The following is a 144,179-nucleotide window of genomic DNA, read 5'->3' as shown; positions in this document are numbered from 1 at the left end:
TGGATCATATATTCCGGATAGTTCTATTAACTACCAGCATAAAACCCATGTATGGATTCCGTTGGTTATAGCAACTTTCGGTATAAAATCATATATTCCGGATAGCTCTATTAACCACCAGCATAAAACCCATGTATGGATTCCGTTGGTTATAGCAACTTTCGGTATAAAATCATATATTCCGGATAGCTCTATTAACCACCAGCATAAAACCCATGTATGGATTCCGTTGGTTATAGCAACTTTCGGTATAAAATCATATATTCCGGATAGCTCTATTAACCACCAGCATAAAACCCATGTATGGATTCCGTTGGTTATAGCAACTTTCGGTATAAAATCATATATTCCGGATAGCTCTATTAACCACCAGCATAACCACTTACCGAGAGCCGTCTAACCCAGCTCTGACAGACAGAGCTTACCGGGAGAGAGTATACCAGGGGTTTCCCCCTCTCCCCCCGACGAAAACCAAAAAAGCCAGTCTTTTTATGCTCAAAAAACCGGATAGAAAACCCACAAACACCTCCTCTATACCCAACCAACATATTCTATTGGCTCTGGCATAAGACACACCTTCCCAAGTTTGTGTAAAACAAAACATGACTAGACATATTCTATGACTATGACATAACCACCATTTTGAGGCCTCAAATGTGTTTCTGCTTAAGTCCGGAGCCCCCCTCCCTGCTGTGAGAGGAGAGGGAAGAACCTGCCTACTCGCTTATCAGAGATTAGGGCATAAATCATTGTTAGGCCTTACACTCAACTAAACAAACCACTTTGTTTTGTTTATGCTGTAAATATAGAAAAACCTAAAATATGAAGCATTTTCATTGTGGGTTATACAAGAATATAATTGATTATATTTAATTATAACTAACTTTCGTTTTAAGTATTCAACATACTATGAAGCTCTCAACACCCTCTTTTGAAAACGCAAAGTTATCAAACAGCAACAACTAAAATTGTAAGCATACATACATATTCAAAAACCATCAAGAAGCATTCTCATTATGGGTTATACAAGAATATGATTGATCATATATGATTTATAATTAACTGTCGTTTTAAGTATTTACTTCATACTATGAAGTTCTCAACACAATCCACCCACACCGCAGTATTTTTTTCTTTTTTTTTACCCAAAAAATATATTGTATATTATCGGGGCTATTAATACTGGTATCGGGTTTATCGGGATGACGTCATAATTCCTAATATCGGGCCGATAATTATCGTGCATCCCTAAAAAACATGTCTGTTGACTTTCTCTTCATGTTCTGCTGATTCACATTACACACAGCAGAGATTAATACATTACATTAGGCCAGCATGTCAACATGAGCTAACGTTAGCTTAGCATGCTAAACACACATAAGCACATCCCACACATCACATCAGACACTATATAAACCTAGGACACCGTCTGGAGCCAGGTTCCACTTGTATTGAGTGGGAAAGCGGTATTTCTGCCAATATTTCTAATTTAATTTGGGGTTAAGTACATAGTCAGAATAAGTGAGACATGGATTTTACTGCTGTTACACAGCTATATGCCATACATGTTTGCATACATTCACAGTCAATATTGATTCACTATGATAGCTCTCTAATGGCGCATTTCCACTGCAGCGGGTAGCCCCGTTTAAGCGTCCTGAACCGTCCTCAAGCGGCCAGGCCAGTTTTTGGTGGCATTTCCATATAGCCTAGTACCGGCTAGCGGGTTCTTTTTCCGGCCCCATAAAATCGTGGTTCTATCAGACCAGGCCAGGGCTGTGACGTCAACACTCGACTGCTGATTGGTCAGAGAGAATCGTCACAAGATTGCGCGCGAGATCATCCCTCGCGTCACATATATCAAGAAGCAAGCTTGCAGCATTTTGTAAACGGAGGAGCTACAAAAATGGCAACGTCGAAGAAAAGCACACCGTGGTCGACCGAGGACGTGACGACGTTCCTTAATCTCATTGGGGATGATGAAATCCAGCGGGATCTCGACGGAACAACGCGAAATGTGAAAGTGTTCCAGGATGTCTCTGCACAGATGTCCGAACGCGGATTTTCGAGGACTTTCCTGCGATGTAGGGAAAACGGCAACGGCTTTACTGGAGTCCCTGCAAGGTACGCTCACTTCTAACAAAGAAGTCTATTTTATCCTTACATTAATGTTCGACAACCCGTGCTTTTATGGAGCCCCGAAGAGCTACATAGCTAGCTAAGGCAGATAGCCTAGGCAGATAGCCTTAGCTAGAGCTATTGTTTGCTAACACCATATGTGCCATTGTTTACGTTGAGTTTTTCTTTTCTATAGTTGTTGTTGCTATTTAGTATTGTGCTGCAGTAGTTTGTGGAATTATCAAGTCATTTTGCTGTTCTAGATGATTACATTGGGACTCGTGAGGAGGAACATTCCCGAACAACGGTTGATGGCGGTTCCGTCCACATCGTCATCGAATCCAGAACGGACCCCAGCCAAAGAATCGACACCAACTCAACCACCAACACCGAGTGCCATCACGACAACGCAGCGTGTGGTTCTAGGTAAGAAATAGAAATGGCAAAGCGACTGGAATTGTGTTTTGTTTTTTTAAACCTTGGATCATCCATCGTCAGTAATTAAAATAAGCTATACCACTGTGTGGAAATGCTCTGTTTCAAGTAAAGTCTTAGCTAGTAAGCAGCTAGTACAGTTGTGTGTGACATCCTATCATATACATATATTTATATTCATTATCAATAGGCTGGACATAATGTAATTCACTTTCACAATCATTGTAAACATCTAGGGCCAGAACATTCTTTAGTTCACCTTACTGTTGTTCTGTTTATACATGTTATTCTTATATCCTTGTGTGACCTGTACCTGTCCTGTGTGTTTTCCTTATTGCTAATTATTATCTTATTGTCACCCAGGCAAGAGGAAACGAGGAGGAGAGGATCGGGCCCAGCAGGAACGGCACCATGACTGGGCAGCCGACGTGGCCCGTCTCCTCCCTGATACTTCAAAAAACCTTAATACAGGGTTCGTACGGTCATTGAAAACCTGGAAAAGTCATGGAATTTCAAAATGCAAATTCCAGGCCCTGGAAAAGTTATGGAAAACAATATTTTTCCCAAAGTTTTGGAAAAGTCATGGAAATGTAACTAAAGTTGCGTCAAAAATTTACATTTTATCTAATCGCCGAAATAATCTGCGGTCCCCAGCTGTTATGTGCCATCATGACGCGCATGGTGTTATTTTTTTAATATATGAAGCGCGAGCTGTGTGCTCGAGTCTTCCTGCCTGTCGGCTGCACTCTGCTGCTCCGGGATGAAGGTCAGCTACATTATCTACGGTACGTTCGTTAACTGTGCGGAGTCACTGTGGCACAGACTCCTCCGCTGGTGAACAGCTGTTAGAACGGGCCGTTCAGGTGTTCAGAGCAGAGCGGCAGAGCGTGATGTGAACTGAAACGTTTTTCTGTCGCAATATTATCGTTGAGCTAGCTAGCGTTGAGCTAGCTAGCGTTGAGCTAGCTAGCATACATTGTCACTATCTGCTAACGTTAGCTTTAGCCTTCGTTTTCTAATCGTTTTTTTCATAGGCTATAAACAGAGGTGGTATAAGTATAGATATTGTACTAGAATAAAAGTAGAAGTACTCAGGTCTTGTTCTTGAGTAAAAGTAGAAGTAAGTACTCAGATCTAGTACTTGATTAAAAGTAGAAGTACTCAGATCTTGTACTTGAGTAAAAGTAGAATTACTCGGGTCTTGTACTTGAGTAAAAGTAGAAGTACTCAGATATTGTAGTCAAAGTAGAAGTACTCAGATCTTGTACTTGAGTAGAAGTACTCAGATCTTGTACTTGAGTAAAAGTAGAAGTACTCAGGTCTTGTACTTGAGTAAAAGTAGAAGTACCAGAGTGTAGGAATACTCTGTTACAGTAAAGGTCCTGCATTCAAAATGTTCCTCAAGTGAAAGTAGAAAAGTATTCTCATCAAAATATAGTGAAAGTAGCGACAGTAAAAGTAGTCGTTGTGCAGATTGGTCCATTTCAGAATAATATATATGATATGTTTTATAATGATTGATCATGAAAGTGTTCTCAAAGCTGGTGAAGGTGCAGCTAGTCTGAAGTACTTTGTAGACTGCAGGGTAGCTGGTGGATTTACTCCAGGTGGAACTAAAGTCTGATTCAACACTTGATTATATTTCACATCATTCATCCACATCTGTGAAGTAACTGAAGCTATTAAATACATGCAGTGGAGGAGAAGTACACCATGTACCTCTGAACTGTAGAGGAGTAGAAGTACACAGTAGCAAAACATTGAAATATGTATCTCAAAATTGTACCCCTTGTTGAGTTTATGAACTTAGTTACTTTACACCAGTGGCTATAAAGATAGAAAGACTAAGCCTTGCACAGAGGCATGAAAATACATTTTCAAAATGCTCAACAGTGCTGCCAAAATTATAAACTGACTGCTACACAATTAAAATAAATGCTTTTATATATGTCTATTAGATGTGACTCTTTGGCGTTTCTGTTATTATTAACGCTGCTGCTTTAGTTGTTCCGACTGCTAAAATCCTGTTATTCCTAATTTTAAAGCCGATATTCCGTGGGGTCGGGGGCTCGGATCCTTGTCACCTTTTTCATACCTGATAAGTTTGCATCCCTGACTACAGTTGCTTTAGCGTGTAGAAGCTAGTAAGCCTACTATTTGACTTGTTTTAGATAGGCACAACATGTTTCATATGCAAACCTTGTTTTCCTGTTCCATGTTAAAATAAAGTAATTTTCTTTTGGTCATGGAAAATGAGGTAAAGGTCATTGAGAAGTCATGGAAAAGTCATTGAAAATCATTGGTGAAAAAGTGTATGAACCCTGTTAATAGTTATTGTACATATTATATATTTTTTATCTAGTTAATTTTTAAATGCAACATTTGTACTTCCTTGTTTATTTATTTTCTTTCAAATGTTCATTTTATATTTACAATTCCATGTATATTTATGCTGGCTGCAATACAGTTTTACATTTTTTTATTTGTATTGTTTAATGGCATGCCTTTTTGATACAACATTTGTATTTTTATACTGCCATCAATAAAGTACTTCTTTGACTTATCTTATCTCTTGTTGATAATGAATGGCACCCAACATAAAAAAATCATAAACATACATGAATGTATAAAGCAATAACAAACACCATCAGTTAGGAAAAAGCCCCTTACTTTTAAGAGATTTAAAGCAAGAAATTGAGTTTGCTAGCTTGAGGTCCTCCTCTAAGACATTATTACATGTTTATTTTGTAATGGTATTAAGAATACATGATAAATACATAATACATGTAGAAATTGCTCAATTGTAATACCCTCGTTCTACTAGACTCAAACAACACATTCCTTATATATTTCAAAGATGAGAGAACAAAATAAACCTATAACCCATTCAAGCAAGCTTTTAACATGTCTAGAAGAAAGATTGAGGTTATTTAATATATTATTTTATGTTGTGGATACTTTAGTCTCCATCCATGTTTACAATTGTCCACACTATTTTACACTTGCATTTATGAATATAGTTTTGCTGTGTTTTACACTTTAGTATTTATGTTTATAGTTAGCTTTGATATTCGCTTAATTTATTAGAAAGATTTTCTTTTCATGATCTGATATTTCCTCAAATGTTCTTATTATGGGCAGTACTTACTGGTGCTTGAAATTCAAATATTTACTAAATATTCAATTCAGATAACATTTGTTTAAAAAATTTGACAAACACATGTATATGAAAAAAAAAAGATGTATTTATGTTCAATACAATGCAATACAATGCATATGTAGGTATTCAGGTAGCGCATCAAAGACACCTTGAGACACTGCTACCCCAGGCTCTGCTGCTGGTGCATTCCACCCATCATCATAGTCCTCTCCATGACTCTCGCAGACGTTATGCAGAGCACAGCATGTCAGCACCATGGATTTCACAATAAACAAGAAAACGATCGCTTCCACATCCTCCATTGTTGTGTGTGTTTTGTGAGTTGTGTCGCATTGAAAATGACGCCACTGCAGTTTTACCCAGCGTCGCTCCGCCCAAAATGCCGATCGTCCCGCCTACACTGCGTTGCTACCCCAGGTCCTAAACTGTAATGGAAATGCGCCACGGCCTCGGCCGGCCAGCGAGGCAGCCCGAGGCCTGAGCGAGGACGCTTAGGGACGCTTAAACCGGGCTACCCCGCTACAGTGAAAATGCGCCATAACAGCAGAGAAATCCATTTCTCAGGACTTGTGACTATGTACGTCACCCCACATTTCAATAAGCCTATAGAAAGACTTGTTACATAATAGTGAGCTCCCACACCACACCTAATCACCTACATGTCTTACTACACAGGGAATGGAGAGGTCTTTCATGCTTATAGCAAACCCCACTGCCCTGCTAACAGGACATTTAACATTACATAGCATGCTGTTCCCAATTACGTCAGATCAATTTGATCCTGCAATACAGTGCAATACATATGTTACAACTACATATTTAGTCATACATCACTATTACCCAACACACAGCTTCACGCATCATTGTTGTGCCATTGACAACATCACATTAACAACTGTATTGCAGGTTTGCTTTTTGATCAATACACACAGCCACAACAAGCAAACACCACTGGTATGGACTCTCATATGAGACAGGGTTCAAATCCCTGTAGTGGCTTGAACTATTGTTGGACTGTACACATTTCTTTAACACGCCAAATACATCCCGTAAAAACTCAAACAACTCTTAACTATACCTCCATTCAACAACTAACATCCACCACAAACCAACACCCTGCTTCCACAGCCAGAACCACTAACACACAAGCCTAATACCTCCTGGTCAGATCACACGCAGCTCATTTACCACGACTCCAGCACGCCTGCAGGACGCCGGGACGACCGGCGACCCTCCCCGACAGGCGCTCGGACGCGAAGGCCCGCCCACAACTGCGTGCACGTCTGTGACCGCAGTTTTAATTTAGTCTTGTTCCTTACATGTGGATTCAAACATAGACAGGGACGCGGGAAGTCAGTCAGAGTTGGGGGTGCGGGGTGTGGGTGCGGTGGGAGGGGATTTTTTTTTTTAAATATTGAAGTTAAAAGCATCAATCTGGTGCACTTTGAGAGCAAAATTAAGAGATCTACTATGGGTAACTGTTTTTCATTTATTCTCTCTGGCTGTCCATCTCTCAATGTTCACATTATGTCAATAGGAATATAATTCAGAAGAATTATAATTTCATGCAAAAATCGTCTCAAAAAGAGGTTGCACATTTAAATTCAGGTGTTGTTATGGCAACGTCAGTGGCCAAACAGCCACATTTACTGCTGCAAATACGTTCAAACATGCTGTCGACACATAAAGCAGTGGCAACTATGCCACCATTTCAGCTGACTTTTTCTAAGAAATACTGTCAGATAGCATCCATATATTTCAGTGCTAGGTTGATGCTACTATGAAACACTTTAACTGAGGACTCCGGATCAACTGTGTACTCAGGGTCGGCTCTAGAACAAATCGAATGGGGGGGGCAATCATTTACCAAGGGGGGTCACACACTGCCGTCAACAACCAACACACAAATACCAACGCAACTTCAATTTCAAAACATGCTGTAAAGTCTATTGTCTTTCACATACATTGCAGGGGTGTAGTGCTATTTTATAGCGCACCTATGACTTGTGCATACATGCACGGTTGTGGCACGACCACCAAAAGAGAAACATATGGACATAGGCCACCATATAGAAATAGAGAGGATGGAGATTCAAAGCAGAAAGTTTAATCTACGTGTGATTGGACTGAAAACGGACATTGAGAAGAGCGATCCCATTGCCTTTGTGACAAACTTTTTAAAGGAGGTGTTCGGAAGTGAGCTCTCATGTGAACCGGCAGTCGAGATTGCATACAGGATTGGGCAGGGGACTGATTTGAGACCCAGACCTATGATTGTCACTATGCAGAGATATCAAGCTAAGGAAGCTATCTTGAAGCTGGCAAGAAGCAAGGGAGAGATCATTTTCCGTGACATGCGAGTGAAGATATTTCCTGATATTAATCCGGATATTGCCAGGAAGAGAGCCCTATTCAATGACGTCAGGGGCGGACTGGGGGGAAAAAGTGGCCCGGGGATTAATTGACAGACAGGCCCACTTAATGTGCGGCATGTATCGACAGGCCGGCGACGAAAGTATGTTACATAACAAAAAACCCTATGCCTTTAATGTTATTTTGGACAATTATTCATATAGTAATCACATTACCTGAGCCCTTGAGTTGCCTAGAGCAAAAATAGTTACGGCATATATTTAGTGATTTTAATGTTAACAGATCATTGATTTAATAACATTTTGACCCAATTTGCCTGACTTGACACATGGAATAAAACATGGGCGACATACAAAGCATCCTCAATGTGGGTGAGACAATTTAACAGGGGGTGTGGGCAGGTGATGGACCTCACCTCCTCTAGGGGGGTCCGGGGGCAAGCTCCGCGGGAAGATTTTTTTTTTTAAATGTCGAAGTTAAATGCATCAGGTCCATTTTGAGAGCAAAATTAGGGACTAAATCTATGGCAGTCAGTAGGGGCTTGGACTGTGAGCCGTAGGGTCGCCGGTTCAAGTCCCCGACTAGACCTATTTGGAGTGTGGACTTCTACTTGGAGAGGTCCCAGTTCACCTCCTGCCCTGCCGTGGTGCCCTTGAGCAAGAAACCAGACAAGGCTGTACCTTTAGTAATGAATATTACATGTTGTGAGGAAATCTTTCCACCAATAATTCCAATAAGTAATCCAAAATGTATTCACTTCAGGTTTACGAAAGTAACTGTAATCAGATTACTCGTTTTTCAAATGTAACACGAGCTGAATACAGTTACTTGATTTTTGTATTCTGTATTCCCGATGGCTAGTCCGCCCCTGAATGACGTCAGGATGAAGCTGCGCAAAGCTGAGGTGAGGGGACTATTGTTCCCCGCAACGCTCATCGTAACCTTCAATGGACAAACCAAACTTTATCGGGACTGTAGTGAAGCTGAGCATTTCTATAAAACAGTGATAAGCCCGGTTTCAGTTCAAACCAGAAATGAAGGTGGGAAATGACTGATTGACATGACCAGATAGATGGTTTGATTACATACATATAGGAGAAGAAATTAATTGTATTATGAAAATGGAAATTGTTGCAGTTTTGGTGATCTCCACAATTGTTTTATTTTCTTGTGGGCCAATATTCACTGGTCTGAGTTATCTACTCATTTATTTGAAGTAATTACTTCATCATCTGCGAGTATGAATTTAAGTTTATTAGATTTTGAATAGAGACAAATTTCAACTTGTCTCTATTGTTGTTTATTCTTCCTAAAATGTAATTGTGATGTATTGATTAGATCTAGTGTTGCGAGGCATTACCATGAATATATTTCATACTATTATTTAAAAATGTTTGGGAGCTACCGTGAAGCTCGTCTAATTGAGCGAGTGAGTATGCACATTTATAGCAATCTATGTGCAGATAAATGTTGAGTTATGTATGTGATGGTGTGTGTGGTTGAAATTGTGTTACATGTATGTTTTAGTTCAGCTCTCATTTTGATAGGAAGTGAAAAAGAGATAACATTTAAATTGCCATCTTAATGTTGAATAAGTTACCAAGTAAAGGGTTTAAATTGGCTCACATAAATACATGTAGTTTAAGAAATAAAGTGTCTGAGATAGAGGAAATATTATCATGTGGTATTCATTTGTTAGCAATATCTGAAACTCACTTAGATGACACATTTAATGACGCTGCTGTGGATATTGATGGATATAGAATATTTAGAAAGGACAGGAATGCATATGGAGGTGGGGTGGCAGTATACATTCAAAAGCAAATACCAGCTAAAGTGAGATATGATCTGCTGATATTGAAGTACTTTGGTTGCAAATTAACTTACCTCACTTGAAACCTTTGTTGGTAGGATGTTGTTACAGACCTCCAAATGCAAACTTAATTTATTTAGACAAATTATGTGAAATGTTAGACAAAGTTTGTGATCTTGACAGAGAGATTTATTTTATCGGAGATTTACATATTGACTGGAATATGTTGCACTGTGCCCTTAAAAACAAGCTGCATACAATAATTAATACATGTAACTTGGTACAAATGGTGACTAAACCTACTAGGATATGCATAAAGAAAGATGGGTCAAAAAGTGAAACTTGTATTGATCATATATTTACTAATTTTAGCCATATATGTTCTCAGGCAATATCAATTCCAGTAGGGTGTTCTGATCATAATTTAATAATTATCGTGAGAAAGACAAAGGTGCCAAAAGCTGGACCAAAAGTCATTGTGAGGAGATCAATGAAATATTTTAGTGAAGAGTCATTTATCCAGGATGTACAAATGATATGTTGGAAACATGTTTTTGAGAAAGTCGATCCAGATGATGCTCTTGATGTCTTTAATTTGTTCTTCTTCTTCTTTCGTATAACGTTATATGTCCAACTCGGTGTCGTGTAGCCATGCCCGCATCTCTGGTCCTAGGTCGAAGAGGCTGGCTTCCGAGGGTGGTCTATATAAGGGGCAGATGGTGATTATATGGACAGCGGTCTGCTCAGGGTCACCGCACTCGCATGCCGCACTGTCCGCCAAGCCCCACGTCTTCATCGAGGTTTTAAAGCGACCGACCCCAGTTCGTAGACGGTTTAGAGTGGTCCACTGCCGGCGCGGTAGGTCGTCTCCTCCAATGGTGCCATCTCCTGGGTCCCAGATGTAACGGTGGATTCGGGAGGGCCCGACTGACACCCACTCCTGCTTCCAAGCTGCTGCCAACCATGCATCTCTGGAGATGTCCTCAGAGGTGGAGTTGAGCATCTCTTGAGCTGCTATGTTGTAGGGGTGGCGGGACTTGAGTCTGTTTGGAGGTGCTGGAGTTATTGTGGTGTGGTGCAGGATGTGCCAGTCATACTTTTGTGCCTTCCTGGCCAGGGCGAGGGTGGCAGCCTCCCGTCGGAGGCCGGCCGGTGCTATTCCCGCGAGGACTGGCAAGAGGGACACAGGGATAGGCTTTAAGCATCCAGTTATTATTCTGAGGGAGGTATTGATAGCCACGTCAACCTTTTTCGCATGAGGGCTTCTGCTCCAGACTGGGGCGCAGTATTCCGCTGCAGAGAAGACCAGGGCTTGAGTGGATATTCGCAGTGTCTTAGCGGAGGCTCCCCAGGTTGTTCCAGCGAGGCGGCGGATCAGCGCGACCCTGGATGTCACCTTGGCCTTGACTTCTTCCAGGTGTTTATTAAAGGACAATGTCTGATCCAGACGCACTCCAAGATACTTCGGGGCTTGCTGGACCTCCAGACATTTGTTGTCAACGCGCACCTCAAGTTCCCTCTTGGCTTCTCTGGTGCTAAGGTGGTATGCCGCTGCGACTGTTTTCCCGACGCTGAGCTGTAGGCGCCACCTTCGGAGGTATGCTACTAGTGTGCCCATGTCTTCGTTAAGACCCTCTTCCATCGCCTTCCACGTTGGTCGGCTCAGCATGATGGCAAGATCGTCTGCGTAGCCATACTTTCTGGATGTTGTATCAGGTAGGTCGTGGATGTAAATATTGAACAGCATCGGCGAGAGCACAGACCCCTGCGGTACCCCGTTCTTCAGTCTTCTGAGCCTACTGCACTGGCCATTGCTGGTCTGGAGGATAAAGCTACGGTTGGAAAGAGTCTCCATGATGAACTTCACCATGTGGCGGTCCGGTATTGTCCTCAGCAGCTTCAGGTGGAGTCCCCGGAGCCACACAGTGTCATATGCAGCAGTCAGATCCAAATACACTACCCCAGCTTTCTCATTGGCCTGGAAGCTGTCCTCGATGTCCTGGTAGAGTAGTGTTACCTGGTCTGCTGTTGATCTTCCACGACGGAAACCAGCTTGTTCCCGTGGGAGCTGGGAGTCCACCACTGGCTCGATGCGGCTATGGATCATCCTCTCCAAGATCTTAAATGGGACACAGAGCAATGAGATTGGTCTGTATGACTTGGGGTCTTCTGCAGATTTATTTGGCTTTGGCAGAGCTATGACAGAGGCACGGCGCCAAGTCTTTGGGAGCTTTAATCTCTGGTAGCATGATGTGTAGAAAGCACAGAGCCAGCCAGATATTGTTGAGCTCTGGTGGATGACGAACTCCGGGTGGATGTTGTCACGGCCAGGGGATTTGCCTGGCTTGAGCTTGCTCATGGCCTCACTGAGTTCCTCTGCTGTGAATTCTCCCGAGAGGTTGGAATCGACACTGGCCGCTCCCGAGATGCAAGACACCTCATGCGATGTCAGTCGGGCAAAGGCTTTGTCAGCATCCGGGAAGCGGCCGTTCTTCATGAGCTGGGATGCGATGGCGTTTGCTGTGACTGGGCAGCTGTGGGGTGTTGTATTTCTGCCTGTGAGCTGGTTGTTGGTCTGCCACGCCTTGCGACTAGAATGGGTGAAGTCGATTGATTCAACGACCTCTGTCCATCTGGCCCTGCGGGTGATATCTAGCTTCTTGAGCAGTGCTGCTGCAGTCACATCCACCTCTTCTCTGGAGCTAGCCCTCTGGTGGTCACACAGAAGGTGGCTGCATTCCTCGTCCCAACCCGGGATGTAATTCCTGTTATAGCCACGTGGGATGGACTTCTTTGCCGCACCCAGGAGGACCTGGCAATAGGCTGCATAGGCCGTATCCAGGTCGGCTGTGCCTGGGTCTGGCAGGCCAGCTGACATTCTTTCAGTCTCCTCAGCATACGACTCCCAGTTGGCCTTTCGGAAGTTCCATCGCTTGACGGGTTTCCCTGGTACCGGTTCCACCAGTGATGGGACTTTAATGATGGATGGTCGGTGATGTGAGCGGGGAAACCTGTCCAGGACGCGTCTCACCGGTATCGGGTCGTTACTGTGGCATGTGGCGAAGGCCAGGTCCGGGTTGGTGGAGGTGTTCCAGCGTGCAGAGAAGAAGGTTGGAGGCTCCTTGGGGTCATACAGTAGCAGTGCATCAGTGTTGGAGGCCCATTCACTCAGCGCCACTCCATTAGGTGTTGTGTAGTTGTAACCCCAGTCTGTGTGCTGACAGTTGAAGTCCCCTGCATAGATGGCAGGTGCAGTTATTGATGGGAGTGACGTCGTGGACAGCTCTGATGGTGGGGGCTTATATACGTTGACGACTGATGTTTCCTGGATTTTTGTAACCAGCCACTCGATGTTAGAGCCTGGTGGGGATTGGCTACTGGCTGACCAGCTTATTTCAGTCCGGACGAACGTTGCTACACCGTGTTGCTTGCTGTAGATGGACCCAGCGAGATGGAACCCAGGGATCTTGAGGATGTTGTCTGATGTGCAGTGTGTCTCCTGCAGGAGCAGAACCGCTGCCCCATTGGAATCAGCCAGGTGACGCAGGACTTCGAGTTTGGCGGTTGTTAGGCCCTCGACATTGAGTTGAAGCACTGACGGGCCTCGGTTTTCGACGGTCGGGATGATTGCCCGTCTGCCGGTCCTAAGCCTGCCAGCTCGACGTTTGGTTGGCGACATTAGTTTCACAAGTTGGTCTTGCACCATTTCTTGTTACTTGCAGAGGAGGCCACGTGGAGGCTGTCGTCTTCTCCTCTATAATTTGTTATTCATGCAGGTGATTGATAAACATGCTCCACTTAGAAAACAGACTGTAAGGAACTTTAGAGCACCCTGGTTAGATGAGGAATTAAGGGATCTAATGAAACAAAGAGATGATGCAAAAAATGTAGCTCTCTCAAGTTATGAGTCAGATGGGCAAATTTATAGAAGGTTAAGGAATTGTGTTACAGCATTAAATAAAAATAAAAAACAGTTGTATTATGGTAATAAAATTAAAGAGATAAGGGATGACAAGAAAAAACTGTGGAGCTTAGTGAATGGCATGATGGGCCGTAAGCCGAAATCCACCTCAACATTTCTTGAGGTGGATGGGACATTTTTGACAAAACCAGTACAAATTGCTAATCATCTGAATGATTATTTTCTTGAAAAAGTAAAACATTTGAGGAGAAATATGAATCAAACTATAAATAGTAACTCCACATTTCTAATAAAGGATTTAATTATGAAAAATAAGAAGTGTACATTTAAAATAGAAAAAGTGACAATTACAGATGTTGAATGTCTACTAGGTAAATGTAATGATAAACCACCAGGAGTGGATAATTTCGTTGGTACATTTCTTAGATATGTTGCTAATTTTGTTGCAGAGCCTATCCGTCATATTATAAATTTGAGTATTGATAAATGTATTTGCCCACAGGCATGGAAAATAGCAACCATTATTCCACTTGCAAAAAATCCAGCTGGACCATTTTCTGGTACAAATAGCCGTCCAATACGTTTATTACCAGCATTAGCAAAGATAATGGAGAGAATAATTTTCAATCAAATACAAAAATACTTTGAAGGTAACAAACTTAATACTGTGTATCAACATGCTTATAGACCTGGCCATTCCACATGCACTGCTTTAACACAAATGACAGATGACTGGAAGGGCGAACTAGATAATAGGAAGTTAGTGGGTGCAGTACTACTCGATTTTAGTTCTGCTTTTGATGTCATTGACCATTCTTTGTTGTTACACAAGCTGGAACAATATGGTTTTCATTTGGAAACGCTGAAGTGGTTAGAACGTTACCTGACAAATCGAAGTCAAACTGTTTTTTTTAAATGGAAGTCTCTCAAAGATGAAAACAGTCACCTATGGAGTACCTCAGGGTAGTTGTTTGGGACCACTTTTATTTTCTATATTTACAAATGACCTACCATTAGTGTTAGAAAAAGCTAAAATTGTAATGTATGCAGATGACTCAACAATATATTATGCAGCATCAACTACAAGAGAGTTGACAAATGTTATGAATAAAGATGTTACGAATGGGTGAAGCAGGTAGGACTCAAATGCAGAATAACGAAAAGCGAGCTTTATTAAATAAAATAAAGCTGTGGCAAAACAAGGCAGAATCCAAAATATCCAACACCAACGAGCAGCACAAGGAACACAGACCGTGGAATGACATGGAGGGGAAACAATGAACAGACATGGAACACAGGGGAAGACTAGACTAAATACACAGAAGGGTAATCACAGAACAAGACACAGCTGGGCAGGGGAGGAGAAACACAAGGACAACAGGTGAACACAATCGGGTAATCAGGGAGGGAAACGGACAGAAAGCAGACAGGCAGGAAACGGGGGTGAACACTGTACACAATAAAACCCAAAGACAAGAAAAACACCAACACAAACAAAACTACAAACGTGACATAACATGAGAATCGTGATAGAATCGTGACAGAACCCCCCCCTCAAGGGACGGATCCCAGACGTCCCAAAAAAACAAAAAATAAAGGTCCAGCAGGGTGGGTGGAGGAGGACCGGAGGGAGGACACATAACTGGGGCCAAGAAAGGGTGGGTGGAGGGGGTCTGGAAGAGTCAGGGGGCCGGGCCCGAGGACGAAGACCGCGGCACTCAGGGGGCCGGGCTCGAGGGCGAAGACCAGACAGCTCCGGAGGCCGGGCAGGACCCGGTGTCGGCCGAACAGGAACAGTGGGACAGGCTTCGGCAGGATCCCCCACGGAAGAGGACCAGTAGTTGGCAGGACCCCCGGTGAGACAGGTGATGGTGGGGCCTCCAACGGAACAGGACAAGGGGTTGGCAGGACCCCCGGCAGAAGAGTTGTCGACGGGACCCCCAGAGGAACAGGACATAGGATTGGCAGGACCCCCGGCAGCAGAGCAGTCGGCGGGACCTCCAACGGCACAGGACATAGGGTTGGCAGGACCCCCGGCAGAAGAGTAGTTGGCAGGAACCCCGGCAGGAGAGTAGTCGGCGGGACCTCCAACGGGACAGGACAAGGAGCTGGCAGGACCCCCGGCAGAAGAGCAGTCGGCGGGGCCTCCAACGGCACAGGACAAAGGGTTGGCAGGACCCCCGGCAGAAGAGCAGTCGGTGGGACCTCCAACGAGATGGGACAAGGAGCTGGCAGGACCCCCGGCAGGAGAGCAGACGGCGGGACCTCCAACGGGACAGGACAAAGGGTTGGCAGGACCCCCGGCAGGAGAGTAGTCGACGGGGCCTCCAACGGCACAGGACATAGGATTAGCAGGACCCCCGGCAGGAGAGTAGACGGCGGAACCTCCAACGAGACAGGACAAGAAGCTGGCAGGACCCCCGGCAGGAGAGTAGACGGCGGGACCTCCAACGGGACAGACATACGATTGGTAGGACCCCCGGCAGAGGAGTAGTCGACGGGGCCTCCAACGGGACAGGACATGGAGTTGGCAGGTCCCCCAGCGGAACCTCCAACAGACCGGGACATTGGGTAGGGACTTGAGACGTGACTCGAGAGGGGAACTAGAGACGGAACTCCAGAGGGGACTAGAGGAGAGACTAGAGGAGGAACAAGAGGAGGGACTAGAGGAGGAACTAGAGGAGGGAACTCAAGAGGGGACTTGAGAGGGGAACTAGAGAGGGGACTAGAGGCGGGACTTGAGTAGGGACTAGAGATGGAACTCGAGAGGGGACTGGAGAGGGGACTCGAGAGGGGACTGGAGAGGGGACTCGAGAGGGAACTGGAGATGGGACTAGAGAAGGGACTAGAGAAGGGACTTGGGAAGGGACTCGGGAAGGGACTTGGGAAGGGACTTAAGAAGGGACTTGAGTAGGGACTAGAGAAGTGACTAGAGGTGGGACTGGAGAAGGGACTAGGAAAGTGACCTGAGGAGGGACTAGGGAAGGGACTAGAGGAGGGACTATGGCAGCTGGGACCAGGACTGGGGCCGGAACCATGGCTGCTGGGGCCAGAACTGGGGCTGTAACCATGGTTGCTGAGGCCGGAACCAGGGCTGCTGGGGCCGGAACCCTGGCTGCTGGGACCGGCATTGGAGCCGGAGCCGCTGGAGTACGGGCTGGAATCCTGGCCTTGCATCTTCCAGAGACCTTTTGGAGGCTCCGTGGACCTCCAAACGCCAGACGGGTTCCTGAGAAAAGGTCTGAGGTTGGAACTGGAGCCGCTGGAACCGGAACAGAGGCCTGGACCATGGCTGTGTGGGCCAGGTAATCATGGAACACAGGGGAAGACTAGACTAAATACACAGAAGGGTAATCACAGAACAAGACACAGCTGGGCAGGGGAGGAGAAACACAAGGACAACAGGTGAACACAATCGGGTAATCAGGGAGGGAAACGGACAGAAAACAGACAGGCAGGAAACGGGGGTGAACACTTTACACAATAAAACCCAAAGACAAGAAAAACACCAACACAGACAAAACTACAAACGTGACATAACATGAGAATCGTGATAGAATCGTGACAAAAGATCTACTACTGATATCAGAGTGGGTCATAAATAATAGGTTGGTACTTAATGCTGGAAAAACAAAATCGTTATTAATAGGATCAAGTCATCAGTTAAAAGGTGAACCAAAATTGCAACTACATTTAAACCATATTGAAATTGAACAGGTCAAGGAGACAAAATTGCTAGGTATAACCATGGATCATAAATTATCTTGGTCTAAACAAATTGATAATGTTGTATGTAAAATGGGAAGGGGTGTGTCACTTGTAAAAATAATTGTAAAATATTTGCCTATGGATGTCAGTAGATAAGTTTTGGATGCTTTGGTTCTGTTGCAGCTTGATTATTGTTTGGTTATATGGTCTAGTGCTGCTGAAAAAGATTTAAACAAACTACAAGTAGCACAAAATAAGGCAGCACGATGTGCACTGCAGTGCTCCTACAGAACCAGAGTCACTGAAATGCTGGAGACACTGAAATGGTTAACTGTCAGACAGAGGTCAACTTATATTTTATTGAATTTTGTCAGAAATATTACAGTGACTCACTCACCAGATATATTATCACAAAGGTTTATAGTGCAATATGCACAACATAACTATCAAACACGACATACAATAGAAGGAAGGTTTGTATTACCCAAATCTAAATCAAATATGGGACAGAAAACAGTCATGTACAGAGCCATGATCAGCTGGAACTCTTTACCGGTTCACATCATTCAGGACAATTCTCAAGTACATTTCAAATGGTTGCTAAAAAATTATTTAAGTATTACAAAGGAAATTTGAACTGTGCCTGTGGCTATGTATGCATATATCATTATGTACACTTATTTGTATTTACTTTTGTTTGGCCTTAGGATGGCGATAATTGGATGACCATTTTAGTTTCACTTCATTTCACTGTAAATAGCATGAAATTATGAGCTGTTTTGTTTTAATTTTGTTGTATGTTTATGTATGTTTTGAGTGTGTGAGGACGAATAGCCAATGCTCATGCTAGTGCTAATGGGGATCCTAATAAAGACATAAAGACATAAAGACATATAAAAAGTGTGCAAATGTATTTAGTATCCTATCCGTGTGAACATGTTTTAGGTGGGGGTGGACCTAACTTCCTCTAGGGGGGTCCAGGGGGCATGCTCCCCCGGGAAGAATTGTTTTTAAATATTGAAGTTAAATGCATCAATCTGGTGAACTTTGAGAGCAAAGTGAAGAGATCTATGGATCTCTCAACACCCATATGAAACAGAACTGTACCCAGATTTACTTTTTCTTTATGTATATTTTACTAATCACTCCCCTTTTAAACTGTATTCTTGTGTTACTGTCCTATAGTATTTCATACCCGTTTTTTATTTATTCTCTTATTTTTTAATAACTATAATGATCATATAAAAGGTGTTCCTCGCAAATACTTGTTTACATAAATGGTGACCAAACCGTTTGAGACCCACTGAGATAACCTACACTAAAGTTAACTATCTAAACACTGAGAGAGTCCTTACCTCACTGAGCTGAGGTTATACGATCCTCTCAGTCTGACAGGAGAGGACTCTCCTCCGCCTTGGTGTAGAAACAGCTCTTTATATCCATTAGCATAGCTAGCTAACCAGATGCTAACAACAACATTCCACGTTACCGCTCGCTCGCTCACAAAATGCACTCGTGCCACACACACACAGAGCCGAGCTTGAATGAAACACAGAGACCAAGAAGTAGGCTACTTGTACTGTACTGTATATCCAACCCAGTCTCACGGCATTTCGTGTTCACCAACACGATTTTTAATCTATTGATTCGTGTTCACCAACACGATTTGCCCCTTTTTTTCATGTTGCACAGCACGATTTTAAAAGAAATGTATTTCTACTGCCTGCAGCACGTCTTTTTCTCCGGTCGGGTCGGGTCGAGCCCGAAAGCTGTGTGGTTCATAAAAACATGTTCTTACTCAATATCAAGCCACAGTTATTGCTTTTATTTGAAATCGTATAATTTCGGACTTTTGTTGCCGTCTGTGAGGAGAATAAATGGGGCTCAGAGCCTCAGGATACTGAAATCTGTATTTTTTCAATCTTTTTTTCCTTCTAATTTGTTTTTCTTTTCAAAATAACACACTGTTACTCACCAATAACACTCAATTATCCTTGCTTTTATTTATTGGTTTAATTCCATAATCTCTGGCTTTTTTGGCGTCCGTCAGGAACTGAATTTCAAAATAAAAATAACTAAAAACAGACGTAGGCATTTCGAGCGATTACCCAAGATCCTCAGCTAAGGTTTTAAGCTCGCTTATTGGATGTTTTAGCCGCAGTGCATGCTGGGATTTGGTGTTTATATGATATGAAATCCGGAAAACATTTTAAAATAATACTTAATTCCGAGTGTTCTTGCTTTTCTCTTTGAAAGTCATCACATAACGGCATTGTAATACACGGTTCGGCTGCATTAAATATTACATATCTGCCGTAGTTCTGTATTTATAGAGCCCTGATGAGAAGACTTCTAGACAAACATGAGGAACTGAAAACGTGACGTGGATCATAAATATATCAGCCATTAAACAACATCTTACATTTCTTTTCACACAATACGTCTCCTTGCAGTATCAACACTAATTCGGCTGACTTTTATATTTGATCCAATTGGTAGATAGGCTGTATTTACACCATAAAGGTGCACAGCTGATATAAAGGGACACCTAGTGGTTAAAGCATGTTATTGAATTTCATTATTTTTATTATTAGATATTAATAGGATCCCTATAAAGTATATTCATTACTCGTTATTCTCTACTAATAGTTAATTAAAGACTGTATATAATGACTATTTTGCACATCCCTTTCAAGATTTCAAGATTTTCTAAGGTTTATTGACATATCATATAGGCCAGGGGTCTGCAACCTTTTTGACCAAAAGAGCCATTTTGCTCCTTTTTCCAAAAAAATGTTTTGTCTGGAGCCGCAAAACATATTTCAGTTTTTTATTGTTATATCAGACAAAAACACAGCAAAATACAGCTTTTTTGCATTTATTAGGGCGGCTATTTATTACATGATATAAAACTGTTAACCTCTAATAAGAAACAAAGAACTCTTATAAGGAGAATTAAAAATAATACACAGGCCTACTTTAAAATAAATTAAACACAGAACTTCTCTGCATATTTGAAGGGAAAAAATAATTATTAAAATGGGCCCACTTTGAAATAAATGAAACATATAGCTGCACCCTAAAAAGAGTTAAAGGTAGGGGAGGTAAGAATGGAGAAACCAGCTCGAGTGCGCTAGAATTTGAAAGTACACAACCGGAAAAAATATGCCTCTTCCTTCAGACTTTCTTACAGAGTCCTTCCTCCAACACACACGAACGCGCACATGACCAATGAGGGCACGAGATAAGCTTGTGCACAGATGGAAGGCTGACAGGCAGGTTGGCCATCCAGTTACTTTAGCCGGGCCGGCTCAGATGATTGGTCGTGCTTTTTACAGCGCTACGGCTTCCAGAGATTAATTTTTGTATGTATTTATTGTCAAAGCATTTAATATTGCTATCGGGACGTTAAGAGCAATCCATGGAATATAACAAAAAGTGTTTTCTGAAATAAATGACATACCCCATTGAATTATGACTGAAGATCGTCAGCTGTCTTCCTCTCCCTTGTTGTTCCTCGATACGTAAAGGCTGCAGCACCGTTGACAACTTCTCTCTACATATCAGACATACCGGGGTAAACCAGCATTGTTTGCTGTGAATGCAGATAACTCTGTCCACACAGAATTAAATCCTGTGTTCCTCCGGTACTTTTCTTTGATTTATCCATAGTTCGCTCATCGAGCCGGGGGTCAGGTCATTCGCCTCCAAGAAAAGGCGCTCGCGCGGGACCGTAGCAGGATGTGACGCATATTTTAGTTGACCTAATTAAAACCGTTTTGTTTTTTATTTATGTGTCACAGTATCACCTCAAAATACAAGATACGAAACATTTTCAACCATGCAACAAAATATAAATAGTCCTACAAATACTTTTATTGTATTTCCTTCTTATTTTTGTCTAAGCTCAAGGGAGCCAGAGCAGAGGGCTTAAAGGGCCGCATGCGGCCCGTGGGCCGCAGGTTGCCGACCCCTGATATAGGCCTACACAACTATGGTGTAGTTCTGCATTGAATGAAAAACTTGGGTCGCAGGTTCCTCAATAGTGCATTACAAGACATCTATCAATATGTGTGCATACCTCCAGCAATGTTAAATATGTTGAAGCACTTATTTTAACTGATATTATACATAATATACTATGGTATTATACTCTTATAAGATGTATGTAGATATTTCATCTCCGGCCTTGTCAGGTATTGAACAATCAATAAATAAAGAACACAGAATTGTTAAATATATAACACAGAATTTGTGTGATTATACTAAATGATTTACAAATAAACACCACTGCATACAACTGTTACACATGCTGATGTAACGCAAATGTTCCAACTTGGGATCAATAAAGTATATTTTATCTTAAGCTGATCGATGGCTACTGCCATATTTGCAAAATGTGCCTCTGAACCTTGACAAGTGCATGTTTCAGGCTTATCAATTAATGTAATGTAATGTTATCAATTAACAACAGGGGTCACAAACATAAGACCAGCTGTTAAATAAAGCTCTTCTTACAAGAGTTTTGCACAGGCATCCCCCAGTCATCTACTTTGTCATGTTCTAGTCGTCGCACACTTCAGGGTGTGTTTTATATTTGTATTCTTTATTTCTGATGTATTTCACACAAAAAACCTTTAGTGGAAACGTTTTCACTTATATGATTAAAAAAAAACGGCAAAGTGGCAAGGCTTGCCCACCCTGCGTTGGGGGGGCACAGTGACTCATTTGGGGGGGCATGGCCCGCGAATGACCCCCCATGACGCCGACCCTGTGAGTACTGCAAGCCCCCAGGAAGTGCGCCGGAGTCTGATGAGAATATTCGTTGTGGCCAAACGGCGGTACAACACTTCCTTTAGGTTGCTGGTCCCGGAAACACTTTTTACCATTGACTTACATTCGGAAAGAGTGTTCTGTAACTCATTGGATAATTTGTTTTAAACTAAATAAACAACCCAGTATGAACACGTGTATAGCCCTTATTAAAAACATTGTAACACATTGTAACACATGTAAAAATGTGCTAATAACGTTATTCTGAGAGTTATTTCCCTCTGCATTATGAACGCGCATCTAACCCACGGGACCGCGCCGCCCGGCACGTTCATGTTACGTGTTCAGCAGCACTACATGCGTTTATCTTTACCCATGGATGCACATTAGCCGCGTTCACACTGCAGTACTTTTCCCACAAAGGTTCATGCGAACTTAGTTCATGCGAACTCTTTAGTTCGCATGAACAGATCGCGTTCACACCAGAAAAAGTCCCTGGGGGTGGATTAGGCAAATGAAGCCGCTGACGTCACTTCTTCTTCTTCTGCTTTGGGTTTACTGGCAGGTCGCAAACCACTTCACGGCGTATACTGCCGCCCAAAGTCCCCGGCCGGAAGTCCCCGGATTTGGGGACTGGCTTCAGTAGAAGCTGCTGGGAGTCCCAGCAGCTTCTACTGAAGCCTTCCGAGTAAATCGCCAGAACGCCGACACCTCCTCATCTCCACCGCTCCCATGTTTTATTTTGTGTTGCCATAAGTTAGTCTCTCTGCGTTTCTGAGCTGGGCTAATGCTAATGCTAATAATGCTAATGCGAGGATAATAAAATGGCGGCTTCAACTCTTTGGGAGTTTTACGGGGCGTGGTTTGCAATCCGCCCAGCCAATCAGGAATATAGCTCTTTTCTCAAAAAAGAGCCGCTCGAAAGTCCCTGCTCTCTAGCAGGGACTTTCGAGGGGGTAAAAAGGTTCGCATGAACTACTTTTAGTACCGGCTCTTTTTGGTGTGAACGCGATCATGAACTAAGTTTGCATGAACCTTTGTGGGAAAAGTACCGCAGTGTGAACGCGGCTAATAAGAACGGACCCATATCGCCTTACTGCCATCCCACGGAGCTGTAATAATGGATATATTGCACATGTTTGCTGTATTTCATCATTTGTAAAATATTATACTACATGGGCTGTATGATTAAATCTTGTCCCGTAAATGTTGTATTAAATAAAGTTAATATTACCGACGTTAGATTAACGTCCCTGTAGCTTATTATTGCACTAAGAAGCTTATTGCACAGTTCAATAATTCTTTCATGCTAAATGAAGCTCTGTTGGATATCACTAGATCCTGTTACAGCGTAATAGAAGTACATAACGATTGATGTGTACATTAGCATAATTACTAGCTAGCTGCTAACTGCCGCCTCGTTAATATCAAATCCATCATAATAATAATCCATTACCATGCTGTCATGAACGTGCGGTGCTGTTATGTGTACGCAAATTGACGTGCTTGATGTGAACGAGCATTTTGGTTAAAGTGCCCGTGAAGTGCATGTTTTTGCGCCAAAATGAAATGGCAGTTTCATTCCTTACATATCATTGTGCCTGTTCATGGCTAAGATAATTGTAATTATTAATTAATTAATTATTAAAAATTATTTTTTAATTTTTAATAACGGCCGTCTGAGCCTACCAGAAGTTGCAGACGATAGCGGCTGTGACGTCACAAGATGGGCCCAGTTGTGATTGTAAACATGGCGGAAACTTTGGAAAGTGATACAAGTGTGAGAGAAATGATTGATTTTGACAGTTTTTCGGACAGGATAGATGAGGAAAGTGGCACAGAAGATGGAAGTAACGATGAGGAAGTGGAGGACATCATTGAACCCTACAGATTTGAGCTGTCAGGGACGTCAAGTGGGGAGGATGATGGCGACGACATGGACGATGGGGAAGACATTGACCGGCTACAGAACACTGAATGGTTAGCAGGTTAGCAGTGACTGTGCTGTCACTGTCGATTGGAAAATAGGGGGTGGGGGGGCTTGGGCTCAGCCTCTGGGAAATAATTAGCTTATGTACATGTCATGTGCTAGAGTATTATTAAACTAGAATTAGAACTTTCTGGTCATTGAATTAAAACATACGCCAGGGTAACCAGCCCTGTTTTTCTGCTTATCTGCAGCTTATGGGAATAATTCCACCTATCAGATAATCAGGGGGCGAGAACAAGAAATTATTTTCATGCGCACATAGTCTAACTTTATTGGATCTTCTGCATAAAATTCAACAATATACAGTTCCAAGTTAAAATGATAAAATCCAGTGACCTTGCAAAATGTCGGCAACCTGACAACATTGAAACATCCTGGCATTCCTGCTAATCATAATGTTACATCTGTTTTATATGTTTTAGGTGTCAGTGCGACAACTGTAACAACATGGACACTGTAGCCGAGAGTGTGTGCTGTCGGGAAATCCCCGCTGTCACCAGGACCATGGAGGAGGATGGTGTCCACAGCTGCATAATCGACCACCCCGGCTTCCGATCTGGCTGTCTAGACATCTGGGTGCTGCGTATAGCATTATAGCATACTATGGATACAGTCAACATTATGGCCATCTCCAGCAAGAGGGCAATGAGTAAGCCTTACAAACACTATTTACAATAAAGTCTATTACTAGTATATAAATGTATCAGTTTATATGATGTCATGACAACTTTTGCAACTTTATACGTTTGAATATTAGTCTTTTATGATCTGAGTATAAGAAAATGTAACTTTGAAGTTGACCTATTATCATCTATTGTCCTTCATTTGTAGTAGTCTCTTGACAGTAGCTGTCGTCATATCAATGCTATAATGTTTTATCTTGCAGACGCCACCGATACACAGCCTACCGCCAGCTGGTGAGACTTTGCTGGGGTTACCTAGGACGCGACATAAGAGTGCCACTGCCCTCTTGTGCAGTGAACCGAATTCGTCGACAGTTTCCATCCATGGACTATCACGGTTATGAAGAAGGACAGTGACAATACAGTTCTGAAGTGAATGTTTAATACATTTCCACAGTTGAAGCTGCACAGTGACAGACTATTTGGTCTTGAAACGACTGGCATGTGCCTTGATGGCCTCTGCTTTGTCAGGCTTCTCCATTGCCGAGGACAGAGTGGGAGGCTCCTCCAGCTGTACAGGCCTGTCTGCGCTGAGTTTCTTGCAGAGGTTGACCACCTCTCTCATGAGATCATCCACATAGCCTGCAACAGAATACAAAATTCTGTTAATAATAATAAATGGTGTCTGTCATCAAGCCGAGATCATTCTTTGAATTGGGGTTTTGAACTGAATTAGTTACTAAATCATTAGTACCGGTACATTACCAATCTGGACAATATTATTTTGAGTAATTTAATTTCAAACTCACTGAATGTTGCCTCTACTAGGATCTTCTTCACAACATGACCTCCAGCCTTGTACTTGGGGTAGCGGATTTTGATCCTCTGTTCTCCCGCCTTTGTAGTTGCAGTATGTCTGCTGGCATTCTCGTTGTAATGCAGTCCGGCAAGAAGGGTTCTGTTAACATAAACAAAGAAACAGTTTTAAAAATGTGAAAAGAAAGAAATATCTCTCTTTTGTAATTATTCCACGTCTATACATGAACAGCTCTATTAAACTTGATATTGATTCAGAAAGTGATTTAGGCTGCAGCCACACGAGGACGAAAACGGCTAAACGCATAGGATTAACGCAAACGCAATCGCAAACAAGCTTCCGTCCACACGCAATAGTTATCCGGATAGTGTCTGTCCACACGAGACCGCTCTGTTTAGCTCCAACCGCTGGAGAAGCTGCAGTACATATGCAGGAGCCTGTACGTGGCGCTGTAACTTCCTCCACAAAAGCAGCAAAGAAGCATGGTTGCCCTTCTGTTTATTCTCCGCGGTGGGGGCCGAGGAAACCGGGCAGAGTTTTTCGCCAGTCAACGTGTATTAAAGTTTAAATCTTCCGGACAAAATTATAAAAGTGCCCGTCAAAGATCTTCTTTATTATTTATTGAGCTTTAAAACAAATGAATAACGACTCTATATAATATAATAACAAAATACACGGAGCCTCTCTTTTTCCTCCCTCTCTTCGGACAGCGTCAGTGTCTGTCTCATGCAGCAGCTGATCCAGTAATGAGTGACCCGGCCGACAGTAAAAATAAACATATTTATAACTAGTTTAGGTAGTTTGAGAGGTAATTAAAATAGCTAAGGGTGATGATCTGACTTGAAGTGTGTGTTTTGCTGCAGCGGGAGGAGCTGCAGGTGAGCAGAGCTGCGTGTCTCCGTCCTGTCAGATTAGACTTCACTCGCGTTTAGGTCCATATCGAGAGAAAGATAAATAATCTGAATTCAGTGTGCAGTTTACTTTGACGCGGGGTGAGCAGCAGAGGTGGGGAGAGGCGGGGCTATTGCCATCATTATCAGAAAATGATCGAATAGGGCGTACACACGGAGCCGTTGGACCCCCCAGAGCGTTGCGTATGCCGTTCTATCCACCTTGGGACCCGTTATCGTTTCCTCAGTCGTTTAGTGCCGTATTCGGTCGTCCTCGTGTGGCCGAACGGTCTATATGACACAAACAGTAACGCAAACGACCGTTTTCGTCCTCGTGTGGCCGCAGCCTTAGTGTTTTATTTTAGTCCTGGCAATGTGTGTCTTGGAGTTGACAACTTCATCACAGTTCCTTCCTCCATTTTGACACACTATGGGAGATGCTTTTATACAGCACGGGGACCTGGTTCAGCACGGTACAAAGACGCCAATTCCCAAGTAACTGAAACAAGTCTTTAGCTGGTAAGGTACAAGCCTTCGAATTATATGCTGAAAAGACCAACCTGCACAGCATGCCAGTGTAGGAGTACACGTAACACTTTGGTGCAAACTGAATGATGAGGCTGTGAAAGCCCTCCACATTGGACGTCTGGTGTACGGCAGAGAGCTTGCCGATGTCCTTGCACAGCCTCTTGTCTGTCACCAGTTTCTCCAGTTTGACAGCTGATAGTGAACCTGCAATCAACAGATCAATAAATCAATCATCAACAAATTTCAATGGCAGTGCTTGACATTATGGATTATCAATTCTAATGTTTGTTGCTCAGATGTAACTTTTTGGATTATGTACCCAACCATAAGACAAGTCAGTACATTGTTGTTGCTGGGTATGTCCTGGGTTTTTAATCACTCAGTATGCATACACTGTATACATTCCATACTCCTTTTGGCGGTGGATGACGGTTAAAATTACAGTCACCCGTTGCTGACGCAACAGACGTAATTTTAAATGTCACGTCTGCCGCCATATCAGAAAAAGGAGTATTGACTCTAAACTCACTTGGTTTGATCCACTTCTTCTTGTGAGCCCTGCCTTGTAGTCTCTTGTGCGCACATGTGGGGAACTTTCCACCATGGCCGCTGTGGAGGTTTAGGACATGCCGCTCCACCGACTTCCATTTATCCACAATCAGTTCCGCGTCATCTTGCGTGGAGGAAACCACTGCCCAGTACAAGTGGTTGATGATGCTCTGTTGCCATGCTTTCAGGTCCTCACAGCCCTTGAGCTTGCAGATGGCTTTCAGCTTCTTCCCAACAGCTGCAAAGACAATAAATAAAACTGACATCATAAAGAGATCTATCTATTTGAGTGAGGTGTGCAAATAAGATTTGTGAAACTGCATGCTGCAATGTCTGTCTGGTGATAACAACTTTACGATAACTCAATAGAAGACTCTACTCCTTGAACTTCAAAAGAAACAACATTGACACATACACTTGGCTACATGCCAGATGTCATACAGATGTTTTGTGTATGGCATATTCTCTCTAATCCATTTGGCAATCTGGCGATGTCGGTCTGTGACGAGAGTGCCAATCTCCAGGATGTCCTCAAAGAAGGCCACCATCCTCTTCAGGCCTTCCAGTTCCATATGGTAGCTCCCACCACACTCGTTGCTCTGAAAATACAGCAGGGAACATTCCAGTTAGGCAGATAACTAGACAGGAGCTCTGCAATGAGCTGAATATGATTTGAAACACTGTTACTATTACAAAATGTACAGATGAAGTTTTACATTTCTCACACAAAACCCTGAACTTGAACAATATAAACTGTACCTGCACCAGCTGTAGGTCTAGCACCACATTTGATTCCAGCTCCATTGTAGTGTATGTTCCAAATTTTGCACGGTGTCCAGGGCTGTCGGCCCTGCCGTCACCACCTAGAACCAGAGGTCGCCCTTCAGTCTGCAGCATCGCAATGTGGGCTGCCTGTTGTTGCGTCCATACACCCTGTATTGCAGGCTGCAGGATGTCTCGCTGGTGTGAGAAGAATATTCGTTTCCCGTAGGTCATCACACCCATGTGGTTTAGGACTCGCAGCACCTTTGTTGGCAACGCACCGGCAAACAGTATGCCTGCAGACAACAGCATGTTGCCTGCAGGGAAGTTTCCAATGCTCGGTTGACTCTGCCACTTAGTTACCTGCAGACAGGAGTCACATGTTTGGTGGATCGTAAGTAGTGTTCCAGTGGTTGTCCACACTTGACGGATGTCAACGCTGCCGCAAGATGGACAATGGCACCACTGTAGCAGTTTCCCGAGGCTGGAGCCAAAGACGATGTATTTGGGTTCCTTGTGGCAGATCTCATCCCCAAAAGCTTCCCGACTTTCTGACAGATCTGACTTGTCAGAAGAATCAGCCGCTGAGATGGGGCTACTGGGTTCCCAGTCTGAGGAGCCTGATACTGATGGTGTGCAGCTGGCCTGCTGGACGGCGCGTCTTCCAGTTGGTGTTGTTCCAGCTTTGACGCCTGGCTGCTGCTGCTGCTAGAGGCAGCCTGTGGTGGCTGATCAGGTGTAGCTGGGTCTCTGGTGCCATGGACTTTCAGCTTTCTCTGCCTCCCTGGTACTGGTAGACTTGCAGTCAGCATCTCGGGCGTCACCTGGCATGCTGGAAATGAAATGATCAATGGAATACTATATTGTGTTTATATAAAACCACAAATCTATGTTGATCTGTTGTTTACTATTTAGAGTTAACAAACTCAACATTAGAAGGAATATCCCGTACTGTAATACAGTATTATATGACACACTCGCTCATCCTGTCAAACTGTTGTGGTTTTTTTTTTTAGGAACTGATTAAACTTCGATTTAATAGTGCAGTACTATTAACCAATCAATAGTGGCATTACCCTTTGACTGTGTCTTTGTTTTTGTGAGTTGTTTCCCAGTCTGTGTCTTGATGCTGACAGTAGCTGTTGCAGTCCAGTCTGTCTGGCAGGCCTGATCTTGACTCTGTCGTTCCTGCCAGGTGAAAACATACATTTCATAGTGTGATGTTGTAAAATATTTTCGAGGGGTTAGAAGTTCTAGACAATATTATCATGAGAAACATGTACCCTACAGTAATGCTTAGCTAGAGCCAATGCATATGTAAGTCAATATCATGCCTGACTAGCAACTTTCTACACTAATTATATTTAGCAGACTGGTTTGCCGGTTGCATGTTTGGTGTTTGGAACAAGACTAATGCTAAACTTTTTGTTTTACATAACAAGTGTAAGATCTAAGGTGTGCATATTACAAAGAAGGTTTTTGTCACAAGTTAGACACTTCTATTATTGTTTGTTTGATGCCTCATCTAAACTCTCCTGTAATTTCAGATCCCGCTTTCCTCCAGGCCCTTGTAATCAGCTCATTTCCCTCACCTGGTCTCCTCAGCCCTTCCCCTCACCTGTTACTCATTCCCTCATCACTCCACAGTATTTATACCACCTCATTATCAGTTGTCCTTTGCCAGATTGTCTTGTCGTTTCCGCCAAGCTCTCCAGTGAGTGTTGTGCTCTAGTCCCGAGTTTTGTCCTGCCCAGTTTTCGATTCCTGCCTGTCTGACGGATTTACTGGTTTTGACCCTGCCTGTCCTTGACCTGGAATAAACTGAACATTACTATACTGGTTGTATCTGAGTCGTGCTATTGGGTTCTGATCTGTACCTGTGATCGTGACAGTTTTTTTTCATGTGTCCACTGTGTGTGCCAGTCATGATAACGTGCAAGGTAAAACCAGCCAATGTGCTCATCTAAAACAAAACCTGGGGGCAATCACAAACCTGTTCCGGTGCCATGTCTGTGTCAGTGGCCATCTCCATTGATTCCTCTGTGGAAGCAAAACTGCTACTCTCCACTATTGATTCTGCCAGGAGTTCTTCTACTTTCTGTAAATGTACACAATATGAAATGGATTACAAAATTATTCAAAACAGTATAGGCCTACACCTTGCTCATACCATTTCAACAATAATAATTCAGGAGACTACTAGCCACCGGAATTAAATCCTGATTTAACATCAACAAATTAGGCCTAACAACTTTACCCGCTTTCTCTCTCTCATTGCAAATGCAGAACGAGCCGGTGTTGATGTTGAAAGTTGTCCCACAGCTGAAGTCCCAACTCGGCGGAAAACAGTTGGGATTGCTCCCTTCTTCAGGATCAAGGTCCTCTTTGTCGCAATGCCCATCTGCGCTCGTAGTAGAGCACTTTCATCAAAGGAGTCCCTTGTGAAGTGTTCACTGCACAGAACACTGTATTTGGTAGGCTCCCAGTCCTTCCTGGTTCTCTGTACTTGCTTTGCCCATGCCTTTGACAGATCTGTAGAAATAAAATAAATCCAACCATTTATAGTCAAAAGATAAGCTCTCTATTATCTATTAATCTATTCTGACATCATTAACATGGCCATGGAAGTCAATTTAGTTTAGGACAATATTTTGTCATAGATCTAGACAAGGGTGTAACTTTGGTTTGAGAAGTGGGGGGGACACAAAACAATGAAAAATGTTCTCGATTTAATTCCATTTCCTGCCTTTCTACAAATATATTAGGGACTATAGTGTTAACAAATCCAAGAAAAATGTGTAGTGTACATAATGAGTGTGCACACTTATCTAGTATCCTATCCATGTAAACCTGTTTTATTTGTGATGACCTCACACCCTCTAGGGGGGTCCGGGGGCATGCACCCCGGGAAGATGTTTTTCTTTAAATTGAAGTTAAAGGCATCAATCTGGTGCACTTTGAGGGCAACATTAAGAGATTTATGGATACAGCTCTCAACACTCATATGAAACATATATTTCAATAATCAAAACACATTGGAAGGATTTCTTAACCTATTTTATACAACTAATATTACATAGATGGAAATATTTGTTTACAAAGATGACCAAACCAACTGAGATAACTTAGGCTACTGTTTACAATCTCATCACTAATGAGTCCTTTACCTCCCTGAGCTGACGTTATCTCTCTCAGTCCCACAGGAGAGGACTCTCCCTCTCCTTATTGTTGAAACAGCTAATCTCCGTTAGCTCCGAGCTAGCACCAGATGCTAACAACAACCCTGTAACTCTCTCAGTCTCTCTTTCTCTCTCTCTCGAATCGACCAGTGGCCTTTATTTGTCATGAACAATCAACGAATCTACGAAACAATGACACCAGCCAGACTCACCTTCATCTTTTGGGAACAGAAACATCGCCACTTCGGCAGACTTGACATTACTACAGCCAGCGGCAATGCATCGCTTCCCGTGTGTTTTTCCTCCCTTTTTCTTCACTGTCGCCTCCATTGTCAGGTTTTCTCGATTGACAATCACTTCCAGTCGACTCCGACACACTTTCCAGTAAAATACTCGCTCAAAAACTTTGATAAATTCGACTTTGAAACAGAGAAACAATAAACTGTGATGAATGTAAACACTTCGGCGGCGACCATCTCGTGACGTCACGCAGTAGATCGTAAGCCACACCCACGAAGGCGGAGGTCAACTGCAGATTTCACGGCGGAAAATTCAAAACTCATCAAATTCGTTGCTATTCCAACATCTTTTGATATGGGTTCCAATGTACCATTTTGGTCATTACTATACGTATTAGCATAACAGATCATGCACAGGCGCACAGTTCACGGGGTCTTTAAAGTTGTGCAAGCGCTATGAGCGCACATACGGGTACTTCTCAGGCATGCCGGGTAATCTGTGACGTTTCACTCTCTCAAAAGTTGGGCCATTTTATCATCATGCACTAATGAGCAACTCTCATAGGAATGAATGAGGCCCCGCCTCCCACGCTGTATCCAGTTCTTATTATACATCCATGGTGTACTGTAAGGTAGCTTCTAGCTTCATGTCGAATAGTAAGTCAACATTTTCCAGAGAGCTTTCTTTGAAATCACCAGGTAACGCTAAAAAACATTACATTCAGATTGTATGACAAAGTGTTTATTTAATATCTCTGGCTAGCTATAGCTACTTGCTAATGGTTTAGCTTACCCCCGCGATTCAAAGTAACGTCAACGTAGCTGTAATTTATGCTTTGCTTACATGTTCGCATAACTTGGAAGTTTACTGACATTTACATAACTTGTTCAACTGGCTCAAGTGGTGGATGTGGGGTTGTTGTGTGAGCCACCACTTGAGAATTGTCGTATTTTTTATGAATTTTTTTTCTTATGTCCATCTTCAAAAACTCTGAGTCCGACTGACAGTTAACACATTGTCACAGGATAGGTAGGCTACCTGTCAGCCAATAAGACACGTTTATTTCCATGCAACTCTCTGGTTGGTCTGGTGTCTTGCCTCTGTTGCATTCACTGAACACGGGAAATTACAATTCTGCCGTCCTCTCATGATGAGGTTCAGGTAAAGCACGGTTAATGTATTATATTATTGAGGGAGAATTGTCCGGGGCTACAGAAAAAACATTCGGGGCTTTGGTCCTGTATAATAACGTCATATTAAATGCAGTCATTTGGTCTTTAGCAACAGCTTGTGAGAGCAGTGCATTCATCGGTGTTCAATTTAATGCTGCCAGTTTGTTGACGGACTGTGTGTTGATGGGACTTCTCATGCTCCCTAAATGTTTCCCCTGCCTTTCGCCAGTTCTTAAATCCTCCTTTCACAAAACTCCCATCCCTGATCTTGTCTGCACTGACAAGCTTCTTTTCTATAGCAGAGCAACAGAAGAAGCACACCGCATTATCACTTTCTCTTATTATTTAGTGAAGTTTTTTATTAACTGTTTACACTAAAATGCTAACTCAAAAATGGTAACTCAAAATAAAACGTTTGTATTGATTTGTTTAGTGAACTTTTTGGCATTGCAGTTACAACTCTCCGCCAACAGATGCTGCAGCCCCCTCAGCACCCCCCCCCCTTCCTGCGTCCCTGAACATAGATCACAACTATGTGGCGACACCTTGTGGTAGGAGTGTGTATCTATCTAATCAAGGGTTAACACATAATAGTAGATGGGGAGTAGAAAATCATAACACAGATTTCGTTATAAAAACTGAATTATTCAAAACATTGGTCAATTGTTCACTAAGCCTGTTTGTTGGCTACCAGCAACATTATCTCTACATCTACGACACCGTTTTATTATTTATTTTTGTAATGGTGACAAGACTGGGGGCGGGGTTTTAGTCAGGTGATAGGCAAGGTCAATGCCATAATGCTGACATGACATCACACCAACGGGGCTGATTCATGAGCCTAAATGAGTTGCACCTGTGACATTTACAGAACACTACTGATATTGGACCTATTGTTGCTTTTAACCTGACGCCAGAGGAAATAAATTCACCTACGGAGAATATGGACACTGTTGCACTAGTCTCTGAACTACACAAGACAGGACTGGCCGCTCGACCAACGGATCTACTAACAAGATGGGCGCGTAGGAGTGGCTTGCTCCCCATTTCAGGAGACAACTAAGGCCTCGCGGGTGAGTCAACCATACTTTCTCCCTCCTTAGACAGGCAATTGTGGCACGCACACTCGAAAGAATATGAACATCTACACATTAATTGCAGGATTTAGGGAAAGGGAACTACATTTTGGGCTTGCGGGCCATTTAGTAATTTACAACATACAAAGTGTCACAACATTGTTTCCCCCCTAACTCTCACAGCAAGAAAGGTGGAAACCTCCAAAGTGTTGAAACATATACAAATAAAAAGTGATAATAGAGACAGAATTCAATTAACCTTTCAGTTAGCTAGCTAGCAAAGTGATGTAGGCTATGCATCTAAAAAGCTAGCTTTCTAACAACACGAAAGCAAGCTAGTTAGCTATTGTTAGCTGTCTGTCTAAGTAGCAAGCTTTTGACAAATGTGTGGCTCTTGTAATTTAACTTCTGATTATTATTTAATATCCTATTTATATACTTGCAGTGACAATGCATGTGTATAAATAGGATTACATTCTAAAAACATTGTCATCATGTGCTTTTTGTACGCTGACCAGCCACGGAGCAAATCCTCATGGCTCCACACATTGGTGTTCATTCACAAATATGCGTTTTACATAATGAATATATTTTATCTCAATAAAAGTGATAATACCACCGTTTTTCAGGAAGGCTATGTGACAAATAGAAGTTATGCATTTGAAATGGAATCGTTTAGAAATGTTAATTTCTGTTCTGATTATCGATTCCTATGGAAATGTATCAGGAAGTCAGTAGCCTATGTTGTTTGTAAAGCAGGGTATAGAAAGTATTTTTTTTTAATGAATATTTTATTTATTTACTTTTGCAAACAGTGAAGCAGCTGTAGCATTGCAGGACATGTATTGGACAAAGACTGTGTGGTTGGACTCTAGTCAAACAGGCAAGTTTTAGTGTAAAAACAGTGGAGACCGGGGTAATTGTAAAATCTCAAATCGCGCCACATAGATCTAACTTAAATCTTTTCATGATCACTGTTCCTTAACCTTTGTGAGAATGACAAGGCGGTTCAGGAATAGTGGTTATACAAATTAATCAGGACTTAAGAAACTAAAATGTTCTGTACTTAGATACTTTACACTGTGCTCTAATATGGCCTTGTTTAGTGTGGGCATTATAAACGGACACAAATATATTTGTTTTATTTAAATTCCAACCTTTTTATTTTACAAAGGTTGGAATTGAAATAAAAAATGTAAGTGAAGCCTATTGTTGTCATCCTCATCCTGGAGGTCAAAACGTATTAATCTACATGAATCCCAAGCATGATAGTATGAAAATATAAACAAATAAATACAATCTGATGTTTCTGTGAACGGCTGAATGTTGTTTCACGGTAAATGTTGCGCCCTTTCGTAAAGGATGGTCCAGTGTTTCCAAGGCTAAAAGAGATTATAAAGGAAGTTTCAAAGCTCCTTTCCTATCATCTAGAGCAGGGGTGGGGAACCTCCGGCCTCCGGGCCGTATACGGTCCGCGAGACCATTTGATATGACACTCGAGGTCATTTATAAACGCACGCAAATAAACAAAATTAAAGAAATATACACCGCAAAATAATTAAATAAGCGAGTGCCTGTTTTTCCTGGCCAGGGTCAGGGTCCTTGAACACAACACGAGCCTAACGTGTCATCATCACGTGGTCTGACAGGAGTGTAGTTCTGCCAGAGAGCACTGGAACGCCGCTCCGGCACTTCAACAATTGCGGAAACCATTACATAATACATAAGGAGCCGTACACATGCCACAGTTTTTGTGTGGTTGTGTGTTTTAGTTGTAAGCCCAGTGGCGATCTGTTCATCTGTCCTACTGATCATACAGTCAATAACTTTGTTGTTATTAGCATCTGGTTAGCTAGCTATGCTAACGAATATAAGAAGCTTTTTCTACAACCAGTGAGGTACATTTGCAGTGAGGCACATCTGTATATGATCATTATAGTTAGAACAAATGAGAGAATACAGGAATAACGGGTATAAAATACTATATGAAGGTATACAAAAGTTGTTATTAAACAAGAATACAGTTTAAATGGGGAGTAATTTGTAAAATATCCATAAAGAAAAAGTAAATCTGTTTACAGTTCTGTTTCATGTGGGTGTTGAGAGATGTATCCATCCATAGATCTCTTAATTTTGCTCTCAAAGTGCACCAGGTTGATGCTTTCAACTTCAACATTAAAACATTTAAAAATATCTTTCTGTTTTGGTGGTCATGCCACAACCGTGCACATGTATGCATGCGCGAGTCATGGAAAGATATCTGGATTAAGACGTTGCTTTTTCTTTGCCTTTGAAAGAAAGGTGAAATTAATGGTGTGTGTGATTTTAGTTTTTATAAGCAGAGGTTGAGTTAAATATTTTGTACGGCCCTCGGAGGATGTTGTATACATTGAAATGGCCCTTGAGAGAAAAAAGGTTCCCCACCCCTAATCTAGAGAATTTAACAGCTGTTATCATGGCTACCACTTAGATACTTCTGGGTCATTTCACTCTTTTAGAAACCTTCCTAAGCTAAACTGACAATTCAACCTCAATCCTGATGTTGACTTAGGCTTTTGAGCAATGAAAATGTTTTCACGTTGTCGGCAGGATTTGAACCTGCGCGGGGAAACCCCAATGGATTTCTAGTCCATCGCCTTAACCACTCGGCCACGACAACCTGACACTGTTGATATGTCTGTGTACATTTTTCACCACCATGTTTAACAGCCTGACAATAACAGAAACACACACTGACTTCCCCACAGAAGATTCTAAGGTTTATTGTCATAATACAACTACGGTGTAGTTATGTAATGAAAAACCTCAACAGTGCAATTACCAGTGATGCAAATTAGTCGCTTTTCGGCGCCTCCCGCTTTTTTAACGCTGATTTGGGTGACTTGTGTAATTCGTGGAGAACCGAAGAGTTTTCGTTTTGGTGGGCGTCCGACTGACGGACAACTTCTCACTTCAACACTTCTCGCTATCCATCCGCGAGCACGACTAGTGGACAATAGGGCTGCAACAAACGACTAATTTGATAATCGATTAATCTATCGATTAATGAAACGATTAATCGATTATTCGGATCGTTAAGGTTTTAACTGTACTACTACTTATATCGATACTGCTTATCGATCTGGTCCTTTTAACGATAGTATTAACGGTTCTTTTGACAAGAAATAAGGTAAACTAACTAAACAAATCGCTTTTTATTTTAATTAAATGCATAATATTTCACATCAAAAGAAACAACAGTGTTTTAACAAATCATATTAAATAATCTGATGACAGAACTGTGAACAGAATAGCTGAAACTTTAACAAAATAAATAACTCAGTTTCCTCTCATCATTAACCCATGTTTGTATCATGGAGTTAACTCTGTGTGTTGCTGCTAGCATACATAACACCTGACGTGGAAACGTTCCTCGTGGACGGGGCTACAGAGCTGCTGGAAAGACAGTCCAACCCGGTGCATTCCTCCGTCTGGATCTGGAGCACTTTTGCTAAATGTTTAGACACATTGCTCGTGTTACCGCCCTTAAATGCTAAACTCTTATTGCACTTTTGGTAACGACCATTTTCCACATCGAGACGGGTAAAGTTTAACCACACCTCGGAGCGCGTTCTCTCCGCCATCTCCTCCGTGTGTGTGTGTGTGTTGCTGCATGTAGCGGCTGCGTGTGTGTAAACTGCCCCGCCCCCTCGCAAGCAGGCGGGGAGAGATCTCTCGTCTGCATTGGGAAGATCGAAAATACATTATAGACACATTTTGTAGTCATATTGAATATTATAAACGGAGTTGGCGACACTAAGACTGCGATATAATGTTTATGTAGCAATAATACATATGACATATGTTTTTAAATGTCTCCTGTACCGATAAAAAAGAGCGATAATGTTGGAGCGATAATGACCTACAGTGTGGTTTTATTGTATAGTGCGTTGGTACAGTTACATACACACAGCTACACTTACACATGCACAACTACACATACCCACACACCTACACATACCCACACAGCTACACTTACACATACACACCTACTAGGGATGGGAACAATTAATAAAATATTCGAAATTATTCAGGTATTCGAATATGAGTTATGAATATTTTTATTAATTTCTTCTTTTTTTGGGAGTGATGCCTAAGTTGATTACATATTATCAAATTGAATAATGCAATGTGTGTGTATATATATATATATATATATATATATATATATATATATATTATATATGAGCACACAATTACTAGAGACCTGATCTAGGGGGTACAACTCTAAAACACCCATATGAAAAAGATCGGTTTACATTTTAATAATCAAATAAGTATGTGAACATAACCAATAACCTACCATAGCCAATAACAAATAAATGTAACTTATTTTATTTTTGTTTATTTTCTTATTTTACCTAGTTAACATTTATTTATGCATATTTTTGTACCTCTCCAACTTTAAACGATATTTTTGCAAGCGCCAGATATTCAATACTCCGAAAAGAATCCCACCCCTCCAACAGAGGGATGTCATTTAAAGCGATAACAACTCTCGATCTTCTCTCGAATGGCAACAACATTAACATTAACCTTTCTGTTGGTCGCTTGTTAGCAGACCCTTCACGCCAGGGCTCTCGACTAACTTTTTTCCCCATCCTCCCGGAACCGTCCCAAAATACAATCCAAGCCGTCCCGAAATTAATGTGGACCGTCCCGATTTTTTTCTACATTATCATTAGTTAAAATCATTCAAAGTGACCTTTAACATAAATAAAACATCATACAAATCATTAGATGATAATTCATCAACCTTTTTATTTGAGTAAATCATTCAATCACATAAACAAAGGCCAAATATATTTAAACAAACGAGAAAATTACTCTAATATTGAATCCAATCAAGTCCCATCCAATTATCAAAAAAATCCAACACTGTGTCCTGAAGACAGAACCCAGAGCAACCACTAACCAGGATGACAGTCTGTAACACAGTCAGGAGACCTTTACAAACTGCCCCGCCCCCTCGCACATAGACGGGACAGAGAGATCTCATCTGGATTGGAAAGCTCGAAAATACATCATAGACGCATGTTGTAGTCTTATTGCATATTAGAAACGGAGTTGGTGAAACTAAAACTGCGATATAATGTGTATGTAGCAATAATACATATGACATATATTTTTTAAATGTCTCCTGTACCGATAAAAAGTCTGATAACGTCGGAGCTTAACGTTACCACTGTCTTTAATAATTCCGGCCCGGGGCCCGTTTAATACCGGGGCTCGGTACCCATCCCTACATGGGGAGAGGCGCAGCATATTGCTAAGGACTAAATACGATGGAGGGTTCTCATCTCAGCCTTATTACTCATAGGGGATGAAGAGGAGCAAGTAAATAAAGAGGCCGGCGCTCCAGGTTCTGGTTCTGCTGTGCGTTTTTGTGATGTAACGGTAAAACATTTCAGAATTCCTCCACGGGATGCCATTGTCATTGTACATCACTCAACCCGCGAAATACACACACTCAGTACATAGACCCAGAGCCATATTATATTAATCTGGCTAGACCATAGAGAGCACACATTTGCGGACCAGGAATTCGTGGGCACAGCCAGCTGGGCGGCTGGCTGACAGCCGGCGGCACAGCAGTAGCTACATGTGTGTGTATTTCGCGGGTTGCTAAATGTTTTGTGTGTGTGTTTATGTTGACAAGGAGCTTTAATAACTGTGTGCTACACAAAACGTGCAGTCGGTCTCATTTTCATCGCCGTTTGTAGTAGAGTTAGCAGGATATTTTTATTTGAACTCTCGTCCCAAATTCGTCCCAAAATTATTTTTTATCCTCCCCGACACAATTTTTTTCGGCCCCGGGACGACTGGACGTCCTTAAGCTCGAGCCCTGCTTCACGCGATGGCAGAGCAAACAGGTACAGGCAGGGCCCATAGTGATAGCCCTATAGTTTAAATCTACTACCCACGAATAAACATATGGACATGGACATTACTATTTAAAAAAAAAAAATGGTAAATGTATTTAGCAACCCATCCATGTGATTTTAAGTGGGGGTGGACCTCAAATTCTCTAGGGGGGTCCGATTTAAAAAAAAAAATTGAGTTAAATGCATCAATCTGGTGCATTTTGAGGGGAAAATAAAGAGACTAGATCTATGGGAACACCTATATGAAACAGAACTGTATACATTTCAATAATCATAAAATCATGGCCATAACCAATAACATACCATTTCCAATATGACAAAACACTGAAACTTGTTTATTTATTTTTGGTTCATTTATAGTTGTGAGTGTGCCTTTGCTCCTGAATCAACCTCTCCTGTCTCACTCCTCTCCCCTTGCTCCTATTTGAGGCAGCAGCAAAGACTAGTTTTTAGCTCTCAACAAGTTTTAAAAGTGTATCTTACCTTTTTTCACCTAGTGTGATGAGAGAAGAAAAGAAAGTCAAAAGGCTTGGAAAAGCAGCAGAATATTTGAACTGCAAACGTTTGAACTAACTTGATGGCGAATGATCTGTCGCCATGCCAACGGCATTTGATGACATCCCATAATACGCTTAGATGCGTTGATGGCTGCATCATTACCAAACCTGTGAAGTTTGGAGCATTTTCACAGAAGTTATGAGAAAACCGTGTTTCATGGTGAGCATTGTGTTGCCATGGCAACGGCATTTGAAGACATCTCAAAACTGTCCCATAGATGTCTTCACAGCTGGACTGTTGGCACACATGTGAAGTTTGAGCACTTTTTGAACATTTTCATAGGAGTTAATGTATAGCAACATCGTCTTTTATGGCGAGGGATGCGTTTCCATGGAAACGGCATATGATGACACCCCATAATTGACGTAGCGCTGTTGAGGGCAGGACCATTAACCATTATCTGAAGTCTGCTGCTCTGAGCATGTCAGTTGGAGTTATGAAACCATTGTGTTCCATGACACAGGTGTTTATATTTGAGCTAACAACGTGTCCAGAGATCAAAGGTTTCCATGGTGATCAGTGAGAGAGAGAGAGCATTTTCATTGTTCTGAATGAGAGATAAACATGTGAACGTTTTGTTTAAGAACCGTAACAGATATCGGTGAAATTTCAAAGCGTGAAGCATGTCAAGAAACTGGAGCATCTGAAGTGTACTTCTTGTGTACTTTCGGGTTAATAATGTGGCCTTTTTGGCAGATTAACTAAAGGTGTGCGGCTGCTGTGGTGGGGATCGACGAGGCTGAATTTACAATGGGGTTTAATAACTCTGCAATAAGTCATGTAAACAACTGACCGAACATTTATATATAAAGTTAAAAAACTACTAACTACTAATCTGGACAAATAGTTTGCTAAGAGACCATGGCTCTCAAAGCCCTCTGCTTTAATTTGTTGAATTAAAGCAGTTGAGTTGAATAAAGTTTGGAGACAGAGATTTCATTCAAGACAGTAAAGATGCGAAGAGGGTTTCAATGTGTTCATCACTGTATAACTTGACTGTCTGCTCTTCGTGTGTTTGATAGTAAAATGAGACGATGTAAATCAGACCTCACAGTTTCAAAGCATGATAATTAAACCAGTTTTGTGTACTGTAGACCAGTGTTGGGACTAATGCGTTACAAAATAACGTGTTACTGTAACGCAACTACTTTTTACGGTAACTAATAGCGTTACTAGTTACCTATTCCCATTAAGTAACGCCGTTATAGTTACTGTGATTTAAATGGGTGCGTTACTGCGTTACATTATGTGATGGAACTGAACCGAATCTCCCTGCGGATGTAACTTACAGGCGCATACAGCGATGTCCTCTCACAGCACCATGGAAAAGTGAAAGTAACCAGAGAGGAGTGATGATTGGTTAACGCGGGGTAACATTTCAGGGTAAGCCAATCAGAGACAGAGTTGGGCGAGTCTTGCCTTATGGGGAAAATACACACACACGAACACTTGCTAATGCTATCACACACACACGCACGGCAACGCTCACCACCAGCACACACATACACAATGGCAGATTCAAGTATCAGCGAGAGCAGCAGCGCATTTGCAACTTGGAAATATAACCACTATTTTCAATTTGTGGGGATAAAGGACGCAAAAAATATCAGATAAAATGTAAACTATGTGCAGGACAGAAAGCATTGTCCACATCGAAAAACAGCAATGCCAATCTCCTGAAGCAACTAAGTAATGTACATGGGGCTATAAAACTAGTCGCCAAAGACCCCACCGTCTCAACCACCGGCAGTGACTCAGATGGAGCAACACCATCTAAACAGCCAACGCACTTTTGTGTTTTATTGTTCCACTATTTCATAATGATAATTGCTACAATGATGGAGAGTTGTCTTTTCTCTTACTGTCCCACAGAACAACACAACAACTTGTATTTTTCTTGTTATTATTTTTAAAGTAAAGTAACTTGTTACTAGTTACTTTTATAATTTAGTAACTAATAAAGTAACTAGTTACTTTTTTGAGAGCAGTAACTAGTTACTTTTTTGAGAGCAGTAACTATTACTAGTTGCTTTTTTAAAATAACTTGCCCAACACTGCTGTAGACTAAACACATGTGTGAAGGGAGAGTTTGCAGTGCTGCAAAATAGTCATTAAACCACCTATAGTTTGAATGTTGGCATATAAATCAACTTCCCTTGAACATAAGTACTGCGATGGCCGGGAATCGAACCCGGGTCAACTGCTTGGAAGGCAGCTATGCTCACCACTATACCACCATCGCATGAAAAGCAATATAATTCTGCTCCAAACACACATCTGTATGTCAGGAATTTGGGAAGAGGGAGGGAAGAAAAGAGGAGTGAAGAGGGTGAGGTACAGCAGCAAGAGAAGGAAGAAGTTTAATTCTGTGCTCTGTAATAACTGTTAACTCTGCAATAACTCAAACCAGTCATGGAAACAACTGACTGAACATTTATATATACAATTAAAATACTTTCACAATGTGGACAAATTGTGTGCTAAGAGACCATGGCTCTCAAAGCCCTCTGCTTTAAATTAGGAGTTGAATGAAATTTGGCGACAGATTTCATTCAAGACAGTAAAGATGCAAATAGCCCAATTGAACAGTTTTCCATCTTATCTCCATATATGCCCCTCCCACACCTGCTAGATCCACAAACCTGCTACCACTGAGCTGGAATTACAGGGATATGCTGCACACTCTTTGAACCTAGCTTCTAGGGATGTCCCGATCACCTATGTTTGCTCCCGATCCGATTCCGATCATTTGATTTTGACAATCTGCCGATACCGATTTTTCCCGATCTTTATGCAATGCATTAAGATAAAAAAAAGGTAACAGATAACGGCTGGTCATCCAACGCGATGAATTCAGCTATCTTGGCTGTTATTTTGTTGGCCTTTTCACTGTTCTGGGGCAGTTTCTCTTTCCTTTTAAAAGTCTCTGAAAGTGTCGGTTGTTTCAGTGCCGTTACCTGAGTGGCCGCTGTGTACTCGTCGTGTTGTTGTTGGTGTTTGTTTCTCAGGTAGCGTATTAGATTGATCGTGTTGAACGTAGCTCTGTTCTTTCCACCACGCGGAACCTCCGCCTTGCAAACATTGCAAACATTGCATCTGGCTGTTACACTGCCTTCGCTTTCAATTTTATAATACTTCGAAACTCCTGACATTTTCTCTGTCCTGACTCCCGAGTCACCAGCTGAACGTAGCCTCTCGTTAGCTTACTGCTACTATTAGACGCGCCAATCTGTTGCCAGATTTGAGAGAAATAAGCAACCAGTTCTATGAAAACAACACATACATGATGTTGTGTAATTTTAAACCAAAACTAAGTCCTCAGGATGACTTTAAGACGTGAACATGGTCATTTTTGTTTTGTAAACTTAAATAAAATAAAAATATTTTATAAAAAAAAAAAAAAGATTCCCGATCCCCGATGTTTTCCTCCCGATTCCGATCTTTTGAAAATCACGTGATCAGCTCCGATTCCCGATCACGTGATCGGATCGGGACATCTCTACTAGCTTCTGTATTTACAGGAGTAAGGACTGGTCCATTCGTAGAAGCACTAAACCAAAACCCTTCCTGACACTGAATGCCCTGGAGCTAGAAAAGTTTGAAAGTTAATGGAGGGTTACAACTTGTGTCATTACTGTATAACTTGACTGTCTGATCTTAGTGTGTTTGATAGTAAAATAAGATGATGTAAATCAGACCTCACAGTTTCAAAGCATGATAAATAAAAGGAGTTGTATGTAGACTAAACAAATGTATGAAGGGAGAGTTTGCAGCGCTGCTAAATAGACATCAAACCAACTACAATGTGTATGTAAGCTTCTAGATTATTTATTTATATTTTATTTATTTATATAGCCAAATATCACAAATGTTACATTTGTCACAGTGGTCTTCAGTGTGTACAGCATATCAGTATGACAATACGACACCCTCTGTCAGATTAACTTCCCTTGAATAAAACAATTGCGATGGCCGGGAATCGAACCCGGGTCAACTGCTTGGAAGGCAGCTATGCTCACCACTATACCACCATCGCATGAAAAGTACTGTCATTCCACTCCAAACTCACATCTGTATGTCAGGAATCTGGGAAGAGGGAGGGAAGAAAAGAGGAGGAGTGGAGAAGAAGAGGAGGTACATCAGCAAGAGAAGGAAGAAGTTTCATTCTGTTCTCGGTTAAAGCTGTTAACTCTGCAATAACTCAAACCAGTCATTTAAACAACTGAACTGTTGTATAGGCCATATGAACAACCAACCCTAACTTGTATAACTCACTACATGGAAACATAGCTTTCACAAATATTTTATCTTGGGGTTGAATAGGTGAGAGTTTCCTACATTCTTTCTATATTCCAAACACTTGTTTAGGCTGGCATAAAGGTGAACACCTCCATGAGGATAAAAACAGCTCTGTGTTTATGTTCCACTACCGATTGCTAATGAAATTCAAATACAGCGCACTATTTGCATTTCTTTTCCAGATGTTTTCACTCTCTGCTAGTGACCAACTCTCATGGCTTTTCTAGTGCGGAGTTGGTTATGTTATGTTTTATATTGCTGACATACATGTGCAAATTCATTTATCAATCATCAATTTTTAAACACTACACCCCTGTCCATAAAGAAACCAGAGTCAGGTTAGCTGACAGGAGTGGCACCCGGTGTGGTCTTCTGCTGCTGTAGCCCATCTGCGTCAAGGTTCCACGTGTTGTGCGTTCAGAGATGGTTTTCTTCATACCTTGGTTGTTACTAGTGGTAATTAGAGTTACTGTTGCCTTTCTATCATCTTGAACCAGACTGGCCATTATCCTCTGACCTCTGGCATCAACAAGGCAGTTTCGCCCAGTGAACAGCCGCTCATTGGATATTTTCTCTTTTTCGGACCATTCCCCTCTAAACCCTAGAGATGGTGGATCAGCAGTTTCTGAAATACTCAGACCAGCCCGTATGGCACCAACAAATATGCCACATTCAAAGTCACTTAAATCACCTTTCTTCCCCATTCTGATGCTCTGTTTGAACTTCACCAGGTCATCTTGACCATGTCAACATGCCTAAATACATTGAGTTGCTGCCGTGTGATTGGCTTATTCGATATTTGCGCTTAAACGAGCAGTGGAACATGTGTACCTAATAAAGTGGCCAGGGAGTGCAGAGATCCCCATGCTGCCATACAGACATTAAATGCCTTTGAGCAAAATACTGCGATGGCCGGGAATCGAACCCGGGTCAACTGCTTGGAAGGCAGCTATGCTCACCACTATACCACCATCGCATGAAAAGTACTGTAATTCCATTCTAAACTCAGATCTGTATGTCAGGGATCTGGGAAGAGGGAGGGAAGAAAAGAGGTGGAGTGGAGAAGAAGGGGAGGTACATCAGCAAGAGAAGGGAAAAGTGTAATTTTCCAATCCCACAAGTGTTTGTGTCCATCATGAAGCATGCTGTTTACAAACAGTTTCTTGCATAAATGTACTGGTAAAGTGCAAAACAAGAGATTTAAAATCGTCTTACAGATGTTAACAACTTTATGGTTACCTCAATTGTTTTAACTTAGGATCATATACCCGTGTCTAGTCTAGAAAACGGTAAACGTGGGCATTTGATTGTGAATGGGGAGAACTATTGACACAATCGGATGCAGGTGACTGATTGAGAGCAGGGTTGCGGTCGAATTGTCAGTTTAGCTTAGGAACCTTCCTAACAAAGTTAAATGACCAAGAAGTACTTCAGTGGCAGCCATGATAAGAGCTGTTCGAATTCTCTACATCAGCGGTTTTCAAAGTGTGAGGTGTGCCCGCCAGAGAGCTTCAGGGGAGGCGCAGCGTGAGAAAAAAATAACGAGAAACAGTGAAATCTAGCTTGTGTGGTGGAACATTATGGGACATAATTCACAGTGGTAGCCTATAGTGTGTGTTGCACCACGGACCGAGAGTGTACCTTGTTGTTATCATTCTAGCTTTACAGTAGCAGGTAGCAAGTTATTATTTCCTCTGTAAACCTAATGGAAAATAAAGTGTGGAGTTCCATACTAAACACGCCGCCTCCGTCTCCCATTCATCAGCTCTACACTAGTTAACTTCAGCTAACTTTATGCGAACGGCAACATGGATCGATTTTTAGTGAAGTTACTTAAAGTGAGAGAGGAGACAGCGTCTGGCAGAAAAAGTGTGTCACTTTTGGCTGTCTGTGGAGACCGGGTTCCCCCACCTCGCCAAAAAGGCTGTAGAAGTGCTCATTCCCTTCACCTCCACCTACCTGTGAGTGCGGGTTTTCCGCATTGACTTTGATCAAAAGCAAATACCGGTCAAGGCTGCAGCCAGAGGGTGATCTGCGTTCATAGCATTTCATCCACGATGTTGAAAATGTAAACATTTAAAAAAATATATGTTTAAAACATAACGATAAAAAGGTTTAAAAAAGTTATTGTGTAATGTTTTAAGGAGGTGACGCTACTCAGCCAATCAAATCGGTGCAGTCAGTGAGTCAGCACGATAGATTCAAACACACACACACAGAGACGAGACAAGAAGAGAGAAACAGTCGGAGTAACTTCAAATTACGTGCTCAAAAAAGAGAAAGGTAGACAGCCAAAACAAAGCATTTAATGACATTTTCTCTTACTGGACCTCTTTGAAATGCAATTAAATGCATTATAGCAATAATAATTTGGGAGGGGGGCGCGGCTGTTATGTTCTCTGAGGGGAGGCTCACCTTCCCACACTTTAGAAACCCCTGCTCTAGATCAGGGGTTCCCAAAGTGGGGGTCGCGACTCGCGAGATAATTCAAAATAAAATAAAAAAAATATTTTTTATTATTATCCAGTGTTTCCCACATAATTAGATTCTACTTGTAGGGGCGCCCCCCCCCCCCCATGCAAATGAGCCATAATCTCATTAAATATGCGCATATTTTAATACTTTCAGGTAGGGCTGCTTGATTATGGCAACAATCATAATCTCGATTATTTGGGTCAATAATTGCGATTATTAAATGTGATTATTCATTGACTTTGAAAACATCCATTTATTGGAGAAAAAAAATGTGAACAGTATGTTTTTAACAGTTGATTACCCTGAACTTTAAGTATAATTCAACAGAAAAAAAAAGTAATTATTCTGCACTTGCGTATGCATCGCACTGCATAGCTTAACAGATAGCGAACAAAGACTCAGAAGACAGTTGTTGAGTTGACCATTTACTGAGGCTTGACATTTTAAAATTGCAAGAATAAACAGAAAAATACAACAAGTTACACAATTGAAATAATACATGTGCAACATAATGCAAATAGAGTGCAGTATAATCAACAGCCTATGCTAAGAATGAGCTATGTCTGTTAGCTTAGCAGCTAGTTAGCTTATAGCCAATCTTAAACATTGAAACCACACAATCAATTAAACCACATTTTTGAAACCCATAACTTGGCACACAGGTAAGTTTGTATACTTACAGACAGATCTACTCCAAGGATTAAAACAAAATGATCTGTGGCATAGAACTGAGCTACGATGTGCTCTGCATGGCTTTGCTGTGTAAACTAAAACGCAAGAAGGAGAGTCGCGCTATTTGGTGCCTTAAAGCTACAGTACCGACTTTTGCCAATACACTATGGTGTCAGAACAGTAATAATAAAAACATAATCGTTTTACTTCGATTACGTTTCGTAATCGTTCCAAGCCATAATTGTAATCGCGATTTAAAATACGATTAATTGAGCAGCCCTACTTTCAGGAACACAATTCTGAACATCGGATTAAGTCAGGTTCGAAATTCTTGTTTCATTTTGTAGTCATGTTAGAATCTAAAGTTTTTACCGAAGGGATTTTGGATATCTCTTTTTATCACGCCATAAATCAGAAAATACTGTCAACAGCCCTAAAATATCAATTTTCGCCATGTTTTTAGGTATACAATGTTATATAATGCAGGTTATGAATGATATATTCAGCCCACTGCTCCTAACACTAGAATGGGTCATATGCAGAGAAACAATTTCCCCACGGGGATTAATAAAGTATATCAAAAAAAAAAAATATATATATAAACAAACCCTTCTGTAAAAACCTTCAGAATATTGATAGGAATATAACTGGAAGGTTTGGTGTATGTACGTGCTACTGAAGTGGACATTTTTCACTCGCAAGAGGAGAAAAAAACTCATTTTGAGAAAATGACCTTTAAAGATTGCTGTGAGGCGCTACCTAAACCCTGCTGTTCTTTGGATGACAACATCGACTCCGTGAAGGCATTTCGTGTTCGGGATCATTTGTTTTTTGTCTAAAATTGCTTTTTGCAAGTGACAATTGTTTTCGTCTTCTCTGTGAACGTTTTTATCGATGTTCTTTTGCCATTTTGAGATTTAAATTTCCAGGAAGTGTTTTAGCACACCACGTGATGCATCTGAACGAATCACGTTGTCAGAAATTGGCACCAGCCAATGAGATTTAGTTTTTTTGGTTTAAGACCCCTTTGTACTTTCACGATTGGTTGCTGATACAAAGGAAATGACCATATTTGGAGATTGTGCAGAAGAGACTGAGCTTTCCAACGATATCTCTGTTGACATGGTGCAAACAGGGTTTGTATGTCGATGTATGGGAAACACTGTTCTTTGTATTACTATTGTTAATAACAACGTGTGCATAGACCTTCCCCCCCCACCCCACCCCCGTTGACAATTCACCTGGTATCAAAACAATTTCTTTGGATGAGTTCATATGCTTATTTGCTTTTTCATGCAAAAAGCTTGGTGGTTGTGTGGATTACAGCAAGGGAGACTGCACAGCGCAAGAGAAGCGGTAGAGACAATGTGCTATTGGTAGAAGAGTAGTGGACTGTGATTACTCTAACTAGCATGGGGAATCAATTAAAACATAACATGCTTGAAAAATGTTCTTGCTTTTTCCCTGATCTTTTTTGTCCATAGGAAGAGATGAGAGACTTGGATTTACTGTGAGGAGAGGCCGAAAAGTTACTGTTATGTGCCTGCCTGTGTGTTAATGCAGTATCACTGGTGCAGCTATACAAAGATGACTGCTGTCCTACAGGTGAGTGTTACATTTTCTGGTAGAAGTAACAAAGCTGATGTCACAGTGAGACACTTAGTTACTAATAGACAAAACACAGGCTGTGCCAACGAACATATTATTTGAACCTGCTCTGTGCATAAACACAAACAAGATTGGTACTCTAACCATAATGCAACCTTGCGTGGTAGTGGGGTTTACAAATTGATGTTAGATTTCCTATAGAAAAACAGAGAATTGGTCAGCACGTTGGGACGTTACACTATACGCATGCTTGTTGGCTACCGACAATATTATCTCTACATTATTTGTTCACTTCAACTGACCTTAGTAGTTCTGAAAACCCACACTTTCATTTATATATATATATATATATATATATATTAGGGCTGTCAAGTTAACGCGTTAATAACGCGTTAACGCAAAAAATAATTAACGCCACTAATTATTTTAACGCGATTAGCGCATGTGTATTTTTTTTCCTCGGTCGCCCCGTAGTTTCAGAGCGCATCAAGTTTAAAATACCATCTACAAGCTGATGCTGACAGCCCCGCTCCTGCCGCCCGCTTGCAGCAGACCACACTTCCACGCTCACCGGCAGGCACCCACTGGCCATCGGGAGGACCGGGAGGGTGTGTGTAATGTGGCCCGAGCGAACAAGAGAGAGACCTTACGTGCATTGTTGCTGTTGTTAGCATCTGGTGCTAGCTAGCTGCGCTAACGGATATAAGGAGCTGTTTAAATGAAAACAGAGGAGCGACATTTCGCCACAACTGCGCCGAGCACTTGACTTGATGCAGGAAGCCAGACAGCGGGACATTGGAGGAGAAGTCAGCACACTCATGATTGCAGCAACATGATTGCAGCGTCCAGGCAGCTCCCGTTCGAGCATATGCCTTGAGTTGCACAAAGCTCCAACGATCCAACACACACACACACACACACACACACACACACACACACACACACACACACACACACACACACACACACACACACACACACACACACACACACACACACATACACACCCACCCCATTTGTATTGTATGAGAGAGGTTCCAGGTTGAATTGAGGCGAATATTTGTAATGTTCAGAGGTTGTTGTTTAATATTCATGAGAATATTTGTCATTGTTCAAATGATAATAAACATTAGCATAAAGCATATTTGTCCACTCATATGTTGATAAGAGTATTAAAAACTTGAAAAATATTCCTCTAAAGTACATTTAGAACGGATAAAAAATGTGCGATTAATTTGCGATTAATCGCGATTAACTATGGACAATCATGCGATTAATCGCGATTAAATATTTTAATCGACTGACGATTAAACATTTTTATCAGATTAATCACAGCTTAAAAATTAATTAATCATGATTAATCACCATTCGAACTATGTCCAAAATATGCCATTTATTTATGTATATTGTTGTGGGAATGGAAAGATAAATGAAAGCAGGCGGATATCCATTAACATACAGTATGTATGTTTATTATAACATTTTTCTGCATGTCAAAATGAAAGACAACCCACACACCTATCAATCATCAAACCGTGGGGTCTTAATTCATTACGTGTTGATTTCTATCAACGGGGGAGTACTTCAGGAAAGTCGACAGAGGGAGGGGGCGGCTGGCTAGTTGAGTACTTCGTGACCACAGAGTGTGATCAGCTGTTTTAGCGCAGTTCTCCAGTGAAGGGGGGAGTCTCCCTCCGCAGCCGGTTGGCGTAGTTTTGGCACAGTTCCGTTGTACAGACCGACGTTAACAGCAGCCCTGTGTGCACACGGAGACCGACTCTGTCGTCCGGTGATCTAACCGCCTTCTGGAAAAGCTTCACAAGTACGTCGGTACGCAAATGCGCTTTGTGACACAAGTGACGGTACGCATTTCAGATTACACACATAACCTGCGTACCAGTTATGTGCACCCCTGTACCAGAGCCATATTATTACTATTATATGGCTCTGCCCTGTACTACAGCAAGAGTATTCTCCGTCGGGACTTCCTGCAACAACACGACGCCGTTATCAAAGATGTTCTATTGAGAAGACGATCACTACGTGACAAAAGTTTTCAAAACCGTGGCTACTGAAATCAATCTTACTAACTGCTGTCTGTGCAATTTACTCCGCGAGTTGGCAGACTTTAGTTTGCTTACTTTAACATCATTTTTCATGGTGGGGCTAAGCCATTTCTTGGTATGGGTGTAGCCTACCCCAGCCATACCCTGGCGCTGCCACTGGTGGCACGTATGGGGCGGGCCATTCTGCACATGCGTTAAATGCGTTAAATATTTTAACGCAATTAATTCAAAAAATTAATTACCGCCGTTAACGCGATAATTTTGACAGCACTAATATATATATATATATATATATATATATCTTTTTTTAATGTTGATTACACAGGGGGAGGGTTTTCAGTCGGGCGGTAGGCATGGTCAGTGCTGACATCACACATCTTGTGGGGGAGCAGGGGCGGCGGGTGCTGTAGGCTAGGGAAGGTTAAGCCTTCCCAAATATTTGTGTCACTGCATCCTGGTAAAATACAAATATAATGTATAATGTCTGTGTCTTTGACATTAGCGCTGCTAGCCACCTGTGCCCTGTACTACGAAGCCAGTTCAACATACCCTGGATATGTTTGAGTAACAAACAAACTAACAACAACAAACTAACAAACGAAATCTCGCTAAGCGGTCCCACGACGCTGGCTATCAACTCGGTAAATCAAGCCAGGGTTTCTCTCACCAGCTGAGAGCGCGTTCACGGGCGGGGTTAGCTACATTTGACCAATCACAAACAGGGACAAGTGTACTGACAGCGCAGCGTCATACTTCATTAATGAAAAGTAAACTAATATTAGACAAATATGAGCTTTAAACATCCATGACTTAAACATATAATCCAGGATACAAGCCACAGAGTTGCACCTGCAAGGTGAATACAGAACAACTGGTTAAAAAATAACTAGGCCTACCGAGTGTTTGAAAGCGTATAGTTTTATGATATCACTGCCCCATCTAAGACACGAGTGGATCTGACTTTAATTACATTTGACTCGAGTGTTTCGTCAACATAATGTGTTGCTTAAAATAATACTTCATACAGTATGTGACACTGTAAGTGTTACACGACCAGATACGGCTGGAGAAGCTGACACAGATAAGGAAATATATGATATATTATGATATTATATGATCGATGATCTGATTGATGATGTAATATGAATGATAAGTGCGACACGTCGGCGTCTTCTCTGCATACGGCAGTTTAAACTGTATTTCCTTTATCCTGTAATATGACTTGAGAGATTTAAACTCCGCACACTGAGTTGATCTCTTATCTATAGACGCCGGAGGCGGGCAGCGTCAGGTAAAAAAGTGATTTAGCCTTCCCAAACCTGAGCCTCACGTGCCGCCTATGTGGGGGAGGTGTGTGCTGCCCATGGGGGCTGACTTATCAGCCTTTATGAGTTGCACCTGACATACACATGAAAGACACTCAACTGGGTTGGGTTGGGTGCTTCTACCCTGATGCCAGAGGCAAGACATTTACCCAAAGATAATATGCACACTGTTGCACTCTGAACTACACCTAAGACCGGCCTGGCTGTTCGACCAACACATCTGCTAACAAGGCTTGGCTTGTCAAAAAGACAACGAAGGCCTGGCGGGTGAGTCAACCATACTTTCCCTCCCATAGACAGGAAACGGTGGCACTCGCATAAGAAAGAATATGAACATCTTCACATTTATGCAAAATGTAGGGAAAGGGCTCCCAACTCCCTCGGGTAGAAGGGTAGCAAATATCCACAGTGCTGAAAATTATAAAAAGAAGTTGACATATATAATCAAATTAACCTGTCAGTTAGCTATGCTAGTTTAGTGATCTATTTATCTAACAGGCTAGCTTTTGTGTAGCTACACAATGGCTAGCTAACGTTATCTATCTAGCTAGCTAGATATTGCGAGCTGTCTGTCTTTGTAGCTAGCTTTTTCCAAAAGTATGGCTCTTATAATTTCACTTATAATTATGATTTAATACCCTATGTTTAAACTTACAGTGTCTACCCACTTTCATTGATAGTAATTCAGAAAACATTGTCAACATGCTTTTTCTAAACTGACATGCCACTATCACCAAGCAACATAGCTCCAAGCATTGGTGTTCATTCACAAATATGCATTATTTCTATAAGGAATATAAATTCCTCACAAAAAGAATTTAAATCTAATTAGATTATTGTTTTTTCTTTATAAAAAAAGCTTAAAGAGTGATTATTTAGCAAGTCCATGTTGTTAAAGCTGCTGACGTTAAGCAAAGGAGTGGCACTTAATTTCTTAATGATGTATAATTAAACACAAAATTATGCAATGCGAAGCGCCCTAGTATAGGTGAAGAATACATTTGAATGAATCTACACTTTAATAAGGTGACTGTGCTAATGTTACGTTTCCAGTACTAAACAAAACTAAAGTTTAGCCAATAATAGTGATGCATTGTTGTGTTCATTTCTTTGTTACAGATGGAGTTCATTTAAATTACAACTGCTGTTAGTGGGTAGGTTAATCTATTATAATTCATGAATTAAACGAGTACATTGATTATATCTGTGTTTTTTACACATAGTAAAAAAACGAAAACAAGAAGAAGAGTTCAAACTAGGCTGCAGTAACGCAGACAGCAGTTCCATTGAGGAACAGGAGGATCATCAGCAAAAGTACCCTCATACATACTAAGGTAACATTAAAAACAATATCATTATGAACTGATGTTTTAAGTTGTATTCCCTATCTAGTATGTTCTGTGGATGAATGTGTAAAATTCACTGCCATAAAGTTTTAATTGACTTTTAAACACAATTTAAATATACTCTGCACTCAAGCATCTGGCAGTGGGCCGAAGGCTTTTGGGCAGTGAAAATGTTATTACGTTGTCGGCAGGATTCGAACCTGCGCGGGGAGACCCCAATGGATTTCTAGTCCATCGCCTTAACCACTCGGCCACGACAACCTGTTGAGCATAGTTTTTCTGAGCGAATGACCAAAACACACTGAACTGTGTGAGGAAGAAATGTTCAAACTAGGCTGCAGTAATGAAGACAGCAGTTCCATTAAGGAAAAGTCAAGTGAGCATGCTCAATGGGAACATGTCCTGTGAGGATACTGGCACTTTTTGAATCTACAGTCGTTCATTTTGGGTTTCATGCGCCACTGAACAACTTTCATAGGAATAATCAAGGCCCTGCTGGTTTCTGAGCTCATTGTGGACAGAAAGCTTGATTTTTTTTTTTTTTATGCCTCACCGAGACTTGGCAACAGCCTAATGACTTCTGCCAATTAAATGAAGCCGTTCCACCGGGCTTTGCCTATATGTGTAAACCCCGCAACACCGGGAGAGGGGGTGGTCTCGCCTTGCTCTACCGTAAGGACATCAAAGTCACTGCTGTCACTGTCCCCCATCACTCTTCCTTTGAATGTCTAGCTGTTAAACTCTCAGGCCCCAAACCCATCATTATTGTCACCATCTACAGACCACCAAAACCCTCTGCTGTTTTTCTCACTGAATTTTCCTCATTATTAACATCTGTATGTGCAATGTCCCCCACTGTTATTCTCACCGGAGACTTTAACATCCACATTGACGACCCATCCAGTGTTTTTGCCAATGACTTCATCTCACTCCTCGACTGTCTTAGTATCACACAACATGTTAACTTTCCTACCCATAATAAAGGTCACATACTGGACTTGATCTGCTCCACTGGCATTACTCCTTGTAATGTCACCGATGCCGAGTTTCCTATCTCTGACCACAAAGTTGTGCACTTTGAGGTTCACGCCCCCCGATCAAAAGCTAAAGAAGAACGGATCATCTCCTTCAGAAATATCAAATACATCGACCGTACAGATCTCACCACCCTGATCAACTCCTACCCCATCCCTCTTGCATCCTCTTCCCCTGCTGACTTGGTGAGTCACTACAATGACTGCCTGTCCTCCTCGCTTGACGCCCTGGTCCCTGTCAAAACCCGCACAGTCTCCTTTGCCCGCACCGCTCCTTGGTTCACCTCCGACCTTCGACGGCTCAAAACAACTGGTCGTCGACTTGAACGGCTGTGTAAAAAGACCGGACTATCAGTACACACCCAAATCTTTGCTGATCACCTACATCACTACAAGAACGCCCTCTCCACTGCCAAATCCACCTACTACTCCAACCTCATCAGCACTGGCACCGGTAATACGAGAGCCCTTTTCTCAACCGTTAGCCACCTACTTCAGCCCCCCAGAACCCTCCCTCCTAATATCTCCCCTGAACGCTGCACTGACTTTCTGCAATTTTTCAGCTCCAAAGTAAGCAACATCCACCTACAGCTGGCCTCATCAGGTGCCCCCTCAACGGACCCACTCTGGATGGCCACCACGGTCCAACCACCCACCAGCACCCTCTCCAACTTCACTCCAGCATGAGAAGCCACCATCTCCAAGCTCATCTGCAAAGCCAAATGCACCACCTGCCAGCTTGATCCCCTCCCCACTACCCTCATCAAAGCCTGTCTGCCGTCCATTTCCAAATTAACCTGTCAGTTAGCTATGCTAGTTTAGTGATCTATTTATCTAACAGGCTAGCTTTTTTGTAGCTACACAATGGCTAGCTAACGTTATCTATCTAGCTAGCTAGATATTGCGAGCTGTCTGTCTTTGTAGCTAGCTTTTTCCAAAAGTATGGCTCTTATAATTTCACTTATAATTATGATTTAATACCCTATGTTTAAACTTACAGTGTCTACCCACTTTCATTGATAGTAATTCAGAAAACATTGTCAACATGCTTTTTCTAAACTGACATGCCACTATCACCAAGCAACATAGCTCCAAGCATTGGTGTTCATTCACAAATATGCATTATTTCTATAAGGAATATAAATTCCTCACAAAAAGAATTTAAATCTAATTAGATTATTGTTTTGTCTTTATAAAAAAAGCTTAAAGAGTGATTATTTAGCAAGTCCATGTTGTTAAAGCTGCTGACGTTAAGCAAAGGAGTGGCACTTAATTTCTTAATGATGTATAATTAAACACAAAATTATGCAATGCGAAGCGCCCTAGTATAGGTGAAGAATACGTTTGAATGAATCTACACTTTAATAAGGTGACTGTGCTAATGTTACGTTTCCAGTACTAAACAAAACTAAAGTTTAGCCAATAATAGTGATGCATTGTTGTGTTCATTTCTTTGTTACAGATGGAGTTCATTTAAATTATAACTGCTGTTAGTGGGTAGGTTAATCTATTATAATTCATGAATTAAACGAGTACATTGATTATATCTGTGTTTTTTACACATAGTAAAAAAACGAAAACAAGAAGAAGAGTTCAAACTAGGCTGCAGTAACGCAGACAGCAGTTCCATTGAGGAACAGGAGGATCATCAGCAAAAGTACCCTCATACATACTAAGGTAACATTAAAACAATATCATTATGAACTGATGTTTTAAGTTGTATTCCCTATCTAGTATGTTCTGTGGATGAATGTGTAAAATTCACTGCCATAAAGTTTGAATTGACTTTTAAACACAATTTAAATATACTCTGCACTCAAGCATCTGGCAGTGGGACGAAGGCTTTTGGGCAGTGAAAATGTTATTACGTTGTCGGCAGGATTCGAACCTGCGCGGGGAGACCCCAATGGATTTCTAGTCCATCGCCTTAACCACTCGGCCACGACAACCTGTTGAGCATAGTTTTTCTGAGCGAATGACCAAAACACACTGAACTGTGTGAGGAAGAAATGTTCAAACTAGGCTGCAGTAATGAAGACAGCAGTTCCATTAAGGAAAAGTCAAGTGAGCATGCTCAATGGGAACATGTCCTATGAGGATACTGGCACTTTTTGAATCTACAGTCGTTCATTTTGGGCTTCATGCGCCACTGAACAACTTTCATAGCAATAATCAAGGCCCCGCTCCATACTTTTTGAAGGATGGGATGTCCTTTAGTTAGTTCTGAACATGTGTTTAAGTTTAGGGTCAAAGGTTTGGTTGGGTATGATCATATTCAAGAAACCTGGTTCAGAGGGAGAGGACGCTGGCGCTGCTTGTTCGCCGCTTCTCAATCTGAGTTTAAATTTTAGTTTTCTGTGTTGGATTTTATCTTCAAACGTTCAACCCTGTATCTTCTGTTGACTGCATTTCTGTGTGGATTCTACCGGACCCATTAGATTCCAGCAGCCTGTCAGCCAAATTGGACCGCCACCACCACAGCTGTCAAGCTAGCCGTCAAGCTAGCTGGCGTTAGTTGTGACCACTGGATGCAGCCGATTCGCTGCTCCTCCTCTACCAAGCGGGAGTTGTAGCCTCCTGATCATAAACCGGATCATCAAACTGCTGAGTATACTATTTCCCCACCTTTTCACATCATGCAGACTGTCAAACTCTTCATATGGATCGCTCTACTCTACACCGCCACGAGCGCCTCCCTGCCGCTGAAATACTCTGCAATGGAACTACTGCGTCTCAGATCAAACTTCAAGACCCCCACAGTTCTGCTTGCCCACCGTGACATTCTCCTCAAACGACCAAGATATGTCCATCGTGGATCTGGTCGAAACTCGCTGGACACACAATACAACAATAACACAAACATTCGCTCCTTCTGGTCCACTAAGCCCCGCCCCCCTCGCACTGTCACCTGCACTGTCAATCACACTGTGTTATCCCCACTGCCCAAAGCAGCCACCTATACGCCATTTGATTACTTGAAATTAGCTATTTTCAATGTAAGATCTCTCACCAGTAAGGCCCTGCTGGTTTCTGAGCTCATTGTGGACAGAAAGCTTGATTTTTTTTTTTTTTTTTATGCCTCACCGAGACTTGGCAACAGCCTAATGACTTCTGCCAGTTAAATGAAGCCGTTCCACCGGGCTTTGCCTATATGTGTAAACCCCGCAACACCGGGAGAGGGGTGGTCTCGCCTTGCTCTACCGTAAGGACATCAAAGTCACTGCTGTCACTGTCCCCCATCACTCTTCCTTTGAATGTCTAGCTGTTAAACTCTCAGGCCCCAAACCCATCATTATTGTCACCATCTACAGACCACCAAAACCCTCTGCTGTTTTTCTCACTGAATTTTCCTCATTATTAACATCTGTATGTGCAATGTCCCCCACTGTTATTCTCACCGGAGACTTTAAAATCCACATTGACGACCCATCCAGTGTTTTTGCCAATGACTTCATCTCACTCCTCGACTGTCTTAGTATCACACAACATGTTAACTTTCCTACCCATAATAAAGGTCACATACTAGACTTGATCTGCTCCACTGGCATTACTCCTTGTAATGTCACAGATGCCGAGTTTCCTATCTCTGACCACAAAGTTGTGCACTTTGAGGTTCACGCCCCCCGATCAAAAGCTAAAGAAGAACGGATCATCTCCTTCAGAAATATCAAATACATCGACCGTACAGATCTCACCACCCTGATCAACTCCTACCCCATCCCTCTTGCATCCTCTTCCCCTGCTGACTTGGTGAGTCACTACAATGACTGCCTGTCCTCCTCGCTTAACGCCCTGGTCCCTGTCAAAACCCGCACAGTCTCCTTTGCCCGCACCGCTCCTTGGTTCACCTCCGACCTTCGACGGCTCAAAACAACTGGTCGTCGACTTGAACGGCTGTGTAAAAAGACCGGACTATCAGTACACACCCAAATCTTTGCTGATCACCTACATCACTACAAGAACGCCCTCTCCACTGCCAAATCCACCTACTACTCCAACCTCATCAGCACTGGCACCGGTAATACGAGAGCCCTTTTCTCAACCGTTAGCCACCTACTTCAGCCCCCCAGAACCCTCCCTCCTAATATCTCCCCTGAACGCTGCACTGACTTTCTGCAATTTTTCAGCTCCAAAGTAAGCAACATCCACCTACAGCTGGCCTCATCAGGTGCCCCCTCAACGGACCCACTCTGGATGGCCACCACGGTCCAACCACCCACCAGCACCCTCTCCAACTTCACTCCAGCATGAGAAGCCACCATCTCCAAGATCATCTGCAAAGCCAAATGCACCACCTGCCAGCTTGATCCCCTCCCCACTACCCTCATCAAAGCCTGTCTGCCGTCCATTTCCCCCATGATCACAAAAATAATTAACTCCTCCCTCATTTCTGGAACTGTACCCCCCACCCTCAAAATGGCTGCAATCACACCCACCCTCAAAACACCCAATGCTGACCCAGCTGACCTTAACCACTACAGGCCCATCTCCAACCTTCCCTTCATTTCAAAAACCCTTGAAAGGGTGGTTGCCGCTCAACTCCAGTCCCACCTCGACTCAAACAACCTCCATGAACCCTTCCAATCTGGTTTCCGCTCAATGCACAGTACCGAAACAGCTCTGGTTAAAATCACCAACGACCTCCTCCGTGCAGCTGACTCTGGACTGCTCACCATCCTCCTCGACCTCACCGCTGCCTTCGACACAATCTCCCACCCACTACTCCTGGAACGCTTGGCTGACATTGGGATCACTGGTGTTACACTCTCCTGGTTCTCCTCCTACCTTACCAACAGACAACAGTTTGTCCAGCTGGGGAACCACAGGTCAGGGTGTTCTCCTGTTTCACTGGGTGTCCCCCAGGGGTCAGTATTGGGTCCACTCCTATTCATCATTTACCTCCTCCCACTAGGCACAATCCTCCGTCACCATGGCATCCACTTTCACTGCTATGCTGACGACACGCAAGTCTATATCTCAACCAAACCCAACACCGCCCTCCCGCCCACCTCCCTTACCACCTGCCTCCAGGATATCAGGAGCTGGATGAGCGGGAACTTCCTGAAGCTAAATGGTAGTAAAACTGAGGCCCTGCTCATCGGCTCAAAAAACACCCTCTCCAAAATCCTAACCACCCCACCCCCAAGCATCATGATCGACGGCTTCCCTGTATCCTTCACCAGCCAAGTCAAAAGCCTTGGCGTCATCCTGGACAGCACCCTTTCGTTTGCACCCCACATAAAAAACATCACCCGGACTGCCTTCTTCCATATCCGCAACATTTCCAGACTCCGCCCATCCCTTTCACAATCCAGCACCAAAATCCTGGTTAATGCATTTGTCACATCCCGGATTGACCACTGTAATGCTATCCTCTCTGGCCTACCCACAAAACTACTCCATATGAATATGAACATCTTCACATTTATGCAAAACGTAGGGAAAGGGCTCCCAACTCCCTCGGGTAGAAGGGTAGCAAATATCCACAGTGCTGAAAATTATAAAAAGAAGTTGACATATATAATCAAATTAATCTGTCAGTTAGCTATGCTAGTTTAGTGATCTATTTATCTAACAGGCTAGCTTTTTTGTAGCTACACAATGGCTAGCTAACGTTATCTATCTAGCTAGCTAGATATTGCGAGCTGTCTGTCTTTGTAGCTAGCTTTTTCCAAAAGTATGGCTCTTATAATTTCACTTATAATTATGATTTAATACCCTATGTTTAAATTTACAGTGTCTACCCACTTTCATTGATAGTAATTCAGAAAACATTGTCAACATGCTTTTTCTAAACTGACATGCCACTATCACCAAGCAACATAGCTTCAAACATTGGTGTTCATTCACAAATATGCATTATTTCTATAAGGAATATAAATTCCTCACAAAAAAGAATTTAAATCTAATTAGATTATTGTTTTTTCTTTATAAAAAAAGCTTAAAGAGTGATTATTTAGCAAGTCCATGTTGTTAAAGCTGCTGACGTTAAGCAAAGGAGTGGCACTTAATTTCTTAATGATGTATAATTAAACACAAAATTATGCAATGCGAAGCGCCCTAGTATAAGTGAAGAATACGTTTGAATGAATCTACACTTTAATAAGGTGACTATGCTAATGTTACGTTTCCAGTACTAAACAAAACTAAAGTTTAGCCAATAATAGTGATGCATTGTTGTGTTCATTTCTTTGTTACAGATGGAGTTCATTTAAATTATAACTGCTGTTAGTGGGTAGGTTAATCTATTATAATTCATGAATTAAACGAGTACATTGATTATATCTGTGTTTTTTACACATAGTAAAAAAACGAAAACAAGAAGAAGAGTTCAAACTAGGCTGCAGTAACGCAGACAGCAGTTCCATTGAGGAACAGGAGGATCATCAGCAAAAGTACCCTCATACATACTAAGGTAACATTAAAAACAATATCATTATGAACTGATGTTTTAAGTTGTATTCCCTATCTAGTATGTTCTGTGGATGAATGTGTAAAAGTCACTGCCATAAAGTTTGAATTGACTTTTAAACACAATTTAAATATACTCTGCACTCAAGCATCTGGCAGTGGGCCGAAGGCTTTTGGGCAGTGAAAATGTTATTACGTTGTCGGCAGGATTCGAACCTGCGCGGGGAGACCCCAATGGATTTCTAGTCCATCGCCTTAACCACTCGGCCACGACAACCTGTTGAGCATAGTTTTTCTGAGCGAATGACCAAAACACACTGAACTGTGTGAGGAAGAAATGTTCAAACTAGGCTGCAGTAATGAAGACAGCAGTTCCATTAAGGAAAAGTCAAGTGAGCATGCTCAATGGGAACATGTCCTGTGAGGATACTGGCACTTTTTGAATCTACAGTCGTTCATTTTGGGCTTCATGCGCCACTGAACAACTTTCATAGGAATAATCAAGGCCCCGCTCCATACTTTTTGAAGGATGGGATGTCCTTTAGTTAGTTCTGAACATGTGTTTAAGTTTAGGGTCAAAGGTTTGGTTGGGTATGATCATATTCAAGAAACCTGGTTCAGAGGGAGAGGACGCTGGCGCTGCTTGTTCGCCGCTTCTCAATCTGAGTTTAAATTTTAGTTTTCTGTGTTGGATTTTATCTTCAAACGTTCAACCCTGTATCTTCTGTTGACTGCATTTCTGTGTGGATTCTACCGGACCCATTAGATTCCAGCAGCCTGTCAGCCAAATTGGACCGCCACCACCTCAGCTGTCAAGCTAGCCGTCAAGCTAGCTGGCGTTAGTTGTGACCACTGGATGCAGCCGATTCGCTGCTCCTCCTCTACCAAGCGGGAGTTGTAGCCTCCTGATCATAAACCGGATCATCAAACTGCTGAGTATACTATTTCCCCACCTTTTCACATCATGCAGACTGTCAAACTCTTCATATGGATCGCTCTACTCTACACCGCCACGAGCGCCTCCCTGCCGCTGAAATACTCTGCAATGGAACTACTGCGTCTCAGATCAAACTTCAAGACCCCCACAGTTCTGCTTGCCCACCGTGACATTCTCCTCAAACGACCAAGATATGTCCATCGTGGATCTGGTCGAAACTCGCTGGACACACAATACAACAATAACACAAACATTCGCTCCTTCTGGTCCACTAAGCCCCGCCCCCCTCCCACTGTCACCTGCACTGTCAATCACACTGTGTTATCCCCACTGCCCAAAGCAGCCACCTATACGCCATTTGATTACTTGAAATTAGCTATTTTCAATGTAAGATCTCTCACCAGTAAGGCCCTGCTGGTTTCTGAGCTCATTGTGGACAGAAAGCTTGATTTTTTTTTTTTGTATGCCTCACCGAGACTTGGCAACAGCCTAATGACTTCTGCCAGTTAAATGAAGCCGTTCCACCGGGCTTTGCCTATATGTGTAAACCCCGCAACACCGGGAGAGGGGGTGGTCTCGCCTTGCTCTACCGTAAGGACATCAAAGTCACTGCTGTCACTGTCCCCCATCACTCTTCCTTTGAATGTCTAGCTGTTAAACTCTCAGGCCCCAAACCCATCATTATTGTCACCATCTACAGACCACCAAAACCCTCTGCTGTTTTTCTCACTGAATTTTCCTCATTATTAACATCTGTATGTGCAATGTCCCCCACTGTTATTCTCACCGGAGACTTTAACATCCACATTGACGACCCATCCAGTGTTTTTGCCAATGACTTCATCTCACTCCTCGACTGTCTTAGTATCACACAACATGTTAACTTTCCTACCCATAATAAAGGTCACATACTGGACTTGATCTGCTCCACTGGCATTACTCCTTGTAATGTCACCGATGCCGAGTTTCCTATCTCTGACCACAAAGTTGTGCACTTTGAGGTTCACGCCCCCCGATCAAAAGCTAAAGAAGAACGGATCATCTCCTTCAGAAATATCAAATACATCGACCGTACAGATCTCACCACCCTGATCAACTCCTACCCCATCCCTCTTGCATCCTCTTCCCCTGCTGACTTGGTGAGTCACTACAATGACTGCCTGTCCTCCTCGCTTGACGCCCTGGTCCCTGTCAAAACCCGCACAGTCTCCTTTGCCCGCACCGCTCCTTGGTTCACCTCCGACCTTCGACGGCTCAAAACAACTGGTCGTCGACTTGAACGGCTGTGTAAAAAGACCGGACTATCAGTACACACCCAAATCTTTGCTGATCACCTACATCACTACAAGAACGCCCTCTCCACTGCCAAATCCACCTACTACTCCAACCTCATCAGCACTGGCACCGGTAATACGAGAGCCCTTTTCTCAACCGTTAGCCACCTACTTCAGCCCCCCAGAACCCTCCCTCCTAATATCTCCCCTGAACGCTGCACTGACTTTCTGCAATTTTTCAGCTCCAAAGTAAGCAACATCCACCTACAGCTGGCCTCATCAGGTGCCCCCTCAACGGACCCACTCTGGATGGCCACCACGGTCCAACCACCCACCAGCACCCTCTCCAACTTCACTCCAGCATGAGAAGCCACCATCTCCAAGCTCATCTGCAAAGCCAAATGCACCACCTGCCAGCTTGATCCCCTCCCCACTACCCTCATCAAAGCCTGTCTGCCGTCCATTTCCCCCATGATCACAAAAATAATTAACTCCTCCCTCATTTCTGGAACTGTACCCCCCACCCTCAAAATGGCTGCAATCACACCCACCCTCAAAAAACCCAATGCTGACCCAGCTGACCTTAACCACTACAGGCCCATCTCCAACCTTCCCTTCATTTCAAAAACCCTTGAAAGGGTGGTTGCCGCTCAACTCCAGTCCCACCTCGACTCAAACAACCTCCATGAACCCTTCCAATCTGGTTTCCGCTCAATGCACAGTACCGAAACAGCTCTGGTTAAAATCACCAACGACCTCCTCCGTGCAGCTGACTCTGGACTGCTCACCATCCTCCTCGACCTCACCGCTGCCTTCGACACAATCTCCCACCCACTACTCCTGGAACGCTTGGCTGACATTGGGATCACTGGTGTTGCACTCTCCTGGTTCTCCTCCTACCTTACCAACAGACAACAGTTTGTCCAGCTGGGGAACCACAGGTCAGGGTGTTCTCCTGTTTCACTGGGTGTCCCCCAGGGGTCAGTATTGGGTCCACTCCTATTCATCATTTACCTCCTCCCACTAGGCACAATCCTCCGTCACCATGGCATCCACTTTCACTGCTATGCTGACGACACGCAAGTCTATATCTCAACCAAACCCAACACCGCCCTCCCGCCCACCTCCCTCACCACCTGCCTCCAGGATATCAGGAGCTGGATGAGCAGGAACTTCCTGAAGCTAAATGGTAGTAAAACTGAGGCCCTGCTCATCGGCTCAAAAAACACCCTCTCCAAAATCATAACCACCCCACCCCCAAGCATCATGATCGACGGCTTCCCTGTATCCTTCACCAGCCAAGTCAAAAGCCTTGGCGTCATCCTGGACAGCACCCTTTCGTTTGCACCCCACATAAAAAACATCACCCGGACTGCCTTCTTCCATATCCGCAACATTTCCAGACTCCGCCCATCCCTTTCACAATCCAGCACCAAAATCCTGGTTAATGCATTTGTCACATCCCGGATTGACCACTGTAATGCTATCTTCTCTGGCCTACCCACAAAACTACTCCATATGAATATGAACATCTTCACATTTATACAAAATGTAGGGAAAGGGCTCCCAACTCCCTCGGGTAGAAGGGTAGCAAATATCCACAGTGCTGAAAATTATAAAAAGAAGTTGACATATATAATCAAATTAACCTGTCAGTTAGCTATGCTAGTTTAGTGATCTATTTATCTAACAGGCTAGCTTTTTTGTAGCTACACAATGGCTAGCTAACGTTATCTATCTAGCTAGCTAGATATTGCGAGCTGTCTGTCTTTGTAGCTAGCTTTTTCCAAAAGTATGGCTCTTATAATTTCACTTATAATTATGATTTAATACCCTATGTTTAAACTTACAGTGTCTACCCACTTTCATTGATAGTAATTTAGAAAACATTGTCAACATGCTTTTTCTATACTGACATGCCACTATCACCAAGCAACATAGCTTCAAACATTGGTGTTCATTCACAAATATGCATTATTTCTATAAGGAATATAAATTCCTCACAAAAAGAATTTAAATCTAATTAGATTATTGTTTTTTCTTTATAAAAAAAGCTTAAAGAGTGATTATTTAGCAAGTCCATGTTGTTAAAGCTGCTGACGTTAAGCAAAGGAGTGGCACTTAATTTCTTAATGATGTATAATTAAACACAAAATTATGCAATGCGAAGCGCCCTAGTATAGGTGAAGAATACGTTTGAATGAATCTACACTTTAATAAGGTGACTGTGCTAATGTTACGTTTCCAGTACTAAACAAAACTAAAGTTTAGCCAATAATAGTGATGCATTGTTGTGTTCATTTCTTTGTTACAGATGGAGTTCATTTAAATTATAACTGCTGTTAGTGGGTAGGTTAATCTATTATAATTCATGAATTAAACGAGTACATTGATTATATCTGTGTTTTTTACACATAGTAAAAAAACGAAAACAAGAAGAAGAGTTCAAACTAGGCTGCAGTAACGCAGACAGCAGTTCCATTGAGGAACAGGAGGATCATCAGCAAAAGTACCCTCATACATACTAAGGTAACATTAAAAACAATATCATTATGAACTGATGTTTTAAGTTGTATTCCCTATCTAGTATGTTCTGTGGATGAATGTGTAAAAGTCACTGCCATAAAGTTTTAATTGACTTTTAAACACAATTTAAATATACTCTGCACTCAAGCATCTGGCAATGGGCCGAAGGCTTTTGGGCAGTGAAAATGTTATTACGTTGTCGGCAGGATTCGAACCTGCGCGGGGAGACCCCAATGGATTTCTAGTCCATCGCCTTAACCACTCGGCCACGACAACCTGTTGAGCATAGTTTTTCTGAGCGAATGACCAAAACACACTGAACTGTGTGAGGAAGAAATGTTCAAACTAGGCTGCAGTAATGAAGACAGCAGTTCCATTAAGGAAAAGTCAAGTGAGCATGCTCAATGGGAACATGTCCTGTGAGGATACTGGCACTTTTTGAATCTACAGTCGTTCATTTTGGGCTTCATGCGCCACTGAACAACTTTCATAGGAATAATCAAGGCCCCGCTCCATACTTTTTGAAGGATGGGATGTCCTTTAGTTAGTTCTGAACATGTGTTTAAGTTTAGGGTCAAAGGTTTGGTTGGGTATGATCATATTCAAGAAACCTGGTTCAGAGGGAGAGGACGCTGGCGCTGCTTGTTCGCCGCTTCTCAATCTGAGTTTAAATTTTAGTTTTCTGTGTTGGATTTTATCTTCAAACGTTCAACCCTGTATCTTCTGTTGACTGCATTTCTGTGTGGATTCTTCCGGACCCATTAGATTCCAGCAGCCTGTCAGCCAAATTGGACCGCCACCACCACAGCTGTCAAGCTAGCCGTCAAGCTAGCTGGCGTTAGTTGTGACCACTGGATGCAGCCGATTCGCTGCTCCTCCTCTACCAAGCGGGAGTTGTAGCCTCCTGATCATAAACCGGATCATCAAACTGCTGAGTATACTATTTCCCCACCTTTTCACATCATGCAGACTGTCAAACTCTTCATATGGATCGCTCTACTCTACACCGCCACGAGCGCCTCCCTGCCGCTGAAATACTCTGCAATGGAACTACTGCGTCTCAGATCAAACTTCAAGACCCCCACAGTTCTGCTTGCCCACCGTGACATTCTCCTCAAACGACCAAGATATGTCCATCGTGGATCTGGTCGAAACTCGCTGGACACACAATACAACAATAACACAAACATTCGCTCCTTCTGGTCCACTAAGCCCCGCCCCCCTCGCACTGTCACCTGCACTATCAATCACACTGTGTTATCCCCACTGCCCAAAGCAGCCACCTATACGCCATTTGATTACTTGAAATTAGCTATTTTCAATGTAAGATCTCTCACCAGTAAGGCCCTGCTGGTTTCTGAGCTCATTGTGGACAGAAAGCTTGATTTTTTTTTTTTTTTTGTATGCCTCACCGAGACTTGGCAACAGCCTAATGACTTCTGCCAGTTAAATGAAGCCGTTCCACCGGGCTTTGCCTATATGTGTAAACCCCGCAACACCGGGAGAGGGGGTGGTCTCGCCTTGCTCTACCGTAAGGACATCAAAGTCACTGCTGTCACTGTCCCCCATCACTCTTCCTTTGAATGTCTAGCTGTTAAACTCTCAGGCCCCAAACCCATCATTATTGTCACCATCTACAGACCACCAAAACCCTCTGCTGTTTTTCTCACTGAATTTTCCTCATTATTAACATCTGTATGTGCAATGTCCCCCACTGTTATTCTCACTGGAGACTTTAACATACACATTGACGATCCATCCAGTGTTTTTGCCAATGACTTCATCTCACTCCTCGACTGTCTTAGTATCACACAACATGTTAACTTTCCTACCCATAATAAAGGTCACATACTGGACTTGATCTGCTCCACTGGCATTACTCCTTGTAATGTCACCGATGCCGAGTTTCCTATTTCTGACCACAAAGTTGTGCACTTTGAGGTTCACGCCCCCCGATCAAAAGCTAAAGAAGAACGGATCATCTCCTTCAGAAATATCAAATACATCGACCGTACAGATCTCACCACCCTGATCAACTCCTACCCCATCCCTCTTGCATCCTCTTCCCCTGCTGACTTGGTGAGTCACTACAATGACTGCCTGTCCTCCTCGCTTGACGCCCTGGTCCCTGTCAAAACCTGCACAGTCTCCTTTGCCCGCACCGCTCCTTGGTTCACCTCCGACCTTCGACAGCTCAAAACAACTGGTCGTCGACTTGAACGGCTGTGTAAAAAGACCGGACTATCAGTACACACCCAAATCTTTGCTGATCACCTACATCACTACAAGAACGCCCTCTCCACTGCCAAATCCACCTACTACTCCAACCTCATCAGCACTGGCACCGGTAATACGAGAGCCCTTTTCTCAACCGTTAGCCACCTACTTCAGCCCCCCAGAACCCTCCCTCCTAATATCTCCCCTGAACGCTGCACTGACTTTCTGCAATTTTTCAGCTCCAAAGTAAGCAACATCCACCTACAGCTGGCCTCATCAGGTGCCCCCTCAACGGACCCACTCTGGATGGCCACCACGGTCCAACCACCCACCAGCACCCTCTCCAACTTCACTCCAGCATGAGAAGCCACCATCTCCAAGCTCATCTGCAAAGCCAAATGCACCACCTGCCAGCTTGATCCCCTCCCCACTACCCTCATCAAAGCCTGTCTGCCGTCCATTTCCCCCATGATCACAAAAATAATTAACTCCTCCCTCATTTCTGGAACTGTACCCCCCACCCTCAAAATGGCTGCAATCACACCCACCCTCAAAAAACCCAATGCTGACCCAGCTGACCTTAACCACTACAGGCCCATCTCCAACCTTCCCTTCATTTCAAAAACCCTTGAAAGGGTGGTTGCCGCTCAACTCCAGTCCCACCTCGACTCAAACAACCTCCATGAACCCTTCCAATCTGGTTTCCGCTCAATGCACAGTACCGAAACAGCTCTGGTTAAAATCACCAACGACCTCCTCCGTGCAGCTGACTCTGGACTGCTCACCATCCTCCTCGACCTCACCGCTGCCTTCGACACAATCTCCCACCCACTACTCCTGGAACGCTTGGCTGACATTGGGATCACTGGTGTTGCACTCTCCTGGTTCTCCTCCTACCTTACCAACAGACAACAGTTTGTCCAGCTGGGGAACCACGGGTGACCACTGGGTGTCCCCCAGGGGTCAGTATTGGGTCCACTCCTATTCATCATTTACCTCCTCCCACTAGGCACAATCCTCCGTCACCATGGCATCCTATTTCACTGCTATGCTGACGACACGCAAGTCTATATCTCAACCAAACCCAACACCGCCCTCCCGCCCACCTCCCTCACCACCTGCCTCCAGGATATCAGGAGCTGGATGATCAGGAACTTCCTGAAGCTAAATGGTAGTAAAACTGAGGCCCTGCTCATCGGCTCAAAAAACACCCTCTCCAAAATCCTAACCACCCCACCCCCAAGCATCATGATCGACGGCTTCCCTGTATCCTTCACCAGCCAAGTCAAAAGCCTTGGCGTCATCCTGGACAGCACCCTTTCGTTTGCACCCCACATAAAAAACATCACCCGGACTGCCTTCTTCCATATCCGCAACATTTCCAGACTCCGCCCATCCCTTTCACAATCCAGCACCAAAATCCTGGTTAATGCATTTGTCACATCCCGGATTGACCACTGTAATGCTATCCTCTCTGGCCTACCCACAAAACTACTCCACAGACTCCAAATCATTCAAAACTCGGCTGCCCGGATCATTACCTGTACCAAATCGTCTGACCACATCACCCCCATCCTCATCCAACTTCACTGGCTCCCTGTTCAGCACCGGATTGACTACAAAAACCTTCTGCTTACATACAAAGCCCTCAACAACCTCACCCCCACCTATCTCTCAAACCTCCTCCAGGAATACACCCCCTCCCGCTCCCTGCGCTCATCCTCAGCCAGACTCCTGACTGTCCCCACCTCCCGCCTTAGCACCATGGGAGCCAGGGCTTTTAGCTGCACCGCACCCAGGCTCTGGAACTCTCTGCCTCCACACATCAAACAGTCTGACTCCATCACGACATTCAAATCCCACCTCAAAACCCACCTGTTTAAACTGGCCTACTCACTGTTTTAGCTGTTTTAACTTTTAAATGCACTGTAAGACGACCTTGGGTGTCCTGAAAAGCGCCTCGAAATAACATTTATTATTATTATTATTATTATCTTCGTTTTATTATTTAAATTAGAGCAAAACATATTTTGAGACAATATCTCTCCAAAACAAGGAGCCACATGATCAGCAAAAAAAAAAAAAGGTTCTTAGGAGGTGGAGTTCCATATAAGGAGAATTACAAATACCCAAAACATTTGAATAGACAGGACAAAGAAAAATAATATTAGCACCATTACTATATATATATCTATAGATATATATATATATCTATATCTATATCTATATATATATAGATATATATTAGGGCTGTCAAGTTAAAAAAAAAATGAACGCCACTAATTATTTTAACGCGATTAACGCATGTGTATTTTTTTTCCTCGGCCGCCCTGTAGTTTCAGAACGCATCGAGTTTAAAATACCATCTACAAACTGATGCTGACAGCCCCGCTCCTGCCGCCCGCTTGTGGCAGACCACACTTCCACGCTCACCGGCTGGCTATTGGGAGGACCGGGAGGGTGTGTGTATGTGTGGCCCGAGCGAGCGAGAGAGTGACCTTACGTGCATTGTTGTTGTTAGCATCTGGTGCTAGCTATCTGCGCTAACGGATATAAGGAGCTGTTTAAATGAAAACAGAGGAGCGACATTTCGCCACAACTGCGCCGAGCACTTGACTTTATGCAGGCAGCCAGACAGTGGGACATATAACGAACAGTCAGCACACTCACCACGGATATTGCAACATGATTGCAGCGTCCAGGCAGCTCCCGTTCGAGCATATGCCTTGAGTTGCACATAGCTCCAACGATCACACACACACACACACACACACACACACACACACACACACACACACACCATTTGTATTGTATGAGAGGTTCCAGGTTGAATTGAGGCGAATATTTGTAATGTTCAGAGGTTGTTGTGTTTAATATTCATGGGAATATTTGTCATTGTTCAAATGATAATAAACATTAGCATAAAGCATATTTGTCCACTCATATGTTGATAAGAGTATTACAAACTTGAAAAATATTCCTCTAAGGTACATTTAGAACAGATAAAAAATGTGCGATTAATTTGCGATTAACTATGGACAATAATGCGATTAAATATTTTAATCGACTGACCTGCGTTGTAGGCAGTGTTAATTTCATCAGCTATTTTTTTATTTAGTTTTAGTCTTAGTCCTGTGTTAAATTTCCTTTTTAGTTGTAGTCATATTTAGTCACCTTCATCCTGTTTTTATTTAGACAAGTTTTAGTCGACTAAAAGTCTGAGCATTTTAGTCTTATTTTAGTCAAAGAAAACTAATTATTTTAGTCTACTTTTTGTCAATGAAAACTGTTGAGTCTTTTTTAGTCATCAGATTATATAGAACATTTCAGTCAAACTGGTCTAGCCAAAACCAATAATTTGTCATTTTAGTATATAAATAAATAAGATTATCTTGTCCTTATTTGATGAAAAACACAGGTTGAATGATTAAGAAAGCAGCTTTGCAGAGAGTATCTGGTCAGGTTTGTGGTGTTTTTACCAGCTGTGTTATGGCCACATTGCTTCCCTTCTGATAAAACAATGCATTCGCTTTTTTTCTCCGCCTCATTGTAGCGAAAAATATCACATCGTTTCTTTCTCCCAAGCAGTGGTGGCTTTAGACTTTTTCGTTGTCAGTCATTTTGACGGACAGGATCGTAACATTTCCGTCATAATCCATTATTATCCGTCGAGTGCACAATTTATCACTCACTCGCGCTGACGGGGGGGGTATTCGGTTAACGCGACCACTGCTCCTAAGCCCTGTTGTTGCCATTTTATTTTACGTTAAATAAGGTTAGTTAGACCATGAGTTAGACCCGAGTCTTCCTGACATTTCATATTGTGCCGCTGCCCGGTGTAATTCAAATGTACCGCCGCGCGCAGCACATAAACAGCTGCTGCTCTGCCGCAGCACCGGAAGTGGAACTGCTGGGAGAAAAACTAACTATCAGAGATTTAACGTTATCTTTGATAATATTTCGTCTCCTCATTTTTCGTCAACGAAAATAAAGAGATTTTGTCATAGTTTTTATTTAGTAAACTACATTTTCGTCTCGTCACTTTTCGTCAACGATATTGCATGATGATTTCTTTACAGTTATTGTTTACTGCCGTCGGTGCCGTCTCGTCATCGTCTCGTTTTCGTCATGGAAAAAAAGGTCGTTGACGAACATATTTCGTCATAGTTTTAGTCAACGAAATTAACACTAGTTGTAGGATTCCCTCAGTTGTCTGAGGTTTCTTCTTATTTGGTTGATAATCCAGTTTTGGAATTATGTTTGCATAAGCATTTCCGCCAGGCGGGCGTCCTGCCGTCATTTTACGCCTTTATTCAGCTGGGAACGCCCTGAACTCGAGCCGAGGGCCTCAAAACTAAAACATAATTGGACAAGGACATCCCTCTGTTGTGTTCCTGTGACGGAACAAAGTGTACTGCCGGCGAGCCTTGACGTTGGCTCTCAGCATGAGCCTGTTGCTATTGTCTATTGTGTGTGTGTGTGTGTGTGCATTCGTAAAGAGATGGTATCGATAAGGGATGGCTCAATTCAAAATTAAAGTCACGTGACGTCACCCCCAACCCCCGTTCTCGGGGTGGACGCCCTCTCAGCCCTGGTCTGGCGGAAACACTGGATTGCATACACGATTTTGCAGTTGGACAAAGTCTATTTTTGGTGCTTTAAGACCAGGGTACATACTGTATATTTGAATCAATTGTTTATAAACCATAGTGTGAAGTACCAGTGGAGGTGTGTGGCGCAGTGGATAGAGCCTTGGTGTTGGGATCAGGGGGTCACAGGTTAAAATCCCACTGCAGTCAGCATGTCGTTGTGTCCCTGGGCAAGACACTTCACCCCAAATTGCTCCTGTGGGGATTGTCCACAGTATTGAGTATGTAAGTCGCTTTGAATAAAAGCGTCCAACAAGTCACATGTAATGTAAGTACCAGTGCTAGAGTTGTGTTGGCTTGCTCCAGCAGATGGTGGTATTAGCCTACTGATGCTATGAGCACATCAGCCTGTGGCTTCGGTTTTTTCTGTAATTTAACTCCTTTACACTGAAGCAGTTTGGTTCTAATAAATGTCTAGCACCCAGAGACTATATTTTAAATGGAAGTTTAAGCACACACTTTGTTTCAAAAAGCACTAATCGTCGCTTGTCTCGGTGTGTATTTATGAATGTTGAAAGTTTCACATTCTGAACACAAGTTTGACTATTAATGATTATCAGTGTGGATTTTGATGTGAAAGCGTGTAAGGAGAATGCATATGTGTATATGCCAGAGTGTATGTGTTAAAGCTCTTTAATCTCCCCCAGTGGAATCAAACCGGTCACAATGAGGTCTTTGTAATGAGTGCAGAGCCAGCAGGTGATAGAAAGTAAGTACAGTGTTCAGACTTATCTGCATGTATGTGTGTTTATGATTTTGCACAATGTGGATGACCTTTCCCCTCTGTGGGAATAAAGGTTTTCTGATTCTGAATCTGAAATGCTTGGGGTAGATGGTTTGCATGCATAGATATTTGATTATGGATAAACAACAAAAAGGGCAATATAAGCAACTCAGGTCGCAGTTTCTTTTCAAGCCTGAGTTGCTCCATCATCACGTACAAATATGGATTCTGAGCAGAGCCCAGTCTCCTCAGCCAAGTCGACAAAGCAGCATCTGTGCTGCGCTGGAACAGGCCAGTGGGGCACCGTCAGTCGCTGTCATTACAACAGCCGTTTACATGACGCTATGCCCTGAAAAGAGCAGCTGCACTCACACTGGCAATGATGCAGATGAGGATTCTGTGTGAGCAATTAAATGTGTCATATTCCTGCTTACATGTATGACTTAATTCTAAAGAACATCATGTGGACATCGCAAGTTGTTTTATCCATACTTTTTTGCTCTGTTTATTTGCTCTCACCCGTATTTGCTGTGTGGCTGTTAAGTGTTTGTGTACACTAAGTGCTGGGGGTTTTAAGAGAGGAGAGCGTGGTCATAACAATATGTGTACGTACGTAGCACGTTTGCATCACTGTGTTCCTGCATTCGGATGCATGTGCATCCCTGTGCATACGTTTTCCTATTTTGTTTGACTTGGCCGTCATCGCCTCCTGCTGTTCGCCTGTTTGTGTTACCCTCCACTGAGGCTGAGACTTGGACCTGAAGCGCAGCAGGAATGACTAAGAAGGACATGACACATTCTCTGAAGTGAGTTTCTTGGCGCTGTCCGGCTCTGGCTGGGGGCCTATGGGCACGGATAAACCATGTTTGTACTAGCCTTCATCACCAGAAAGTGATATTTGTTGGGCTATACATCTAAAGTGTATTAAATAAAAATTCAAGAGAAAAAGCTGAACTCTTGCCAAGTTGGCCCTATGAAGGATTAGTGGGAATATTAGGTGGAAGGGAAGGTGTATCTCAGTAAATGAGCACACAAACATTCAAATATAGAAAAATAAACCTTCGTCATAAGTATTTTTTTGTGTCACATTCAAAGACAAAAATATCTCACAAAACCTCTTTGAAAACTCAGTTCGCGGTTTTAACTGACTTTTTGTATGTTGTCATTGGAGTATAGACTTTTACTCGGGGCTTATAAATTGATGAGGGTGATGGTCATCTTGCAAGACAATAATCTTGATATATTTAAAGCCAATAAACATCAGAAACTCATATTTTTTGGGTTTCACAAACATTAGTTGCCAAAATCAAATGCAATCCTTTATAGAGTGCATCACTGGTCACGGGTGGTCCTTGATGCATGGCATTCTTCACTTTTCCTTCTGTATAATTGCCCCTTCCAAAAAAATTACTTTCAGTCCGCTGCAACATTTTACGAGGTCTACCTGAAAACCTTTCATAAACACAACATCAGGTAGATTTAGCTTACATTTGAATTTACACAGTGCTGTCAGGTATCAATCAATCAATGTTTATTTATATAGCCCAATATCACAAATGTTACATTTGTCTCAGTGGTCTTCACAGTGTGTACAGAATATCAGTATGACAATACGACACCCTCTGTCCTTAGACCCTCACATCGTACAAGGAAAAACTTCCAAAGAAAACCCAGTTTAAAGGGAAAAATGGGAGAAACCTCAGGGAGAGCAACAGAGGAGGGATCCCTCTCCCAGGACGGACAGACGTGCAATAGATGCCGTGTGTAAATTGAAAAGATAATACATTTGCAACATAGGTAGTCCAAATGTTTGGAAATGCATGTGTGTATAATAGGAAGATGAATCCACGAGGATATCCATCCAGGACCTATGATCCAGGACCACAGCCACGACTCAAGATCCAGCGCTCGCGATCCAGGACACAGGACCGCAGGATCATCCATGACTCCGGATCCCAGCGTATATAGACACCAAAAAGAAAGACATTTGGGGAAGCTGGGTTAATCGGAACATGAGTGTACACGGGTATAGACAGAGAGAAGGAAGAAGTAAGATGTCCCCCGACAAACTAAGCCTATATCAGCAAAACTAGGGGCTGAATCTAATCAGCCCTAACTATAAGCTTTATCAAAAAGGAAGGTCTTAAGCGCACTCTTAAAAACGGATAGGGTGTCTGCCGCCCGAACACAAACTGGAAGCTGATTCCACAAATGTGGAGCTTGATAAGAAAAGGCTCTGGCTCCCATTGTACTTTTAAAGATTCTAGGAACAACCAACAACCCTGCATTCTTGGAACGCAATGCCCTAGTAGGACAGTAGGGTATAATGAGTTCTTTAAGGTAAGATGGCGCCTGCCCATTAAGGGCTTTGTAGGCGAGAAGAAGAATTTTAAATTCTATCCTGTGTTCTATAGGGAGCCAGTGTAAGGCAGCCAGAACAGGAGTAATGTGGTCCCTTTTCCTAACTCTGGTTAGTACACGAGCCGCAGCATTTTGAATCAGCTGAAGCGACTTGATTGACTTCTTAGTACTCCCTGATAATAAAGAGTTACAATAATCCAGCCTAGAAGTAACAAATGCATGGACTAGTTTCTCTGCATCGTTTTGAGGCAAGATATGCCTGATTTTTGCAATGTTACGTAGATGGAAGTAGGCGGTCCTTGAAATTGATTTTATGTGGGCGTTGAAGGATAAATCCTGATCAAATATAACACCAAGATTCCTTACAGTCTCACTGGAGGCCAAATTAATGCCATCCATAGTTAGTATGTCTTTAGATAATTTGTTTCGTAGATTCTTCGGGCCAAGTACAATAACTTCAGTTTTGGTCGTGTTTAACATCAAAAAGTTTAAGGTCATCCACGTTTTTAAGTCCTTAAGGCAGTCTTGAATTTTATTTAGATGATTAATTTCATCAGGCTTGATTGATAAATATAGTTGAGTATCATCCGCATAACAATGAACCGGTATACCTGTTTGTATTCACCACAAAAACCCCATCTGGAGAAGGCTGACCGTAGAAGAAGCTTGAGCTATGTTTTGTGGTCAATGCTAGCAGAGGTATGGTTCTTAAAATCACAAACCCTCTCATCAAGCCACAGTTATGGATTCCATCTGTATCACATTACTAACTCCTAGCTGCTCTGTGATTAAGGTGTTCCTGCTCTGTGTATGTTTCTCAGTCTTAACATCAAATAGCGGTGCAAACTCTGCTGTGTTAAAAAAAAAAAAGAACAAAACAGCAACCCCTCCATAGGAGCCCCCTCTGAGATGGATATCACACTGACATGAATGCTAACAGAAAGCAGGATCACTATCACAACTGGCTACTGTGGGGCCCAGTGGCTCAAATCCTGACATACTGTAAGGCTGATAACCAGTGGAGTTTAGAGGTTCATTCAATATCTTTGCTCTTGAAAAAGCTAAAAGATAGTGTCCTTGCGTCTCAGATAAAACGAGGGCTAGTAAAAGCTTGTTGTGGAAGCACATAGTCTATCAATTTTAGAAGGCCTACTGTAAAGGACCTATAAACAGTAAAATAACTATTTATGAAAATAGAAAGATATAATTAGCGAATACCATGGTTTTTGTTTTCCCCCATCGCAGACAAAGCTATAATAAACCTTGAAGGTTTACCGACCCAGCAACAATTGGCAGCTAAAAATGATAGCAAATAGCATAAAATGAAGGACAATCCCAAATATATTCCAAAGAAAAACCCCACAGCATTGATTAGAACAGATAATGTCTCATCTACTGCTATGTTCCGGGAAAACCCACGGATGTAATTCAGTGCCATTCCTCAGCCAAATATGCCTGCGACTGCCAACATTGTTTATTTAGCTTTAATCATCTACTGTCTCGTATTAAAGACAGTTAGTTTTTTAACTTCCTTTGTGTCCCTTTCTGAAATTAAAAACCTCACAACTCCCAAACCCCCTCTACTTTTCCATTCCCATGACAGTCAACCGAGCCAAAAAGCCAGCTCACTATTTATTATCCCCTTTATGAACCGGAGTGCAAGTCTTGTCTGTATAAATACAGGTGAAATGAGAGATCTGCCTGAAGGACGTGGGTGTAGGTTGGATTTAACAGGACATGCCATAGTTACTGTCACTTTAACTTTAATCCTTATTCCAGAGGATTTGGCATGGATCTAATATTTCAAACACTGCCTGGTGAATGTTGTTAATATAAGCACTACATCTCAATTAACAACAAGAAGGCATATCATGTGGCTCCCAAGGAGATTTATATTCTATTGCAGCCAGGCTCAGGGAATGGAGAAGGAGTATTAGGGAGGATTTAATACAGAGTCTAAACACACTGTACGCGTTACAGCTCATTAAACAGTCACCAGCTCCACACACAGCACCTGTAGTGTTTCTTCACTGTTGTATCAGTGTGTACTGGCGGTGATAACAACTTCACAGGCAAGCAAAAGTGGAGAAAAAAAAGTCCCTCTTGCAAACATTAGTTGGTTTGATTTGCACACTTATTAGACTCTAACAGTGAGTTTGGTTTCTTTAAAAATCTATTGCAAATAATCCCTCAAACTGAATTAGGAAGGATGGCTCTGCCTTTAATCCTGGTTAAGACTTGTCTTTGAAGGATTTCAGTGCATTGTATGTATCGGTAACAGCGAATTCTGGCCTTATTCTGAAAGCATATTGAATATGTCAGAACCTGTATTGGGTTGCACTACAGCTACACTTAAATATATTAGTGAAGTGTTTGTAATCTAATGTCATACTAGTTATTTACAAAATTATGTTGCAGCATTAAAATTAAACTCCGAGTGACTCGAGTAATGTGTAAATCAGCTGTAAGGAAGCATCTGCGATAATTATAAAAAGTCACCAACATAAAAAGTATAATTTTAAGTTAATTATGTCTGTCATTAAAAGCATAAATGATTCAATTTGAGTTTGTTGCATTTAGTTGGTCCATTTCACTATGTAACAGTTGCTCCTAAAACGTACTTGGTCAATTTAAGAAAATATTCTTTACTTAAGAATGAATTGACCATTTTTTTTTAAATCTGTTTAGTGATGCATACATCTCTACAAAGTTAACACATTCAGTCTTACCCTACGAACAGCTGGTGGGACTGACTCATTATGAGCAATGAGTTTTTAACCCTTCCCATGTCCTTGTCTGAGATAAATGAGCATTCAGACCTACACTGACCCTTGACCTCACAGCAAGGTAGTGCCTTTTTATTCTTTTCAGACAGCAAGCGTTCACATGAAGTAGGGAACCAAACACGTATGGAGCCTACAGTACATTGTTCTCAGGGTAACCCGCTGCTGTCAATCCATTCCTCCTCCTCCTCCTCCTCCTCCTAACTGTGCCTCTGCCATCCTCCAGTCCCTCTGTGAGGGCCTGACAAACTGCTGGTTCTCTGAGCCAGAGGCCACCACCCTGACAGCACGCAACCCAAGCATGACTTCAAAGGACTTTGCATTTCACCGTGGGGTATTTTTCATCCAACTTAATTAGTTTAGTAATTTTCTACGCACTGTGAATCTAGAACATGTAAATGGTTTCACAATAATAATGAAACAAATATTAAAGTATTAAATCTGCTGTTTTGATTTACAGAATATGATTTTTCAGGGCAAATATTGCCACAGGAATTAAATGTTCAGACAAAAGCAGCAGACTGAATACATTCAATTATTTAATCAAAGAAGGTTTTCTGTTTAAGTCTTTTGGCATTGTCTAAGGTAATTGCCAAATATGTATATATAAGTTTAATTAAAATACTTTGGATAGATCTCAAAACCCATCCAACCCAAACCTCTAAGGGTCATCTTAAAACCTTTGTGTAACATTTAACTAAATATAATGATCCCAGCCATTTTAATTATTGCAAAACAAATTGTTGCATAATTTATTAACACTCAATTATGTAAACTGAGTTTGTTTAAGCACTCCTACCTCTGAATGTTTTCCAGCGCCCCATGGAAAATGTGTTAGGTTGCCACTTATGCAATCATTTATTATGCAAGGTATTTAATTAGTCATTCAGTCAGCTCACTGAAAGTAATAAAGGCGAGGCAATGTGCTATGTTTGTGTCATGTAAAGAAATACTTGACTAAAACAGGCTTAATTTCCTAAACGCATATCCAGTTCATTTATGTATATAATCCATCAAGTTGTCATGTGATTTAGAGATCCCCATAAATACACAAAATGCTCTGCACTGTAGTGGATTAACTGAAACTCACTTTGGTGCACTGTGTATGTCTTTTAGTAAGAAACTAAAATACTGTATCGACTAGGGGTATTCCGCATTTGACCGATTATCGGTATCGGACTTTTTTTTATCAAATTGCCGATAAAACTTTGGCTCTGATGCGGCCGTTTCTCTGGCTGCAGTCACCACTCTGTGTACACGAGCAATGTCCCGCCCACAGCGCTATCTGATAGGCTATTACGGAGCGTCCACACTACAGCTTCAAAAATAGCTTGGAGCTGGGCGTGTCTGGAGCTTGGGGATTTTATTCAAGCAACACGGCCAACAACCAATCACATGAATCTCCCGCCCCCGACATACAAAGCAAAAAACCCCGGGGATTGTATATATATATATATATATATATATATATATATATATATATAAACTCCCCAAACAGGCGAAAACCTACCAGTTTCACCCACTGTCTCTGCCACCTCCCTCCATGCCTGGTTCCTCCGGTTTGTATCCCGGTAGGTGAAGAGGGTCTGGTCATACAAAACTGGGTGATTTGCTACGGCGATAGTTAGTTTCTCCTCCGACTTTTTTTGAAATATAGAAATGAACGGCGGGATATCTCTCCCAGCTTAGACGCGGTTTGATTGGCTACGGCTTCAGCTGTCAGATTTTGGGAAACGGGATTTGATTGGCTGGCGCTGGCTACTCCGGCGTCTCCGGCGTCAGAAGTTGAACATTGTTCAACTTCTGTCGCCGGAGACGCCTGAGACGGACCGCTCTGCTACCCACAATTCAGTTCGGCGAAAAAGCGAGGCTACGTGACGTCACCCCATTGAAAGTGAATGGGCAGATTGGAGCTGTCGACACTGTAGTGTAGACGGGCCGTTACTGAAGATTTTCCGGGCAGGAGCCAGCCAGAGAGGCGGGACCTTCTCAGATTACAGGCAGGTGCGAAAGAACGCAGACACAGACTGAAGCAAGCAGCAGCGCTGAGCGGCAGAGCCATACATGTGTTAAACCGAAGTTCAATAAACATCCCTATCCCCTATGCTGAAGTTGCAAAAACACCACGATCTTATGATCCAATTCTATCAGTTTCCCAGTTACAGAGGGATGCGGGAAGTCAGTCAGAGTTGGGGGTGCGTGCAGCGTCTCGCAGCGGAGTAACTGTGGTGGGGGGAGGGAGGGGCTGCGAGTGGAGCCTCGCAGTTTTTCAGGTTGATATGTGAAGCTCATTAGCTAGCCAACATGTATCTAGCAAATGTTTAGCAAAATATTAGAAGTGAGGCTACTAGACTAACGTTAGGTCTACTGTAATAGCCTCACTTTTAATAGTTTGCAAAACATTAGCACTAGTGTTTTGCAGTTGCTAGCAGCTTTTTGGGATTTTATACTAGATAGACAGATATAATAAATTAAGCATTATTGTTAGTTAAGCATGTCAGCCTGCAGCCCCACTTCTTGTCTCTCTCTAACTCATTGCAGATGACTGCACTAAAGAAAAGGGCACAGAGAGGAAACCAGTCGTAAGATGTTTAAAAGTTCATTAAACATAATATATGCTTAAATGCATTTCAAAGAAGTTGTGTTGGAGTTTGTGTTATTCTACATTTTGACACCAAGATTTTTTTTGTTACTGCAAATGTATATCGGTTCCAAATATCGGTTATCGGTCTCCTTGATTACTAATAATCGGTATCGGCCTTGAAAAAGCCATATCGGTCGATCCCTAGTATCGACATCAGATCATAGCTGCTTTGATTTCGAGCTGACTACAGCTGACATCCAGGGAGGGGGGGGGGGGCAATATTTGATACTCAAAAGACACATCCTCCACTCCTCTCATTTCTATTTGTTGACAAAAAAAAGTATTTTATTGGCTTAGTAGAGTTTAAAAACGTGTTTGACTTGTACTGAGACTGAGAAGTAAAGTTGAACAATAGTCCAATGGAGTATAATTTAGGTGAATTTTTGTCAGTTGCCTGTGCCTCTTCTGACATTTATTGAAGGTATATGTGTCTTTATGGCCTAATGTGTGATTGTAAACACACATGTACTGACTGTTTGCATGTGAGTGATCCTAATTGTCTCTCCTGCTTTTGTCTGTCCAGCGTGTTTGCTTTGCTCTGACATATGGTGCCACGGCCATTTATCGACACTTTAACTAGACACACAGGCTGTTCGGAATGTGTGTGGGAGAGGACAGCCCTGAGCTAACAGACTCTTCTTCCAAAGTCATCTCTGTTTACCTGCTATTGTTCACAGCTTCTGTGTGTAGATGAAGAGAAAGGAATGATCTATGTCTGTAGTGACAACAAGTGTTTGGGTTGCAGTGGCGCCAATACGTTTCTTTATCCCGTGGAATCAGCTGAAGCCCCGAGGCGCTGACTCTACAGCAGTGTTTATTTGTGGAAACTTTGACCAAATGCTAAACTCCAAATCAAAGGAGGCTGTCTATGTAGTGAATTTCATGTGATTATTCATTGTCATGCTCATAGTCAAAGCTTTAAGGAAATTATACATGCAAATACGATATTTTTCTTGTTAAAAAACATCCAGTAAGCCAAGATTTCCATGGGAAGACACGGGCATCGTTTCTTAATGAAGTCCAAGTTGCCCCCTAGCCGTCTCCTTCTCCTTTTATCCCTCCCCTTCCTCTTCCCTGTGCTGCATCTGATATTGTTGATGTTGTTTTTCTTTCTTTCTTCCTGAAAAATGAATAGTGGCTCTGTCAGGTTGGGGAGTGCGGGGTTCTGGGTTGTCTCCTTCCTGTTGCCTGTCTTATCTCGTGCACAGATCCTGGCCTGGTCTGCCTCCGTGTCAGACCTCTGTTCGCTCACCCCCTCTGAGGAGATAGACAGTGGGGGTTCAGGGGGTTTCTTTTAAAGCACCCCTCTATTTAATTTTCCATGAGAGTTGAGAGCAAAAGCAGGAAGTTTCAACCAGCTCCTTCCTCACCAAGACCATACTGAGACACTAGCTGTAAAAGTTTGGTTTTAAATGGAAAGAGGTAAGATACTAGATAGAGAGGGAATGATGGGGGGGGGGTTGGTGTGTAGGGGCTTTTACTTGAGGCCTCAACATGAGGTCCTCATTTGTTCCCGGGGCCATTACTGTGACAGACTGTTTACCATCATCGACAGATTAGGTTTACTTAGGGATTTATGTTATTCCTTTAGCTGAAACGAATAAACACTGCGGACTATTTTCCACAACCATGCTGCTATAAATTAATAATGCCTGCCGGGGCCACAGGGCTTACTTTAAGCATGCTGAAAATGTGTGATCTTCTACACTCAAATATGCTCTAATTCTTTCCCAGAGATGTGGAATGAAAAGTAGAGCAGCTCTAATCTGTGCTGCTACCATTGCTGGACTTTCCTTTACCCACTTTATTTTCACTTCAGATAACTCAACACCCCAATAAGAAGTGGTACTTCACTCATGAGAAGTCCATTGCCACTGGGTGGTGCAATATGAAAGGGAAGTTAAACATATAATTCAATAACCTTAAATATATTGTCTTATTTCTATGTCTGCAAAACTAGAGAATACATTTCCTCAAAATGAAAGCCTTTATTTGAATCCCCACTATTTAATCAGTGACATCTCATTGTCAGGTTTAAAAATTATTATGATAAAGTAATCAAAACTTGAGAATACATGTATTTACAATTGGTGAATTAGTCAAACCTATCATTTAAAAGTGGAATTGCGACTTCCGGTTGAGCGGCCATGCTGGTAGCAGACTAACTCAACAGCTCCCCCCCAATTAATATCTAAAGCCCCTGTAACTTGGCTTTTACGTGTTTTCAGTTTATTCAAATCATAGTGGGGGACCATAAGATGCCTAAAGGCCAGCTGAAAAAACCAAACCACGATAAAGTTCCCGGTAAGCATGCCGTGAACAACAAGCTCCTCACCGAAGAGAGCGGAGCTAGCGAGAGAGCTAGCTCTAGCCAGCGAGACACCGAAGGGCAACGTGAGACACCGAAGGGCAACGTGAGTAAGGAAACATGGCGAACCTGGACTTGATTCTTAGAGAATTGAGAGAGTTTCGACAAGAAAACGGCGAGCGGCTGCGGGACATCAGGGAAGACATAAATAAGACAAACAATAGAATTGATGAAGCTGAAGAGAGAATTGCAGAAGCGGAAGAGAGATTAGAAAGCGTGGAGGGCGTGGTGTCGGAGTTGCTGAAGCTACAGACACACATGGAAGCCAGGCTAACGGACCAGGAGGGCCGATCCAGAAGAGAAAATATTAGGATACACGGTGTCTGTGAAGGGGCTGAAGAAAACTCACCTTCAGTGATTTCCTTTGTTGAGACGTTACTGAAAGAGAATCTGGAGCTTCCGCCCTCCTCGGACCTGAAGATAGAAAGAGCCCACCGGGCTTTGGGGACCAAACCGCCCGCAGACGCGCCGCCGAGATCGATAGTGGTCAAATTTGCGAGCCACCGAACCAAGGAGGAGATAATTAAAACGGCATGGCAGAAACGGGGTTTTGTCTACCAAGAGAGAAAAGTTAACCTGGATCATGACTACTCCCCAGAGGTGCTAAAAAAACGCAAAGAATATGTGGAGGCAAAACGGGTGCTGCGGGAGGAAAAAATACGATTTCAGACCCCATTCCCAGGCCAAGCTGAGAGTCTTTTTCCAAGACGGGACCCGAATCTATGGCTCGGCGGAGGAGGCAAACAAGGATATGGTGGCAAAGGGTTTGCGGGTAAAGGTGTTCAAGCCCCCGGAGACGTGGGTGGAGAGGATCAAGCGGCAGAGCTGGAGCACAGTTTCCCGGGGGAGAGAGACGGAGACACCCGCTTCGCGCACAGGATTCAAGGAGAAGCTGGAGATTTTTAGGAGATCTGAAAGACTTTAATCGAACATTAGGCACAGATTGTGAGTTATATTACCTCACGGAATGGCATGGGGACTGAATGTCATATTGGTGAGTTTAAATGCAAGTCGTTTTTCAATATTTCCTAAAATAACGGACTTGCTAAATACGAAGGAATCGGCCAGCATATTTTTTCTTTATCTCTCCTCTTATACTCTGTTTTCGAGAGTGGCATTTAAGTTGTTTTGTTAAGCTTGTAATATTGGGGGGTGTAACTGCAATGCATTGCCGCTTACATCCACATACAGAGGGCCCTCTACCCCTAGTGGGAGAGGAAGTTTATCCCTCTGGGCCGTCGAAACACCACGGCCCCAACAGGGTCACAGATAGGACCCCAGTTCAGGGAGTCAGCTTTGTGTTATTGTTTTCAATGTTGTGTTCTATGTACCAAAGTGTGTGTTCAGTTAAGGGATTTGTTATGTGTGTGTGTAGCAATAGGGGTAGGGTAACCTTTGAGATGTCAGAAGTATTGCAACAATGCCAGGTCTGATTAAAGTAGTATCATACAATGTTAATGTATGATATGTGTATGTGGATGTAAGCGGCAATGCATTGCAGTTACACCCCCCAATATTACGTGCATGTTAGACCCAATTCCAACTAAACTGTTGAAGGAAGTTTTTCCATTAATTAGCACTTCTTTATTAAATATTATGAATATGTCTTTATTATCAGGCTATGTTCCACAATCATTCAAAGTAGCAGTGATAAAACCGCTTCTTAAAAAGCACAACCTCGATCCAGAGGTTTTAGCCAACGATAGACCTATTTCTAATCTTCCGTTCCTCTCAAAAATTCTTGAGAAAGCGGTCGCAAAACAGTTGTGTGATTACTTAAAAAACAATGATTTATTTGAAGATTTTCAGTCTGGCTTTAGAACACATCATAGCACAGAGACAGCTCTGGTTAAAGTCACAAATGATATTCTAATAGCCTCAGACAAGGGACTTGTCTCTATTCTTGTTTTGCTCGATCTCAGTGCTGCATTTGATACTATCGACCATGATATCCTATTGCAAAGACTAGAGCACTTAGTTGGCATACAGGGAACTGCTTTAGGCTGGTTTAGGTCCTATCTATCTGAACGCTCTCAGTTTGTACGTTTTAACGATAAATCTTCCACGCAAACCAAAGTTAGCCATGGAGTGCCACAGGGCTCAGTGCTCGGACCTATTTTGTTCACATTATATATGCTTCCGTTAGGCAATATTATAAGGAATCATTCTGTAAACTTTCATTGTTATGCGGATGATACTCAACTATATTTATCAATCAAGCCTGATGAAATTAATCATCTAAATAAAATTCAAGACTGCCTTAAGGACTTAAAAACGTGGATGACCTTAAACTTTTTGATGTTAAACACGACCAAAACTGAAGTTATTGTACTTGGCCCGAAGAATCTACGAAATAAATTATCTAAAGATATACTAACTATGGATGGCATTAATTTGGCCTCCAGTGAGACTGTAAGGAATCTTGGTGTTATATTTGATCAGGATTTATCCTTTAACGCCCACATAAAATCAATTTCAAGGACCGCCTACTTCCATCTACGTAACATTGCAAAAATCAGGCATATCTTGCCTCAAAACGATGCAGAGAAACTAGTCCATGCATTTGTTACTTCTAGGCTGGATTATTGTAACTCTTTATTATCAGGGAGTACCAAGAAGTCAGTCAAGTCGCTTCAGCTGATTCAAAATGCTGCAGCTCGTGTACTAACCAGAGTTAGGAAAAGGGACCACATTACTCCTGTTCTGGCTGCCTTACACTGGCTCCCTATAGAACACAGGATAGAATTTAAAATTCTTCTTCTCGCCTACAAAGCCCTTAATGGGCAGGCGCCATCTTACCTTAAAGAACTCATTATACCCTACTGTCCTACTAGTGCATAGAGAGGCGAAGTCACGCCCATCTACTTCCGGCCCATGGGACCCCGGAAGCGAAAAATTAACATTGAATTCAATGGAGAGAGAACACGTGTCTTTTGATCCCGTTTGAATTGTGCCACGAACTACACATATGATGTTTGTCAATCTTAAACAATAAGTTCCATGTCAAAAAAGTCACATTTTGTCGTAAAACTGTTGAAATATAAGACTATGAAAAATACGCGACTACAAAGACTACAAATCCCAAATCCCATTCTGGCTCGCGTAAGTGATGTCACAGGCGATAATGCTCCAAGTGGTTGCGACTCGTAATTAAAGCGAAGAAGAAGAAGATCTCATAACTGATTTATTCCCTCCAATAAATAAGAGATTGCTAAAAATAAATTCAAATTTTATTACATGAAGTAAACTAAAGCAAACAGATATTGTTCTAAACTGTATTAAAGTAAACAGGTATTATCTTGAACTGTATTGAAGTGAACATGTATTATTTGGGACTGTTTTAAAGTAATCCTATATATATAAACCTTCTTACATACACTTTCCCAGACACCCTGACACACACACACACACACACACACACACACACACACACACACACACACACACACACACACACACACACACACTACCACACACATCAACACACACACACACTACACTCCCTGACCAAGATATCAACACACACACACACACACACACACACACACACACACACACACACACACACACACACACACACACACACACACGTACACTTTCCCAGACACCCTGACACACACAATACACTCCCTGACCAAGATAACACACACACACACACTTCATCTTACCAAACACACACACATGTCCTTTTCAAGGTTCTTTTTGGGGCCAATATAATCTCAAGTACTGATAGCTTTGCATGACATTCTTCTGGACGTGTTTCATTGTGATGACAGTGAGTCAATCTGTTTGTTGGAAAGACAGTAGTTGAGTGATTACTGAGAGAAAATTATTAGAAGAGATAATTATTCAAAGTGTTGTTACTGACCTTTTTCTCTTGTATTTCCTTTCCCTCACCTGTAGCTGCTGAGACCCTGAGGAACATGCACACTGACCTGCTCTGGCAACCTGATTTCCACTGTACGTAATAGTATTTGGTTACGGTATATTATTTATATACATCAAAGGCACAATGCACCCCCAGAGACACACATGTATTGAGTGTGATATTGTGCATAGGTCAAGTGAAATCATCTTTACACACTAGGAAACTGTAGGAGCGGCAACTTGTTTTGAAATTGAATTTTTAATATCCGATAATGAAATTGATCTGTTTTCTTTATTCTTCTCTCTTCCCAGCTCCATCCATCACCGTGCTCTGTTCCTGCAGGTCCTGCTTGCTAATCAATGCTTTATTTTTTTACACAATTACAAATAAAGTCAATGTATTGTATGACATGAAGTTGTGCTTCATTCGGAGTCAATAATAAATTCATTCTGCCTTCAACTGCACAATGACTGTGGACTGCACCGACATCCATGTAGCTGCCCCCCAGTAAGATGAACCAAGCAAAGAGGTTCATGCCCAAGGACATCCAGCTGGCGCGCCGCATCCGCGGAGAGAGGGCTTAGACTGACTTGAGACCAGCATACCCAAATACAACGGCTCTTTTAAGAGCCACCTACAGTTTCAAAGAGTTGCAATCCTACGTTATTATAATGATTAAACTGGTTCATGTGTCACTTAGTTTACTGAACCGTGATGAATGAAAGAAATGAGTGAGGTCGTGGTTTACTGAAGTTACAAAGACATTAATATATGAGTAACAGGTCAGTGTAAACACCAGCTTCTGTCAATTATGGATCACTCAAACTATATATATAAAAATATGTAATAAGGTTCTAAAACAAGTATTCGGTATATTCCTTGATAGCTTTTGGAGAAGGTTGTTTTTAAGTTTACTAAAATCTATCGTTTCACTTTATAAAAAGGAACAGGTGAGTAGAGCATCATTGAGTTTCTTATTCTGTCAGTAAATTATCCAAATGAATGTTTATCATTATTTTATTCAACCCTAAACAAATTGATTGTACCTTTTTAATAATGACCTTACATGGTTAAGTTAAATTAACTTCAGAAAATCAAATCTGTTCTGAGAAAAAACTACTAAATGTTTAAAGATAGGAACTTGCCATCCCACTGAAAAATAGTCCGTAGAGATTTAAAGGCGTAGTTGTAGTTCAGTCCAACGTTTCATTTGGATTCATTTATCCAACAGTCAACTATTTTCATAAAGAATATATATATTTTTCAAAGTCAACTTTATTGTCAATCTTACTCAGTTTGTGTTTATAGACAGAGATCAAAAATACTTTTAAATCAAATAAAATTATACAATTTACAGATATGTATACAAATATATATATATATATATATATCCTATATAATGATGGTGGACACTTCACCTCCAGCAGGGCAGATGGCTGCACAAGTCCATCGGGGGATGCTCCCAAAACACCGACTCACTCACAAAGAGACCAGACTCGAACACTGTCTCCTGATAGGCCTGCACAAAAGCCTTCACCCCTTCGGCCTCGTTTACAACCCCCGAGTTGACAGCCATGACTCCGTCCAAGTTGTACCCCCCGAGCACCCTCTTCATGAGGGACGCGCATGGAGTGGATGAAAGTCCCGACCGCAGCACAGCACCAAACTTGCTGGCTGTCAACCTGCCCCGCCTGTGTAACTGCCACTTTGTCCGCTGTCCTCCGGTGGCTGTCTGGATGGCAGCTTGCTGATCTCTGCTCAGTCGCATTGAGGCAAGAATTGCCTCAAGCCCCCATGCCCCTTCACCAGCTCCGGCACGGTGACAATGGCCTGATGTTGAGGCCGCGGCTCTGGCTCAGGTGACAAAAGCCATGCCATGCCACACTGTGCGCCCCTCAGTGCAGACCTGAACCAGTCTAGATCCTGAGTGGCGATGTCTCTGGCCAGTGGGTTGTATGTCTCCTCTCACTGTTGGTAGAGTTGAGACACCGGCTGGACTACTTTGGAAGTGCCAGGCTTCCTCCACTGGCACTCAACATCTGTGGAGCTGATCTGCCACATGGCACATATTGCCAATGCTGCAGCGTGGCTGCATTTGTACATCCCCCGTGCACAATCACAGACAGCGCTCTGCATCGCGCCATCGCCTCCCATGCAGATCTGTACAAATAAAGTAAGTACCATGTTTGTTAGCATGCTATAATAGATTGAATGAGCAATAATACAAGGATGGTCTGGATCTGGGGTGGGAGGGGTTATTTTTCTATAGTTTTGTCTGATTGTTATTGTTGTTTGTTTTTTCTGTATTTTTTGTAATGTGTGTTGTACTGGTTGTGATTGTACATTGTATTTTTCTAAATGTGTATGAATACATTTTTGAAAAACATTTGATCAACAATAAAAAAGGATTTGGTCAGGATCTAGACTCAGTGTGTAGTTTATTAATTAATCAATGCTCTCTACATTAGGAAAACACATACCAGTGCACCCGAGGGAGTCACACACAGCTGTGCCTGGATAACCAAACAAATTGACAAGATAACCAAAACCCTTGAATCTACACACAGCAAATAAACTCAAATGACACAACGAGATGTAAAAGGAGATCACACATACAGTATAGTCGATATAAAACTGGCCGCTTCAATCTGAAGAGCAACTAAAACAAAACACGGGAGTGTACCTTGTTCTTGTGAACACTAATGTTATCCACAGCATACACAGAGACCACGAAGTTCGTAAGGAGAAAACTAGTTACTGAAACAAAACACGTTAGTGTACCTTGTTAGCTAATGTTAGCTAGCTGACATTAACGTTACACATTGCACTCATATTACTCACCAACATCTTGTAAAGCCAGTCCCGCTGCTCTTACAGAACCGACTAACTCCCCTTTCGTGTATGTACAGCTCTCAACGTGTCCAGACTTGTAGTCACCTCGTTTTATACTTGTATTCTCATTCTGAAAGAAACAGGTGAAATTTGCTAACGTGACGGCCATCTTTGTGATGGTGACGCGTATTGTGCGAGACGCCGAGACCAAGAGACCTGTAGTTCACTCAGCGGTTTCACACAAAAAAATGTGTAACTTCACAGTTTTACGACACATTTAAATTTTTTTGACTTGCAAAATATTCTTTTAAATTGACAAACATCATATGTGTCATTCGTGGCACAATTCAAACGCGATCAAAAGATAACCTTTCTCTCTCCATTGACCTCAATGTATAATTTTACGCTTCCGGGGTCCCATGGAGGCTCCCGGAAAGGGAGGGACTTCGCCTCTCTATTGCGTTCCAAGAATGCAGGGTTGTTGGTTGTTCCTAGAATCTCTAAAAGTACAATGGGAGCCAGAGCCTTTTCTTATCAAGCTCCACATTTGTGGAATCAGCTTCCAGTTTGTGTTCGGGCGGCAGACACCCTATCCGTTTTTAAGAGTGCGCTTAAGACCTTCCTTTTTGATAAAGCTTATAGTTAGGGCTGATTAGATTCAGCCCCTAGTTTTGCTGATATAGGCTTAGTTTGTCGGGGGACATCTTACTTCTTCCTTCTCTCTGTCTATACCTGTGTACTCTCATGTTCCGATTAACCCAGCTTCCCCAAATGTCTTTCTTTTTGGTGTCTATATACGCCGGGATCCGGAGTCATGGATGATCCTGCGGTCCTGTGTCCTGGATCGCGAGCGCTGGATCTTGAGCCGTGGCTGTGGTCCTGGATGGATATCCTCGTGGATTCATCTTCCTATTATACACACATGCATTTCCAAACATTTGGACTACCTATGTTGCAAATGTATTATCTTTTCAATTTACACACGGCATATATTGCACGTCTGTCCGTCCTGGGAGAGGGATCCCTCCTCTGTTGCTGTCCCTGAGGTTTCTCCCATTTTTCCCTTTAAACTGGGTTTTCTTTGGAAGTTTTTCCTTGTACGATGTGAGGGTCTAAGGACAGAGGGTGTCGTATTGTCATACTGATATTCTGTACACACTGTGAAGACCACTGAGACAAATGTAACATTTGTGATATTGGGCTATATAAATAAACATTGATTGATTAATGGCCATCTCAATCCGATCAAAAGGAGTAAAATCTTGGGTAAAATCAAAAGGGAGAATGCGGGTGTTGTTTTCCTTCAAGAAACACACCTGTCAGAACCAGACCATGCTAAACTTAAAAGAAGGGGTTTTAATCAGGTCTTCTCAGCCTCATATAAATCTGGACCTAGAAGGGGGGTGTCGGTAATGATAGCAGATAAGTTTAATTTTGAAGTGCAGTTTGAAATCAAAGATAAGGAGGGGAGGTACATTATGGTGGGGGGAAGATTGGAGGGGAGCGAAGTCACCTTTCTGAATGTGTACGCTCCACCTGGAGCAAATTGGTCCTTCTTTAGGCACATTTTTGATCTAATGTTAAGTAAAGCCCAGGGCCTCATGATCTGTGGAGGAGATTTTATTGTCAGATTGAACCCCAAGTTGGACTCTTCCCGTGGTTCCAGTTCCCAAAGTGGCTCACTGCGCAGAATAATCAACAGTTTAATGGAGGATGCAGGTATAATAGATGTGTGGAGAGAGTTCCACCCCTCAGTTAAAGGTTTTACCTATTTCTCGTCTCCCCACTCTGCATACTCTCGTATTGACTATTTTCTAATGTTTTACAAAGATGTGCATGTGGTTAAATCATGCAGTATAGGAGTAATGGACATGTCAGATCACTGTCCAGTTCAAATGGAAATAGAATACAATTTTAAAAGGCGAGTTACATCATGGAGATTAAACTCCTCCATACTGAACGGGAAGATGAAGCAAGAGATGAAAGAGGAAATAGGAAAATATTTGGAAGATAACGATAACGGGGAGGTCTCTCCCATATTCCTGTGGGATGCATGCAAAGCGGTGCTACGAGGGAAATTAATATCGAAAACAGCTGCAATAAAGAAGGAAAAACAACAGGAACTAATTCATTTAGAAATAAAATTGAAAAGGCTACAAATCTTAATAAAGAAATGCAACAGCTAAAAACTCAATTAAACAATATCCTATCACAAGGCATAATAAAAAATGTGATGTTTGTAAAACAGAAATATTACGAAGTGGGGGGTAAATCAACCAAATTATTGGCCTATAGATTAAAAAAACAACAAGCTGAGAGAACTATATACAAGATTAGAGATCCCCAGGACAAAGGACTAAAATACAATTTGGATGATATCAGCAGCTGCTTTGATGCATACTACAAAAAATTGTACACTCAGTCAGAATTAAACAATGATGACCAAGCGGAGACTCTGCTTGCGGGACTGGACCTCCCAACCGTGACAGATAGGCAAAATAAGTCTTTAAAGGCAGCATTTACAGGTGAGGAATTGAGTAAGGCTATTTCTGGGCTCAAAATCAACAAAAGCCCTGGGCCAGATGGATACACAGCTGAATGGTACAAGGCGTTCAAAGAGCCTCTAATTCCAATACTGCTTAATTGGGTGCTCCAGACAGGGGAGACCCCCCCCTCCTGGAGAGAAGCGGTAATAACTGTTATCCCCAAGCAGGGAGGAGATGGGCTAGATTGTTCGAATTATCGACCTGTGAGCCTCTTGAACCAAGATTACAAGATTTTTGCTTCAATATTAGCTAAGAGACTTGAGAGAATCCTGCCTGAAATCATTCACGTAGACCAGATAGGCTTCATAAAAAATCGGCAAACTCAGGACAACATCAGGCGTACTCTACACATGGTTCACAAGATAAACCAGGAGAAAATTGAAGCAGTTATAATGGGACTGGATGCAGAAAAAGCATTTGACTCCGTGAAATGGTCATTTCTGTACAAAACTCTGCACAAATTTCAGTTTAATAACAATTTCATACAGACAATCAAGGCTCTTTATAACAAACCAACGGCGAGAATAAAAATAAATGGCTCCCTTTCAGGACCCATCGAATTGGAGCGTGGTTGCCGCCAGGGATGCCCTATAAGCCCTCTCCTGTTTGCGCTCTTTATAGAGCCTCTGAGCCAAATGATAAGGCAAAATGACCAAATACATGGAGTCTCGCTGGCAGGAGAAAACAAAATAGCGATGTTCGCGGACGACGTCCTTGTCTATATCACGCGCCCGGCTCAATCTCTTCCTGTTTTGCTGCAAACACTGTCAGAGTTTGGAGCAGTATCAGGTTACAAATTAAATTCTCATAAATCCCAGCTCTTAACATTTAATTACAGGACCAGCCAGCAATTCAAAGACAAATATGCCATTCGGGAGGTCGACAGTCTGAAATACCTGGGTGTGCAGATTCCAAGGGATCTAACCAACCTAACCTCCGAAAATTATGACCCACTGCTTTCTAACATTAGGAAAGATCTCGCTCGGTGGGGCCTGCTGCCCTTTCTGGGCTTGATCCAGCGTGTTGAAATAATTAAAATGAATACTCTTCCAAGGCTACTCTATTTGTTCCAGTTACTGCCAGTGGATATCCCAGACAAAACATTTATAGAATGGGACAAGTGGATTTCGAGATTCCTATGGCAGGGAAAGAAACCAAGAGTTAGGTACAAAACCCTACAGGTTCCCAGAGACAAGGGGGGCCTAGCCCTCCCCTGTCTTAAAACATACTACCAAGCAGCTCAAATTAAACCTTTGATAAATATATGTAACCCCGCCTATTCAGCAATATGGAAATCAATTGAGTGGCAATACTCAACCAAGGTCCCACTACAGGCAGTTATTGGCTACAGTGAATTGAGGCACCACCTGGGGGAACAACCCAAACCGTGTCTAGATCTGTCACTGAAAATTTGGTTTAAAGTAGCTAAGATATTTGGGACCGTGGAGCCTTACTCACTGATCAGTTGGGTGGCCTGGGATCCAGGTTTTATTCCAAACACGCTTGATGCAAATTTTAAAAAATGGCAGGCTCAGGGACTGAATATTTATTTGGATTTATTTGAAAGAAACACACTTAAAAGCTTCCAAAATCTAAGGAATCAATACGGCTTGGCCAGCCAGGACCTCTTCCGATTTTTGCAGCTCAGACATCATGTGAACAAACTGATTAGTAAAGAAGATATATTAAAATCATTATCTGGAACTGGTATATTAAGTGTCTTTATTTCGGCATACAGAGCTGACCAAGGTCACAAGACTATTTCTAAGCTGTATAAGGGCCTCCAGGAGCTAAGTGGGGTGAACACGTCTTATATAAAGGAAAAATGGGAACGTGAAGGAAACTTTGTCTTATCAATAGAAGAGTGGGACAACTTAATTGAAAGGCAATGGAAATCAACCAACTCACTAACATGGAGAGAGTTTAACTGGAAAAATCTAGTCAGATACTTTATAACACCAGTGCAGACAAGGAAGGGGCAGATGGTGTGCTGGAGAGGCTGTGGATCTGTGAGAGCCAATCACCATCATGTGTTTTGGGAATGCCCTGGGATGGTTCACTATTGGGAATCAATAAGAGATGGAATGGAAAGAGCTTTAAAAATTGAGATTGATCTCTGCTTTCAAGTACTGTACCTGGGTAAGATGCCACAACAGCTTCTTGGCTTCTCAACAATGTACATGTTTAAAATAATGCTAGTAGCCAGTAAGAAAGCCATAACGAAAAGATGGCTAAGCCAAGTACCACCTACTCTAGCAGACTGGTTTAATGTGATGCACGACATTTTTGTGATGGAAAGATTAACATTTGCTCTAAGACTCAAGACAGACACATTTGACAAGTGTTGGAAGGGATGGATCGAGTTTGTCAACCCGTATAGATCAGACTTCAACTAAAAACAATTTGTAATGTAACCCCCTTGTTCTTTGCTACACACAATTGTTTTTTTTGTTATTTTTTTGTGTCTGTCTTTTTATGTTCGTTTGTCTCTATGCGTGATTCACATTATTTGCTTTGTATTATTTCAAAAAATGTAAGATGGTCTGTAACTGTCAATGTTTGTTTTGTGCAAATAAAAAAAAGATATAAAAAAAAAGTGGAATTGCTGTGAGAGTGGGTTGTGCTATAGAAGAGTTGCTTGGAAGCTTAATTGGCAAGTTCCTAATAAATCTAAAACCTAATTCAAACACATATTAGATTGGTAGTTTATTAGTATTTATCTATTTCAGCTGCTTTTCAAGCTTTTTTTATTTAAAATTACATAATTTTTGGTATAAAAAGCCTTATATACTTTCAGGATCCGTGAGTTAAGATGCATACATAAGCCATGAGCGAAAATGCATTTACACATGTTGGGTCAAATGTTTGTGACGGTGATAAATCACAACATAATACTTGATGACTTATCAAAGTAAGATCTCTTTGCATGTGTCTCTGTTGTCCTGCCCATCCCGTGCGGTGCTATCCCTGTGCAGTGGCCCTGCCCAAAGGAAACCACAACACTTGATTGATTGATTGATTGATTGATTGATTGATTGATTGATTGATTGATTGATTGATTGATTGATTGAAAAGTTTATTAACAGCTTGTATATTGGGTACAGTACAGTACAGTACAGCTCAAAAAATACAATTGTTAAGGGGATGCAGACCAGAGAAAGACTTTCGTCTTGTTTACATCAGGGTCCCCTATTTCCAATTCATCATATCATTTAAGACATATAAGACATATTTGACATACAGGTGGCTTATTTACAATTTACATACAGGTGGTTTTTTACATACAGATTGCTTATTTACAATTTTCATTTTAGATTTCGTTCTAATACATCCTAACCGGACATTTAAGACATACCAAGTCTACAGATATACAGTTAGTAACAGAGTCTAAAATGCAAGTATATACATAGATGGTGGGGGAAGCTGTCCATTGTACGACCGGTTGAGATTTGTACCATTACCGGGGCAAGTTTTGCAATGCTCTCCCCCGAAGGTGCTCTTTAAGAGAGGTTTTGAAAGTAAGTATAGTTTTATTTTCCTTTACAGTTGTGGGAAGAGCATTCCACCTTGATGTGGCATCATTTCGAAACGTGTATTCCCCCTTTTTTGTGCCAAATCTGGGTTTCACATGATTTGTGGAGCTCCCTCTGGTGTTATGATCATGGTATTCCTTGACCTTTGGGAAGAACTTTGACATGTACATGGGTACCATAGAGGTGTAGTGGATCTTGTAGACCAGGCCCATTGCAAGTAGCTGTACTCTGTCGTCTACTCTAAGCCATCCTAGGTTGTCAAAGTGGGCAGAGGTGAGGTGGGTTCTAGATGAAAGGTCAAGCAGTAGTCTGACCAGTTTATTTTGCGATGTTTGAAGTTTTATTTTTAGTGCCTTGGAGGTGCTATGGTACCATGACGTGCAAGCATAGTCATAGTACCCTTGAATGAGTGCTCCTGCCAGAGTTTTCAGGGTGTTTTTGTTTACCAGAGAGGAGATCCGGTATAGAAATCTAGTTCTTTGATTGACTTTTTTTATTACATTGGATGCCATTTTGTCACAGGAGAGGTTTGCCTCAAGAATAGATCCTAGGTATGTAATTTCCTTCTTACTTGTGACAATAATGTCACCCACTGCAACTGAGAAGTCGTCGGATTTGCTGAGATTATGTTTCGAACCGAAGAGAATGGACTCTGTTTTACCCAGGTGTAATGACAATTTATTATCGGCGAGCCAGGTGCAGATTCTGCCGAGCTCGGAGCTGAGAGTTTTTTCAACCTGCAATCTGCTCCTGTCAGAGACCAGCAGGGCTGAGTCGTCCGCGAACAACACTTTAGATCTCTTTAATTTAGGGATGCACGATATGGGGTTTTTGAAACCGATACCGATAACTTCCTGCTTCTCAAGACCGATACCGATAATAAAAAAAGATTTACGCCACTAATTATTTTAACGCGATTAACGCATGTGTATTTTTTTTCCTTTGCCGCCCCGTAGTTTCAGAGCGTATCGAGTTTAAAATACCATCGACAAGCTGATGCTGACAGCCCCGCTCCTGCCGCCCGCTTGTGGCAGACCACACTTCCACGCTCACCGTCAGGCACCGACTTGCCATCTGGAGGACTTGGAGGGTGTGTGTATGTGTGGCCCGAGCGAGCGAGAGAGAGACCTTACGTGCATTGTTGTTGTTAGCATCTGGTGCTAGCTAGCTGCGCTAACGGATATAAGGAGCTGTTTAAATGAAAACAGAGGAGCGACATTTCGCCACAACTGCGCCGAGCACTTGACTTTATGCAGGCAGCCAGACAGTGGGACATTGTAGGAGAAGTCAGCACACTCTGCATGGATAGTGCACAACATGATTGCAGCGTCCAGGCAGCTCCGGTTCGAGCATATGCCTTGAGTTGCACATAGGCTATGTGCAACTCAAGACATACTCGCATTTGGGGGAGTATGTCCTCACTCCAGCACGCACGCACGCATGCATGCACGCACACACACACACACACACACACACACACACACACACACACACACACACACACACACACACACACACACACACACACACTTTGTATTGTATTATTGTCTTCGTACGCTTTTAACACACCATCGTAGCGATGGCGATGTTTCAGGTGACTGATCAGGGAGCGCTGGATGGTATTAGGGAGCGCTGGATTTGTGAAGAACTCCCCTCTTCCTAAACCACTAATACCACAGTACTGGCAAAACGAGAGGAGCCGAGTGAAAAACAAGCGCCCCTCATCCCAATCCACCCACACCGCAGTATTTTTTCTTTTTTTTACCCAAAAAATATATTGTATATTATCGGGGCTATTAATACTGGTATCGGTTTTATCGGGATGACGTCATAATTCCTAATATCGTGCATCCCTACTTTAATTACATGTCTGAGCTTCAGTCACAGAAGAGCTGCACAGCATGGAGACCGCCGAAGCTTCTCAATAATCAAAACAGAAAATGGCATCATCCTCCCTCCTCTGCTTCTACGGCAATAACTTAGAGAAAAGAACATGTTTTATATTTCCAGGCTTTGATGTTCCTGCTGAATAATATCTTTCCAATAGGAAATCATAAACACATGAAGCAATTATAGTTTGAGAGCTTCAAATCAATTCAGAGTCCCTGCTTTCAAGTTAATGATGCTGGATCAGTGTTTTCATTTCCAATCCGCAGCCGGGCAGGCACTAGAAGAAAATGTCATGAGCTGAGCAATAGGAGATATTCAAATTGGTATTGTTATAAATGTATTCTCTAGTTCCTCTCTGTTTTTTGAAGTCACATCATTTAATTTTTTTCTTTCTATAGTTGCAACCACTCGACATGAAAGCCTAAGTTCATTAGCGAGCTGGCTTCTAATCCATGTTTTTCAAGTTCTATGGAACTTTGGCTGACCTCCCGCCCACCTGCATGTGGACGTTTTTAATCAATACACTCATTTTTCCATAGGCCTGTTTGTCCTGAAAATAGAGAAAGTGAGTGTGAGAGAGAGAGAGAGAGAGAGAGAGAGAGAGAGAGAGAGAGAGAGAGAGAGAGAGAGAGAGAGAGAGAGAGAGAGAGAGAAGAAACACGGCATCCTGGGCGGGTTGATATCCGGAGTAAGGTTTGGCATGCAACTAAGTTAGACCACAGATATTCCCCGGTCTTCCATCTCGTCTTTTTTTCTCTCCTCACCAGCATATCCCTCATCCATCAGGCGCTTACACACTCGCACACCAGCTGGGCCTCGGCTAACAGTGTGCCACATTTACCACTCTGTCTTTATTGTGCTGGGGTTGTAACCTTTCTAGATAATGCTGCACTTTGCCTTTTCTTTAGGCATGAGGAGGGTCGTAACGCTCTCACAGAGAAGACAGTCTTCCATTCACACTCCTTGGAGACATACATGCACACGTGTAAGAACACACAGAGCTGTTTGTCTAATTTATACAAGAAAACAACTTGCGTCTATGTTAGGTTGTGTTGTATCCCAGCTCAAAAGATTAATGGTGTGTGCTTTCCGTAACAAAACCAGAATGCTCTTCTTTCTGTCATTCATAACTTTTTTTCAAACAGATCCAGGAATATTTCAATGTGAATAATAGATTTTAGGTCTTATATTAGTCTGCACACTGTAGCACTAAATGTATTAAAAATCCAGTGTTTGGTTATTGACAGGTCAAGGATGCAAGGGTGAGAAAAAAGTGATTGATAATTCCATTTCCATAAAGCAGTAGTTCTTAAACTTTTCCTTCACACCTTAAATTATTTTTGATTAGTTGTTGTCCTGTGGTTATAGTATAAAGATGTTGAACATGACATTTTGATGAAGAGAGAAAAAATTAACAGAAAAGTTAATCCGGAGGAGGACATGTATGGCTAAGCCCAGTTACATTGGCAATCTATCCATCGGTTGTTGAGCTTTTTCTTTAAGTCTGGACAAAATTGGTGTAACAACAAACTGACATTATCATCAAACATTTTTTTTTCTTTATGATTGAATAACGAATACAGATTTCCATTGAACACATTTTAACTGGCAAAGCACCACATACACATTTTAACTGGCACATACAGTATGTGTTAGCCAGCCAAGGGTTAATCATCTCAGGGGTTTTGTTTTGTCATTGGTAAGCCTGTTGAACACATCCTGGGCACAGAAGCCTACAGGTTGCATATTGTGCATAAACTACTCACACATAGCCAACCTTGACAGTTGTACAGAGGGTGGGGGTAAGGTCAGAGGCAGACACAGTGGTACTCATTGAGGTGTTGTGATAAAGATCAGCCTAGAAAGCCAGGACGTGGGGAAAACACAGCATTAATGTTGCTTTTGATCTGAATGGCTACAGGCGGAAACCGCTGCACTGTGTATAACATTATTCAACCACTGTCAATTCCAATAACACAGCGGAAGTTTCTTTCATAAAGGCTGGTTTATGCATCTCACAGAACAAGCAAAGAGTAAGAGGGACAGGGGACAAAAAAAGAGCCAGATTCATGAGTCTTGGGGATACACAGAAACAAGTCAAGCTGCCCCTTGTGAGGAAATAGAGGGGGAAGGTACTAAAAACATGGCAGTCAGGAACTCAACGTACTCCCTAACATCCTGGAGTCCAGGTCATTGTGTCGTGAATACTGAGTAGAGGATATGTGTATTTCTGGATGCCTTTCAGTTCCGGTGATCTTCGGTTGATGTGTTGAGGACAATACATCTTATTTTAGCCACGACTTGACTGGAGTCTAACCAAAGCACACACAAGAGACAAGGGAACCATCCCATCCCAGAGTCCCCTCGCTTCCTGTTTTCTTTCAACTAAGGGGCACCAGAGCTCTGACTGTGTGTATGTTGTGAGGAGGATGTTTGGCTTGGAAATTGATTTTATTAACACTGAGAGGAAACAAGTTTCAAAGGCTCTCTGGAAACATGTTTCTACCCAAAGAGTGGGTTGCTATTTGAAGAAGTATTTTTGTTTGTAAGACATCATGGACATATTACTTGGACTGTGAGGGACAACGCTGTTGATTTAGCAAGGTGAAATTAAGGATATTTAAAGTGTTGAGGGTTAGGCTATTGCACAAGGGTGGGATAAGTACTGTATAGGATAGAGCTAAATAGTGTTAGCATAGCGGTCAACTTGTAACTTCAAAAAGACACACAGGTATTTTAAAGTGACTTGGGTTAGACCTTCAGACAAAGAGGGCCTATTACAGTACAGGCAAAGAGACTGTCTATGTGTCGATAAATGTATTTACTTTTTCAGACTGAATAGCTTTTTGTAAGAGCCTTGTTGTTATCTGCTTTATGAAGACAAAGGATTTGGTTTCCCCCCAACAAATCACGTTACAGTAGCCAGAATGCTGAATCTGCTGGACTGTAAGTTGCCTGAGCTATTTGAGCATTGAGCATAATATGTGAGACGGTGCAAGACATAAAACGACAGTGATGCCCGGTCTGTTCATGAATGTAATCTATGATTAAGAATGGTCAAGATGCCAATAGACATGAATGTTTTGCCATACGCTTTTGCAACCTTCCCAGAAATTGTATATATAGGTGTATATATATATGCTTTACTGTATATGAAGTATATATTACTTCCAGTCATTGATATCGGAGTGTCTATTTGTCTGAGTCTGATTGCACTTTTTATTAAGACGTTTTTATTTTAATTTGTTTGCACTTTTATTGCACAAGTTGTCCTACCATGTAGGACAAGCAGAAACAAATGAGCTTGTTGGTATGATCTGTCCAACGCCTGGACCTTAGCTCCATGGCTCTTTTAGTTTTAGAAGTTCTTTAGCACGACATATCGGTTGATAAGTTGATAAGCGTCTAACAAATGACAAGTAATGTGTTCATGCACTTGTAATTGGTGACCTCCTTGTGCATAAAACAGTTGAAAAGACACATTTTTATGCTGGATCAAAGTGAGACTCCTGTTCAGTTATGGTGAGAAATACAGTGTGTCTGTCTGTTAAAACATATATTTGCATATCAGGGTTGGTTTTAAGCTTCTTGAGGAAAATCACATGTGTTTGCAGATATTCTAGACCTTTTCTAAACCCAAAAAGTTGAGTTGTATTACAGTGCACTGTACGTTTTTCACATGCATGCCCGAACTCCAGTAAGAAATTGAGGGAATTACTGTATGTAGAGGACCCTGATTCTCAACATCACTCATTAGTCTTAAGCATATTTTTTATTGGGTTCTTTGGCTTGAAAAAGTCACAGTGCTTGCAACATTAGGAATATTTTATTAGCTCTTTCTGTTTGTTTTATTTTATTTGAGTTTATTTTGGAGTTTGGGTGGCTATTTAATTTCAGAGCAGGCAGAGAGACAGACCCATTGGATTACAGCTGCCATTAGCAACAGTCAATGCAATACATAATTATACTTGATAATGTTTTTCTTTATGGTTTTGAAACTTAAAACGGTTAGTTAGGGTAACAGGAATTAACATGTTTTTACTGTAGGGTATCTTTTTTTTACCTTCACTGAAAAAGCTGCCTACAACTCCAAATTGCTGCCAACACAGAAACTGAAAATGTTATTAATCTAAATGACACATTTGCACCAGGTGGCTTCATTCCAATACAGTTTGAACTGTGTTGGTACTAATCAAATGCTAAAATAACTGTTTAATATGTTGCTCTTGATTTTGACCTCTTTTTGTCATACAGTTTTAGATCCTTTTACTTAGCTTAGACGAGTAAACAGATTTTACTTAAGATGCTCACTTAACGTGTCCTAACGCAGCATTTTCTATTTTGCCCTTCAACCCCTATAAATGGGAAGGTCCTTATGATCTTTGACCCATGTACTCCTTCCCTCCCTCCTTCACCACCTCTAGTCTGCTGTTGGACTTTTGGGGCCTCTGTCCTGCTGAGTATGTCCCCAGAGGGGGTCCCAGTTTCAATATGGGCTTGTACAACTCCATTTCTCTTTATCACACACACACACACACACACACACACACACACAGACACACACACACACACACACACACACACACACACACACACACACACACACACACACACACACACACACACACACACACACACACACACACACACACACACACACACACACACACACACACCTCATTCTGAAAGTCCTGCTCCTGAGTGATGGAGTCAGCTGGGCTTGCCTTGAAGGGGAAAAGTGCCTTTCCCCAGCAAGCTGGTGGGGGTCTCCCCCATTTCTCTCACTCCCAGTCCTTTAATAAGTCCTTTCTCTGGGTGTCAGAAGGAGATGGGAAGGGGGCACATGAGGAGAGGTCAGATTCACAAACGGAAGAACTGGACATTTGGACAATTTAACTCTTAAACGGACACTTTTGTGGTATAGTCTTTATTTTTCACAAGTCAGCTTTCATTTTAACCGAATTTATACTAAACGTGTAACACATTAAAGTGAGAATTATTATTAAAAAAATATAAGCCTATTATCCGAGTCTTACAGCTTCTGGAGGTGAATTTACACTGTTTACAGTTTTTCTCGATTGCTAACACACATTTCTTTTTAAATTGCTCAGTTTCTCAAACCACACACCCAAAGTGCAAAACACCTAATTTCTCCTGCTAAATGAAGAACTGCACTCAAAATACATAAACACTTACCAAATGCAAAATGTTGCACCAAATATAACACACTTCATTCATAGTACTAGATTGTTTGACCACCCAACTACACACTGCAGAGCATAATCTAAAGCCCTTTAATCTGTTATGGGCTATGCTCTGTACATAGAGGTTTTTGCAGAGAAAGATTGCTTGAGTATACAGACATACAGTAAATGAAGAAATACAAATGAGTTGTTGAAAAAAAATCATATTTTATTCAAAAATAACATTGTGCAACATGCATCTCAGCACATAGTTTAGTGGGAATGCTGACGGCATTCCAACTATCTGTTCTTCGACTTCTTTATTATTATTCCGCCGGGATTTTGCACCTCTTCTGCTCCCACATTCCACATCGCAGAAACTCTGTTCAAATATCAAAACGTTCAGCTCGGTCAGGAATCAATGGCTATTACTTTTCTCATTCATAACTTTCATAATTCCCGAGATATATCCCATAATTAATCACATTTTTAACATGGAAGTCAATGGAGAAATTCTTCAGACTTCAACAAACCTTCATGCGACTTTAACTGCTAACTGTTCCTTCATACTTTCACTCAAACCACATTCTAACTTTAAAATGTTACACATCTTTCTGACATTATTCATATTAAACAACTTTTAAATCACATTCATACTTTTACAAACTGTGAAGTCCACTGAGACAAATGTAACATTTGTGATATTGGGCTATATAAATAAACATTGATTGATTGATTTTAGAAATATTAAACATTGTTCAGACCTGTTCAGACTTTGTTAACCTTCGTCATATTTTAACATTACAGTTTTTCTCGATTGCTAACACACTAAAATTATACATAAAGCACAATTATTTTAACTGACACTCAAAGAGCAAAACATTGGCTCAAATCTCCAAAACTCTAAACACCTTTTCAGCTTTTCACACAATTTGCAAATCAACATGGCACTTTCTGCAAACCACTGCACACGTTTCTCCACGTAAGACACAGGAATCTGACATAAAGTCAGGTGTTAGCAGGTTTAAAACACTGATATTCAAAATGCCTCACACATGGAACAATAATCAAGAAACACGTTCCACCTGACCAAACACCTGATAGCATAATTGTTGGCTCATCAATCAGGATGTTACCACTATAAAAAGACCACAGGTGAGTACTTTCTTACAGCAACAATGGAAGCCACCATGGAAGCAAGAGGAAGAGCTGGGCTGAGAGTGAGAGGAGGTGGGTGAGAGTGAGAGGAGGAAGAATGAAAGGTAGAGCTGGAGGAAGAGGACATGGACAAAGAAGAATACTCTCTAATGAAATGAAATGTTATCAACCATGGTTTGATGATGAGAGAGGCTGGACACAGGGTTCAGCCTAATCTAAGCCGATTCACTGTTGCCTCTGTAATCCGGACACTTAGACATGAAAACAGGTTAGTTACCAGTTTTTAGCTATGCATAATTCATGATATATCAGTGCTTATATCTGTTGTGTGAAACGTATTTACTTCATTACTGTAATTGAATTGTTGGCATGTTGCATACTATAACTGTACAGAAATCTTGCACAATGTACTGTGGTACACTTACTTTTATGCAAGACAGACACTGACCAACCACTATATCTTTGTTATTTATCTCAAGGACTGAGAAAAGAAGAGGTGCAGGTGGAAGACTAAGGATGTTCAATGAGGCACAGGAAGCAGCAGTTACAAACTGGGTTTTGGCAAACAATGCATCACACTTAGAGAGATCCGAAGCATAGTAACTATGTGCTGAGATGCATGTTGCACAATGTTATTTTTGAATAAAATATGATTTTTTTTTCAACAACTAATTTATATTTCTTCATTTACTGTATTTCTGTTTACTCAAGCAATCTTTATCTGGAGAAACCTCTATGTACAGAGCATACATAGCCCATAAAAGATTAAAGTGCTTTAGATTATGCTCAGCAGTGTGTAGCTGGGTGGTCAAACAATCTAGTATTATGAATGAAGTGTGTTATATCTGGTGCGAAAGTTTGCATTTGGTAAGTGTTTATGTAGTTTTTAGTGCAGTTCTTCATTTAGCAGGAGAAATTAGATGTTTTGCACTTTGGGTGTGTGGTTTTGTGAATTATGTTTAGTGTTCTGAGAAACTGAGCAATTAAAAAAAAAAATGTGTTCGGCAATCGAGAAAAACTGTAACTAGAGTGTGTGATGTCACAGCTAGAGTGTAGGACAGCTTGAAATTTGCCTTCATATTTTTATTTTTTTAAACCTGCCATAATTCCCAAACCCTACATTCCTGAGACATAATTTTTCATGACAAGCGTAGGAAAACATCTCGTAGCTTGAAAAATTACAAATAATTAAGCAAAATCAATTGAACAAAATGCCTCTTGAGGGCATGAAGTGACAACTACTTTCAACATGTCTCCATTAAAGCCCATTGTAATTTCAGGCTGATATTTCCTCACAACAGCAGCCGCACACCTTTTAGTTAATCGGCCAAAAAGGCCACATTATTGACCCGAAAGTACACAAAAAGCACACTTCAGAAACTCAAGGTCCTTGAGATGCTTTAGGCGTTGAAATGTCACTGATATCTGTTACAGTTCTTCAACAAAACGTTCCCATGTAAGAGCTTTATCTCTCAATCTGATCAATGAAAATGCTCTCCTCTCAGTGATTACATGGAAACCTTTGATCTCTGGACACCTCGTTAGCTCAAATATAAACACCTGTGTCATGGAACACGACGATGTCATAACTCCAACTGACATGCTCAGAGCAGCAGACTTCAGATAATGGTTAACGGTCCAGCCCTCAACAGCTCTACGTCAATTGGTGTCATCATACACCATAAAAAACGATGTCGCTATAACTCCTATGAAAATGTTCAAAAAGTGCTCAAACTTCACATATGTGCTAAGAGTCCAGCTGTGAAGACATCTACTGGACAGGTTTGAGATTTCTTTAAATGTCGTTGCCATGGCAACACAATGCTCACCATGAAACACGGTTTTCTCATAACTTCAGTGAAAAAGCTCCAAACGGCCCAAAACTTCACAGGTTTGGTAACGATGCAGCCATCAACGCATCTAAACATATTTTGGGATGTCATCAAATGCCGTTGGCATGGCGACAGATTATTCGCCATCAAGTTAGTTCAAAAGTTTGCAGTTAAAATATTCTGCTGCTTTTCCAAGCCTTTTTACTTTCTTTTCTTCTCTTATCACACATTCAAGCCCCCAGTGTTCATGTATTATTTCAATCTAAATTATTCACTTTCTTCTTACACATTACATTTCAGCATAGCAGTTTAGCGTCAGCTTTTCAGCATAAAGCATTCCCACTAGCAGTTTCTTCAGGAATTGCATTCTCTAGTTACAGTTGTTTCTGTAGCGCAAAACAAAAATGATGCTTCTGTCAAATACAGTAGATAGAAATAAAAACTTAGAGTAAACAAATATTAGGCTGAACCCTCTGTCCAGCCACTCTCATCGTCAAACAATGGTTGATAACATGGTCAATGAAAGTGGCCCGGATTTCATTAGAGAGTATTCTTCTTTGTCCACGTCGTCTCCCTCCAGCTCTACCTCTACCTCTCATTCTTCCTCCTCTCACTCTCACCCCACCTCTTCCTCCTCCTCTCACTCTCACTCTCAGCCCAGCTCTTCCTCTTGCTTTTGCTTCCATGTTGGCTTCCATTGTTGCTGTAAGAAAGTACTCACCTATGGTCTTTTTATAGTGCTAACATCCTGATTGATGAGCCAACAATTATGCATTCAGGTGTTTGGTCAGGTGGAACGGGTTTCTTGATTATTGGTCCATGTGTGAGGCATTTTTAATATCAGTGTGTTAAACCAGCTAACACGTGACTTTACGTCAGATTCCTGTGTCTTACGTGGAGAAATGTGTGCAGTGGTTTGCAAAAAGTGCCATGTTGATTTGCAAATTGTGTGAAAAGCTGAAAACGTGTTTAGAGTTTTGGAGATTTGAGCCGATGTTTTGCTCTTTAAGTGTCAGTTAAAATAATTGTGTTTTTTGTATAATTGTAGTGTGTTAGCAATCGAGAAAAACTGTAATATTAGTTGTAAGGCATCCATCACTTATGTGGAGCATTGACCTCCTCAAATTCCTACCTGTGAATAAATACCTTGGGTATTCGGTATGCCTTTGGGGTGCGAGCACATTTTTGCAGTTCACAAAGGTCAACTTATCGACATATGGAGAAAACGTAGGTTTTGGAGGTTTTTAAACCTGGACAAAACATGATCATACGGCCTTGTGATATGTTTAATGGTAGTTTTACTGGCACTCAGAGCAGCAAATTAAAAGCGATGTGTGCTAATACGTCAGACTCAGGGCCAGTTTAATTAAGAATACAGTCCATGGAGGAAGTCACACCGAGATGGAAAATAGGATTATAATACTAAAGAAGGCAAACAAAATGCAGAGTAAGCAAATATCAAGGATTAAAGTGAGTGTTTAACTTTCCCACACAAGCAAGCTCACACACTTAACTTTTCTCAGTATGTCGTAGGAGTTATTATTAAACATTTTTCACAACCGCCATGTTTCCACACAAAGGGGCGGTTTGTCCAAGTTGTGTTTGCTTAGTTTATTAAAATAGCTGCTGCACTAAAGTGATCAAACCCCTCTGTTCGCCCTCTAAATCTAAGTAGTCACTCTAAAAATATTTAATATGCACCATCGGCGCAAAAGCAACAAGCCGCCTCTCAGCCTCCCTCACTGCCTGCACTTAAAAACAACACGCACAGACGTTGTGGAATGCGACCATATCTCCCCAATAAATCCAGGCTTTAGATTTTTCTGTGATGCTTCTCGTGGAAAAATTCCCTTTCTGCGGGGAATGTCTCTACGCATTTGCTTTGCTCTTATGTGACCAATATTGCTTCAAAAAAAGCCTGAATGCAGACATTGTTAAGCAGAGGGAGAGTGAGAGGGAGACATGGTCCAATAATGTTGGTGTTGTGTTGGCCCAGACCTCCCTTTTACCATGTGAGGCTTTATCTTCTTCCCTCATCAGGCAAAGTCTGCTCTGGGTTATTATTGCTGACCTTTGGATGCTTTAGCAGCGCAGAGAAAGCTTTTAACCCTTCTATAATTTCCAGATTGTGTACATAATGCTTTAACTGTGTACACATACTAGTTTATCATGGATTTAAGTTATGGTCATTACTTGCAAGTGACCCGACCAGTATTTGACACAGCAACTTTTCTTATAAACGCTTTTCGCTAGTGTAAATACTTCTACTGCCGAGGGCTTTACATTACAGAGTGATTGATCCCATGGTTTTCATATGTCCAAAATAAAAGCCCCCCTTTCGGCCCGTGTGGAGAAATAAGCGAAAACATCCGTGTTCTGCTCTGCCCGAAAACAAACCCGACATTCATAATATTCACAAAATAAATGACCCGCTCCCTCTGAACTCTGGGGGAGCCGTGTACAGTGTAACATAATCTGCAATCAAAGTGTGGTACGCACAGGCCTTTACTCTGTCCCTCAGCAGTGCCTTCCCGCTCTACTCCAAAAAATGACATTCAGACACTCAGAGCAGCACTGTCACCCCCTTGTCCTGTTCTCACCCCTAACCCCAACCCTTCATGCCCCCCAACACCGCCACCCAGCCCCGCCTGTCCTTTCATCCGAAGAAAGTGCCCATTGTGTGGGTAGATTGTTGTTAAAGAGGGGTGTAGCGTTGCCCGGTTGGAGCTTCCGTCTCGGAAGAGAGTACATCACTGCCTTGTTGTGATTTCAAGCTCTTTGGTTCAGTACTCCAAGGATGCACCTTCTAATTGATTGAAGATTGTGTTGTATAGAGAAACTGAAAGCACTCATTTCTAACATAAAGCTAGCAGATAAAATAACAAATACATATTTTCTATTGATCATTTCACCCAGACTGGGGCCTTCAGTGCTCGGCAGATTTGTTTATATGCCAGTCAGACAGTACACTGTGGTTGTTAACATGTGGTTATCATTACAACTCAAAAGTTCAAATTAACTGGAGGTCAGACCCAGTACCCTTGCAGTTTGGGAACCAAACAACATTCCGTTGCCCTTTGTGAATTGTAAAGTGAGGTATACGCCATAGAGTTGCCAGCTGCCATTTCTTTTTAATTCAGGGTTGAGTTTGCTATTTTAAAATATCTGCAATATGTCCTGTGACAAGCTGAGGATGATTCTCTCCGACCAATCAGTAGTCTGTAGTGTCTTCATGTTAACTTTTAGTATCGACGCGATTTGAACAACAGCTGAGGTGCTATTAAAACAAGGAACAGGAACCACAACTATCCACATTTTTACCTAATAGAAAACCAAAAAATAGCAAGTCAAGTAAAATCAAAGTAATACAATGCATTGGAAACACGGCAAAGATACAAATTGTGTTTTTGTTAACACCCTGGGATTCAACTTATAAACCCTTTTTACAAGGATATTAAGAGCACTTTCTTACAGGAGTTGATTTTGCACTTTTATTCTTCCCCTTTTTTTACTTTTCCTCTGGAAAATCCTCTTCAGTAGGGCACACAAAGACTGTCTTTACCGTGAAGGGAAAGGAAGCTGTGGGAGACTGGAATACCAAGGCTCTCCACGTCAGAGATTCAGAATGGAAAGTCATTAGAATTGCCACTGAGGAGCTGGTATAATATTTACAGTGTGTTTGTGAACACGCTGGTAGCCAGGAGCTTACTGTAGAAAATACTGCCCGTGGCATCTTGGCCAAGAGTGGCGTGGATCTGGTCCCATCATGGTCCCGCTGCACAACATGCTTTCAGAGGATGTTGTCATGGTGACAACTTACCAGAGTTAAATGACCCAAATACTGATGTCCTTGTCCCACATTGTTCACTCTCGGGTGCCGTCTTTTCCCCATTCCTCGCTCATAATTTTCTTCTAGGTGGTCCCGCCTGGGAGAGTACCACTGCAGGACAGAGATGAGTTCCTCTCTTTGAAGTTGAGCACCTCTCAAAAGGAGGCCCGACTCTTCCTGAGTGATGGAGCCTCCTGCCTGTCAGGCATCAAATGGACAGGTTGCACAGTTCTAACAGCAAGGCTTGAAACCCTCTCTCGGTGGACCTCTTAACCCACCCATCTACATCAAACTTGAACTCTTTTTTTTTTTAGCATGTAATTAAAACCAGGCAGTCTTCAACAGAGGTGAGTTGTTTCGGCTACAGACGTGCTGCTGAGGTCAAAGGCTATGTCAGGTTTGAACCCACTTCTGTGGGAAGGGACCTGCCCCAGATGAACTGGGCTACATGTAAGATTAAAAGATGAGAGAAAAAGGAGGGGGTGCCAAATTCATGTCGTAAACAAAATGAAGAATTACAGAATGTATCCTTTCATCATATTATTTGAGGAATAGGATAGTTATCAGAGGTCTTAAAGGACTAAAGACATTTTTGCAACTTGAATTGTTCCTGAACTATAAAGAAGTTTTGTTAAGGTCTTGTGTGACCTAGGTTGCACATACTGAAGTGTAACACTCAGACATTTGAAGTGATGACTCATGTAAAAGCCTTAAAGAAGCAATGATTTCAACACGGGAAGTTACAGGGTACAGTCAGCTAAACAGCACTTGTGTCACCGACTTTCTTGATGGGAAAACTAACATTGGAAGAAAAAGAAAACACACTGCAAAACACACACAAATTGAACCTTTCAGGACATTTTATGAGTAGTTTCTTGAAGGATTCCATGTTGCGCAATGTATTCTTATGACCTTAAGTACTAGTGAGTAAACATAACCGAACTGTCCTTGGGTCTTTGTTTGTTCGAATCGTTAAAACACGACATTTATAGGCTTGGTGTTTCTTTTCATTGGGGCTTTTAGCTCCATTAGTCTCTTAAGTTGCTCCTTTATATGTCTGAGAGTGTTTATCTAAGTATGTTGACTAGGGCAGATGGTGGAAATGGCAGGGAGAGGGTAAGATGAAACACAGCATGCCAAAGCTAGTCACTCAGTGTTCTATCAGTGACAAGCCATCCAGTCTGAAATGTCAAAGTAATCCTTTTGGCTTGGACACACCCACCCACTGCCAACCCTCTCATCATCTCCAATCTCTACAAACATTGGCTGGTTATGTTCACTAGTCCTCTAATTGCTAATTTGCCTAATGGATGTGAACTCAAGTGTCTGCAGTTATCTGGGCTGGGGAGACAAAAAAATAGAGGGGTGGAGGTCACACTGGAGACCCCCCTTAGGGGAATTTTTGCCCCGTCTGAGCACTTTGCAGGATTATTTAGGCTAACTTTCATCTCCATTGCTGGGGCTAGGGGCTTGCAGAGTGCTCTGACCTTATGACCTCTGCCTCGGTTCCTTTTTCCCTTTGCAAGGAAAATTCTAACATGTGAAGTGTCATTCTTAACCGCAGTCTCATAAGAATCATTATAGCTAAGCTCACCACCAAGTTTGCCCTTCAGTCAAACGGCAGGGTGTCATTACCAGAGTAAGAACCCACAAGGTCAAGTTTCCACAAAGGCTTTTTTCAAGGAGGTTAAGAGGAGCTTCTGCTGAGCTTGAGGTCTCTCTTTTAGGTATTATGGCTGATAATAATAATAATAATAATAATAATAATAATCCTTATATTTATTATAGCGCTTTATCAAAGACTCTCAAAGCGCTTTACAAATACACATTACATATACAGATGATACATGTAATGGTCATCTACTGTGGACAATACCCACAGGAGCAAATTCGGGTGAAGTGTCTTGCCCAAGGACACAACGGCCTGACGCAGTGGGGCGGGAGCGGGTTTCGAACTGGAGTTCCCCAACGCCCCCTTGATCTGATGATCAAACGCACAGACCACTGATGATAGCAGGATGCCATTATCAATAATTCTTCTTTTTTTGAATACAGATATTTTAACCATTAGACTAACATGTCCGCAATTCTTTAGAAAGAATCAAAAATACTGTTAATTTAATGCAATCTGTTTGTTTATTGTAGTACATCTTGGTATAAAAGTTAATAATGCCTATGAAAAGTCGCAGTCACCTAATGACCTGAGTAAATGTTTGAGATCGGAATTCAGCCCCTTCAGTGTCCCACCGCCTACATCCTTATGAAGGAATGTAATTGTATTTTGGCTTGGCCTTTCAGCATGTGTATCAGATATTGAATTAGTGTGGGAAGATGATGGGCCAAGCCCTGGGGGAACTAAAGAAAGAATGGAAATGTCAGGGCAATGATTGTCCAGGCGTTATGCCTCCTTATGCTTTGAACCAATGTGTATGGTGGTTACCAATAAGATCTACATCCTAATTCAATGGCAAAAGTGTTTATATGTGTTCCAAATTGCCAATTGAAAATTGGGGAGAAAAGTCTGCTGTCCTCGTCATCAGAAATATCTAAATATCACCATTTGATTTTCCATTATGAAAAATATTATATAATGTTAAAGGTGGGGTAGGTAAGTTTGAGAAACCCGCTCAAGATACACTTTTTGTTATATTCCATGGAATGCTCTTAACATCCCGATAGCAATGAATATCTTAAGTGCTTTGACAAAAAATCCATAGAAAAATGTCATCTGTGGAAGCCGTAATACTGTAAAAAGTACCGGCTAAACGGATTGGATTGCCGCCCTGTCTGTCAGCCTTCCATCTCGTGCACGCACAAATGTATCTCGTGCCCTCATTGGACGTGCCGTAATTGGGCGTGCATTGCACGTTCACGTGTGAGGAGGTGCTCTGTAAGGAAGTCTGAAGGAAGGGGTGGATTCTTTTCGGCTGTGTACTTTCAAATTTTAGTGCACTCGAGACGGTTTCTGAAACGTACCTACCCCATCTTTAAGGTCCAATTATTTTAAAATGTTAGATAATTAAAGATATTTGTGTGAACTGTACATTTTGATTGTATGAACCAGTTACAACAGATTCTGAAATTCTGCCCATTATTTTTTTTAGGCATGTTGCCATATCTTACACATTGCACATTTAAATTGCATTTACATTTTAGAATATTTTTTAAAGGGGTTAAAACCACAAACGCTCTCAAATTGTTCAAACGTGTAGCTTGTAACGTTAGCTTTTCCATTACATGAGTAGTGTCTTCTTAAACCTGAGTAATGTATAGTGACTATACTCACTGTGTAGATCTCCTCTGATTGTTATCAAAAACAAACCTGGATACAGTGTTTTGCTGCTTCCTTATTTTCATAATACTACACCTACCATTAGTAGATAAGGAAAGTAATCATTGTCCATAGGTGTTTAATGGTAAATGAAATAATGAGCAATGACTGAGAGAGGGCCCCACTGTCCAGCACATAACTGGGAGTTGGAGTCAGGTTTTACCCTGTTGCCAAGAAACCAGAGTTACCCCCTGTGGGCAGCAGTGTTCATTTGGCAGTCTGTGGTTGTGAGGAAGAGAAAGGGGAGGTATAGCACGAGTGCTGATCAAAGTTTAGCCAGTGCCCCGCTGCTCTCCAAATAAATCCCCCCACCGCTGGGCTCTCAGTGCCAGCCTTGTTTCAATAAGTCTCCCTTATTGTACACACAGCCAGGGGTCGTTGAGCTGAGCCATTCACTGTGAGCTTCCCACAGGATTACATATCTAAATATATGAAGTGAGAAAAGCCACTGCTCTGTGTGTGTGTGTGTGTGTGTGTGTGTGTGTGTGTGTGTGTGTGTGTGTGTGTGTGTGTGTGTGTGTGTGTGTGTGTGTGTGTGTGTGTGTGTGTGTGTGTGTGTGTGTGTGTGTGTGTGTGTGTGTGTGTGTGTGTGTGTGTGTGTGTGTGTGTGTGTGTGTGTGTGTGTGTGTGTGTGTGTGTGTGTGTGTGTGTGTGTGTGTGTGTGTGTGTGTGTGTGTGTGTGTGTGTGTGTGTGTGTGTGTGTGTGTGTGTCGTTTAGTGATTCTGTTAAATTAACCAGAGCTGAAGAGGATCAGTATGTTGAAGGGCCCACCTCACACTGACTGCTCTTGCATTACTGGGATGTTAGCAGTGATCCCGCTGCACACCTACCGTGCATAACTACAGCCATTGTGTTTTGAGAAAACTACAAATGTTTTACTGCAGGATAAAGTTGTCCACACTGTTTTTAATTAAAGAAAATGTTGAAGGGAATTCTCTCAACTTTTTTGTCTTGTTTACTACCTCGCCAGGAGGGAGAGTCGAAGATTGATATCAGTTTTATCGGTCAGATCGACATGTCTAGGAAGTACTTCTATATCTTGATAGTACCTATTTTCATGGAAGTTACATATTTATTCTTCATAATTTAGAACAAATTGAAATGTTTGGGAATGTATGGTTTGACATATAGATACCAAAACTTACATTTCAAGTGTCGAGTTTTGAAAACATGTTTTTTGGTCAGTCTTTAGTGATAGTTTTTATCTGCCATTTTCAGACACACTGACGTGATAATGTTCCAAGACCATGTATCGGGAAAAATGTGAATTCCTTAATTAATAAGTAAGTAATAATTGTGTCTTTTTAAATTCAACAAAACTAAAGAATCTAGTTACCATTATATCTATCTTCTTTTCTAACTCTTAAGAAAGCAAAAAAGTAATTTTCCCAAAATGTGGCAGTAGGTACTAATTATCTAAATAGTGTCTTGTACAAGGTGTACAGTAGATGGGGAGTGTTGGACTCCTGGGGTTCCTAAATGGCTGACAACATAGATATGGGTCTAGACTAATAGGTGGTTGGGTTTCTGTCATGCCTGATGGAAGCCAAACACTGCAATGAGTAATTTCATAAATATAGTGGCAGGTGGGACTTGTTGGACATGCCTACTCTCTCTTTTACAAATGGTGGGTAATGTTCCTGACCTCCTCACCCCACCAGGGGCCTCGGCAGCTGGGGCGCCTCAACCTATGCAAACCATACCGTTTACTCCCTTGTGTGTGTATGAATGTGCATTTGTGCCTGTCTGTGTATATACATTTCCACATGGCCACCTGAGTTTCCTTTATTCCAGCCCATTTCTCAGCTCCGCCACACACATACTCTCAAATGTAGCTTTCTATCAGTTAAGGAAACTTCTAACTTCAAAGTGTTGCATTAAGCCCATTCTATTATTCCCTATTATAGCATTACAATCAAATCAGTCTGTTTTAGCCAGCACAGCCTTGTTTTCCGCACACTCTTTGTGTTGACATTCTGCCACGGTTGTGCCTCTGCGGTAGAGGTGATAAATCACACTACCACTTGGTATAAACATGTCGGCATGTAGGCTCAAGGTGGGGTGAGGAGATCCAGGGCTACTACTGAGGTTTGTGAGGATGGTGGGGGCTTGTAGAACGCTGACCTAATAGAGGTTGTCAAAGACAGGGTGTTTAAAACACAAATCTGGCCCTTTTGTGTCTTAAATTAAATGACCCAGAAGACACAATCTCCAAACTAGTGGTCTGAAGCTGCCATTATAGGAACATAAAGGTGACATATCCTGAGTGTGGAATGTGTTGTCCTTGACCATCAGGAGACAAGATATGAGTCTGAGTGCTCCTGCTGCTATAGTAACGTCATGTCTTAGAGGCGGCGAGTGGAAGGGAGAGGCAGGAGGTCAGGCGTCATGGTGATATGGCGTGGGATACCGTCATGTCTACAGCTGCTGTTGGGTAACGAAGATGAAGAAAGATGAAAATAAAGTGTGGTGAGCGAACAAAAGTCTCATACAGAAGAAGAAGTAACATTGGACAATGAGCAAAAAAAGACAAAAGGAAGACAGTAAGTAGGCAGCACAGACAAACATCAAGCAGACAGAGACTATCTTCTCAACCCTCCCACAGTCTGTGGACTGATAGCGATGTGTAATAAGATGTTACAGTAAATGGCATGCTTCATGTTGAGACGGACATAGGGACATAGTGTCTACATGTCCTCTGGCCACAGGGGTTGACTCATTAAAGCAAGCGTCCCCTGCTGAAGACATTAGTGCTCTTTGATGATGTCGAGGGCTCCACGTCAGCCACGAGCATGCAGATAAACTCCCAATCTCTGCCTGCTAAAAGCCTCTCTTGTCTGGGTCAGGGTGCACAGAGCTGCAGGGTAGGCCGAGTATGGCAGGGGTCCGACTTTGAGAGGAGAGAGAGCTTCAGGGGAATTAACATTGCAGATAGGGAGCCTATCCTGCTGCCCTAGGGTTTGACAATCTAATACTGAATGCACTGTGTGGGACCATGTGGTGGTCAAGTGAAAGAGTGATTTATACAATTTGAAATCATTTACTTAAGTAAAAGGAGTAGCACCATTAAAAGACTCAGTTTAAATTCAACCGCATAATAATTTTAAGACAAATACAAAAACAAACAAATAGGAACCTCAAGAAATGCTACGGTTAATTGCCTAAGCAGAGTTTAGTGGCAGATGTTGATCTGTCCTAACATTTATATCGAATGCGGTAGGAATATCTTAGGAAAACTTTTGTATGTGGTTATGTTTGGGCTTCCTGTTTCTCCCACTAACAAATATGTATATAGACAATGAATTTGCTCCTTTCACATAGCAGCAAGGTGTCCACAGAGACTTTTCTGAGAGCAAAGTTCAGCAATTTTTTTGGTTTGACTGAGTGATTCCAGTTCCCCACTTTGACTTCCGGTTACATTTTTAGTGGGAATAGTTGACGTGAAAGGCCAGTGTTTGGTTGGTCCGTTTTTGGTACTTTAGAAAACATGGCAGTGTGCTACAAGGCTCTAGCTGGCACAAGCATTATACATGTGTGTGGGTTTATATTATGTTTCAGATCCTATGCTTCAGGCATGGCTGGCGTCAGTGTGTCTAACACCTTATGTGTATCCATTATATCCCTTCTTCAGTCTGCATTATGTTGTGTTACCAACACATTACAACAACACATTACAACAATGCACATTACAACGCATTATGTTGTGTTACCAACACATATCGAGTTATATACAGGCTTTAATTGTCAACCAACATGGAAACCAACTAGCAGTGGGTACAGTGCTCTGTAGGCGACAGAAAACTCAACAAATGTCTGCTTAAATAAATGTCTCAATACCGTCGTGAGACTGACAAAATCTACCGCGATCCAACATGGCAGCAAGTAGGTTACAACATGAACATAAAACAACAGATAACATAAAATGACTGGCTACATGTACATACCTAGAGACATTGACAAGTACCAACAGTATATTTATATCTCGCCCTGTCAATAAGCCTCACCTTCTTGGCAAAAACTGTATTGTTTTTTAAGTGGTGGAGAGACGATGCATAGTTTTACCCACTGCTGTCACCCATGGCCAAAGCATATCTCTCTGTCCCAGCAACATCAGTACCAAGCAAGATAGTTTTTTCCACAGCAGGGGATATTGTAAATGCCCAAACATCCCAGCTTCTACCTGGAAATGTGGATATGCTCATATTCCTAAAAGATAACCTTGATGATGCTGAGTGAGTGAGTTAGAGTTGAGTTACTTGAAAAATTAAAGTGAAACTTCATTTATTCTATTGCAGGGGTCTGATTATTATATTTGTAACACTTTAAAATACTACTATCCTACTAAAATGCTGTACAAATCAGATCAAAAAAATTCAAGTAAAAAAAATGTCCTTTTCAATATCACGATAAATATCGTACCGTGGACTTTTTATCGCGATATTATCTTACCGCGAGTTTTTGGTTTCATTACATCCCTAATTTATATGATCATATGCTTCCAGGCATGTACTCAAATATAAATGTGTTGAATATGACATAGGGAAATTAACAAGAAAGCTCTATTACATTTGCATAGTCAAATACTCAGAGACTGTTACTGTATGTTTGTCAGTCTGACCAGTCTGTTTCAATCAAGCTGTCTCCAAAGAACCTGGTGATATGTCTGCACACATAAATACAGACACATGCGGTCAGCATCACTGATGTCATTGTTGTCACGCTCTGGCTTGGTCTTCTTTCGATGGGGGAGTGGACAGAGGTCACAGCGGCCAATTTGGTCTGGTGATATTGGACATGAAAGACTTCTCTGAGGTTACAAAGACAACAGGTCAGTCCGCCAAAGGCTGAGGTCATGGTTTGGAGAAGAGAATCTCAACACATACATGTGGAGCTAATTTTTGCTTTTTAGCAAAGAAACAAAAGGATTTGCTTACAAAAAGCATTCAGCTCTGATAGATATTTGCTCAACAAAATATGATCAAGTCATACTTTTCTGTCTTCTACTAAAATTGCTCCTGGTGAAAGAGGGAGTCAGTCGCTGGAGACCATATGCTTGCTGCTCGCCTTTAAGATCAAATACCCAGAAAAGTTCTTCTTGCTCTGGGGGAACCACAAGTGTGCCTCCATCAATCACATTTATGGCTTCTATGATGAGTCCAAGCGTAGGTTCAACATAACGCTCTGGAAGACCTTCACAGACTGTTTTAATTGTCTGCCCATTGCTGTGATTATTGATGAGAAGATCTTCTGCTGCCATGGAGGGCTCTCACCTGATGTACAGTCTATGCATCATTAGACTCATTGATGTCACAGACACAGGCTTGCTGTGTGACCTGCTGTAGGCCGACTCAGGCAAAGACGCCCAAGGCTGGGGAGAAAACTACCGGGTAGTGTCCTTTACCTTCGGGGCCAATGTGGTCAGCAAGTTTCTCAACCGTCAAGAAATATTGCAAGACATCTTGTCATATGCAAACATAAACACGTGTACATTTGAACAGCCGCTATATGCTGTACCTTAACAAGCATTCCTGTACAGTTGCTCTACATTAGATCAGCGTTCCATCCCTTTATCCACTCGGTAATAACAAAAAAGGGAAAAACAGCAATGCAATAGTGTTGAAGTTTTGTTTTCAGTTCACAACATTTAATGTGGGAAACAAACATCGGTAAGCACTTTGAGTTTGTGTCCTTCAATCTGGTTTGTACAGTATTTGTGTGGGAAAGTAGAGAAGGATATGAAGACCACGGCTTTAACCGTCAGTACAGGATTAAAAAGAAAATGTGAGTATATTTACCATCTCAGCAGTAGATGTCGACCTCTCAATCTGAACATTGTGGCGCTTCCAGTCATCTCATGACATTGTGTTTGTTCTTGGCTAGTTATATCATTGTTCCCATGTGGTTATTGAATGAAGTCAATAATTTTCATGAGCATTTAACCAATGTATTTTTTATTTATTTATTAAGATCTTTGCCGTTTGCCTTTTTAATCTCTTGGTCTTCAAGTTGGAAACAGTGTGTGAAGACGTTTTGAGATTTGTAATGTTTGTTTGAAACGAGTGAAACCTGTTCTCCCTAAAATCATAAGGAAACAATGATAATCACAACCAGAATCAAGATATCCTCTAGTCTACACACACACAGTTCATCTTTCTATGCTGATGGGGGCGAACATGAGTAGATCCTGTGTAAGAAAGTCTCTAAAAAAAGGAAGGGACTTTCACATCGTCTATCTCTATCAGTTCTCGATAATGTGTACACAATAGCGTGCCAGCAGCTTTGCAGTTTGATTTGACAAGCCGGACGTTTCTTTTTTTGAATGACGCTGATTCAATCAGCTTTTCTAACGAGTGGCTGAGAGCTTGCTGAAATGTATTTTGTCCTGTGTTTATTCAACTAAAATAGGTCTTGTCATTACTTTATATTCACTTTATTCCAGTCTTAACAGTTATTCATGCACAAATTAAAACGCTTACAGGCCTCTTTATCTCAGGAGATTCTTGTAATGTAAACAGAAGTGAAAAACAAGTGAGAGCACATTTCATCCAATCAGCATCAGGTCCATATCTCCTGCATCCTGGCTGAGCTGGTAGGTTAATCGATCAAAGGCATGCTAATCCTTACTCCGTGTCCAGTCTCAGGCAGTGTGAGGCAGCCAGTGCTCAGGGGGTTTATCAAGGAAGAGATGACCTCTGACCCTGAACTGACTGCAGGTCCTGAGACAGGAAAAGGTCAGGGGGTCGAAACAGAAACTCATTCACACCTCACAGTGCTGCGCCACAGGGGGAGGCAGTCTCCTGCCGGGTGTCTGTGAGCCACCGGTAGCTTAACAGCCGCTGTATGAGAAACTACACGGAGTGCAGGCAGCGATATCATAGAAGATATCAAGTGTGTCGGGAGTCTAGACAGTGAAGTATGTGCCTAGAAGAATTTGATCTTCCTTCGTGTGTTATCTAACAATGCTAATGTTTATTGTGACCACTGTGTAGCCAACAGAGCTCTTAAAACAGAGTTTACTAACTAGAAACCTGACAGGAAACACATAAAATAACTTCAAACCAAACGGAAGGGATGGGATAAAGCAATAACAAGAAGGATCACTACAACGTTCTCTTTCCACTTAAGTATTCTTCAGTTTAAGACTATGCATAGGGTTCCTCTTATTTAATCAAAAACATAATCTTAACCTTCATCCTAAAACATACTAATGGTCTATGGATGAACGTTTTGACAAATGCCACAACTCATTCTGCAACCTTTGTATTTATCTTGACAATAACTAAAGACATTGTTGGGACATATGGTTTCCAAACTTTTAATCACGTAGAAGCAATCAGACTTAATAATAGCTTTTTCTTCACTCATCAACCTGCTCCAACTCCCAACATGTCCAATAAAGATCCTTGGTCATTGCCCCCCAGTGCCTGATGTATTCGCACCAAGGCATCTTTAATTATCTTATTGAGACTAACCAAGCAATCAACTAACCCCAATGTAAACCCATCAGTGACATTATTAGCAGTCAGAGCAACTGCCATTGTGGAGCGAGAAATTGAGTCCCGTCTAAATCCAAGCCAACTTTCTCTTATCTTACTTAACTGTTGTTATGTAAAGCATTGAAGTAAAGTATTTACTTACATACAACATACATACTTGTTTTAACCCACACCACAATTTTGCCTAAACCTATCCTAGTGTTTTTGTGCAAGTAAACCTAAAATCCAAGGGAACCTACTTTGAATTCTTTAGTGAAAGACATGTAATGAATGCAAATAAAGTTTCCATCAAAACACGGAAAATGATTTTGAAAAGGCATATAAAGTAGCAAAAACCGACAGTTCCAAAGCTGACTCCAGAGGGCTACCCTGAGCGTCATAGTTTGAAGAATAGGGCCACTTTCCATTGACCAGTTTTGATTAAGAATGTGTTGCACTAGCAGTGAACATATTTTAGACAAGAATGTCAACCTGTGGTGGTACTTAGAAACAGGCATCCAGTAAATGTTGAGATATGTCTGCTCTGCACCAAAAAACAATGCCATCCCTAGAGCCATGTTCTAGCATGGATCACAACAAGAAATACAGTATTTCTTTGTGGTATTGTTATTCTTTACATTTGAAATCTCATTACAAAAACACAATGTAGTAACACGGATACAGGTATAAACAAAACATTTATATACATCCCAAAAACGAAGAATACAAGGCAAGGCAAGTTTATTTATATAGCACTTTTCGACGCAGGGTAATTCAAAGTGCTTTACAAAAAAGAAATGAAAGACATTAAGCATTAAAAAAGAAAAGCTAATAAAATAAACATTAAGGAAAAATACATGGATAAAAGTTACAGTGCAGTCTAAAATATGAATAGTTCAATTAAACATTACAAGAAAAAGTACATGGATAAAAGTTACAGTGCTAATAAAATAAACATTAAGGAAAAATACATGGATAAAAGTTACAGTGCAGTCTAAAATATGATTTAATTTAGACAGACTTTCTTCACCATATTTTGCTCGCATGACATCCACAATCGGACCCTCAGGAGGCTGTACAACTCTATTCAGTAAAAGTTCCATATGTAATTACAACTGACTTCAAAAACCACAAACATAGAGAGCTTAACAATCCAACTCTTTCAGAATTGTACATTTCAGGACCCCTCTCATGACAACAAGCTGAGTGAAATGCATTGGGCCTGCCTATGCACCACAAAACATGGGCTCATAAAGAGATGTATTATCAAGACAGCAGTCTGCATGACTTTGAAAGGAGAGAGAAAGGGTATCAGTTGAAAAGTGCGATCAAACTTTGTCATCCAGCCAAGGACTACGCTTCTTTGTGTGCTACAGTATCAAAGCGACATGGTGTGGGATCATCACGGAGCATCGGCTTTGATCTGTTGACGGCTCGGTGTCTGTAGAGCTCAGCGGCTGACCTTTCATCTGGCCCAGAACCTGGGATTCACTCTGGCTTCAGTAATAAGATGATTAACAATAATAAACCCCCAATAGAATAGAGGGTGGGGGAGGTGGGAGGACGGAAGGGGGGGGGAAATACAAGATTCTGAGTGAAGAGTACTTTGAACTTGCTGCTTTTTCTGTTCTGTAGAGTCTTGTTTTCTACTCTCTACTTACTCACTTTGACCGTCACCCCACTTAAAATTCTTTCTCTGCATTTCATCCAAACTTGACAGTCCGTGTGACATGATCTACAAACATCATCCCTCCCTAACACGAGAGGACCTCACTGGTTGGTACATGTCCTCAATAGGTCAGGAGTGCAGAGTCACTGTGCACACTACAACGTATGATTATATTGGTATTATACATTGTACATGTTTTGTTTTTTTATGTCTAGGGGTTTGCAGATAACTGAAATTTGAAAATCACTGCAAGAAACCTTGACTCCATACAAATTCTCAGCGGAATAAAACATTATTGAATTATCTCTGTACTTCACAAAAAATGTATCTGTATTTTTTACATCATATCACGAGCTATGTCGATATGTACGTAAACGTTTGAGAGGGAGAGAGACACAGCAATATTCCAGTCATAAAGAAACGTTGCTTAAGTTTACAGTGCTGCAATTTGTGGAAACAAACCTTTCAAAGTTGGAAAACCATAAACCCTTAGTATAATGGCTTGGGATGAAAGTTTCGTAAAATCCTGACCGATAAGTTGATTTACATTTTGATTGTCATTTGCAAACAGATCTAAGTTGTACAAACTTATGGGACATCCTGTTTATTCAGTTCAAGGCTCAGATCGAGATCGCGATCGGTTGAAAACAGAGCCACAAAGAGGAAGTATTTGCTTTTTGTTTTGGACATTGTACAAACACATTTCGGACACCATTACAGTAAGCCGTTTGAAAGAAACAAAAAAAAACACGTTTGAAGTAATTCCATGATGTTCTGGATGTTCATCATTAAAAGTGGATGTAAGGAAGCAATAAAGCCAGAAATCTGAAGCTTCACCGCTCAGGACTACCTTGCTTCTTTTTCTGTGTCATCTCTGCATTCGGACATACTGTAGCGTGCTCCATGCTTGTGTTACATACTTATTCAATGCTGTGCTGCAAGGAATGAAAAGAGACCTCGGTTTTAGATCTAACGTCGCTTGACCACACTCCATAAGAAATGTGGGTAAATATATATATATATCCATAAGAACTCCTACCCTTTAGTCTCCTGGCCCCTGGGACTTAATGAAATATATGCTGGAGGCCCCCTCTACAATCAGCAGGCTGAGGCCCAAGGCTCAAATTATAATCAGCCTCAGTTTACACTTTGTTTGTTGTGGGGCAATTAGGCCGTCCAAGCTCAGAGAATGCGGTTATACTTTCCTGCAGCAAATGGCCTGCATCCTGTGCCTGAACACTGCCAAGAAAATCCTCGAATAACAACGGAGAGAGATGTGGCTTCTGTGGGTCTTGTCTAAGAACAGGCCTCAACCTGGCAGCATGTTTGTCAGCAGAGAGAATCAGATATGGCCGAATTTCCCTGGAAACCACCACCTCACACTGCTTCAGACTTTTTTTTTATTTCCCCTCCACAGTTGTTTTTCCTCTTTCCTTTTTCTCTTCTACCACGGGTCTTGCTTGACTTATTCAAATTATCAGTCTGAACTTTCCTATTTTCCAGGCACTGATGATTGCCAAATCGGAGATTACAAGTAAAGGAAGAGAGGCCTCAGTGAAATGAGTCACATTCATGCAAAATTGAAGCTCTGCAGCAGATAAAAAAAGTATGGTTTCATTCTTTTAAACGAGCATGGTGTCCATCCTGGATTGGAATTTATGAAATGTTTTCTTTCTTTGCTTTTCTAATCTTGTGAGGTTCATACTGCACTGATTTACTATCTCAATGATACAGCAACTTGGCAGATGTTCAAGTGCGCTGATTGTATCTGGAACGACACACAAGCACACAATATTTGTCAAAACATGTGACCTTCACGCATTCTTTTCTCCTTTCTCTCCCGCTACATATCAACTTCAAGCACACCATCACCTCCTGCTATTCCTCCATCCCCTCTTCTTCCTTGGATCCTCCAAGAATCAGAAGCCTTTGAAACCAAGACGAAACTCCTGGTGACAGACAGAAACATTTTTATCAGTGAGATCCCACATCCTGATGTCTGAGAATGTAGATACAAATACAACTAGAACAAATGTGTCTAATCCTTCTGTGGAACGTGATTGCATGTTCACGAAACCTACATCTTCCAAGAAAAAAAAGGAGGAAGACAAATATAGAGATATCAGTGTTCTTCAGAGTTGCTGTCACGCTACGGCAGGACCAACAAGTCCTCCAACTCATACGACCAAATGGGTCGATTGTTTAAGCCCTTATTACAACCAAATATGTCGTTTGTTCAAGCGCTTAATACGACCTATAATAGCCGCGTTCACACTGCGGTACTTTTCCCACAAAGGTTCATGCGAACTTAGTTCATGCTCGCGTTCACACCAAAAAGAGCCGGTACTAAAAGTAGTTCATGCGAACCTTTTAATCCCCTCGAAAGTCCCTGATAGAAAGCAGGGACTTTCGAGCGGCTCTTTTTTGAGAAAAGAGCTATATTCCTGATTGGCTGGGCGAATTGCAAACCACGCCCCGTAAAACTCCCAAAAAGTTTTTGTGAAGCCGCCATTTTATTATTCCTCGCCTTAGCATTAGCATTAGCCCAGCGCAGAAAGCAGCAGAGAGACTAACTTATGGCAACCACAAAATAAAACATGGAGCGGTGGAGATGAGGAGGTTGTCGGCGTTCTGGCGATTTTACTCGGAAGGCTTCAGTAGAAGCCAGTCCCCAACTCCGGGGACTTCGGCCGGGGACTTTGGGCGGCAGTATACGCCGTGAAGTGGGTTGCGGCCCCTGCCAGTAAACCCAAAGCAGAAGAAGAAGAAGTGACGTCAGCGGCTTCATTTGCCTAATCCACCCCCAGGGACTTTTTCTGATGTGAACGCGATCTGTACTTAGTTCATGCGAACTAAAGAGTTCGCATGAACTAAGTTCGCATGAACCTTTGTGGGAAAAGTACCGCAGTGTGAACGCGGCTAATTACGTTTTAAGATTGTCGGCCTCTAGTGCTCCCGTTCAATGCAAACGTTACAGAGGGTTGTTTATTCACAAATAACCCTCTCTGTAAAATCCTAAATTGTAGGATAGTTTGGGCCATTAAAACGCTTTATGATTAGATTTCTAGCGAGGAAGTATATATTGTACTTTTAGAATCCACGTCCAGTCGATATGTAGGATCTATAGTTTGATAGATATTACGAAGATGATTTGAGGGTTTCGGCAGGAGAACGTGTATATGCGGCAAGCTTCCATGTAAAGTTACGGGTTGAAAACATTATTTCCGGTCTCTCGACGTTTTCATAATAAAACCAATGATCAAATTATTTAACAGTGATATCTGCACTACTCATCCACTAAAAAAACATCAGTTTATCCTAGTTAATTATACGACATTAATTGGTTTAAATTTGTGTACAATGCTTTTGTGTTTTTCCCATAGGTTTTTCTCTTTCGATTCTGAGAGACACATTTCTTTTTTCAGAGGTTTTGAATAGGCCAAAAATCCACGCCGCAATGCACTTCGGGATCTAGTGTTTATGTGATATGAAATCGAAAAACATTCCAAATAATAATTAATAATACTTATTCCGAGTGTTCTGCTTTTCTCTTTGAAGTCTCACATAACGGCATTTGCAATACACGGGTTCGGCTGCATAAATATTACATACCTGCCCTAGATTATGTATTTATAGAGCCCTGATCAGAAGACCTTTTGACAAACTGGAAGAGATGCCGCACAAAACTGAATACGTGACGTGGACCATACATATATCAACAATTAAACAACATCTTCCATTTCTTTTCACACAATACGTCTCCTTGCAGTATCAACACTAATTCGGCTGACTTTTATATTTGATTCCAATTAGTAGATCTGTCTGTATTTACACCAGTAACGGTTGCACAGCTGATAGAAAGGGACTTCTTTTGTAGTTTTTAAAAGATATTACTGATTTTCTGAACTACCTTTCCAACTCCCTCATGCAGTTGACTGTTACAGGTCTATACAAGTTATGGTACAATGCATAAGCTTCACGTCGAGAGACTGAAACTGTATTTTCCTTTAACGTTCTGTTTTTAATTTCACAATAAAGTGAATAGTCATATTATGTACGATATTATTATGTGTTATTAACTAGACCACTGGTCTAAACCGCACCTCCTAGTGGTTAAAGCACGTTATTGAATTTAGTTGTTGAATAAGTTATATTTGATGAAAACATTTAATATTAAGAGTAGCCTACATACAAATAGGGGTCAATGATAGAATATAGAATGGAAAATATCAAGAAGATACTGTAGTGATCTCTACAATAAAACAGTTTAGTGCAGGACGTCCAAAGATATTAACAGGAGGATGTGCAAAACAGACAAACTGATAAGGCTGAATTTTACTCAGGTGTAACTAAAGTCTGATTTAAGGGTTGTTTATATTTCACATCATTAATCAGAATCTGCAAAGTAACAACAATAAATGTAGTAGAGTAAAAATACCAGGTTAACCTCTGAATTGTAGTGGAGTAGAACAAAGTAGTACATGCTGCTGTAACAAAAACATTTCCCAACTTGGGATCAATAAAGTATCTTAATTTAAGATGATCGATGGCTACTGCCATATTTGCTAAATGTGCATCTGAACCTTGACAAGTGCATGTTTCAGGCTTATCAATTAACAACAGGAGGGTCACAGACATAAGACCAGCTGTTAAATAAAGCTCTTCTGACCTTAGCTGTCATGTGGTATTAATGCTGCCCATTATGGACACAAGCAATTTTCACCCATGTATTAATTATATGTTTTAAATTTGATAACACCAATGTGTTTCGTATCCCCTAAACCTCCAGGGATGTATACAGTTTAATACTGGCAACTTCTAATTGTGGGAAATACGAAAACGTCTTTTTAAAAACTACATTTCCCAGTAGAGACGTGCCATAGAACATGTTGCGGAACACACAATAGCCAGCAAGTGTAATTCTGGGGGGGAGGGGCCGGGCTGGACCCGTACAAGTCCAGTTTTGGATAGCCTGGCGTGGTTCCATTCCATTTCAAAGAGCTGTTTGACAGCGTAACCTTGTCGCACTGCCACTCCAATATCCAATCACAGAGCTTGAGGGCTAATCACGGGGTTTGTAAAGCAAGGCGGATGTTGTAGTCCCAAACGATAGCTGGGATTCTGGGTAGTGTAGTGTCTTCGGAAACTCTGTAGTGTCTAAACTCCGAAAAAACAATTTGTTTCTCCGAATCGAAGGTTAAACACACAAAAGCATTGTACGCAATTTAAACCAATCAATATTGTGTAATTAACAAGGATAAACTGATGTTTTTTAGTGGATGAGTAATGGAGATATCACTGTGTAATCATTTGACAGTGTGGGGAATACTTCCGGTTTTATTATGAAAACTTCGAGACCGGAAAAACTGTTTTCACCCACGCTAACTTTACATGGAAGTTGCCCCATATACAGTACACGTTCTCCTGGCGAAACCTCAAATCATCTTCGTATATCTATCAAACTGTAGATCCTACACATCCACTGGACATAGATTATAAAAGTAGAATATACACTTCTCACTAGAAATCTAATAAAAAAGCATTTTAATGGCCAAACTATTCCACAATTTAGGATTTTCCAGAGAGGGTTATTTGTGAATAAACGACCCTCCGGAGCGTTTGCAATCGACAGGAGCATGTTGTTTCTTACACGACCACTAGAGGTGCTACACTTTAAAACGTGACTCTGGGTCGTATTTAGCTGCTGAATAATCGACCTATATGGTCGTTTTTTGTAGGAGGACAGGCTGGGCAGGACTCCTATTCCCCCACAGGATTAGCCTAAGTAGCTTGAATTCTCACAGGAATAAAACATGTGCTGGTTTTTCAGTGGTGCTGGCTACTTGGCAGACTATTTAAGCTACTGATTAGGTAATATGAACATAGTTGGAGGCCTTGTTGGACAGAAGGGATTTGTTTGTGAGTCCAGTGTCCCATGGAAGCAAATAGAATTGGTCTAAAGGCGTAGTGTGGACTCAAGTCAAATGCGAGTCATAAAACCGACTTTTAGACCAATGGCAGTGACTTCACTTGAGCTTTGGCCTTTTTACTTGAAATTACTTGATATCCTACAAACGCCCAGATATTATACGTTCTGCAATAAAGACCTCCACATGCTTCGCACCAATTTCAGTTTTTACACTGGGAATTTCCTATTTCTTGGTCTATTCTTGGAACTTAACCTTGGACTTGTTTGCCTTCATTTAGGATATGTTCATGACTTGGAACTTGATCTTGTTGGACCTGAATTGGGATTTGCTGGGACTACATTTTCCTGAATCAGTATATAACCTTGGACTTGACTTAGAGCTTAATGCACAAGACTTGGGACTTGTTGGATCTCACTTCAAAATTGACCTGAGACTGGTTGCACTTTTGGACGTTTGTCTTGCCTCAGGACTTGGTAGTCAGGAAATGTTTAACTAATATAGGAACACTCTGGTATCTGAACGTTTCTTGCCTTTGGCTTGAAAATATGTTATACCCCTGAAAGGTGCCATCTTGGGTGTTCCCTGCTCCCTGAGGCCTGTGGTCGCTGGGTGGGGTGCCCATGTGGGACACTTGCCACGGGACACTGGGTCTTTGCTTTTACCTTCTTATTGGCGTTAATCAGACCCACATGGAGACAATTTGGGGCCACATTTTCCCATTTATACAAACATTAATATACTACCTGACCAGGCAGCTCAAGGTCACATTAAATGTCTCCATAAAGAAATAGAGCATACCAATGTAATTGCAGAAGGGTAGTTTTCTAAACCGGAATATTTATAACCTGTACATCCAAACACCCATTTTGAAAATGGTTAATTCTGGAGAAAAAAATTCTGTCTATAAAATAACTAGCTGTGAAACAGTATAAGGCACTGCAAGACCACAGGTTTCCACAAGGAAGAGAGTTGATTTATTAAAGAGCGGCAAGTTGACTTCAAATTGTGGAAAATATGTTTTGTATGTCTTGTTTGCTGGACAAAGATTCACTGTGCCATGTGAAGTGTTTTTGCCTTGAGCTTAAAGAAATGGTGTCTCTATTAAAACTCTCGGCAAACAGCTACTTAATTAAATTCAAAATCCATCGCACAGATTTTCTGAATGGCCATTCATAAAAATTCTGTGGATTGCTTGAGTAATTTTTGTGCATTACAGATTAAGTGTGTGTGTGTGGTGTGTGTGTGTGTGTGTGATGTGTGTGTGTGTGTGTGTGTGGGTGTGTGTGGTGTGTGTGGTGTGTGTGTGTGTGTGTGTGTGGTGTGTGTGGGTGTGTGTGTGTGTGTGTGTGTGTGTGTGTGTGTGTGGTGTGTGTGTGTGTGTGTGTGTGTGTGTGTGTGTGTGTGTGTGTGTGTGTGTGGTTGTGTGTGTGTGTGTGTGTGTGTGTGTGTGTGTGTGTGTGTGTGTGTGTGTGTGTGATAAGTGAGCTGCTCATGTGCTTGAACACATGACAAGCCTTCTAACAAAAGGTCAAATGTTCGTGAAAAGTTCAGATAGGGATTTTCACTAGTTTTCATACACAATAATGTAACTAGAAACACATCTTTCTAACAATAACAAACTAAAAACAGCACTCAGCACTTCTTAAAAATCCCATGGTTGTGGTTTCTCTAGCATGTGGCATACTTTCTCCTTCTCCTCCTGTGTAGATCCCACAGTCTCATTGCAGTGGCCAGAATATCCTATGATCCTGGTCCCTTCTTATTACCCAACCCATTATTTCCACTGCAAAGACAAAGTTAGACAGGAAATGAAATAAATGCAGTGTAGTGGCTGAAAATGAATAGCTTCTGATTGAAACAATTGCCCTGAGTTGTTTATGGCGCCCATCCAATGACTTGTCTTTTCCTTCACTGAGATGCTGTGTCAGTGGTTTCAGTCACGCAGTTTGTTCACTGAAGTGAGGCTGCCTTTAAATATGCAATCTACAGGAACTGAGACAGTGTAAATCCACTTGGGAAAGTTATTGAAGTTACTCATTGTCACTACAATCGTTTTTTTTACCTTGCCTAAACTAAATATTTGAAGTACAAGATTTTTGAGAAACAGAAATAATGATATTCTTTAATGTTGAGTGTTAAGTGCAGAGCAGCTGCTTTTCATTATTGAAGGAAATAACAAGGGATTTTTTTAGTGGTCTGGCAGATATCTTGATGTTAGACTTGTCATGACTCCAGCCAGCAGCCATAACTAACTGCCAATTGACTTGGACAGCCAAACAGATCAGACAGATTATCGTTGGTCTCTGAAGACAGAAAATAGAACACAATATGAACCTACATGAAAGCTTGTTTCAAAACATTTGACTTTTCGAGGTTTTACATTTCAACATTACCTAGCGCTACGGTTATTCATAGCAGAAAATGGCAGTAGAGTTGAAGCATTGGGGTGACACATATCACCAGATTCCCACAGATGCCAGTGCAACTATTGTAGTGTCAAAAGTGAGTGTGAAAGTGCTCATGCATAGTTTTGTTTCTATTGACAATTTTATAAGTTCTGAAAATGATTAATTGATCAAAAATATTTATCAATAATTGATATTTTTCCATGATTAGGTATTTATTTACCTTTATGTTCACAGAGCATTAGTTCTGGGCGATTAAATCTATAAATCTGCGATTGGCTTTTTGTGGACAATCTGTTATGATCACTGTTACGAATCGCTGAAAAAGGACCCAAATGCAGACTACAAAAAAGGTAAAAAGGTCTATAAACAAAAAGCGAGCTTTATTCAAAAGCCGATGACAAAAAACATGACATAAACATAACTGTAGCACAAGGAAGAAACATACCCGAAAAACGGACCGTGACTGACATGGAGGGAGACAGGAAAAACAAACAATGAACCGACAGGGGAACACAGGGAAAGACAAGACTAAATACAGAGAGGGGTAATCACGGGACGAGAAACAGCTGGGCAGGGGAGGTAGAAACACAAGGGCAACAGGTGAACACAGTCAGACAATCAGACACAGGAGGAAAAACACAGGAAGGAAGACAAGAGACAGGGAGAACAGAATTACAAAATAACACCCATAAGAAGACAGAGAAAACTAAAAAACGTGACAAAACATTAGGATCGTGACACAATCTTTTTTTTAAACATTGGTTACTCAGCGGACAGGGAGAGAGAAAAACAGTGGGTCAATTAAGAGTTGATTGTAGGTTGGTACAGCACCACACACACAGACATATCATCAAGTTTGAATAGTTTGACCATGCATTTACAGGAACTTGTTCCTGATATTTCTATAAAGTTAAAACATATTTTTACACACAGGTACATTTTTCAAAAACTGCAGCCATTGTGTCTTGGATGCTGCTGGTGCCACTTATCAAATATCTCTCCACAGCATATTCCTTCTCCCATACACCCAGACCCACTGGCAGAGGAGGTGGCACTGGTCTCCTGCTCTCTCCCAAATGGAGCTTTTCCCTCTTCAAGCTACCTAACTTCACTCCTTCCACCTTTGAATTCCATGCCGTCACTGTGACCCATCCTATACAACTGACCATTGTTGTTCTCTACCGTCCACCAGGAGCCTTGGGGGACTTCTTGGATGAATTAGATCATCTCCTCTCACACATCCCTGAAACTGGCCCTCCCGCTGTACTTCTCGGAGACTTCAACCTCCAGACGGGGAAGATAGACGAACTAACATCTCTGTTAACCACCTTTGCTTTCTCACTGTCTCCGTCCCCACCGACTCATAAAGCTGGCAATGTCCTCGATCTCATATTCTCAAGGAACTGCACTACTTCTAACCTCTCTGTAAACCCGCTCCACACCTCCGATCACTTCTTCATTTCATTCTCTTTACCCCTTTCCAAACATAACAAACTAATCTCTTCTCATCCTGCACTTGTCCGCCGTAACCTTCGTTCCCTCTCCCCCTCTACCTTTGCCTCCTCGGTGCTCTCAGCCCTCCCTTCCTCTGACTCGTTCCAACTCCTGCCTCCAAACTCTGCTGCAGAAACTCTCCTCTCTACTCTCTCATCCTCTCTGGACTCTCTCTGTCCTCTCACATCTCGGCAGGCTCGTCAGTCCCCTCCTGCTCCCTGGCTAAATGACGCACTGCGTGCTAATAGAACCGTCCTTAGGGCAGCAGAGCGGAAATGGTGTAAATCCAAACACCGTGACGACCTCCTAACCTATCAGGCTCTCCTCTCCTCTTTCTCTGCTTCCATCTCTCAGACAAAAAGCACTTTCTTTCAAGATAAGATCCAATCTTCCTATTCCAATCCTAAAAAACTATTTTCCATCTTCTCCACCCTCTTGGACCCCCCCAAAGCCCCTTCCCCCTCCTCCCTTCTGTCAAGCGACTTTGTTAACCACTTTGAAAAAAAGGTTTACGACATTCGCTCTTCTTTTTCTGACTCACCCCTACTCACCGCCGGATCACCTGAGCCACCTTCAACCGGCACACTAACCTCCTTTTCCCCTCTCTCTCCAAGTGAGGTTCTTACCCTCATTACCTCTGCCCGCCCTACCACCTGTCCTCTGGACCCTATCCCTTCAAACCTCCTTCAGACTATCGCTCCTGATATTCTACCGTTTCTCACCCATTTCATCAACACTTCTCTAACTTCTGGTCACTTTCCAAACAGTCTCAAGGAGGCGAGAGTAAACCCTCTCCTGAAGAAACCCACTCTCAACCCGTCTGATGTTATAAACTACAGGCCTGTCTCTCTCCTCCCGTTCCTGTCTAAAACACTTGAACGCGCTGTCTTTAAACAACTCTCCTGTTATCTCCATCAGAACAACCTTCTGGATCCGCACCAGTCTGGTTTCAAGGCAGGTCATTCCACAGAAACTGCTCTCATTGCTGTCACTGAGGAACTGCACACTGCTAAAGCAGCCTCCCTCTCCTCTGTCCTCATCCTGTTGGACCTGTCTGCTGCATTCGACACGGTGAATCATCAGATCCTCCTTCGCACTCTCCAAGAACTTGGAGTTTCAGGCTCTGCACTTTCCCTCCTCACCTCATACCTCAAAGACCGCACCTACAGGGTTACTTGGAGAGGGTCTGAGTCCGACCCTTGTCAATTAACTACAGGGGTCCCTCAGGGCTCTGTTCTTGGTCCTCTCCTCTTCTCCCTGTACACAAACTCGCTCGGATCTGTCATTAGCCCGCATGGTTTTTCATACCACTGCTACGCTGACGACACCCAATTAATTCTGTCCTTTCCCCGCTCAGAGACCCAGGTCGTCGCACGCATCTCTGCTTGTTTAGCTGACATCTCTCAGTGGATGTCCGCTCATCATCTCAAGCTCAACCTTGACAAAACTGAAGTGCTTTTCCTTCCGGGAAAAGATTGTCCCTCTCTTGACCTAACTATCAACATCGGCCCCTCTGTTGTTTCCCCGACTCAGACTGCAAGGAATCTGGGTGTTATCCTAGATAACAACCTGTCGTTTACTGCAAACATCGCTGCTACAACCCGCTGCTGCAGATACACGCTTTTCAACATCAGGAAGATACGTCCCCAGCTGACCCAGAAATCGACGCAGGTTCTGGTCCAGGCTCTCGTCACCTCACGCCTAGACTACTGCAACTCCCTCCTGGCTGGTCTACCTGCATGTGCCATCCGACCTCTGCAGCTCATCCAGAATGCAGCGGCTCGTCTGGTCTTCAACCTTCCAAAATTTTCCCACACCACGCCGCTCCTCCGCTCCCTCCACTGGCTTCCGGTAACTGCTAGAATCCACTTCAAGACACTGGTACTTGCGTACCATGCTGCGAATGGATCTGGCCCTTCCTACATCCAGGACATGGTTAAACCGTACACCCCAGCACGTGCACTACGCTCTGCATCAACCAAACGACTCGCTGCACCCTCGCTGCGAGGGGGACCCAAGTTCCCATCAGCAAAAACACGTGGGTTTGCTATCCTGGCTCCAAAATGGTGGAATGAGCTCCCCATTGAAATCAGGACCGCAGAAAGCTTACACACCTTCCGGCGCAGACTGAAAACTCATCTCTTTCGACTCCACTTCGAGCGATAGAATGACTAACAAAGAACTGCTAACAGAGCACTTATATACTAATAAAGGACTGGCTTAGCCAGTTGAGCAGCACTTGAAACGATTGGCTCTTTGAAACCTGATGTTCTTATATGATTCTGTTTTCCTCAAGGTTGTGTCTTCCTGGTCGAATGTACTTATTGTAAGTCGCTTTGGATAAAAGCGTCAGCTAAATGCAATGTAATGTAATGTAATAATGTAAATATGAGTTAAGTTGTCCGATAATGTGTTCAGCTGTACAAATGGAAAGAGATGCCAGGTTTGACAGTTTAATTTCTGTAATAGCATTCAAATGCATGTGATGTATATACCTATATGTATTTAGACAGTTTTCCCTAGCAAACGATATTAACAAAAACTGTCAGAGTTACACTGATGAGTTGGTGTGCAGTGAAATGTAACTTGCATGTTTACTTTGAATTAAAAGGGAATTTGAGCATATTTGGCTCTGATTTTTAAATGTATAATTTAAGAGCATTTAATCCAAAAGTAAATGGTTCATAATGCTTTTCTTGGATTGGGCAACACAAATTGAATAAGTGCTTTGATTACTGGTAATGAGTTTGGTATCCACTTTCCAAAAATCTTTGCACAAAATGTATCACATCACAAGTTAATGTGGTAAATGGCTCACCAAGGTGATTATGCAGGAATTTTTTTTTAATAAACATCTCCATCTCCCTCACGTTCTATAACCCCATAGTAATGAAAATATTCCCAACCATCATTAACTCCTCCACTCACTGGAAACCCAAAGACAGCATTACTCTCTTACCCCTTTCCCACCAAAGCAGTTCCCGGGCCAGTTCGGAGCTAGTGCCCGATTAAGAACCAGATCTTCCTGTTTCCACCGAGCAGGGCCGGCTCTTGGCCCCGGACACCGGTTCTTAGCTGGCACCACAAAACTACCCGTCAAGAACCAAAAAAACAATACATCAGGTTTACGTCAGAGGCTGATGCAAGGTTAACCTGAGCAATAACAGTTTATGGCGAGTACAGGAAAGAGAATAAAGTTGTAACAACCAGTAGCGCTCAGCAAGTGACTAGAATGCATCTACACACTTATAGAATACACACATATATAAAGTCAGGCAACACTAACCAGGCATAGTGTGATGCTGTTTATTTTTATCTTACTTTTAAAGACCATCCGTTATTATTTCCCATTTTGAAGAGCAGAACACTGCTTCAGCGGCATACGCTTTCCTGTTGTGTTTATTATAGCATGGTGGAATCAATACATGGGCTACACAGGTTTCCATGTCAGACTTTCAAATAAAAATCATAATGGAAAAACATGCAAGTGAAATATGCTGGTAGATAACGTCTTATGCCACAATATGATAGCAACAACTAGTCAAGATAGTCAGATTAGCTTTGGCTGCTATGCTAAAATCACCCATCTAATACCAGAGTAACTTTGTTTACTACGTCAGTAAACGGCAGACTAAACGCTGGTGGACGAGCAGCGTATCGTTGCAGCAGTTGGTAAATGCCATTTTGAAAAGGAAAGCACAAGCACAGAGCTGTAACGGGAACTGGTTTGATGGGAAGGTGGTATCTGGGTACCTGTCTAGCGAAGTTCTTGGCTTATACTTCTGTTTGTAGAATCTTGCTCCAAATTAGTCAGTGGGCACAGCTGCTCAAGCCTAGTTTGAGCCTTAAGCATGCAACAGACAAATGTTGTTGTAACCTGATAAGATAAAGAGAATTGCAGGCGCATCTTGCAGTCATCAGCGAAGGTTGATGCATGTTAGTTTTCTCTGTCATGGCACCACCTTTTACTAAACTGTGGAAACAATAACAGTATGGTCTGCTTCCCTTTCCTGTACCCATATTTACTTATGTGCCAAATGTACTTTAAGGCTTCAATGTTGGTCTCACTTGGTTAACCAATTAGCAAGGAAGTCTCCTGCTTTTACCTTTCACTGGGATCTACTGTGCCCTTGACAATATATTCAGTTGCCAGGGAAATATGATATCCAAACAAACAGAGCGGTGGACTGTTGACTGAGGATATTGCTGATGTTTTACATTAACCAACACAAGCCCTAGTCTGTCCAGTCTAAAGGACTACCCAGCAGTCTATCAGCAGGAGGGTGATCTGCAGCCTAACAACTGCACAGGCTTTTAATCGTGCACAGCATCACCCAAAAGAGACACACACTTCCTGTACCAATCAAGCACTCTTATGGAATGAAATTTTGTGAAAGCCAGAGTACTTGTTATGGAATTACACATATAGAAGAGAGCAGCTACGTCACTTCCATGGCAAATTAAGGCCCTGCCCACTTTGGGTGAAAACAAGGCATTAGTGCAAAGAGGAAAAACAATAGTTTCATCATGTCTTAAAGCTGCTGTGTCGTAGAATGCACCTCAAACCACAAATACACCACCAGTTTAGATGTCACTACTTCCTCTACAAAATAAAGGACAGTAACATAAATTAAAAAACATAAAACATAAAAATCTAGTTCAGCAATCACAGTTTAAGTGTACGCCTGCTGCCTGCAACTCGTTCACCAGCAGACTGACAGGACATCGATCCCCTATTGATTTAAATTAAACCATAAATCGTCGCCAATATTCTATCTCGCATGACATTGTTTGCCTGTCTGACCATCCTAATTGTGCAAGTGTGCTCCTCGTAGAAAAAAGGGGCAGTATTATCCAATTCTTAATGTGAATCTCGAAAACTTCAGAATCTGTATTTACTGCCAGTCTAATGACAGTGAATGTTTTCACCCTAAAAGGGGCATAGCCTTGCGTAGAGGGAAAGTACCCGTATGTGTTGTATGGTCTTATCATTAGACGGCATCCTGTTCTCATAAATGATAAAGTCTATCATCAACCCCCCTCTCCCCCCTGTCTCCTCTGGTACCTCTCCTGTCTGTCCCTCTTTGATCATTGAGTGTCTACCAGGGTATCATAAGGAACATCATGTAACATCAATAGATTCATATTGAGAAATGCATGTAATTAGCGTAAGACTTCATGCAGTCATACCGGTGATTCTTGCAACATTTAGCAATTGCAGATGGTAAAAGAAGTAAAAACAACCACTTTATATGATCTGCTATTGATTTTTGAACAGGCTTCCCGTGTCAGCCTGTCCACCATCACCTCAGCTATCATGTTCACGCTAATCAGCAACTGACAATAGGCCACACTCAGTCAAGCATTTATGGAAGACTGTGCTGAGCCAGATTTTGAGAAGCAATACAGGCTAGGTCCATACACTCAACATGTGCTAAACAAGTAAACATGTAGGCAGCTTATCTTCTGTTTGTTCAACCCCCCCAAAAATGTATCACTATATTATTTCACTTTGAGGGAAACTGAGTCAGCACTGGGATACATTTAATAACAAGGGCATTTTTGGCTCGGGAAGTGGTCTTGTTTGCTACAAGCTCTGGACTTCTTCGCCTCAGCAATCACAATGACATCATCAGAGCATTGTATTTGCTTTGGCTCGTACTCAGGCAGCAATCACACAATTTGAAAAGCAAGGCAGCTACTCACCCACAGGTCGTAAGCCCTGTCTTTCACTGGCATCGCTTTGGTAAATCTCAGGACTGCTGTTATCCTTCACACCTGGCAAGACGGCCAATTAAAGTACGCATAGATGTCTGCCAGCTTAGGGTTTCAGGTTGGGTGAACATCCATCAATATAAAAGAAGCTATTTGTGTTTTCAGGGCAAATTTGCCCCTTTAAGAGTTTGTAAGGGAAAATAGGATGTGCTTTAATTATGCCCTTCTTTTGTAAATAAACCTCTTTTACGAGATCTGGAAATAGGCAATGGAAACTCGAACATAAAACAGAAGCTTTTTAGTAGTTGCTCACTAACACACACACACACACACACACACACACACACACACACACACACACACATTCGTACGTAAGCGCACCACAAACTAAAGTAAACTAACATGGGATGAAATTATTGCAGCAGCAAAAAACATACATACAAGAAATTCACATGGAATGAACTTTGCCTCTTCACCACAGACACACACAAACTAACCAATATAGACAATGGTTTGAGTCTCTGGCCGGGTCAAGTGAGTGACACACAGGGCTATAATTCCCTACATTTCGGAGAGCCTTTCCAAGCCATACTGACGTCTCTGAGACTGAAGCGAGACGGGTAATGGCCAGTGTTTACCACCACAAACTTCCCCATCACTATAGGACTGACTCTATAAGTAGCGCAGAGTAACTGAGCAGACAAGGCAGTTTCAATTCTCTCCAATTCCGTAGGGACAAATGGGGAGAACTTGGAGTGAGAAAATAAGATACAGACTGACAGAAACAGAGGAAGGGAGAGAGGGGGAACTTTGTTAGAACAACTGCACTTGTGCTGAGTTGATTTCCCCCCCCCCTTCCTCTTTTTTTTCTTCCCACACAGCCCCCCTCCCCCAGTGGACACTGGTGCCAAGCTGCCGGGTCGCGGTGGCGAGGGCGCATGTGGTGTATGTCTGCGTGCCTGTGTGTGTAACTGTGTGTTGAGAATGAAGATGCAGAGCCAGGGCATACCTTCAGGCCATTAGTTCAGTCCTTGTCGGCCTCAGCAGAACACAGCATTAATTGGACACAGTAGCTTCGAGATCACAGCAGCCCCAACCAATTTGTAAAATGAGTAAATTGCCTGTCTTGTCATTCCTGGGCTCGCCTTTGCTGTTGAAGCTGTGTTTATAAGGGTTAAAGGGAGGGATAATGTCTAGCATATGAACTGGAAAAGGTCCACATAAGGGTGGTAAAGAGATAAACACACTTCCGCATGCACAGTATAATTCTACAGTTTTTAGTATTTACAGTGTGTGTGTGTAGAAGATATTATGATAGTGTCGTTTGTTCCGGTGCACTCTGACAGCATTTAGCACTACATTGAGAATAAGATAAGATGAACCTTTATTAATCCCCAAGGGGAAATTCAGTTGTACAAAGCAGCAACAGGGTAAGCGTGAAAAAACAGGACAGCAAAGATTCACACAGATTAATAAAATAAAAATAAAATCAAGAAAAAAAAAATACAAATAAATAAATACAAATTAAAATAATAATAATAATGAAAGACTATGAAATAGGAGATGAGTAAAAATAAGAGTAAAATAACTGTCAGCATAAAGATTAAACTTCTTTTGGGAACACCTGCATATACCTATGGAGTTAGCCAGATGTGTGTAAATTACTGTTCATGGTCATTTGAAAACAAATGCCGGTGTCGGACAGACACAAACACACCGAACACACAGAGCTGAGCTGAGCAGAGCACATACACATCATGCGCCTTGGTGACTGGACATCTCCTTCATAAAACTAATAAAATGGGGAGTAATCGGGCAGTTCGATGCGTGTAGAGAATAGATGTGTGTAGAGGTGTGTGTGGTTAACACGTAGCAGTCTGCAGTCACTCGCTGTTCTGATGAAGGTAAACACAGCGAAGGCGGTGCGTAAAAAGGCACATCTTTACCCGCTGGTGCTGCACTTCTCAGAGGTGGAGTATACGTCCAGCTGCCTCCTGATGCTGCAGCCATTTCATGAAGTGAAGGAGATTTTCCTTCTATAAAACAGCTACGGGCAGCAGATACCGTGAGAGACATGAATTCATAGATCAAGGCAGACTGGTTTACTCTCCTGTTTTGCCAATCCGGTGCTTAAACAAATAGCTCTACACCCCTGGCCGACATGTCCTTAAAATGAAGTCCGATTTTGAAATATATCTCAAATAATGTATGCACTTCCATTTTCCCACATAAACATAACAGTCTGCAATCAAACGGTTGTCTCCTGTGCCCTCCTCTTCCTACTTGGCGCACCGGTAACTTTCTCGTGCGCACAAGAGGCTGATACCAGGCTGAGCCGCCGAATCCCTCGGAACATCATAAAAGCCATTTTCAACAGTTTTCTAGTGAAAGATTAACTAGGCTACTGGATGAAATAATATGACTGGTATACGTAGGTGCGAAAATTAAACAATTTTGGAAAAAAATCTTATGATAAAATATTGTTATATATTTATAATTCTGCTAATATTACGATAAATTCACAGCTATTTCGCGGCCCGGCAGTAACACCTCTGCGGCCCGGTACCGGTCTGCGGACCGGGGGTTGGGAACCCCTGATGTAGTTGACCCTTGAGGAAACACTGATTCAGAAAGCACTGCACAGGGAAATAATCCAGGTTACTCGTGACAATCAGAAAAATATACAATTATGGCTTCACAGCTATGTCCTTGGTTTTGTTTGTGTATAAGAAAACCTCTTTCTGGCCAATGGGTTTCATGTGGCCTGTAATTCTGACAGTGGCCCAATGATCATGTATGAAGACTAAAGCAAATGTGCTTTATATGCACAACAGTGCTTCACCGACACTATATCCTATTCACATGGAATATATTTTCTCAAAGCACTGAAGTAGCTGTAACACCTTTTGATGAAATTTGATGTTTCCTGTTACCAAAAACCACAAAGTTCCAAAACTGTGCACCGTACTCGTTTTTATAAACTATATATACTTGCCTGAAATTGCCTCACTCTCAACAATGGCTTAAATAGGAAAGTGTTATCCACAATAAACTGAGTTTTCCATCATAAAAAGTCTTTGTTTTCCATGGTTCCTGCGGTGAGTGCGGAGGCCTATTCCTATGAAGATGAATGAGTCACTGCATTGATAGCCACTGGCATAGAAACAGTGCTACTCTCTTGAGCGCTAGAATTCTGATGTCCATCCGCCCGTCCAGCCGTGCTTCCTCCCCATCCGTCCCACACACGCTCATCAGGCATGCGGATGAGCACAAGAGCCTCCCACAAATCCTAATTTCCCTACACAGAGGAACACTCTCTCCTCCCTATGTCTTTTTCCTCCTCGGCAGACTGGCTGCGGTAATCGTCGATGTGTGTGTTGCTGATTCTATGCCTCTGTGGCCGGGGAAGGCTTCTTGGAGCTCTGCCTGGACATTTGTGATTCATCAGTGTGTTTGGTTGTTTCCTTTGTTCTTAACGGCGCTTGTGGAGAGGGTCCAGTAAAACGCTGATGACGCACTGCTGTGCTCTGGGTCTTACACCAAAACATAACTACTAACCTTCCCATTCCACAAGCCTCACCACCACCCCCAAAACTCCACTAGACCTCCACTTCCTCGTGGCTTTCTCACATGCCACACCTTCCAACTCGTACAAACAAACACTCAATCCCACATTTCGGCCAACAAAAAACCCTCAATGGGACCAATGCACAATGAAACACTATTTAATTACACAAAAAACAATCACCGTCCCATGTCCCAACAGCTGGATTATTCAGTCTTCTCATCCACTCGTGGTGCCTCCTCCCTTCTTCCCCTCTGTCATCACCACCTCTGGTTTTGTGTGACTTTCCTTAATTACCTCTCCAGTTAGTAAATAAATCCTAAAGAAGTTGGATTCCATATGGAGCTTAAGATCTGTTAACCCGCATGTGTGTGTGTTGCTGGGGGCTACAATGAACTTGTTTTAGAGTCGAAGGTCATTTGCACATTGTGCATGTGTGGCACAGGGCAGATGACAGAAGTTTACCAGAGGTGCTTGCAGGCAATCAGTCATCTTAAGTCTATGGTTGCGGTCGAATTGTCAGTTTAGCTTAGGAACCTTCCTAACGGAGTGAAATTACCCGGAAGTACCTCAGTGGCAGCCATGATAAGAGCTGTTCGAATTCTCTAGATCAGTGTTTCTCAACTGGTCAGGGGCCTCATTTATAAACGGTGCTTACGCTCAAAAGATGGCATTTTCCAGTTTCTACGCAATGTTTGCGATTTATAAAAAACAAACTTGACGGGAAAATGTGCAGTCCTCCACGCAAACTCTGACCCATGCGTACACATAAGCACAAAAACGGGAGAGACGACAGAAGGAAGAATGGAGAGAAATATGTGGAAATAATACCATAAATAGAATGTTACCTCTCATTTATCATATATGAAGAATTCATTTCCACAAATTGATTAAAGCCAATCTTAAAATGATTTAACAAACGCCTGTTTGAGACTCGTCAGTGCACACGAAAACATAACTTGGAGAAATAAATAAATACGGAAATGTTATTGATCACCCCTCGATTATGTTCTCTTGATGATGCGGTAAACAGAAGGACATAATTACTTTAAACTGACGCTGTTTGGCATTTCTATAGGTTGTATAGATACGAGCATGGTTTTATGTACTATCATGTTTAATCATGTTTTATGCCGTCAATAGCCTACTTGATAAGTCGCTCGTAAAACACAGGAGATATGGAAACTAAGAACACCATATCAATGTTTAATGATGTAATTTGGTTTAAACATACAGTAATCTTATAACTGTTTTATTGTGAAAACATTTCCGGTTAGCATTCGCCTGTGGTTAAAGTTTATTTTGAAAAGCTATTCCGGAAGAGATCTCCGAAGTACCAACAGTAAGCTTGACTTCCGGCTTTACCAAAAACACGATTACAGCTGTTAAAATGCATTAAATAAAAAGTCATGAAAGAGTGTATGGGGAGAAAAGGCGTGTGAAGTTATGTAATGAATATACATCGTCTAAATCCTCTGTTATGCACGATAACGGACATTGAAGACCGAGGTGGGAGGTCCCCCTGCATCGCCAACCGGCACGTGAGGAGGAGCCAACGGAGGATATAGCCAGTCGACGAGCGTTGTTGGCT

General features: G+C 41.9%; 1 protein-coding gene, 1 long non-coding RNA gene and 8 other non-coding genes across 10 annotated transcripts; 1 reads left to right on the top strand and 9 right to left on the bottom strand.

The window, feature by feature from the left end:
• Positions 1 to 25,368: 25,368 nt before the first annotated feature.
• Positions 25,369 to 28,161, bottom strand: LOC117466116 (uncharacterized). The gene is made up of 5 exons (XM_034109268.2): positions 28,115 to 28,161; positions 27,680 to 27,937; positions 27,183 to 27,354; positions 25,725 to 25,873; positions 25,369 to 25,557 (listed from the first exon to the last, which is right to left on the bottom strand). Exons 1-5 carry the CDS (start codon positions 28,158 to 28,160, stop codon positions 25,394 to 25,396), a joined length of 789 nt encoding a protein of 262 aa, XP_033965159.1. The 5' UTR covers position 28,161; the 3' UTR covers positions 25,369 to 25,393.
• A 5,755-nt stretch (positions 28,162 to 33,916) lies between these two features.
• LOC139435905 (uncharacterized) lies at positions 33,917 to 88,571 on the top strand. Its single transcript, XR_011645117.1, has 4 exons — positions 33,917 to 34,125; positions 49,541 to 49,661; positions 88,233 to 88,289; positions 88,509 to 88,571. It is a non-coding gene; the product is annotated as an uncharacterized lncRNA (long non-coding RNA).
• On the bottom strand, positions 36,706 to 36,787 carry trnas-aga (transfer RNA serine (anticodon AGA)). Its single transcript has one exon. It is a non-coding gene; the product is annotated as a tRNA-Ser (tRNA).
• trnag-ucc (transfer RNA glycine (anticodon UCC)) lies at positions 42,781 to 42,852 on the bottom strand. The gene has a single exon. It is a non-coding gene; the product is annotated as a tRNA-Gly (tRNA).
• On the bottom strand, positions 44,575 to 44,646 carry trnag-ucc (transfer RNA glycine (anticodon UCC)). Its single transcript has one exon. It is a non-coding gene; the product is annotated as a tRNA-Gly (tRNA).
• Positions 45,814 to 45,885, bottom strand: trnag-ucc (transfer RNA glycine (anticodon UCC)). Its single transcript has one exon. It is a non-coding gene; the product is annotated as a tRNA-Gly (tRNA).
• Positions 54,581 to 54,662, bottom strand: trnas-aga (transfer RNA serine (anticodon AGA)). The gene has a single exon. It is a non-coding gene; the product is annotated as a tRNA-Ser (tRNA).
• On the bottom strand, positions 57,303 to 57,384 carry trnas-aga (transfer RNA serine (anticodon AGA)). Its single transcript has one exon. It is a non-coding gene; the product is annotated as a tRNA-Ser (tRNA).
• trnas-aga (transfer RNA serine (anticodon AGA)) lies at positions 62,042 to 62,123 on the bottom strand. The gene has a single exon. It is a non-coding gene; the product is annotated as a tRNA-Ser (tRNA).
• On the bottom strand, positions 66,778 to 66,859 carry trnas-aga (transfer RNA serine (anticodon AGA)). The gene has a single exon. It is a non-coding gene; the product is annotated as a tRNA-Ser (tRNA).
• Positions 88,572 to 144,179: the final 55,608 nt, after the last annotated feature.

The sequence above is a fragment of the Pseudochaenichthys georgianus genome, chromosome 20 (assembly GCF_902827115.2).
Source record: "Pseudochaenichthys georgianus chromosome 20, fPseGeo1.2, whole genome shotgun sequence".
NCBI lineage: Eukaryota > Metazoa > Chordata > Actinopteri > Perciformes > Channichthyidae > Pseudochaenichthys > Pseudochaenichthys georgianus.
Note: the sequence above shows the minus strand (reverse complement) of the source record. Positions and strands in the feature narration are given on the sequence as shown.

Excerpts from the sequence above, each read along its gene's own strand:
- LOC117466116 (XM_034109268.2), bottom strand. The coding sequence starts at position 28,160 with ATGCCATACACAAAACATCTGTATGACATCTGGCATGTAGCCAAGT. Across the intron at positions 27,938-28,114 it reads CATCTGGCATGTAGCCAAGT|CTGTTGGGAAGAAGCTGAAA; the intron begins GTATGTGTCAAT and ends TTGTCTTTGCAG. Across the intron at positions 27,355-27,679 it reads GAAGAAGTGGATCAAACCAA|GTTCACTATCAGCTGTCAAA; the intron begins GTGAGTTTAGAG and ends TGTTGATTGCAG.